The sequence below is a fragment of the Pituophis catenifer genome, unplaced genomic scaffold, assembly GCF_029215685.1.
Source record: "Pituophis catenifer annectens isolate HBS135680 unplaced genomic scaffold, rPitCat1.0.hap2 SCAF_1, whole genome shotgun sequence".
NCBI classification, from domain to species: Eukaryota; Metazoa; Chordata; class Lepidosauria; order Squamata; family Colubridae; genus Pituophis; species Pituophis catenifer.
In genome coordinates this window covers 23,163,290-23,287,170 of record NW_027256881.1, presented here as the reverse complement: position 1 = coordinate 23,287,170, position 123,881 = coordinate 23,163,290, and the positions used below count along the sequence as shown (strand labels likewise).

General features: G+C 41.5%; 3 protein-coding genes across 4 annotated transcripts; 2 read left to right on the top strand and 1 right to left on the bottom strand.

Annotated features, from left to right (window-relative positions):
- The first annotated feature begins 2,274 nt into the window (after positions 1 to 2,274).
- On the top strand, positions 2,275 to 21,610 carry SLC35F6 (solute carrier family 35 member F6). The gene is made up of 6 exons (XM_070946969.1): positions 2,275 to 2,385; positions 12,961 to 13,033; positions 14,428 to 14,599; positions 15,638 to 15,850; positions 18,407 to 18,517; positions 19,282 to 21,610. The coding sequence occupies exons 1-6, from the start codon at positions 2,309 to 2,311 to the stop codon at positions 19,761 to 19,763; spliced, it is 1,128 nt and encodes a 375-aa protein (XP_070803070.1). The 5' UTR covers positions 2,275 to 2,308; the 3' UTR covers positions 19,764 to 21,610.
- Positions 21,611 to 27,922: 6,312 nt separating this feature from the next.
- On the bottom strand, positions 27,923 to 58,239 carry CLU (clusterin). 2 transcript variants are annotated; one of them, XM_070932182.1, is made up of 9 exons: positions 58,153 to 58,239; positions 46,842 to 46,956; positions 41,487 to 41,635; positions 39,979 to 40,146; positions 35,999 to 36,452; positions 34,697 to 34,810; positions 31,420 to 31,643; positions 30,212 to 30,387; positions 27,923 to 28,156 (listed from the first exon to the last, which is right to left on the bottom strand). In XM_070932182.1, exons 2-9 carry the CDS (start codon positions 46,927 to 46,929, stop codon positions 28,150 to 28,152), a joined length of 1,380 nt encoding a protein of 459 aa, XP_070788283.1. In that variant the 5' UTR covers positions 46,930 to 46,956; positions 58,153 to 58,239; the 3' UTR covers positions 27,923 to 28,149. The 2 variants fall into 2 exon arrangements, with proteins under 2 accessions (XP_070788283.1, XP_070788284.1); XM_070932183.1 differs by lacking the exon at positions 58,153 to 58,239 and adding an exon at positions 58,050 to 58,120.
- A 21,217-nt stretch (positions 58,240 to 79,456) lies between these two features.
- SCARA3 (scavenger receptor class A member 3) lies at positions 79,457 to 97,044 on the top strand. The gene is made up of 5 exons (XM_070946957.1): positions 79,457 to 79,509; positions 79,795 to 79,914; positions 86,845 to 86,943; positions 90,184 to 91,227; positions 95,963 to 97,044. Exons 1-5 carry the CDS (start codon positions 79,482 to 79,484, stop codon positions 96,400 to 96,402), a joined length of 1,731 nt encoding a protein of 576 aa, XP_070803058.1. The 5' UTR covers positions 79,457 to 79,481; the 3' UTR covers positions 96,403 to 97,044.
- Positions 97,045 to 123,881: the final 26,837 nt, after the last annotated feature.

Sequence of the window (123,881 nt, the reverse complement as noted above, 5' to 3'; positions counted from 1 at the left end):
TTAGTTATGGTTTTTATGTTGTCTTGGGTATGGTAAATCTCTTATGAGAAGCTAGGCATATGTTTGAAAGCTTTTTTAATTTCAAGATGAATCATCAAGCTCAACAGACTAAAAGAGCTTTCAATGTTTGTATATCCGAACAACTATAATACAATAAAATCTAAATTCTCACATGTAATGTTTTTAAGCCTGAAGGCAGTTTTAAAAATCTTGTGTACACCAATGGATGTGTTTTCACCAAGCTATGAAGCAAATTGGGCTGAGACACTGTTATTCTGTTGGATTTTATTTTTCCGCTTCTTTTTCACCATGCTTGATAGATATTATCTACTAAAAGAATCATATATTTAGTCAAGCATTGCTAACTTAGGCTTCCAATGGACTTTTTTTTTTTTTTTGCTTTGTCTTCACCCCTTTATTGCCACTATCTTTCTTTAGACCCTGCAGAACAGAAAACATGCCGAGATGCCCGCAGTTCTGCAAGCAAATCAACTATATTGAGGATATTAATCAAAACAGCAGTTTCTGTTAGAAGGAATATGATGGCTGTTTCAGATGTTGTCAACTCTTAATTTTCTTAGTTCCAGCCTAAGTGCAAATGCAAAGGAAAGTGAGGGTCACATTTTGACTTTCCATAACATAGCAATGCACTTTGGAACAGTAGCAAGGCAAGTGCCTGGAAATATTTAGGTTAGATTTCTAGAAACTGTGAAGTCCCAAGTGACTCCCAGATATGTGGCCTAAGCACATTGAAGTGTGGTCAAACATTACACACTTGCCTTGCTATTGTTCCAAAATATGGTGTTCCAGAACTCATCACTGGCCTAGTATGCCTCCCTCAAAAAAGAAGCCCAAGCAGATCTTTGTCCTTAAATTCAACATAATTAAACTAAACAAGTTAATTGACTAAACAGTGAAAACAATAAAAAATCTTGTGACATTTGGTAAAATAACAGTGATTTAGCATAGTTTTTCCTGGAGTACAAATTTATATTTGTTAAATATGTATTCATCCATCTCATCAAGAGGCAACTCCATGCAGCTTACAACCAAGTAAGACAAGATTAAAATATTAAAATAAATATTAACATTAAAATTGGCTACATTTGAATCACTTCATTTGAATTTGTGCAGCATTATCCTTGCAAGAGAATACACTGCTATGTCAGATTTGTTAGAGCCGAGAAGAAAATAGTAAAAGGAGATGATTGGTAAAATTAAATTGTAGGAGAGTAGCCAAAGATGACGGCATATAGATAGTAATTACTCATAGAATGTTATGTAATTTAACAGACTTTTGAATCCAAATAATTTATTTGAACACTTTCCTGGACCATCTCCTTGTACATTCAAAAAATGCAAACCTCTTGATGATCAACCAACCTCAAAAAAGCAATTAATTTTACCTTTTGCTCTCATTCATGCTGCCAATTTTTTAAAAATTCAGAATTAGAATCTACAGTCTGAGGTAAATCAGAGATTTGATCTCACCATCAGGAAGCATGGCATGTCAAGTAAAGACAAATTGTGTTGGATTTCTCCGGATTACGTGGGCGTATCCAAGGCACTTTCTTTGCAATAGTATTGCTATAGCTTGCCATTGCTTTCTTTCAAGATGTTTTTTCAACTTTTCAGTTTGGCCATTAACCAAGTCTAATTCTCTTTATTATTTTTTTTTTAAGATGAGTAATTTAAGATGGGATAAGCAGAAACACTTCCTTCTTCCCTGCAGTTTCAATTCCGTATCTGTATACTAGCAAGTCTAATTTCTGCCCAGCTCTGCTATTCGTCACTTCGCACAAGCAGCAAAATCTGCGCCTTTCCCTAAAATGCTTGGCTCAAACTAGTTTTTCAACCGTCGCTCTTTAGGATTGCAGCACAAACAAGGCACGCTGCGATCGTTAGGGAGGCCAGCAACCAAGGGCAAAAAAACCCCTTCTTGACATTAGCAAGCTGAACAGCGGAGGAAGCTTCACCGGCTGAACTCCTGCCTGCTTTCGGTTAAAGCGCATAGGCTCCGCTTCTCTTCCGAAGAGTGCCGCCTAACCCTGCTCACAAAGCATCCCTCGACTTCCAATGAGGGAGGGAGGGAGGGAAGGAAGGAGGGGGAGAGGAGGACACGATCACGAGCTTCACCCCCACGATCGCTGCTGAAAAGGCGGCTTGCAAACCGCGGGCGCCCTCGCCAGCGCAGCCGACGGTCAGCTGATCGATGGCGGTCATGTGACGTGCCGAAGAGGAAATGCACCCGAGCCACTGCGGGGGATACTCGGGGCCGGCTGCTTACTGAGAGCGGCAAAGAGCAGCGATGGCCTGGACGAGGTACCAGCTCTGCTTGGCGGCGCTGATGCTGATCACCGGCTCCATCAACACGCTTTCCGCCAAGTAAGTGGGGGGGGGGACGTTGGGGAAGGCAGCCCCGACAGCGTCTCGTCCACTCTGCCCGCGTTGACTCGGAGTGGGAATAATGGGGCGAGGTGGGGTTTGGGAAGAGCAGCTGCCGTTAAAGAGAGAGAGAGAGATCCCGAAGATCGACCGACGTGTAAGGAATTGGGGAGGGGGGGATAGTCTGTGATGAGATCACCGAGATCCTCCATTCTTCCAAAACATGGAGGGGAAAAGGTCTCTCTCTCTCTCTCTCTGATGATGTTTACCTAGTTTGGGTAATGAAACGTCTGCAAGAAAACAACGAAGATCATAGGATGCTAAGGGTCCCTCATTTTAATCCTGAGCTATAAATATTCTTTTAAGGGTCTCTTGCCATGGCCGTGTGTACTTGCTTGAATGCCATTCGTTTCAGAATGATTGGGGGGGGGGGTCTGTTGGGCAAGTTAGCTAGACTTGAATTGCAGTTTTCAGAGTTGGGGTGAGTTCCGATTAATCCAGATTATCAAGTTGCTAGGTTCATCTACTTGATACACCCCTAAAATAAATTACGTTATGGCTTAATGTGATGGTTAACATACTGGTACTGTATGGATTCACACTGAATTATAGTTACTCAACCCCATTACTACCATGCTTCCCCGAAAATAAGACCCTGTCTTACATTTTTTTGAACCCTGAAATAAGCGCTTGGCCTTATTGCCATGTGTTCAAAAGCCCGATTGGGTTTATTATCAGGGGATGTCTTATTTTGGGGGAAACAGGGTATATAGGCCAATATGTGAACTGAGCCAGTTTGTTCCCAGTTGCTGGGAAATGTCAACAGGAGACCGTTTTATTGTAAGCTGCCCAGAGTCATTTAGGTGAGGTGGGCGTGTAGAAATCTGATGAATAAATATATAAAATAAAGCTTCAGTAATTACATCCTGTTTAGTAGCTTCTGAGAGGTGATTTTTTTGCTCATTGTGAAACTGAATGTGAAATAAGAAGGATTTTGATCCTGCACAGTTCTTCTGAGAGTCCTGTCACATAGTGAAGTTGTCTGGAGACACATTTTACACATTGTGCTAAAGTCAGGCCTCTCACCTTGGCTAATTGAATAATCCACATCAGTTGGGTTCACACCGCATGTTTTGGTGTACACCTTGATCAGGGGTGGGTTCTACTTACCTTTACTACCGGTTTGTAGCAGGGCCGCGCGCATGCGCAGAAGTGTTTTGATGACGTCGGGGTCAGTGGGCGGAGCCTCCTGCCAGTTTTACTACCGGCTCTATAGAACCGGTGCGAACCGGGGGCAACCCACCACTGACCTTTATTTACAAATTAGATATGTTAGGTGGCTCAGTGGCTAAGACACTGAATTCGGTGGTTCGAATCCCTGGTACAGGTCTCTTGCGTGAGCAAGGGGTTGGACTAGATGACCTCTAGGGTCCCTTCCAACTCCGTTCCTGTTAAATTAAAGATATCAGACTAGAAGCAAATTCAAGGTGATACATAAGCCCTTCTACCTAAACTTACTGTGGTATCTGCTTTAACTGGCCAAAGGATATTTTAGCAGATGCAAATAATAACTACATAAGCTATGTCAATGTGTGTGTGCAAATAGGAGAAGGTGGGGAGATCAGTTTGTGGAGATGCCAATTTTCGTCTTTCTGTTTCCATTTATTGGACATGAGGGAAATATCCTGGAGGTAAAAAGCTGCTCCACATATTAAGAGTCTCCAGTTTCCTGAAAGGATTTCTCTTTCAACTTCATCACCTATCTTTCTCTTTGCTTTACCTATTCTGTCTGAAACTTGATTTTCTGGTAAACAAGGGGATTGCTGCTGCAGATAACAAAGAGCGGCTCTCGGGACTGAGAAGGTAGCCAACTGTTGATCAATGACCAGTCTTATCACTTGTTTATAGTCCTTCAAGTTTGTTATCAGAATTGCAGTAGAAAAAGAAGAATACACTGAATTAACACTTCTTTGAACGAAGAGGAATGTAATGAAGCCTTATTTATATGGAGGATCCACCAATATTGTGGTGAATTCTGAATAGAAATGAATATATATTTCTGTACCTTATTATCAAGAAGAGAGAAAGCGTGCTAATTGTGCCTGACAAGTGAGAGTAATAATGTTTAGGTAGCCTTCACCAACCCCAACTCTTTATCTGCAGGTAGTTCTCGAGTTATGACCACAATTGAGCTAAAATGTATGTTGCTAAGTGAAACATTTGTTGAGTTTGCCCCATTTTACACCACAGTTGTTAAGTGAATCATTGCATTTTTTTTTAAGTTAGTAACATGGTTAAGTGAATCTGGATTCCCCATTGACTTTGCTTGTCAGAAGGTCACAAAAGTTGATCACCCCGAGACGCTGCGATCGTCATAAATATGAACCACTTGCAAAGCATCTGAATTTTGATCATGTGACCATGGGGATGCTGCAATGGACATAAGTGTGAAAAATGGTCGTAAGTCACTTTTTTCAGTGCCGTTGTAACTTTGAACGGTCACTAAATGAACTGTTGCATTCAGTCTCATCCAACTTTCAGACCCTTTAAGATCAGCTCTCTTCATTCTTTCCAATATCTTACTATTTTAAGTTTTTAAGCTTTAAACCAGCATCTTGCTTGATAATATCAATTCAGCATTTTCTTTACCAGCCTCGTTTGTCAGTCCTTCACTATTCTCAGCATTAGCGATTTTTCTAAGGAATTTGATCACATGACATGGTCAAAATAAGATGGCTTTAGCTAGGTAATCTTAGCTTTCAGTGTTATTTCTGGAATGATGCAATCTAAAATCTCCATGTTTGTTATTTTCATTGTCCAAAATACACACAGTAGACATCTCTAAACCCATAAATTAAAGGAGTCTTCATTTCTCCCATCCACTTTTTTATTGTCTAGTTTTCATCATCCTAAGTAGTTATAAAAAGCAATCATATTTACTATTCTGCACTTCATATTAAGACCGATGGCCTTGTGGATTTTCCTTCTACTCACTGTAGCATGGCTAAGTGATATTCTACATTTAATTTTGGTTTGAAATGTCTTCAATCATTTTTGGAACCAAATGATCTAATAAAGTCCAGGACTGATTCAGTCTATTTTTGTCTTGATGTCACAATTTCCAGCTGTTTTTATAACCTTAAACTTCTTGGTATTTAGCTGCAATCCACCTTTTTCACTTTCTGCCTTGACCTTTAGAATAATTTGTTCTGCAGCATTTTCTACCAATAATATGGTGTCACCCGTATCTCTTAAATTGTTAATATTCCTGCCGCTAATCTTTCTTCCAATTCTGATTCATCTTAGTTAAAACTGCCTCTATGTATATATCAAAGAGAATACAATACAGCTCTGCCAGACATCTTTTCTAATCTTGAATTAATCTGTGTTCTGACAGCACCTTCTTTGTTGTTGCATAATGATTTTATTGATTTAATCAAGCATCCAGGAACATTCATTTCTTACAAATACTTGGATAAAATTTTAGTGTAATTGAAAAGGTTTGATATTGTCAATGAAGAATAAATATACATCCTTTTGAAATCTGCATGCTTGTTCCAACATTTGCAATGTGGTCTCACGTACCTCTTCCTCTTGTATGTGTTGGACAGCTCTTTTTTCATGGTTTGACCCAGTTGTAGGATTTTCAACTAATTTTTGCTAAAGTATGAAATCAAGGCTTTTGAGTAGCAGCCGTGAGTGTCACCCTTTTGGGGGGATTGGGATGAATGTGACCTTTTCCAGTCTTTCCTCCATTCACTGGCATCCCATATGTTTTTATTTAATGTAATTGCTGCTGTTGCTGCTTTTAAGCAGTTTTGATGAAATGTCACTTCCAGGGTCTCTCCGGACAACTTCTTCAGTGCCCATGATACCTTGTGTTTCAATATTTTATTTTATTTTTTTTACTTTACTTTATTATTAATAATAAAATTTTATGTTATTTATTTATAAAAAAATAAATATTTATGTTTAAATAAAACTTATTTTTAATATTTTTTGTATGGCCATCCATCTTAAGAGACAACTCTGGGCTGCTCACAAGAACAATATATCTGACCTCCCTTCAAACTTGTGTTTGTTAGGTCACGAGTGAAGAACATTATTACTTTATCCAGTGCCATAATCAGGGTGGATAAAAATCAATGATTTCTTTTAAAAAATCAAAAAAATCAGATTTTTTTAAATTTAAATCAGATTTTTTTTATTTTTATCGAATTTATTTTAATAAAAAACTTTTGGGGTAAAAATCTATCGTAAGATAGTTTCCTATTTAAGATACATAAATAATTTAGTTTATTCAGCATGAAATGGAGCTTAGTTATGTAGCATGAGGCTGTATATTCTGCAACACTGGGACTATCGGTGAGTCAACAGTGGGTCAAAGGAGTAGCAGAGATGACAGTTGCTCTTTAAAAAATATCATTTAAATCGAGTTGATTTAAATCAAGCCTTTTTACTAGTAATTTAATTCATGATTTAAATTGTGATTTAAATCAACTCGATTTAAATCAAATCCACCCTGGCCATAATACAGTGTATTCCTTCTATTTATATTTTATTTGCTTCTTATCATTTGTTCGCCCCCCCTCCCCCCATCTCTGCCTCTAATTTTTCCTTTGCCTATAGTGAATGGTGTCTGAATTTTCTTAGAGCAAAAAGTAATCCTTTTTAGTTTCTGTCTTCCATTGTGTACAATGCTCATGCCAGTGTTAGTCATTCTTTGCTAGTTACCGTGTTTCCCTGAAAATAAGACCCTGTCTTATATATTTTTTTAACCCTGAAATAAGCGCTTGGCCTTATTGCCATGCGCTCAAAAGCCCAATTGGGCTTATTATCAGGGGATGTCTTATTTTGGGGGAGGCAGAGTATAAATTGAAAGTCCTCATTTACCTTGCTTTGTTAGTGCGATACCTTTAGTTTTTCTTCGGATGATTTCCACTGAAAGCCATTTGCTTCTCTTTGTTAGATTTTTGTATGGGACATGTTTCTGGGCTGTTTATTTGAAATGGGATTTTTTAATTGTTGTTTCTTTCCATAGTTTATTAGGTTGTTTTTCCATGGTTAATTAACTCTTTTTTTATTTCAACTACATACTGTATAGAGATGAAATCTTACCATTATCACATTCCTAGGTACAGTACCATATCCTTTTGTGTGTATGTGTGTGTTACAGAATTTCAATTAAAATCATTTTTGGCTACAAGTAGTTGATAATCCAAATCATAGTCTGCAGCAGGTAAAGTTTGAACAGAGATAACTGTGTTTCTATCTCTTTTCAGCTTTTTTATAGCACTTCTTAAATGTCAGCATAGAGCTGTTCTTCAGTACTTTTGCTGGTGGTGCATAAATTTAGACAAATGAGACATTCAGATATTTAGCTTGGATTTGATCAGTCATTATTTTTGCATTTAGTGCTTGAAAGCTGTCAACTGATTGGTGATTTTCATTCGTTATCAGTGCCAATGCATTCCTTCTGATGGTGTCACTTCCAGAACAATACTGCATAAACTCATCTGCCCAAAAATGATCTCAGTGATGCCAGGAATGCCTATTTGGTCATTGTCATTTCTTTCTTGGTATTTAGCTTTGCATGGTTCATGTTTGAGACATTCCACATATCAATTCTGTTCACTTTCTTTCCGTGTAAGTGGTTTCTTTTGTCATAGTCTTTCAGTATTCATGCTCCTCAAAGATTTCCCTTTCTGCATTATAATTTCCTAGATTGCTCATACTACATTGTCGTTGTTCTTCTTCTTCCCAAGTAGCCTGGGAATACTGGGCAAAAATGGTTTCTAGTACTGTATCATTTCTGAACTTTTCTTTGCCTACTTTTCCATAAACATTAGAGTACATCGTAATGTTTTCTCCAGATCTCCCTATTGATCTCAGCTTGGGACCAATGTACTATATAGTTGGATTCCCCAACCTAGTGTCCTCCAAAAGGATTGGGTTTAAATTTATATAAACCAGCCAATCTGGCCAAATCTAGCTACTTGGAGCCATCCATTCGGGAAAGATTGTTTTGAGTCTGAGTCTTCTATTCTTCTTAAATCTACCTCATAATACCTGGTTGCATTTCTTCTACCTGTAGGTTTCCTCTGATGGGTTTAAACCAGGGATGAAATGCTCCCAGTTCGGACCGGATTGCCCGATCCAGTAGCGATGGGGGCGGGTGGTTCGGAGAAAAGGTAGCAAAAATCTCTCTCCACCCCCCCATGCCCAGCTGAGCCGCGCGATCATCAGAGGCTTTTTTTTTTTTTACTTTTAAAAGCATTTTTTCTACAACCTCTTCGGCCAAAAAAATACTTTTAAAAGTAAAAAAAAAAGTCTCTGATGATCACGCGGCTCAGCTGGGATCATCAGAGGCTTTTAAAAGCATTTTTTTTCTGCAACCTCTTAAGGTTGTAGAAAAAATGCTTTTAAAAATAAAAAAAAAAGTTGGCCACGCCCACCCAGTCACATTACCCCACCACCACCAAGCCACGCCCACAGAACCGGTAGTAACAAATTTTACATTTCAGCACTGGTTTAAACATTGAAGAATCTGTGTAACTGTTAGAAGTTGTATCTATATTCCTGATTCTTACAAATCTCATCAGCTAAATCTCTGCCACAGGATTTTTTTTTGTCCTTTTGCAAGTTCTAGTTGCTGAGTAAGCAATCATCTTGAAAGATGACAAGTCGTGACATTTTTGGGGAGCTTACCTGTGCTCTGAAATTTTCCTCATTTACTGAAAGAAACCTGTGGGTGTAGTTGCTTTAAACTTGTTTGCACATGTTGTGCTACAGTACCTCAGTCTCATATGATTTTTGAATTATTACATAGCCTTTTCCAAGTGTTGTTAAGAGCTTAGATGGAAGTGATAGTAGGAAGAGCAGGACAATTATGTCTGAATGTGGGTGAATTTGGAAATGGGTGGCATATAAAGCTGTAATCAATAATAAATAGTTGGCCAGATTTGGTTTTGTCTGTACTCCATAAACTTGCTGGTACATACTCGCAAGATAGAGGGAGCTGATGATTCAGGGACTTTGCATTTACAAGTTCTCAAATCTTCAGCAGTTCCCAACAGTCATATTGACCCTTAATCCCAACTTTTTCTGGTCCCTCTTCATAATAAAATTCTGAATGTAGCTTTGCCATCATTCCTTAACTCTCATGTTACTGCATTCTGTATCTCGTTTTCTTGTCTTCTACATGTTGAAATGCCCAAGCAAGCCATATTGTGGTTGATATAGGAATGGGTGAGGTTTCAAGGTTTTAAACAGCTATTAAGTCTCTTTCTGGTAATATCATCAGAGTTTTTTGAACTTCTGTGGGAAGGGGGTATTAGGTAGGGTGAATGAGATTTGATCCCTTCCTCACCCTTAAAGTCCCAATTCAGAAGAAGTTTGAAATGGTACCACAAAAATCCAGCCATTTTGCTTAATACTATGGCCTAATTCACACAACAAACTAAAAAAAGGGCAGCGATTCCACAGGACAGTGAACCACAAATTTCTCATTGAGTTTTGTGAACCAAACCAGATTTAACTATCTATGGCCTTCAGACTAACATCATGAGTCCCTCTGGTAAATTCTGTCTTTCCATTCTGAACTTCCTGCTCCTTGAGGAGAAAAATAAAATGGGTGAATCTTACCTCCCCTCCCCCCCACCCACACCCACACCATCTTCTGCTTGCTTCAGTTTGACCACAAAAAGGGCCTTCTTGGTGGTAACCTCTTCTCTACGGAACATAATTCCCCACAAGATATGGTTGGTCCTCACCCTCTTGTCTATGGATTTTCTCAGTCATCCAGGTCATGATTGTCCATGAAAAAAACATCTTTGGGATTCACCCCATTGTGTTTCCAAAAGGACCTAAAAGTATGGTTTTGTCAGGGCTTGGGGGCCATAAACGGAGATGGAGTCGATCAAGTATTTGATTTGATGATGTTTCTGCTGTCATGGGGAGGGGGGGTGGTAATGAGTTTTATGTTGTGGATTTTTAAACGTTGCAAGCCACCTGGAGTTACCTATGATTTGGGTGGCCATATACATTTGCTTAATAAATTAAAAAAAAATAAAAACTTGCTTTAAATTAAAAACTAGTTTGACAATTGGAACACACCACCTTCAGAGAACTAAATTCTTGAAGCTGTCCAAATGTTTAAAACTGGGGCTCACCATATCTGTAGCACTGTGATTCTCAGCATCCATGACAACGACAAAGATTTTGGGAATTACTCAACACATCTGAAGGGCACCAGATTTGCTGCTGCTTTATAAAGGCTGTTACCTCAACCACTGATTCGTTGGTCTGAATGACACAATTTGAATCACCCTTGCTTTTCAGTAGCTCTGCAACGTTTAATTGGCTTAGTCAACATGTTTCCTTTCTGCATTTTTATTCCAAGACTGTTAAAGCATATATTATTTTTTCAGCAACATTTTGATAAGTGGATATTACACCTACATTTTTAAGCACTTGATGATGTCTGTTTTTACTCTTTTGGTAGTAATTGTTTATCTCTTTTTACTTTGAAATTGCCCCTTCCCATATTCCTAAAGATGATTTCTGATTTCAGTGAAAAATAGAATTGAATCTTCATAACTCATTTTAGAGTCATATTCTATGGTGAAATGACTGTGCTCTGCCAATGGTGACTGAAAGAGGAAGGGGAAATATTGGTGTGTCTGGAATTTGAAGGATTAGGGGGAAAAAGTATACCCCATAAAGCAGCTATATTCCCAACCAAATTGAGGCGGGCCTCTCTGCCAATGAGAGGAACTTTAGGCCCTCCTGATGTGATGCACAGTAAGTCCCATCAACATGGTCAGTCATAAGGATTTATGGGATGTGCACCCCAAAATATATGCCGGGCCCTTTCTCTGTGCCCAGTGTTAGTGGAAAAAACTGATCAATGCATTGTTGCACAAATGTTACCAGGAATCTGCCTTATATTGAATCTAGAACTATCTAAAATGATGTCAGTGCTGACTGGCAGAGAGTCTTTTCACATTTCCAGACATAAAATTCTCGCTACTCATCCTGGAGCTTCTGAGGATTTATTTTACATGCAGAGTAGCTATGCTACTAAGCTATGCTCTTTCCTCTGATCTAGCTTTCCTGTTGGGAACTAAAGGCTTTTATAGCTACTCCGTCTGATATGAAGACTTTCTAATCTCAGCATGCCACAAATACTCTTTTCACATGTGGTTTTGCTTGCAGCTGCAAAGATAATGCCTGACCCATCACCTACTCTGTTGTAGCGTAGCATTCTTTATCCCATCCATTTTGTCTTGGGTTATTAATTAATAATATTGCACCAATTTTCTGGGAAGAGGGCTCTTTGTATTATGATCCCTCTTGGAGCTTCTAAAGCTTAACAAGAGCCTGTTGCTATATTTTGCAAGCAACCTAATAGTGGCAGCACTGTTTCTCACCCATTTTTGGCAAAAAGATTTTTTAAAAATCCCTATCAAAAGAGGAAAAAACACTCCAATTCAGCCCTACCTTCCATCGGCATTACTGAAAAGTTGTAATGTAAAAAACCTAGCTCCCTCCCCCCCTCCCTCCCATTTGTCCACAGGCCTAATCCCCATCAATATACTTTTAGCAATTTACTATGTATTATGTAAGTATTGGGTGTCTTTCTTTTTCACCAAATGTTACTTTTGGCATAGGGGGAATAGCAGCCTTGACACCTGAGCTGTGAAAGATCTGTTCTTGTGTTACTTTGTCTGCCATATCAGAGTTTCCAATTGCAGCAGCCGGGGAGAGATTTGGCCTCATGTCAGCAAATAAACTCTTTGCAGTTTTTGTTTGCAGATAGATATCTAAGCTGGGGACAGGTCCAGGCAAAGGAATGTGTTACAGAGCATTTTTTTCCCCTAGAAGATGAGCGAAGCCAATAAACTGGCTATGCTTAATTTATGGTTATGCTTTCCCCAGTCTTTTTCTTCAGATGTGTTGAGCTCTGGTTGGAGAAGGCTGTTTGCAGCGCTAACATGGGTTTAAGGAATAGTTCTTCTCTTGTCTTTCAACTTGGCCTTCCTAGCAGAGTATGTATCTTCTTCAGCGTCTGAATGAAAACGGCTATTTGCAACTGCCACCATCTCATCTATTAAAAAGGCAGCTTTGACTTGAAGCGAGGAAGAGAGGGGCGTTCTCAAATGGCTTTTTCAGGAGCTGAGAGCCATCCAAGCAATATTATGGAAAGGTTTTGGCAAATATTGGTTTATTAGATCTCCACTTCCAAGTTGGCTTCTTCTAAGACCTTACTTACATAAGATACTCAGCTGTAGCACAGGTATCTGTATATTTAAACTCTCAGATCCCCAGTGTGGCTTCCACAGGTAGGGTTTATCCTAGTATAAGAGGTGTGAATGACAAGAATATGAGGTAGAAATCTGATACATCAGTGATTTCCAGCAGATTGTGTTCTCCATGTGATGAATGGATTAGCCTCTATTACCATTTTGTACAAGCTTTTGTAATAATGTTTCACATACCCAAATGCCAAAATATGATGTAAATGCAAAGCTTTGGGACACGTTTTTTAACTGACACCTCACTCCTTCATTCCAGATGGGCTGACAAGCTGAAGGCACCAGGCTGCCATGGGACAGAACCACACAATTTCCAGCATCCCTTTGTACAGGTAACATTGGCAAGATTCCGCACTACTTTGCTTCATTATGTCTAAACCACCTCACATGATGACTGGGGAATTCTGGGAATTGAATTCCACACAATTTAAAATTGCTGAGGTTAAGAAACACTGGGCCAAACTCATTTCTGTGATGCTAAGAGCATAGGTTCTTCAGATTCACTAAATCTCTGTACAGGTAGTCCTCGACTTACAACAATTCATTTAGTGACCATTCAAAATTACAACAGCATTGAAAAAAGTGACTTACGGCCATTTTTCACACTTAACAACCATTGCAGCATCCCCATGGTCACGTGATTAAAATTCAGATGCTTGGCAATTGACTCATATTTATGACGGTTGCAGTGTCCTTGGGTCATGTGATCACCTTTTGCGACCATCTGACAAGCAAAGTCAATGGGGAACCCAGATTCACTTAACAACCGTGTTATTAATTTTAAGAAGTGCAGTGATTCATTTAACAACTGTGGCAAAACAGGTAGCAAAATGGGGCAAAAATCACTTAACAAATGTCTCATTTAACAACAGAAATTTTGGTCATAAATTGGGGACTACCTGTATTGAAAATTCCTCTTTGCTTTGCTTTTCCATTTTTGTGCCGAATCTGCAAAATTCTTCATAGTGTTCACATTTTCATTGGCATCCTTCAGTCTCAAAAGACTATGGTACCATGCTCTGGAAAGAAGTCCTAAAACAGCATCTAGTGTGACTTAAAAGGCCAATTCGAGAGTGGCAATCCCTTCCACACTGAGGGCAGATACATTCCATCCCCTGCCCAGCCCCCAGATTTCACTGGTTCCGGGACTGCCTCTTTGCCTCAGCCTGCCGAACAAGTGTCTCTTCGAATTGGAGAAGGCCATGCTGCGTCTTTAGCCTCCAAGCTGAACGATCGGAGGTCAAGGTTTCCCAGTTATTAATGTCCATTCCCAGGGCCTTTAGGTCCCTCTTGCAGATTTCCACAATCATGGGAGGAAAAGAATAAAACATCATATTGAGTTAAGTTCGTTCTGCTGTCTATTTCAGCACATCAGTACAGTTTTCCTGGCAACAATACAAATGATGGACCATTGTCTTCTTAGATATTCTTTCAAGTCACCTACAGGCCTGGGATTTCCTACTGGTCTCCCATCCATCTTATAACTAGGTCTAATCCTGTTTAGCCTCCAAAGCCAATTAGAATTGAAGAAATGCTGCCATCTACTGAGGCTTTCAGAAAAAACACAATCATGAATATACAATGAAAAGTCTGAATCGTTGAATCAAACTAATTTGGTAATCTGTCCAAGTTCTGCCAGGAGGTTGAGAGACATTGGTGGCTTTTATTGGGGATTTGCTATCCATGTCAGTCCAAAACTTTGTCAACCTTTCGGTTTGCATTTCAGGCAGTGGGCATGTTTCTGGGGGAATTTTCCTGCCTGGCTGTCTTCTACCTCCTGCTCTGCACTGACCGGAGGAGGGCAGAACCCACTATGACACCACCTCAGCCCTTTAACCGATTGCTTTTCTTGCCTCCAGCACTATGTGATATGACAGGGACTAGCCTCATGTATGTGGGTAAGTGTTTACAGATGGCTGCTTGTTCATAAAATATCCATAGCGATAGCACTTAGACTTATATACCGCTCAATAGCTTTACAGCACTCTCTGAGCAATTTACAAAACATATTGCCCCCCTCAGCCTGGGTCCTCATTTTACCGACTTTGGAAGGATAGAAGGCTGAGTCTACCTTGAGCCGATCAGGATCGAACTTCTGGCTGTGGGCAGAGTTAGCCTGCAATACTGCATTCTTACCACTGTGCTACCATGGCCCAGTAAAAAAAAAAAAAATCCAGTAAAAGAGTGGGGGAGAGGGAGGTTTGCTAAGAATATGGCACTTTGGAGGAGTTTAGCTCTGGCCTTGAGAAAGAGGAGGGAGAGGAAAAACAATTGATCAGCCCTGGGAAAGTAGAAAGTGTGAGAAGGAGGCTCAGAATGACCTTGCCTTGACCTCGTCCTTAAGAGGGGTCAAAAGACAAGTGTACAGATTTTCAGGTTTGTTTATTATAGCCTACAGAAATAAAGTATGATCTCTAAAGTTTCTGTTCTTTGCTGCTTGCCTTTCTGAATGGGCTGAGAAACACCTCCCTCTCCCTCTGTCTGTTTTAAAAATGCAACCATACAGTACTTCCATACAGAAACAGCTGTTCTTAACATAATAGGAAAAGCAACCCGTTCAGAATAAGTAAATAGTTTACATCTGACGAAACTGAGTACGTAAAGAGTGCCAAATAACAACTGTTGATATAACCACCTACCAAGTTGGAGGAGACAATAAAAAGATTTCACTTATGGAAGCACTCTTTATTTTGTAGTATACAATCCTTTATCATCATTTTTTTTTTCTCCTACCTCGGGAGGGGGGAAAAAACCCTGAGTCTTAGCACTCCATAACATCTGGAAAAAATGGGGGGGCAACATAAGCGCTTCTATTTTAAGCATCGGTTCCTACCATCGTGGCCCAATTTCTAATTGTTCTTCGACTCTCCTCGTCCCAATTTTTCTCTAATCATCGTTTTTCCCTCTCTCCCCACTACCCATTTTTGCGATTCCAGCTCTGAACATGACCAGCGCTTCTAGCTTTCAGATGTTGCGTGGAGCTGTGGTCATCTTTACTGGTCTGCTCTCAGTAGCTTTCCTGGGGAGGAAGCTGGTACTGAGCCAATGGCTGGGCATCCTGATTACCATTGTAGGGCTGGTGGTGGTTGGCCTGGCAGATTTGCTGAGCAGTCATGATGAAAGCCACAAACTCAGTGAGATCATCACAGGTATGTAAGGAGAGGGTGTTCTAAAGCCAGTGGCCTGAAATCATTGTGATGATTAGCTTAAAAACATTTCTCTTCTTCTCCAATCCCAGACACCTTAGTTCAGAAAGCAGCATCCCCGTGTTTTCTGTTTTAGATTTTATCGCTCTGATTCAGTGTGGGAATCCATTTCCCAGAATTTCCAACCTATGGGATAACTAACAAAGAACTACCAATGTTCTTGTCTAGCACATTTGGAGAGCTGTTTGGGGGATATGCCATATATGTTGTAAATAGCATTCCAAAACTAACGTAAATATACTGCACCTCTTACCATTTGTACTTATATAATAGGAAAAGATAAAATCAATACCTTATCCAGTATGTTATTAATCATTAACTACAAATGGTCTGTCTAGGGCAGGGGTGTCAAACTCAATTTCATTGAGGGCCACATCAGGGCTGTGGTTGGCCTCGGGCTGGGAGGGGGGCATGGCCGACTAGGTGGGTGTGGCCAGCTTGACACCACTCCCCAAACTGCTGGCATGTTTCCTCTTTGCATTGGGTAGACTGGCCCGAAGCTATGTTGGCCTGATCTTTCCTCTTCACACTGGGTAGACCGGGCCGAAGCTATATTGGCCTGATCTTTCCTCTTCGCACGGGGTAGACCAGGCCAAAGCCACACTGGCCTGATCTTTCCTCTTCGCACTGGGTAGACCAGGCCGAAGCTATGTTGGCCTGATTTTTTCTCTCTTTGCACTGGGTAGACCAGGCCGAAGCCACACTGGCCTGATCTTTCCTCTTTGCACTGGGTAGACCAGGCCGAAGCTATATTGGCCTGATCTTTCCTCTTCACACGGGGTAGACCAGGCCAAAGCCACACTGGCCTGATCTTTCCTCTTTGCACTGGGTAGACCAGGCCGAAGCTATGTTGGCCTGATCTTTCCTCTTCACACTGGGTAGACCGGGCCGAAGCTATATTGGCCTGATCTTTCCTCTTCGCACGGGGTAGACCAGGCCAAAGCCACACTGGCCTGATCTTTCCTCTTCGCACTGGGTAGACCAGGCCGAAGCTATGTTGGCCTGATCTTTCCTCTTCACACTGGGTAGACCGGGCCGAAGCTATATTGGCCTGATCTTTCCTCTTCGCACGGGGTAGACCAGGCCAAAGCCACACTGGCCTGATCTTTCCTCTTCGCACTGGGTAGACCAGGCCGAAGCTATATTGGCCTGATCTTTCCTCTTCGCACGGGGTAGACCAGGCCAAAGCCACACTGGCCTGATCTTTCCTCTTCGCACTGGGTAGACCAGGCCAAAGCTATGTTGGCCTGATTTTTTCTCTCTTTGCACTGGGTAGACCAGGCCGAAGCCACACTGGCCTGATCTTTCCTCTTTGCACTGGGTAGACCAGGCCGAAGCTATATTGGCCTGATCTTTCCTCTTCACACGGGGTAGACCAGGCCAAAGCCACACTGGCCTGATCTTTCCTCTTCGCACTGGGTAGACCAGGCCGAAGCTATGTTGGCCTGATTTTTTCTCTCTTTGCACTGGGTAGACCAGGCCGAAGCCACACTGGCCTGATCTTTCCTCTTTGCACTGGGTAGACCAGGCCGAAGCTATATTGGCCTGATCTTTCCTCTTCACACGGGGTAAACCAGGCCGAAACCATGCTGGCCTGATCTTTCCTCTTCGCATGGGGTAGACCAGGCTGAAACCATGCTGGCCTGATCTTTCCTCTTCACATGGGGTAGACCGAGCCAAAGCCACACTGGCCTGATCTTTCCTCTTCTCTTTGGGTAGACCAGGACGGCTCTGCAGGCCAAATCCGGCCCATGGGCCTTGATTTTGACACCCCTGCTCTAGAGTAAAAGAGCATTCATGTAGTTCCAAAATAGATTTTAATGAGATTTCCAGAGAGTAAGCCATCCTCTCCATTCATTGGCTGCATCCACATCAATGATTTTAACAAAGGTACAGTCTCTAAAGCAGGCCTATCAAACTGGTGACCCACGGGCCAGATGCGTCACAAACGGGCCACACCCACCCCAACTCCACAAAGGCAAAAAATGTCATAATACGTCACGATACATCATGTGATGTGATCAAGTTTGACACCCGTGCTCTAAAGGATCAGTGCTATAGTAGGATAGATATTTAAAGCTTGGAGTTCTCTGATGAAATGGACTGGCAAAGAGCTCAGGAACAATTTCTTCCTTCAATTCACAGTTAGAGCATTCTATGTCACACGTTATTGCAACTGGCTTAGGTTATTTATATTAAACAAGTAATGTTATAATGGTTATTATCTATTAAGGTTATAAATAAATGGAATCTAAGTGTCTAGTTTCTTATTTTATAATATGCATTTCTATTAAATTAAGTGACTTTCATAAAACTGATTAACAATGTAATAAAAAATAAAATTGTTTATGGAGAAAAAGAAGCATAGGGCGTCTATCTGCATATGTAATAGAATAGATGACTATTTCACTCATTTTTCCTTTCAAGATTTGACAGAGTAAATAAGTGGTTGAGGGAATGTATTGTTTATGGAGTGCTCAGCTTCTTGCTTCTCCATAGGTGACCTTCTCATCATTATGGCCCAAGTTATTGTGGCCATTCAGATGGTGCTGGAGGAGAAGTTTATCTACAAGCACAATGTTCACCCTCTGCAGGCTGTTGGCACTGAAGGTATGTAAGCAATCTTGAGAATGTTCACAGATGGAGTCTGGGTTCCATGGATCAACAGCTACCATCTCTGACAAAATGGAAATACGATTTATAAATAATTTGCTGCTACAATTGGGTAGCTTCTATGTTCTTTGAAGACCATCATGAACAGCCGCAAATTAATGGCTGTAAGAATGTTCCCCAAAAGATTATTTCTATTTCCTCGGTGTACAAGGCATGGCATAATTCTACAGTTCCTAAAGTGACCAATTTTCTTCCTTTCTTACTTGGAAAAAAAATATCCCCTTCTTTTAGCAGTCAACTTTTCTTGAGGTTTTGTAACAGCTGTGTAGGGGCTACAGCTTCTAGTATAACCAGACAGTAAAGCTGAGGATACTGAGGGTAATAAACTCAACATATTTAGAAACTGGCAGGTTGGAGAAGGCAGCTTTGTAACTACTGGAAGTATTTTACATTGAATGTCTCCTGGAGATTCAGCAGATAAAAGTATCTGACCAATCTTGCCTGGCCTTGGAAGTCAAGTAAGGTACTGGTGGGACACTAGCAGGAACATCCAGAGATATATTCAGATTGGGACATTAGAAAAACATCCTGAAGAAGACAATGGCAAGCAACGTTTTTACTCTTGCCAGGACTATGTCAGTGTGATCACTAGGTCTTGAGCACAACTCAAAGCTGTCTTTACCTTTTTGACAGAACCAGTTGGAGGAGATTATGATCCTCCTGGGTTTCAATCATCTTCATTTCTTCTTCCTTTTTAACAGGTTTCTTTGGGTTCGTCATACTCTCCATCATCCTGGTGCCCATGTACTTCATACCTGGGGGCAGTTTCAGCGGTAGCCCACGGCAGGTACTGGAAGATGCTATAGATGCCTTCTGCCAAATTGGCAATCTGCCACTTATTGCTGTAGCCCTGCTGGGCAATATCAGCAGCATTGCCTTCTTCAACTTTGCTGGCATCAGTGTCACGAAAGAGATCAGCGCCACCACCCGGATGGTACTCGATAGCCTGCGCACCATTGTCATCTGGGTTGTCAGCCTGGCCATTGGCTGGGAGGTCTTTCATGGACTGCAGATCCTGGGTTTCCTCATCCTTGTCGTTGGAGCTGCCCTTTATAATGAACTGCACCAGCCCCTCCTTGCTCGCCTGCCCTGGGGGAGGCCACCAGCAGGGGTTGCAGTGAGAGATGCTGATAGAGAAGGTCTGCTGGCCACAGAGGAGCTTTCCATTAATGGAGATAGTTGATGTCAATGGAACTCTTACTTCTGCACCACAACTTTGGACCTTTTATTGAATGAATTGGCCTGTATTGCTGGGAGATCGGGCTAAAAACACTCAACTGGTTTCAAGATCTGCTTTGTAGCTCTGGGGATGCTTTGCTTAACTTTAAACATCTGGATGGCTATCCATTATTTCATTCTTCTGCCTTTTACTGAAGGAAGCAGAGTGGGTTTGTTACCCCTTCTCTAGCAACCACAGAGTAGCGATCTGCTGCTAAGCAGCCCTCAAGTGGTTATGGGCTCTCTCCTGGGGTTGCTTGGAAGCCATCTAAAGCCTTGCTCTATCTTTCTTCATCAGCATTTTGGGATGGGGACAGTGGACGTAATTGAAAAGATTTCCTGGAAACCTTATAGTTCCTAAGCTGTACCATCTGCCTTGTGGGTACCTGTCACTTCATTGTTTATCTTCTGTTAAAATAACATCACAAAGCAATTGGAGGAGGACCTTTGCTTGTCCCCAGTAGTCCAACTTGCATAAAGGATATTCTCATGCTTCTGTCTACTATTTTAAAAAGACAAGTGCAACCATCTTTCCCTGAAATGCAATTTTCATAATTTCTCATTCTCATTACTCTGCAGGATCCAATCCGAGTTGGTCACCAGAGGTTTTGTCTTCAAACTTTTGGACTCGTGCTGGAGCCCATTCTGGAAAGAGAAGTTCCCTGAGTATGGGCTCCAGTATGAGTCCAAAAGCTTGGAAGACTAAACCTGTGGTCCTGATGACTAACTCAGATCAGATCCTGCAACATTATCCTGGAACATATATATTTGCCTCTCTCTCCTTTCTCCAAAGTGGCCTTCCCCAACCAGATGATGGGCAAGAGGAGCAATTCAACACATGCAAGAAGGAACAGCAGACTAGGAAAAGTTACCCTAATCTGGCTGTTTACTATATACCTTGCCTTTTTCTTGATCTTTTAAGTAAGAGCTGCTCTAGTGAGGTCTAATGAAGTGCTTTCTGTTTCCCTTTCATAATGTGAGAAGTTTACTGCTGACCTGGGTCAAAGCTGGCTGTTGAATAGTAAGATAGGAGCTGCTTTATTGAGCAACCTCAAGTCAAAGGCATGGCGTGCAACAGTTTATAGTCTGGAATTACAGTCCAGCATTTTTTGCCTATACCCAGGATCTGGGATTTAATAAAGCTGTTCTGGCTGCTAAAGAGAATAGCTGGTCCTGGATCATGCAGTTACACTGTTTGGAAGGAGGGAGCATAAGAGTTACATATATGTGCTATTTTTTTGCTATTTATACTCAAAAGGCCTAGAGTTTAAAGGCCAAGTGCCAAGTATTTTTTTTTCTGAAACAGGCCAACAGTTGGCACAGTTGATATACTCCTTTGATGTCTGTTTACTTCTCCACACATGTCTGAGCAGCAATAAGGAAATAGGGACTTTTAGGAAAATAGTGACTCATTTCCAGACTATTGCTATTTCCATAGATGCTACTGGGCTGCCATCCAAAAGAAAGCCCATTGTAGAACAGACATCCTGATAAGCTGTGGCCTGTCAATGGGTTTTAAGGGTGCACAGAAGGTGTCTTCTTTTGAAGGACATCCGAAATACTTGAGATCAATTGTCCAGGTATGAGCAACCTCTCTTTGCTTGACAGTTTCCTTAAGTGCTGAGCAGATCTTGCCCATGTGCCCTTGGTAGCTAATGACACTGTTGGAGCAGGGAATGGAGTTGGGGCAGGGAATGGAGGTAACAGTTGGGTTTCTCCTGGTTGGGAGATACTAAAAAGAATGCAATTTTTGTAATCAATAAAATACTTTCTGATTTGAAGTCCTTTTATGTCTGTTCAGTCGAAATTTATTTTTATGTGGGGTTTTTAAATAATGTTTTATCAGCGCAGCTGTCCTGAAGTCTCTGCAGGAATGGCTGGGGAATGGGTCTCAAAGCTGTACCTAAATGAATAAAACTACAATATGAAAAGATAACTAGGCATCGGACAGCAATAATCAAATGGCAATACATGAACATGTTCACATGCAATAGGGTCTGGATCAGTGGTGAAATCTAAAATTTGTTACTACCGGTTCTGTGGGCGTGGCTTGGTAGGGGGGTAATGTGGGCGTGGCCATTTTTTAAAACAAAACTTTTAAAACCATTTTTTCTACAACCTCTTTGGCGAAGAGGTTGTAAAAAAATGCTTTCAAAAGGCTCTGACGATCCCAGCTGAGTTGCCTGATCGGCAGAGGCTCTTTTTCTTTTAAAAGCCTCTGCCGATCAGGCAACTCAGCTGGGATCGTCAGAGGCTTTTAAAAGTATTTTTTCTACAACCTCTGAAGAGGTTGTAGAAAAAATGTTTTTAAAAGCCTCTGACGATCCCAACTGAGCCGCACAATCATCAGAGGCTTTTTCTTTTTTACTTTTAAAAGCATTTTTTCAGCCGAAGAAGTTGTAGAAAAAATGCTTTTAAAAAATTTTTTTAAAGCCTCTGATGATCGTGCGGCTCAGCTGGGCATGGGGGGCGGGGGGCAGGGATTTTTGCTACCGGTTCTCCGAAACACCCACCTCCATCGCTACCGGATCGAGTGATCCGATCCGAACCGGGAGCATTTCACCCCTGGTCTGGATGTAAGTCAGCATAAGGTTTGGTACACAAGTTCCTGATGGGTTGTCCCAAAGGTGATTTTTCCAACAGGCAACTGGACTTTCTGGTTTATCTTTGAAGACATTTCGCTTCTCATCCAAGAAGCTTCTTCAGCTGAGCTGAATGGGGCAAATGCCTGACTATAACAGTCTGAACTTGTAATGCTTTTGTGTCAGCCTGGACATAACTAATTAATTTCTATATTTCTGACAGTTGCATGAACCAGGATTTGGGCAATCTTTTAATATAGATGAGGTCTCTAATGTGAAATAACTATTGGTTCTTTTTTTTCCTGAGTTATAAGATAAATACAGGTGGTCCTCGACTTACAACAGTTCATTTGGTAACCTTTCAAAGTTATAATGGCATTAAAAAATGACATGACCATTTTTCGCACGACCTTTGTAGCATCCCCAAGATCTTGTGATCATCTTTTGCACCATTTTAACAAGCAAAATCAAAGGGGAAAGCTAGATTCACTTAACAATCGTCCCCAATTATAAATTTCCCCACTGGAATATAAGCCAAAAATTAGCATTTCTGTTGAGAGCTGACTCTCCTCCCCTGGTAAGAGCGATTACTCGATACCTTAAAAGAATGACGGCAATACGAACCATTTATATCAAAAAACATTTTATCGATTGTAAGGAAGATGAGCTCAGTTAGAGAGGAGCTATCCTATTTGGGTTATCTAGTCTTGGCAACTTAGCTATTGAAATTTGATATTGTAAAATTTTAATGTCATCTATCATATATTTTTAGATTGCTATTTTTGTAACTGTTTTATCTTTTTCCCTTTTTCTTTTCTGTTTTGTTTGAAAAGGCCTTCGGGCTATTCAATAAACTATACTATACTATACTTAACAATCGTGTTACTGCAATGATTCAGTTAACAACTATGCCAAGAAAGGTCGTAAAATGGGGCAAAACTCACTTAACAACAGAAAATTGGGGATCTTATATTTGAGGCTGATTTTAACCATGTTATTAGGTGCATGTAATGTAGGTACTGATGTGTCAATACGAAATGCTTGCATCTACCTCTTCGTCTTTTGGCTGTATTGTTTAAATTATTAAAAGGGACTAATTGTTTTAGCCGTAAGTCGAGGACTACCTGTACTACACTTGGAGAAGCTTTTCACTTCAAATTGATAGCAGAGTTCAGTAATCATAGCCAGATTGTGGTGCAGGAGGCAGAAAAAGAAGGTTTAGAAACCTTAATTGCCTTAACCACCCAATAGCTCTAATTTATTTTGGAAGGAAGAATCATTTCTGACCTTTTACAATGGAGCAGGGAAAACAGCATGATTTCCAGAAACGTGGGAGAGATTCTTAAAAAGAAGTGGCATTTATGTTTTATTTCCTGTTGCTCTTTCTTTTTATAAATTGGTGATTTGAGCTGATTTGCCAAAAGGTTTCTTTTCTTTAGAAGTAAACATTGTATTTTAGAAACATTTCTGCAATGATTGCACACAACAGGGAAAACATGTTATTTCTGGACTTTAGAGAGTAGTCGCCCAACCATCCCTATAGGGCAAAAGATATAGAAGAAAATGTATACTAATACATTTCTTTGGGAAGATCCTCCACAAAATTGTGTACTGTTATTTAATCATACTGTCTCAGGGTCTGCTATTACACATTTTTAGGTCATTGCCCAAAGATAACATTCTATCCAAATACAATAAAGCCTAAAGCCAAGTTTCTGCGTATATATGAGATGCAGTGCCCAAATAAATTTTGTTATGATTTAATAAACTGGCCTATAAGATTATTCTCTTTTCTATTTCTCTTATTGAAACCTTATGATTACATTACTTTGTTATTTGTATGTACATTGAGAACTTATGCACTAGACAAATTCCTTGTGTGTCCAATCACACTTGGCCAATAAAGTATTCTGTTCTGTTCTGTTCTGTTGTTCTGTTCTGTTCTGTTCTACTCTACTCTACTCTACTCTACTCTACTCTACTCTACTCTACTCATTCCTACTCTTCTCTTCTCTACTCTTCTCTTTCTATTCCTATTCCATTCTATTCTAAGATGGCCTGTATTTCCACAGCATGCTAAAAAGGAGTGAAGAAATGGTTCCTGTATGAAACAAGCAATATTCTGGACACTCTTGCCAATAGTCTTGCTTTGCTCCTGAGCACATGTAGAGTTCTATCACCCAGAGATAAAACTCTACACATGTTCAAGGCCTTTATTCATAGGTTGCAAGCCAAGGTAAGATGTGGGGTGTTGCAACATGTCTGCAGAGAATGAGGGGGCTGTTGATCTGCAGAGGCCTCTCTGGGAAAAATGATTTTCCTTTTCCACTGCAATGGAAGGTGCATTAGACATCTTCCTATAGACATCTATATAAGATGTCTATAGACATCTTCCATACATGTGGGCATTCTAAAACAGGATAAATTAGTAATGAGAAAATGGCCAAAGTCAGGAGGAAACCTGGGGCCAGGGGAACTCCACACAGAGGAAAAAGAGGCAGTACTCATTCAAGTCCCCTATGAACTCCAGACTTAACTGGATCCCAATCAGAAGCACCAGGGAGTAGGATCTAGGCAGGCAGAATTAACCAGATCCAATTAGGAAGGCAGACTGGAACCAGATTTGTATACAGATTAAAATCACAGCTATTTCATAATTCTAGAAGGACACACTCATTAACTCATTACCTCTAGAATAATTTTCTCCTATGGGATTCTTTGAAATCACAAGCAAATAGGAGCTGTGATCAATTAAATGGATGTGAGAGCAGGCTTATCTTGCAGTTTTTTCTGTGCCAAAAGGGATGTTTTCCTGATTTCTGTAGTATGATGGAATCAGGGCAAAGTTGTGTTTGGGCTCCAGACCTATGCAGTGCCAGACCAGGTTAATACTTGGATAGGAGACTAGCAGAAAATCCCAATGCTATAATCTTCACTGGTAATTCAAAAAGAATCATGCAAGAAGGTAATGAAAAATCACTTCTGTATTATAGCTAAGATGACCCAGGAGTTGAGTGCAATTCAAAGATGACTTGACTTGACTTCTCAGAAATCTGTCTTTAATGTTGCTCCCCATATCCGAGCAATGAAAATAAGACTGGAATGTGTCCTTTGAAGCATACACAAAGATTTCTGGATTAAGAGAGTGCACTAATTTTCCTTTTGCTGTTTTACCATGTATGGAAAAAGGATTTTTCTTAAGCAAAAATTTTAAAAACTATGACTGTGGGAGTTTAAAACATTGAGAATTGGACACAAATACCCCAGTTGCAGTGGTGGGTTGCCCCTGGTTCACACCAGTTCTATAGAACCGGTAGTAAAACTGGCAGGAGGCTCCACCCACCGATCCTGACATCATCAAAACGCTTTTGCGCATGCGCAGAAGCTTCTGCGCTTGTGCAGAAGAGTGTGCATGCACGAGCAAAGCGCAGCCCTGCTGCGAACCAGTAATAAAATTAAGTAGAACCCACCCTTGCCCAGTTGCCACTAAGAGTGTTTGGGATGGGGGTGGGGGCTGCTTCAACAGGTAAAGTCACTTTCCCTTTTAGGATGTGTTGAAGCACAGCTCTAGCTCTCATCTGCAGTCAACCTAACAGCTATTTTTGTTAAGGGGACTTTCCTGACCCCTTGACAGCTGAAATGCCTTAAGCATGATGGGCTGAGTATTTTTCTTACCTGATATTTGTGTCCCACTTCTGTGAGGGCCACCATCTTTCTTCTGCCCCAATGTCAACTGTTTGGAAATCAATAGGAGGAATTCTGCACCCCAAAATAAGTGGCCTTGAAAGGCAGGGCCAAGGGCAATCATAGTGTTCTCTCTCTCTCTCTCTCTCTCCCCTCCCCCCCCCCGTGTGTGCGCGTGCGTATTCACCTTCAAGTCAGTTTCTACCGTCAAGTCAGTCAGATTCCTGCCAACTGCCTGGATTAGTCCCTGCTGTTTTCTTGGCAAGATATTTTGGAAGTGATTTGCTGTTGCCCCCTGACTAGGGCTGAGAGAGAGTGGCTGGCCCAAAGTCATCAATTGCCTTTATGCTAATGAAGGACTAGAACTTGTGCTCTCCAGTTTCTAGCTGGCGCCTTACCCACTACACCAAACTGGTTGCCCTTCATAGCTACAGTTCACATAAGGAGTTAACACACACGAAGTGGCCTTGGACTAAACCAGAGTATTTGCAGCAAGAGGACGGTATGAAAATTCAAGCTGCCCCTTGGCTTTAAAGAGCTCATCACCATCCCTTTCCAGCATCCTCTGTTAGTTATGGAGTGGACCCTTGCATAGCTGGTAAAACGATATCTTTTTAGGGGGTTATGAACACTTGACTTGCAAATGAGTTTTAATACAATTAGAGAGAACCTGGAGCAATTCTCTACAGTAGATAATTCTTTAAACCCATTAGATTTATACTTCAGCAGACTATATCAGCAGACTGTATCTATTGGGTGAAATGCTGTGCAGAGCTTCCTTCCTACGTGATTGGAGGGAAGGATGTGGGGATAATAAATGCAGAAAGTACAGGACAGTAGCATTTAAGTTGTTTGCAATGTCCATGCCTGCTGACAATAAACATCCTGACAATGGGTGAGACAATTACCACTTGAGTTAGAACAAAAGGGAAAAAAAACCCTGACTCATCCAAACCTCATTAATTGTAACTCAGTGGTAAATACTTTTTGACAATTCGTTTTTCACAAAAATCCTTCCAGTACAGACCACTCAACATAAACAGCTTTTTCTAGAACCTGTTTACAGATCCACCTACATCTAATCACAGAAAACTACCCTGTTTCCCCCAAAATAAGACATCCCCTGATAATAAGCCCACTCGGGCTTTTGAGCGCATAGCAATAAGGCCAAGCGCTTATTTCAGGGTTCAAAAAAAAAATGTAAGACGGTCTTATTTTCGGGGAAACACGGTAGCTGCAAGAACAGCCAGGGAAAGGACACGTGTGTCATGACACACATGATACAACTTATGTACTTGCAGAAGTTCCATTGTCATTTCATAATTGTGACTTTTGTGTGATGTCACAACATCCACATCATTTTGACATTATTGTTGTGGACCCCTATGCATCCAACCATTCTTAGGGATATATGACAAGCACCCATTGGTGTTCCAGGAACAAATGAAACCGGAGTTCCCCACGGCTCCCCCAAAATTACCGGAGGCATTCTTGCAGTCATGTGAGTTTGTGCTAGAAAATTCCTCAAAGACCTTGTAATGCTGCAGAAGTTTGAACTGCATGGCCATGATTAAGCTAGTCAGTGTGTTTTGAAGGCAGTGCTAGGATAATTAGCAAGGAGAAAGAAGGAATACAAAGCTCTGCATTGTGTCGCCGTGTTTTTCTCTCAAATGGCTATGGACAAGATGGGGCAGAGGATTAGCAGACAATGGGCTTTTGTCTCAGATATACTGACCAACCGTTCCTACGGTTCACACCTGGAACCTATTGCCCTTTGTGCCATCATTCAGCCCTTCTCCCCAAATTCCAAATCCCATTTCTTCTCTCACTCAATCCACAGAGCATTTTTTTTCAAGCATTGGGCCTAGAACCTTTTATTTCATTTTGTGCATCTGTAATGACCCAGCAGCAAAAATAGGGCAGGCAATACAGTGTAAACTACAAAGGTGGATAGGTGGGGCTTGGTGGACGAAGCTCCCTTCTGGCGCTGTGAGAGCACTGAGGCGGAAAGGCGGGGAGGCCAAAAGGGCTATGGCTCCTCTCGCTGTCCCTTGTCATGGCCTGAGATCCAGAATGCAGGCAGGGTTATTCTCTGTTGGATAAAAGGAGAAAAAAAAAAAGAATGTATGATTCCAGAACCAAAAGGAATTTCCTAATGCTAGGACAAACCATCAAATAACAATGTGAGACAAAGCATGGAGACTTATAAGAATTAAGTGTGTGTGTGTGTAAAACGGCACCCCCACAGTTACTGCTCGCTTCAATACTTATCCTACCGTGTTTCCCCCAAAATAAGACATCCCCTGATAATAAGCCCAATCAGGCTTTTGAGTGCATGGCAATAAGGCCAAGCACTTATTTCAGGGTTCAAAAAAATATAAGACAGGGTCTTATTTTCGGGGAAACACGGTATACAAATAGGCAGTGGTGGGATTCAGCCAGTTCGCACCACTTCGGGAGAACCGGTTGTTAACTTTCTGAGCAGTTTGGCAAACTGGTTGTTGGAAGAAATCATTAGGGCAGAGAACCAGTTGTTAAATTATTTGAATCCCACCACTGCAAATAGTCCTCCATTAATGACTGCCCTGCCTAGTGATTGTTCAAACTTACGATGGCACCGAAAAAGTAATTTTACCATTGGTCTTCAAACTTGCAGTTGTTGTAACATCCCTGAAGATCAATATTTATGAGCTTCACAGTCAACTTCCAACAAGCAAAGTCAATGGAGAAACCAACAGCAAAATGCAAGTTGCAGTCACATGATGTTGTACTTAATGATGGCAGGTAATTTATTTAACAACCACAGCAGAACTAACATTATAAGTTACTGCAGTCACATGATTCATTTAAAAATTGTATCCCAATTGTAGTTGTTAACTGAGGACTACCTGTATAACACAGGAGATTAGCTGCCACTTTGTATTAATCCAGAGTCTCCCGCCCCAAACAATCATTTTGGAGATTTAAGAAATATTGTTTCTTTGTCTCACCCCCAAATGAACACATATTTAGTCTTCATGGATAAAAAGTTAAGTATATATCTCATTTAACACAAAGTTGAACATTGAGAAAGAGGAGGCTGGGACTGACCTTCGGTTCTTATAGACTCTGATGTTGTTTCTTAAAAACATCCTTATCCAAAAAGGATGTCCATGCGCTTCCTATGGATTTCCTTCAAATTAATTACATTTTAGGATCCTATAGATTTTCATGGCCTTAAGACCTCAAGATCTACCAGGGCTCCAATTCTCAATTGGCCACTGATGGCAGGTATTTAAATAAAATGTCCCAAAGGTACTTTTTCAAGAGGCAACTGGACTTTTCTGATTTTTCTTTGAAGACATTTCACTTCTCATCCAAGAAGCTTCTTCAAAGAAAAAGCAGGAAGTCCAGTTGCCTCTTGAAAAAGCACCTTTGGGATAACCATGAATATCTATGGAGATAACTGAAAATCTCCATAGATATTTAAATAAAACTATAAAGTAGTGTATAAACGTAAAAGGTAAAGGTTCCCCTTGCACATATGTGCTAGTCGTTCCCGACTCTAGGGGGTGGTGCTCATCTCTATTTCAAAGCCAAAGAGCCAGCACTGTCTGAAGACGTCTCCGTGGTCATGTGGCTGGCATGACTAAACAGCGTTCCATGTGACCAAAGGCGCACGGAACGCTGTTACCTTCCCACCAAAGGTGGTCCCTATTTTTCTACTTGCATTTTTTACATGCTTTCGAACTGCTAGGTTGGCAGAAGCTGAGGCAAGTAACGAGAACTCACCCCGTTACACGGCACTAGGGATTCAAACCACTGAACTGCTGACCTTTTGATCAACAAGCCCAGCGTCTTAGCCACTGAGCCATCGTGTCCCTCTAAAGTACTGTGTGGACAAAAGCAACTATAGGAGATTTCAATCTTCTTGTTTCCATCTGTCCTTCACAGAAAATGTGTCTGACCTTTGATTACTCCTTAGAGATAAAGGTAAGATAAAGCATTAGAAGAATGTTTTGTGGAGCAACTGGAGGAGCAACCACTTTATATAAAGCCAGCCATAAAGGAAACTATACAATGATCTTAAATGAATGTGGTTGTTTTCCATACAACTGAGCTCGAGACTATCCTAACTCTGACTGCATCTCCCCAGCTCCACACTTACACTTTATTGTCCTTGAAACTACGCAGGGCGTCCCTGGCCACCATATCCATGAATGTGTCATCATCCAAAGGAACAATTCCTGGCACAGTCAAGGAGAAGGGCTCAGAATCAAAGACCTGGACAGTCACTTGAGTGTCAGGAGTTTGGGATGTGTCTTCTGGACTGGAAGATTTCACCTTAAAAGAGGAGGACCAAGCATTAGCAGTGCCTGAAGCTATCAAAAAGATAGGTGTTGTCTTCCACCATCCACCCACACCCATCTATGAACATGAAACAGAACAAGTAGAGAGAGAGATAAATCCAATTCTTCTCTTTTTCTTCTAGCAGAATTCCTGAGCTTCTTTGGGTAAGTCAGCAGTTCTTAAAAGCAATCTTGCAATCCAAGTTGTCCCTCTCTACACCAATGAAATAATATATCCAAGCAGGTAGAAGTTTCCCATTTGCTACACCTTGTCCAAGGGTGTAAACTGAGAGTACCCTCCAGGGTGAGAAGGGGGGATGCTCAGGAGCAAGCTTTCTCAGTAGTAGTTCCTATTCTGGAATAGCCTGTCCTCTATCTCTGATATTAGGATGGCCTCCTTCTCCTCCCTGCTGCCATTTTGGTGCTATACTCTCTTCTGGCAAACCTTCAGAATAGAAGCAGCTATCATCTAATGGAAGGGAACTTCTCAGAAGGGAAAAGAGTTGGGATGCTGTATAATACTAACTTACTGATGTTTTTACAATGCTATTGGAAGCTACCTAGAATTGGCAAATAAGCATCATACTAATGTATGTAAACAAATATGCTTAAACATGCAGGATGAAGACTTAGTGGCTACATTCACACGTTAACTTTAGTTAAAACATTTGTAGCTTAGTTTGTGTGCATCCAGCTATTTGTCTACTTTATAACATAATGGACAGCTGGTTCTGTCCTGTTGAGGCAAACTGGTAGTGGCAATTGTGGTAGGCCCCGCCCACCTGCCCGGATGTTAATGATGTCCTATTTTGCCACATTTTTCGAGGCCAGGCGTATGCACGGAAGGCACACGTGCGAGCAAAGAGCATGCGTAGAAGACCGAGCATGTGTGGAAGGCTCACGTTTGCGAACCAGTAGGGAAAGTAAGTAAATCCCACCTCTGATAATGGACTTCACAAAACCAATGAAGGAGCCAAGTCATAGTAATCAAATTAAGCAAGTGAGGGAAATGCAGTCAATAACCTACCATGATAACCTTCAGAAGCTTGTCATTCCGAGTGCGATTGGCTAGCTGAGATACCCAACCAAACTGTTGGTTGAGCTGGTCCAGGATGGCTGTGGTGTTGAGCATTTCTTCCTGGAAAGCCCTGAGGATTTCATCATATCTCCGGGTAAATCGTTCAGCCAATCGTAGAGCATCTTCAAAGCGTTCCTTCATTTGTCTCTGATCTGGATCCGTCTGGGAGCAATCTGTATGGATTTGGAGAAGATGGAGAGCAAAAGGAGATCCAAGTAAGAAAAAAGTGAAGATTTCCTGACGGGACTGATGGGATAGACCGTATAGGGGGTTTCAGAAATGGTACAGAAATGGTTTTGCCACTGCCTTCTTCCAGGATGTTTTGCTGACTTCTCAGTTCTGGGATCTTTAGGTGATCTACCATTCAAGGACAAAGGAGGCCTGCTCTAGCTTACCTTCTTAAGGTCGATCAAGGCTGGTTGGTTATGCGCTTCCCCTGCTGTGACACTTGCAAACACTTCATGAAGTCACCATAATTCAGTGGTGGGTTGCTCCCGGTTCTGTCCGGTTCTTGCAAACCGGTAGTAAAAGCGACGGGAGGCTCCGCCCACCTGCCAGGACGTAATAATGGACGATCTGCGCATGCGCAGAAGCTCCCGTTGCAAACCGGTAGTAAAGGTAAGTAGAACCCACCGCTGCCATAATTTTATTTTCAACTAAAACTAGAAATCTATTTCATTCATTCATTCAATTTCTATAACCACCCATCTCAGTCAACGATTTTATAAGTTGGATACATGTTAAAAATAGCATCATCATAACACAAAAGCTCTATTCACATTCTATGTATAACTAAATCAGTTACAGGTAGCTGCATTCATGCGGCATATTAATTTTTGTTCGTTTTAAGTTTTTATGACATTTAGCGCATTATGAGGACCCGGATTGTGGGGGCAATAAGCTGACTTTGTATAAAAAAGAACACCGCTGGGGGGGGGGCCGAAAGCCCTACTAAGCAGGTATATACAAAAGTATAAAGGCTATTGCTTAACGCATTGTAAGCCACCCTGAGTCTCCAGAGAAGGGCGGCATATAAATCGAACCAATAAATAAACAATAAACAATAAATGTGAATCCACCTCCATTACCCTAGTTTATAATTAATGTAGTGTATGAATTAATTTAGTAATTAGACTAACCGTGTTATATGAACCCAACCAAAAAGTCATGTTGGCAAAAGGAAACAATTTATACGCAATCTGGATCTAAAAAACAACTTTTCTTTCGGTAGCCCAGAAATGGGAGAGTATCTGCAATGTTTTTTTGCAACCCAGCCAAAATCATACCATCGAAATTTAGTAGTAAGCCTCCAAATATTGGAGATGCTATTTCCTACCAATTATGAATGAAAAATAAAAGATATACAAGCCATATGATGTAGCTGCCAACTAGGTAAGACAAAAGGGCATTTATCAAAAATGTTCACAAGAAAATCCCAGTCTTTCTTGTTTTGCATACGTAGTCCTTGTTTTACAATTGGGACCACAATTTCCACTGCTATGCAAGACAGTTGTGCCTAATTTTATGACCTTTTTGCCATGGTTAAGAATAACACTACAGTTGGTAAGTGAATCATAGAGCTGCTTCCCCCATCAGCTTTGCTTGTCAGAATGGTCTGGGAAAGTCATAACAGTGATCATAGGACCCTGGGATGCTGCAACCATTGTAAATACAGGGAGCCCTTGACTTACGACCACAACTGAGCCCAAAATTTCTGTTGCTAAGTAAGACATTTATTAAATGAGTTTTGCCCCATTTTACAGCCTTTCTTGCCACAGTTCTTAAGTGAATCACTGCTCTTGTTATATTAATAACATGGTTGTTAAGTTCAGCTTCCCCATTGACTTGGCTAGTCAGAAAGTCACAAAAGGGGATCACATGTCCCTGGGACACTGCAACTGTCATAAGTTAGTTGCCAGGTGTCTGAATTTTGGTCACATGACCATGGGGATGCTATAAGTGTTGTGGCCTGTCAGCAGCCTGTGCAGCTAGTAGCTGATTCCGACAGCAAGGAGGCTGGTGTGGTGCTGCACCAGCAGCCTGTGCAGCTGGCACTCGAGTCAGACAATGAGGAGGCTGGAGAAGATGTGGTGCCAGAGGCGGGGATTCAGCCAGGGCCTTCAGAACCTCCAGAAGCTCCCATAAGTGAAGAGGAAGAAGAGGAGGAACCTCTTCCTGATGCACGAGTGCGCAGAGCTGCCAAAAGGCAGGAGTGGCTCCTCAGGAGGAGGTCTCCTCGAGAGTAAGGCTTGGGGCTAATTGGCCGTTCCCCTAGCCTATTTAAGGAAGGACGACTGATGCAATTTGCAGGAAACAACTTCGTTCATATTCCTTCGGGTCTTGATTCCAGAAACGTTTGATTCAGCTCTTGTTTCTCTCATGTCAGTGTTCCTGCAAATTGTTTCTGGGCATTCTGCCAACCACAGTAAGATCTGAAATACTGTGCCTCAGAATTGAGTTATTATTCTTTGGATTCTTGTCGTCTGTTAATGAAGTTAAATTAACAGCCCTTGTTCAGAAAAGACTGATTTAAGCTGCACTTGCGTTGGAACAACTACTAAGAAAGCTCATTAGTAGTCCTTAATTAGTAAACTAAGGTTTGTATGGACTTTGTGTGTGCTGCGTTCTTTGGGGTCCGTAGCTGGGGCAGAACAATAAGGGTTGTGTGAAAAACAGTCATAGGTCACTTTGTTCAGTGCTGTTGTAACTCTGGTCACTAAATGAACTGTTGTAAGTCGAGAACTACCTGTACATGCTGGTTGCCAAGCACCCAAATTTTGATCTTGGGACTGTGGGGATATTACAAAAGTCATAAGTGTGAGGATCAGTCATAAGTCACTGTTTTCAATGTCCTGTGTTACTTCAAACAATCACTAAATGAATGGATGTTAAGTTAAGGACTACCTGCACATCAGATTGCCTTTAATAGCATTTAAACTTACATAGTGCTTTACAGCCCCCTCTAAGCAGTTTACAGAGTCAGCATATTGCCCCCAACAATCTGAGTCATTTTAGCAAGCTTGGAAGGATGGAAGGCCAAGTCAACCTTGAACCGGTCAGGATCGAACTCAGACTGTGGGCAGAGTCAGCCTGCAATACTGCATTCTAACTACTGCGCCACCACGGCTATTTTAATAAATCATTTTAATCAATTATCCCTTCAAACCATGGTGGTCAGCTGCAAAAAAAAAAGTTTCTGTCTTCCATTTCACCCTCTTCCATTTACCTACAGCCAGGATGGCCTGGCATTTGTCGCATTTTTCCTTCATTTTCAGGCAGCCAGCAGAATTGCGACGGATCTCACGGCACACCATCCGGTTGTCATTGTGACCTGGAGTTGCTAAAAGAAAGAATGATAGAAGACTTCACAACAGACCCCCGTTTTGCCAGCTGTTATTAAGTCACAAGCCAGCATTGTTAATAAAGCCAAGAATTACTTGAGACCAGAAATCTGGAAGCTGCGTCACAACATTCACCTTCAAAAATATACCCTTTGGACATGATTTGGAGTTGACAGAATGAAGACAATTAAACTGTTCTTGACAGCCTGAGCAACAAAGCACAGTGGCAATATTAGAGGGGCTTACCTTTCCATATTGGAAATTGGGAGGGGGTGGAACAGAGGAAAAAAAGCAGAGCCCCTTGCTAATCATTACCATCAAATTGCCAAATGAATTTGTCCTGTGACAAGTCAAAGAAACTAAGTCTGCTGGTGAACAAGGGGCTTACTATGAATATGAACCAGTGGCGAAATGTAAAATTTGTTACTACCAGTTCTGTGGGCCTGGCTTGGTTGGGGAGGGGGGGGGGAGAGAGAATGTGACTGGGTGGGCGTGGCCAATTTTTTTTTTTAACTTTTAAAAGCATTTTTTCTACAACCTCTTTGGCCCAAGTAAAAAAAATGCTTTTAAAAGGCTCTGACGATCCCAGCTGAGTTGCCTGATCGTCAGAGGCTTTTGTTTTCTTTTAAAAGCATTTTTTTTTTTTTTTGCTTTTAAAAGAAAAGAAAAGCCAATGACAATCAGGCAACTCAGCTGGGATCGTCAGAGCCTTTTAAAAGCATTTTTCAAACAACCTCTTCGGCCAAAGAGGTTGTAGAAAAAATGCTTTTAAAAGGTTCTGACGATCTCAACTGAGCCGCGCGATCATCAGAGGCTTTTTCTTTTTTACTTTTAAAAGCATTTTTTCTACAACTTCTTCAGTCGAAGAGCCTCTGATGATCATGTGGCTCAGCTGGGCATGGGGGGCGGGCAGGGATTTTTGCTACCAGTTCTCCAAACTACCAGCCAACATCGCTACCGGATCGGGCGATCCGGTCTGAACCGGGAGCATTTCACCCCTGATATGAACCAAGCAAGTATTTCTCTAATCATTGGGAATATGCTAGGTACCAAAAACTAGATCTCCCCTTTTTATGCCCAGTAAAACTTGTTTTCCTTTGTATAACTGGAGGGAGTAGGCTGACAAATATGTGTTTAAAAGAGCTCCAATGGCCAAGCTCACTCTGCAGCCCAGGATCTCACTTTACCTGTTGGGATTTGATCAAAAGAAAACCCAGGGATTCCTCCTAGACCCGTGTGGTCCCAGTCCATGGCACTCTGAGCACCATCAAAGAAATGCTGGCTCATCTCATAGAATGGTTGGAAAATCTGGTAGAAACCTTGATGGGGGCGGTAATTGCTGAAGAACTGAGAGAAAGGGCGTGTATTCCTAGCAACACGGGAATGGGTGAATGGGATACGGATGCTGTGGAAGCCATCCTGAAAACCACGAAATGGCCATTGGAAGAAGGAGGAGAGTTGCCCATAGGCCTGACTGCTCTCTTGGAAGAGGTCATCCACGCCATCTTCCACTAGACCGTAGCGCTCCTCAAGATCATCCAACTTCCGGCCCTGTTCTTCATCTACATCCATCAAGGAGTCGATGCGCTCCCCATTCACCCAAATGGAGAAGGGAGAAGAGCGGTTCAGGAACTCTTCCAGCTGAAGGAAAAAGTGTGAAATCTATTTTTTAATTGTTTTTATTAAACATATTTCACCATTTTATATCACATTTACAATTTTTTCAGTATTTCAGCATCGATAATACTCATACATACATAACATACATAATATTCCTTATTCTTCCTTTAACTATATACATTATCTTTAAGTTTTAGTATCTCTCTTAAGATACCTTTGTATTTAATCTATACATCTATTCTCTAGCCATTTGTACCTCATTTCCCAGACCAAATAGTATTCCATTTCCCCTCTTTCCTTTAATTCCAATGTTAACCTGTCTATCTCAGCACAATCTAACGCCTTTTTAATCACCATTCTCTCGGAGGGCGTACTGTCCTGTCTCCAGCTTTGTGCATAGGCAATTCTGGCCACTGTTGTTACAGGCAATATGATATATTGAATTTTCTTACTGTAGTTTCCTCTTATTATTCCTAATAGAAATAATTCTGGTTTTAATTCAATTCGTTGATTCATAATTTCTTCTAACCATTTTCTTGTTCTAATCCAATATTTCCTGGCTTCTGGAGACGACCACCCCATATGGTAAAATGTACTTTGATTATGTTTACACTTCCAGCATTCCGCAGATAGATTTGGAAACATTTTGGCCAATCTAGCCAGAGGTGAATGCCAACGGTAAAATGTTTTATATAGGTTTTCTTTAAAGGCTGCCTATTAATTTATAGGTTTTTCCCCATAATTTTTCCCAATGTTCTAATTCAATATTATAACCAAAATTCTTTGCCCAGGCTATCATGATTTCTTTGACAGTTTCTTTTTCCATCTTAAATCTTAGTAGATAGTTATATGTTTTGGATATCATTTTTCCTCCATCCCCTGTATTATTTTATCAAGCTCTTGTTGCTCCTTATAGAAACCATATTCTTCTAGATCTTTTTTGTATCTTGCCTGAATTTGTATGTACAGCCACCAATCTATATCTATTCCTTGTTGTTTTAACTCTTGGTTTGTTTTTAACTTCCTTTGGGCACCTAATAGTTCTTTATACCTTATAACAAGGGGTGGGTTCTAAATTTTTTTACTACCGGTTCTGTGGGCATGGCTTATTTTGTGGGCGTGGCTTGGTGGGGGCGGTAATGTGTCTGGGTGGGCGTGGCTTTTTTTTTTTTTTACTTTTAAAAGCATTTTTTCTACAACCTTAAGAGGTTGCAGAAAAAAATGCTTTTAAAAGCCTCTGACGATCCCAGTTTTTTTTTTTTAATTTGATTTATATGCCGCCCTTCTCCGGAGACTCAGGGCGGCTTACAGTGCATTAAGCAATAGCCTTCATACTTTTCTATATTTATTTTTAGACAAAGTCAGCTTATTGCCCCCACAAACTGGGTCCTCAATTTACCTACTTTAGAAAGGCTGAGTCAACCTTGAGCCTGGCGAGATTCGATCTTACTTTAATTGCAGACAGCTGGTGTTAAATTATAGTGCTTAGTCTGTTGAGCTATCCAGTTGAGCCGCGCGATCATCAGAGGCTTTTTTTGTTTACTTTTAAAAGCATTTTTTCGGCCGAAGAGATTGTAGAAAAAATGCTTTTAAAAGTAAAAAAACAAAACAAAAACAGCCTCTGATGAGGTGGGCAGGGTAAGCGAGCGGCGACCAGGCCGGGACCGGTTCGGGGGCATAGCCAGCCAATGTTATTACCGGTTCTCCGAACTACTACAAATTTTTACTACCGGTTCTTGCGAACCAGTGCGAACCGGGAGCAACCCACCACTGCTTATAACTAGACTTACAAGTCTAATACGTTTGTGTGAAATCTTAAGATCCCTCCAATTGGAAGGCTATTGTAATTAGAAAAGAAACAATAAACTGTCTAGAAAAGTAGTATGGTAAGAATTCAGGAGCTAACCAAAAGAGGCTGTATCAGAATTGTATCGGAACTGTCTGTAAAGCTTCCATTAAGCACAAAGACATCCGTAATTTCATCCTCTTCATTCATTTCCAGAATCAATTTAAGTTTATTTTTAAATTTTAGATCAGCATTCCTTAAGTTGGTGGCCAGGTGTACTGAACAAGTTAAAGCAGTACAGTTAGTGGGAGTTGTGATGCAGACTTCAAACAGGATCAGGTTGAAAAAAGCTTAAGTCAAATACTTTTAAGAGATCTTTCTTCCTTCCTGTGCATCCAGGTCAATAACCTGATTATCTGATCTGTAACCCACATCCAACAAAGGAGAATGAAGAATAAAGGTTTCCAGCTACTTCAGAATGTGATTAAGTTCATTTAGGAGAATTTGAAGAGCCAAGAAATTGAGCTTATGCCATTATTTGAGAAGGGAAACAATTTCCTTGATGTAGAGGGTTCCACTTTCCTATACAGCTGGCTGTACAATTGCTTGTATGATTGAGCAGGTGGTGCCAAAGTTTGGGTGATCTGAGATCATTTAAGACAGAGCCTGGTGGCGCAGCAGACTAATAGCCTGTTATTAACATTCAGCTGCCTGCAATTACTGCAAGTTCGAATCTCCCCAGGCTCAAGGTTGACTCAGCCTTCCATCCTTTCTAAGGTAAGTAAATTGAGGACCCAGTTTGTGGGGGCAATAAGCTGACTTTGTATAAATATACAAAAGTATGAAGGCTATTGCTTAACGCATTGTAAGCCGCCCTGAGTCTCCGGAGAAGGGTGGCATATAAATCAATTAAAAAAAAAAAAAAAAAGACAAGCATTTCATTAAAAATCCTGAACTCCAACTTTTCAAACAGACTTAATTTTTTCCTAATTTGGAGTGTGCTCTTCATTGTGGATCCTTCAGTCAAGAGAAGGTGCACACATTTCAGTGAGGCTTATCCAGATTTTAATTTTGTATCCCGTGACAGTCACCCAGGGGTGAAATGTAAAATTTGTTACTACCGGTTCTGTGGGCGTGGCTTGGTGGGGGGGTTAATATGACTGGGTGGGCGTGGTCAACTTTTTTTTTTTAACTTTTTGAAGCATTTTTTCTAATGCTTTGAAAAGCCTCTACCAATCAGGCAACTCAGCTGGAATCGTCAGAGAGGCATTTTAAAAAATACCTCTCTGCCGATCAGGCAACTCAGCTGGGAGTTGCTAGAGACTTTTCAAAGCATTTTTTTTACCACCTCTTCGGCCAAGAGGCTGCAGAAAAAAATTCTTTGAAAAGCCTTTGATGATCCCAGCTGAGCCGCGCGATCATCAGAGGCTTTTTTTTTTCTTTTAAAAGCATTTTTTCTTCGGAAGAGGTTGTAGAAAAAATGCTTTTAAAAGTAAAAAAAAAAGGCCTCTGTTAATCGTGCGGCTCATTTGGGCATGGGGGGGGGGCGCAGGGATTTTTGCTACCGGTTCTCCGAACCACCCGCCGCCATCACTACCGGATCGGGTGATCCAGTCTGAACCGGGAGCATTTCACCCCTGCAGTCACCCGTAAGGCTCAGCCCAGATGATACCTTGAGAGTTTCAAGGTTCACCTGAATCCCCAAACTGCAGTTATCCAGAAGTCCAAAGCTAAGCAAGCAACATTGCATGACTCACTCACCTGCCTGCCAACCAGGCCAGCACCGCTATGGCATGTCCGAGTATAGAACTTCATGCAGGTCTGCTTCAGACATGGCTTGCATTCTTCCCAGAGAGCCAGCATAGTATCATTGCACACTTCCTGCTCATTCAGTTGCTTCTCCATATCCTTCGCAAGGAGGATAGCCTCCTGCAGAGGAAACAGGGTCATTAGGGCTTTCCTAAAGGGTCAGCAATAAAACAAGAGGAACTAGAACTGGAACAGAAGGCAGTGGAAAAGGAAGAAAGACCAAGAAAAGGAAGATTGAGAGCAAATGGAAGGAGCAGGTGAGTTTCCTTCAGTTTCAACATGTCCCAAAGGTACTTTTTCAAGAGGCAACTGGACTTCCTGGTTTTTCTTTGAAGACCTTTCGCTTCTCACCCAAGAAGCTCCTTCAAAGAAAAAGCAGAATGTCCAGTTGCCTCTTGAAAATGCACCTTGGGGACAACCATGACCTGGATGACTGAGAATCTCCATAGACATTCAGTTTCAACAATTAAGTGCAAGACTCAAAGGGCTTGGGGGGGGGGGGGGGAATCCTAATTCCTTGGGCATTTGCACCCTGCTGTTGGAAACACATGCTATAAGAGCCAGTAGGCAGCAATAAGGGGGATCTCGCATCCAAAGGAGATTATGATGGTGAAAGTAGCAACTGGATGAGCAGCAGACCGAGAAGATCCATCAAGACAGAGCCAGGAAAAGGACTGGGGAACATCTGCAGTGAACTGATGAGATTCCAGGACAAACAGCTGGGAGAAGAGGCTGTCTTGAGAGAAGCAAGTTAGCACCAGTAAAAGAAAACCATGGAACAAGGTAGCCCTGATATCCATACAGCGCCTGGGTTCATCAATGCGCTTAACAAGGTTGTTGAAAGATTTTTTCAATTATTTTAAGGTAACATGCTACCCTTGGCTACCTTTTTAATGGATTATTTCATTGTAACATGCAAACCCAGGAAATGGGTTAATTCAAGTTAAATGTGTCGTGAGGATAGAACAGCCAATGCAAGTTCATAATTTTTTTAAAGAAAAACCTTCCTGCTGACATTCATATTTAATGCACAAATAAAGGGGAAGAAACTACTTGATGCACACCATATCAGAGGATGGGGCTAGCTGCATAGCCTTCTTCCCACTATTTTTCCTTATAAACATGATGTTACAAGATAGTTGTCAAGTCTTTCCCAGCTTGGTGCCTGCCAGATAATGTCAGCAACTGCAGTTCCAACTTAAATTGCAATCATCTCCTGTGAACATTAGGCTGGAGAAAGCTGAGCTAGTCATTTCATAGCAATAGTTCTACTCCACACTGAAAATGTATCCAAAGCTTGTGAGAGTTTCAAGCTAGTAGGTTATGGAGAAGGACTTGAGAATCTAGGTTAGGCTGGGGAGAAAACTCCTTTGCCCTTTTTTGAATGGCAAAGAAATAAGACTTTCGAACCAGCTGAAGGAAACAATCACAACATCTCAGGAAGCCTGATGCCAACAGACCTCCTTCTTCTTCTTTGTGTCTTCCAAGCTATTCAAGATCTCCTGGTGGTCATTGCTCGTCTGCTCCATCAATAACTTCATCTGCCGGACTCCATTGACGGCGTTTTCCAGCTCTCCATCAATGTACCGGCTTCCTTTTTCAGACATTTCTGTGAGAGGAAAAGGGGAAAAAATTGCCACATCAGCACCATTTTGATATGCTGTTTCCCAATGCACAATATTAACAGACAGATGGAATGTTTCGGGTACTGTAAAATGAAACAGGAATCATTTTATAGAAAGTAAGAACGTAACAAGAGAACTGGTTACTTTACAGCACTTAGTTACTGGGTGATTGGCGTTTCAAACTGACCTGCAAGGTTTAATATACGTTACTCAACAATTTACATATGCAACCTGTGTGTGATATTTTTGTATGTTACACTGATACGATTCATGTACTATTAGCAAACTCCATATTAGCAAACACAAGGTCAGAGGTAAATTCTGGGGTATTTCTACTGTAGATACAGATGAGTGAGGCAAATACATTGTTCAGATCAGTGATGAGTTTCAAAAATTTTTACTACCAGTTCTGTGGGTGTGGCTTGGTGGGTGTGGCATGGTTTGGTGGGCGTGGCTTAGTGGGTGTGGCAGAAGGATACTGTAAAATCTCCATTCCCACCCCATTTCAGGGGAAGGATACTGTAAAATCTCCATTCCCTCCCCAATCCAGGGGAAGATTACTGCAAAATCCCCATATCCTCCCGATCAGGTGGGACTTGGGAGGCAGAGAAGAGATGGGGGCGTGGCCAGACAGAATTTTTACTACCGGTTCTCTGAACTACTCAAAATTTCCGCTACCGGTTCTCTAGAACTGGTCAGAACCTGCTGAAACCCACCTCTGGTTCAGATAAATGGTGCTAAAAGCAATCAATAGGGGTGTGTCCTATTTTGAGTTTTTGCAAATCAAACATTGCTTTGGGGAACTATATTAAAAACCCATTCCAGAAATACTGTATACCTGGAGTTAGCCTTCCCCAAAGTGGTGCCCTTCAGACCCACTAGCATGGCAAATCCCAGCAAATCTGATCAAGAGCTATTGTTCTTCTTTATCTCTCTCTCTCTCTTCAACTCCGCATCGATCAGACAAACACTTGTTACAGTGCCAAGATCAAGAGAAGTCATTGTTCCTTTCTATTCTGCATTGGTCAGGCTGCACTTGGAATACTGGGTCTAGTTCCAGGCAACTCATTTTAGGAGGGGCACTGACAAACTGGAGTGCAGCCAAAGGACAACAACAAGCAAATAAATAAACAGTCTGGGAAGATTAAATGTATGGAGGTATGGTTGAAGGTACTGGATATATTTAAGCAAAGATTCTATGAGTCACGATAGGTGTCCGTAAAATACAGTTTCTGCAGCATTGTTTTTCAACCTTGCTCATTTTAAGATAAGAAACAAGCATGGCTTTGCACAACTTTAAGATGAACTTGAACTTCGAGAATTCCCCAGCCGGCTAATCTTAAAAGTTGCTAAGGTTGAGAAACAATGATCTGCAGCCTCTTTTATCACATAGAAGGCAGGGAAGAATTTTTCAGATGTCATGGCAAGAACAATGAATTTAAAATATGGAAGCAAACTTTGCAGGCACATCAGGAAAAAAGAATCCTAATGGTAGATATGGAAATGACAGCTTCGGGATGTGGTGAATCTCTTTTACTGGTTGTTTGAGAAGATTCCTGCACTGAGCAGACTTCCCATCACAACGGTGCTTAGGAATTAAACCATGCTGCATTATTACTGGAGAATGTATTGCTTCTATTTTTAAAATTGCCCAACAATAAGAAATAAAAGACACATGAACAGTTTTCTGTCATCCAAGAACACCGAATGAAGCCCAGATCTTCCATACAAAATCTTGAGAGATGATGCAGCAAGAAAATGAGAAAAAGGAGAGCATTTCAAATTAAAGAGTTTACAGAGAAATGGAAGAGGTTTTGAGGGACTGTTCAGAGTTGGACTAGAAGAGCATCCAATTCTTGGGCAACCCTGGCTGACCAGTTTCAAGTGGCATGGGGCAGCTTTCTAGCAGCAGCATTAAGCAAGCCCCCAACCAAATGTAACAAGAAGAGAAAGTAGAAGTCTAAGAAAAATAAAAAGGCACGACATGAATTTCCTGTTGCTCATCTGGAAAATGATTAGACTATGTTGATGCATGTTTTTTCTTCCTTTTTCTCATTCTTATAGGGATATGAGTTACAATAATTGCATTATTTCTGTACCTACTTTCTTGAACCCCACTTCAAGAAATATAGAGTCGCTGTATCAGTGAGAAGGGAGGTATAGAAATTTATTAAATACTGTAAATAAGAAACAAGCATAACTTTTTACAAACACCAGCATTATTTCAATTGTTTTATACTGATCAGCTTATAAAGAGAGAGGCCCACAAATGCCAAATAATTAAGCTGGGATTTGTTTATGGATTTTCTAAAAGGTTGATAATCCACATCAGCCTTCCTCAACCTGGTACTGTACCTTCCAGATACGCCAGACTCAGTGATGGGATTCCAAATTTTTTACTACTGGTTCTGTGGGTTGGCTTGGTGAGTGTGGCATGGCTTGGTGGGCATCAGGGGTGGGGTCTAATTTTTTTTACTACGGGAGGTCCTCGCACTTACGACCCGACTCATTTGTTTGCTTTTAACACTGATCAGCTGTAGGACGGCCCTTTGAAGCCCCGCGGCAAGAGTTTAAACAGTTTTTTTCCCTCTAGTCATCAGCTGGGACTCAGGAGGCAGCAATAGATTGGGGGTGGGACCAAATAAAAGGTAAGAATAACGTGGGGGGGTGGGGGGGCGGGGGGGGGGAGAACCGGTTCGGTGACATCGTATCGTCACCGCTACTGGCTCGGCCGAACCGGACCGAACCGGGAGGAACCCACCACTGGTGGGCATGGCTTGGTGGGTGTGGCAGGGGAAGGATACTGTAAAATCTCCATTCCCATCCCACTCCATGGGAAGGTTACTGCAAAATCCCCATTTCCTCCCACCTCTGGCTGGCCCTGCCCCCATCTATTCTCTGCCTCCCAATCAGCTGGGACTTGGGAGGCAGAGAATAGATGGGGGCAGGGCCAGCCAGAGGTGGTTTTTACCGGTTCTCTGAACTACTCAAAATTTCCATTACCGGTTCTCCAGAACCTGCTGAATACCAGCTTTGGTCAGACAACAACTTCCATCATCCCAGCAACAGCCATGAGAAATCCATGATATTTTTTAAAAAAGTTCTAGTTTTCTTCTTCCCTCAAGATAGCAGTATTTAAAGGCTGAGCACAATTATTCTCCGCTAGGCCACAATTATAGATAGTCCTCGACTTACAGTCACAACTGAGCCCAACATTTCTGTTGCTAAGTGAGACATTTGTTAAGTGAATTTTGCCCCATTTTATAACCTTTTTCTTGCTGCAGTTGTTAAGTGAATCATTGCAGTTGTTAGTAACACAGTTCTTAAGTGAATCTGGCTTCCCCATTGATTTTGTTCATTAAAAGCTTGCAAAAGGTGATCACATGACCCTGGGATACTGCAACCGTCATAAATACAAGTCAGTTGCCAACCGTCTGAATGTTGATCACGTGACCACGGGGATGCTGCAAAGGTCGTGTGAGAAATTGTCATAATTCACTTTTTTCAGTGCCGTTGTAACTTTGAACGGTCACCAAACGAACCGTGTAAGTCGAGGACTACCTGTATGTTTAAAGATCTCAAAAAATAGTATTTTGTCCAAAATTCATCAAACCCACCCAGTGCCTGGTTTGAAAGATAGCTTTATATTTCATTTAGCACCTCCCATTCAAAGTGCTGGGATTTTTAACTTTGTTTGCCTACAACAGACATTGGCATGGTCTGCAATAAGGAAGTGGACATGAGCCAGAAGCATGCAAGCCATGTCTTTCCTCTCCCCCATTTTTTGTATGGAGCAGAAATGAGAAAATGTGTGTTCCTCCGAGATACACAACCAGGGGTGGGCTTAAAAATTTTTAGCAAGGGGTTCTCTGCCCGGTTGCTGGATGGGCGTGGCCATGGTGGGTGTGGCCTAATCGGCTTCCTGAACCACGGCGGGGGGGGGGAGTTTTTACCCTCCCCAGGCTCTGGAGGTTTTCCTCAAGCCTCCGGGAGGGCGAAAACATCCTACTTCCGGTAGGCCCGTTTTTCGCCCTCCCCGAGCCTCCACGCATGCCCTGCACTTACCTACCACATAGGGACTCCTGGGAAGGGCAGGGCGGGGTGGGCAAGGCCAGCCAGGAGTGGGATTTGGGGGTTCTCCGAACTGCACAGACTCTTAGTTAGAGGTTCTCCCAAACCTCTGCAAACCCCCAGCAGCCCACCCCTGTACACAATTTAGGACAGGATTATGACTGTTGTTCCTGTTCTAGCATTGCAAAGTTGGCCAAACTGAATCCCACAGCAGATCATCTTCAAATTGTTTTAAGGGACTGGGCAGGGGCGTAGGGGGAGAGTGCTGATACGAAGTGCCCCTAGAAGAGAATATCAGAACGTTTACTGGAGTAAGTTAGAGAGAAAATATGCCTTTCCACTCAAGTTAAGTTTATGTCTCCTCCCCATTACACACATCTCCCTTCAGAGTCCCAAGAAGTTGGCAGCATATAAATTTAATAATTAGTATTATTCGAATGTAGCCACTATAGATAGTTCCCAATTTTTGAGCCTGTGGCCTTAGATACAGACATAAAATTGCTACTAGCTTGGCTGCAGCCATATCCGACATTTTTTTTTTCTTATAATTCATGGTAATGCATATTACTTAAAAAAAATAATAATAAACCATTCAAGTTCATTAAGTCAAAGCCACCTCCGCTTCTTCCATCTGCTTCTCCTAAACAGTCCTTGGACCTTTCCATAAGGCATTGTAAACATTCCCTTGCCTCCCTTTGGGGAAATAGACTTGACTGCAAGCCTCTTGCATAATTTGGCAACACGGTCAAAACAAATGACAAGGCAGCTTTAATTTTGCCCAAACTAGCTACAAACTGCTATGAGTCACGCTTCTGGGAAGTGACTTCATGACCCAAATGGCTGGTTCTGAAATAATGTCTTTATAAACACTGCCAGCAATTTTTCTCTTTTTGCCAGCGTGGACCTCCTGTGGTTCACAAAATGACATTTTGGCATCTTTTGCAGTTGCAGAATTCATGCATAGTGGACAAGAACCTGGTCCAGCACATCCACTAATTCTCTCCCAGCCCACCCGGGGTTTCTCAAAAAAGCTCATAACCGGCTGCAGTTCAAATCCACAAATTCTTTGCCAACCAGGGGAAAAAAGCCATCATTTCTAATTAACAGACATATACTCACTCTGAAGCTCATTAGGAGGAACAAGACAATGGCCCCCTTGCGAAGAAACCAAGATTCCCAACAATGAAAGCAACAGAGTGGGAATCATTTTCTCAGTAGAAGGAAATCCAGATTCCTGCAAAAAGAAAAAGAAAGGAAAATAAAATGGGGGAGTTATATTAGTCTACTAAATAACTGAGACCAGACAATATATCTCATTGATTTTTCTTTAAATAGTAGAAATTTGAAATGGAAAAGCCTGTATTTCCTCTGGAGAAATTAAAATTAAAAGCTACATAGTGTATATAATACATATAGGATGTTTTATTTGCAATGCAGAGACTTTGGAGCTCCTTGCCAACACAGCTTCTTGTTAATCACCATCAGACAAGTGCTGGCAACTTCTCATTCCAATGATTGGCTAGAACAGCATGCAGGACCTTAGATCTTCCCAATGTTTCATCCCCGACTATTAGCCACACTGGATGAAGCTTGTTGTGGCCCACCAGCAGCCTGCGCGGATCGCAGCTGATCCCGATGAAGAGGAGGCTGGTGTGGTGTCGCGCCAGCAGCCTGCACAGCCAGCGCTCGCGTCGGACAGCAAGGAGGCTGAAGAGGATGTGGTGCCAGAGGCAAAGACTCAGCCAGGGCTTTTAGAACCTCCAGAGGCTCCTTCCAGTGGAGAAAGCGAAGTGGAGGAGCCTCTCCTCAATGCTCGAGCACGCAGGGCTGCCAAAAGGCAGGAGTGGCTACTCAGGAGGAGGAGGTCTCCTCGAGAGTGGGGCTTGAGGATAATTGGCCACTCCCTTAGTCTATTTAAGTCGCACACAGCTACTGCTTTCTTGCTAGAAACAACATCTCATTACTACAGAGCATCTTGGAGAGCGAGTGACTTCTCATATCTGGTTTTCTGGGCTGGTTGGCAACCTCTGTCGGACTTTGTTCTTAATAACTTTGATAAGGACCCTTTGCACGGGAAGCCTGCATTCTTGAAAGGGGTTTGTTTGGAATTAAACAGTGTTTGGGAAGTTTGGTGTGTGTCACATTCTTTGGGAATCCGAAGCTGGGGCAGAACAAAGCTACCAAGAACTCAGCAATATATTTTGGATCACAGAGTCCATACCCCTTTTGGAGAAATGTTTTAAATTAAATAGAATCTTCTGGTTCCAGTTTGAAACTGCCAGAAAGCCTGTTTCAATGTCATTTTGTAATTCAACTTGCTTTCTGGGAATGACACCCAATGTATTGAGCAGGATTAGCAGGGTTTTTTTATCAAGAGTTTTATTTTTTGCTTTGAATTTTTAGCAAATAATGGAGCAGAAATCAGTAAATGCATGGTGTACTGACAGATACAATGCTGTTCTTTACTACTTCATGGGCAAGAATGAAGGCCAAAACAGAAAGGCTTACTCCATACCCAATTGCTTCTGTAATTCTTTAGTTTCCAGCATCAAAGCCAATTTAATGTATTTCTGTTCCCCAGGCTTCCATCTGACAAGGCAGTCCCTAAAATGGACTGACTGGCAGCTCAGGCAAACCAGCTGGCAATACAGTGACTATTTTTGGACCAGAATATCTTCAGAGCAACAGGTCAATGTCAGCATAGACCTGATCCCGTAAACTAAAGTTTCTTAGACTGTGGATTGTAATCCCCTGGGAGATTCACAAATAAATTTGAGGGAGGCCAAACTTTCTCCGTGAGCCTGTCAGTGGGTAGCCTTTACTGCTTGGCCAGCCTGTGCACAGGATCCAAACACCATGCTCCCTTCTAACAGTCTTTGCTCTCTGACTGCAAATTTCTCCCAAGAACCACACAACTGGCTCAGCCTGGATCAAGGCATTCATGGAAAGTGTCACATTCCATCTCTTTCACCACCTCTTTCTTGGAGGTCCATCATGCTGGGTACTAGCACAGAGTCTGTCTTCTGCTCCAGGAAGTCCAAACACTGTGATTCTTCTGTTCTTGAAAAAGACACCTCACAGTGGAAAACTGGTGCTCTTAGACTGCCTGTTACAAACAGTCGGAGCCAGGGCGATGTGCCTTAGCAAGAAATCCAGAAGTAGTTCACTTTGGAAGAAAGGAAAGCAAAGCAATGCATCTCTATCCCATGAGCATTGCCTGCATTACCAAGAATGATTATAATCACCATTTCTTAGTTTAAATATGTCCTGAAACTTGATAAAATTATACAGTATTTGTAATTCCATGATATGGCACGAAGATGCTGCTGAGAAGTGTTTGGGGAAGCACAGGACGGAATTCATTTGAGCTCTTCTATGCAACCACCTGGACTCTATAATCCAATGTGGTTTCCTATCCCATGACTGACTTTACAGCCTGCTTAGTCAAGGTATTAAATTAATGCACTATCTGGGCTTACTCTATACACTGAATCATCATTACCTAACCACATGGTTTGAGTTGACCCAATATGTTATGCCATGTAGGGGAAAAAAACAAAGTTAAATTTAACCAAACTTTGAAGTGATGTGCATTCGGCCATTGCAGTACATCTCTACCTTGGTCAAAAGGGGTATATGACACAGCCATTCAACTTTTAATGTATATAGGAGGTGGGGGGGGAGATTATTTCCCAAAATATTTATTTTCTTTCTTTTTTTCTCTCTCTTCTCTACTCCCCACCTCACCCCATTTATTAAAAGGACAAGAGATTCAATAGTACTGAAAGTTCAAGATTTCTCTTTGAACAACTGAACCTCAAATCCACCTCTAATTACCTCCTTACCTCTGATTTCAATTAACATAAAAAAGAAACAGATTAGGTTATTAAAAAAGCAGTGCTCCAATAGTCAAGAAGCAAATTCCACCCCCCCAAAAAAAGATTATATTTCAATGAGGGTAAACAGCATTTTACACGAAGCAAAAAAGCAGCACAAATTAGAACACTGTTTTTCAAACTTGGCAATCTTGGGTTTCAACTGTCAGAATTCCCCAGCCAACATGGTGCCTGGGGAATTTTGGGAGTTGAAGTCTACACGTCTTAAAGTTACGAAGTTTGAAAAACACTGAATTAAACTATGCACCTTTGTTGCCAAAACATATAACCATGTTTTTCCTATGTTCTCATTCAATTGCTCAAGTAGTGCAATCTCCATGGATAAAATGGGATGGTCTTGCCTTGGTCAGCTAGAGCAGAGTAAAAGATGTATGGGTGAATGTTCTGTCTTTCACCGTGTCATCTCTAATGGTCTGCATCTTCTTGGATTTTCCACACTACCATTAAATCTCAAGGAATACATAACAAGAGAATTCCTCCCAAAGAAAGTTTTCAGATTTCAGGCAAACAGAGATGCTGCAAAGTGATGGGAAAATATGTAAGAGAAAACAACTGCACTCAGAGGAGCACTTTCTGCCCCCCCCCACAAGAGGCAGCTCAAAGATGCCACTGAGAAAAAAAACCCAAAATTCTTGAGTACGAGTAGAAGAAATTATCTATAGCTCAAGGCTGAACCATGGAATTCTTGGAACTCTCTGACCTTGGTTGTTTGCTTGCAGACATTTGTTACCCATCAGGCAAAACATTTGCAAGCAAACAGCCAAGATCAGAGAGCACCAAGGCAGAAAAACAAAAACCACATTTGCTAAGCAGACTACCGTATGGTATTGCCCAAGACCAATGAGAGAGCCTGCAAAAAGCCAACCAACTACCAACTTGCCAAGATTCACAAAGACACCGAACAATGCACACTTTTGACTCATCCCAATGCCTGTTGTCCCAGATGGACACATGGCATAACAAAGGATAGGAAACCTGGCCAGCCTTCCCAGCTTTAATAGCCAGCTAGATTCTCCAGACAAGAGGAGCAAATTGTCCCAAATATATCTGCTTTCCAGATAACTCCTCTATTGTGCCCAACTAAAGAAGAGTTGCATAAGAGCCATCTCACATGTATTCAAGGCTAGCTAGAGGACAGATGGTTCTCAGGGAGAAGTGCAAAGGGTGGGTTTTGGTGGTGGGAGGTCACTAAAGAGAACTCTGTGGCCTCAATTTTTCATGGAGGAGTGAAGGAAGCGGAGGCCTCAGTAAAGCACCCACCATTTTTATGATGCTGTCTCCAAGCAAGGCAAGCAGACAAATCTCAGCAGAACAGAAATAACAAAGTGGTTTCTTTTCCTCAGATCTCTTTTTTTAAAAAACAAAACAAAAAACCAAGCCCAATAATGTTAATTGGACACATCTGGTAACCACTCACCCAATATTAGTGATAGTTTGCATGGGTTGAAGGGAGGGAGGAGATTGCCTTGTTTTGGGAGACATAGCATACTCTGCTGTTATATAAAATTAAATATTAGTAGTGGTAAAGGCTTTCCATGAATTTCTGGGTATCAGAACCAATATATAGAATGCAATGGTCCTTTTTTCAATGAGTGTGAAGTACAGGTAGTCCTTGAATTATGACCACAATTCAGCTCAAAATTCCTGTTGCTAAGCAAGACAGTTGTTAGGTTGGTTTTGTTCCATTTTACAACCTTTCTTGCTACAGTTATTATGTGAATCTCTTCAGCTGTTAAGTTAGTAGCATGGTTATTAAGTTAATATAGCTTCCCCACTGACTTTGCTTGTCAGCAGAAGGTGATCACCTAATGAGATACCAGGGTGGATAAAAATCAATGATTTTTTTTAAAAAATAAAAAAAAATCAGATTTTTTTTATTTAAATTGGATTTTTTTTATTTAAATCGGATTTTTTTGATTTTTATCGAATTTATTTTAATAAAAAACTTTTGGGATAAAAATCTATCATAAGATAGTTTTCTATTTAAGATACATAAATAATTTAGTTTATTCAGCATGAAATGGAGCTTAGTTATGTAGCAAGAGGCTGTATATTCTGCAACACTGGGACTATCGGTGAGTCAACAGTGGGTCAAAGGAGTAGCAGAGATGACAGTTCTTTAAAAATTATGATTTAAATCAAGTTGATTTAAATCAAGCCTTTATACTAGTGATTTAAATCATGATTTAAATTGTGATTTAAATCAACTCGATTTAAATCAAATCCACCCTGTGAGATTCTGCAACTGACATAAATACATGCCAATTGCAAACATCCAGGTTTTGGTCATGTGACCACAGGAATGAAGCAAGGGTTGGAAGTGTGAAAAACAGTCATGTTTTCATTGCCTTTGTAACTTCAAACGGTCACTAAATGAATGGTTTAGTCAAGAACTACCTGTATTCTTTGTTTTGATCTTTACTGGGGTTACATTTGATCATTAAACTAGGTTTGTCACACAAATAGTAGCTGCAGGCTTGGATTTTAGACAACATCCAAGCATGTTCAAACTAGTAGCACCCTAACAAACCACAACCACATCTCCACAAAGCAGGTGATGCCTCTTCGGCAGTTCAAATAAAAGCCCCTTTTAAAAACAATTTATGAATACCATTATTCTTAACATCTGTTTTTATTTTTGCATCTACATCCCTGCTTTCTCCCTCAGTCTGTAACAGTCTCCTGACAGTAAGCCACACAAAACTTCGAAGACTTAGTTCTGAGTTGATAATGTACTGACAAAGTTGTACGTTAGAAAATAGAAACTCAGATGACACCATAGCAAATGGAACAGGAGTGTGTGGGGGGGGGGGAAGAAGATTATAAATATAAATGTACAATGATGAAATGATAGATTGGGTAAAATGGGAAAGAAATTGAAAAGAAAGTATATATTATTAGAAAATTGGAGGTGCTTGGATACCAAATAAGGGAAATATTGCACAACAGAGGAGAAAGAAAGGAAAGAGGAGGAGAGGGAGAGAGAGGAATGGAAGAAAGGGGAAGGAGAGGAAGAAAGGATAGGGGACAAGAGCAGGAGAGAAGGTGAGAAAGGGGGAAAAGAGGGAAGGAGTAGGGGAGAGGAAGGGGAAGTAGGGGAGGAGAGGAGAGGAGAAGAAAGCAAGTAGAAGAGGAGAGGAGGGAGGGAGGGGAAAGAAAGAAGAAGAAAAAGGTTTGTTGGGAAAAGAGGGTAGAAGAGCAACCCCAAATGTAATTAAAATGTCTTATTTTTGTGCTTTCATTAGAAAAAAAATATGTATATATATGATCAATTATGGATAAGAGAATGTATATTTACAATATGTATATAAGAAATAAAAATAAAAAACTTTTTTCAAAAAAGAAAAAAGAAAATATAAATCTTTACCCTACCCTACCCCAATGACAGAGAATGGGAGAGGGAGAGTTTGACCTTTCGACTGCCCTTAAACTGCCCTTAAAGTGATAGGTTACAAGAACTTTTTTAAAAAATAGCTATTTTTAAGAGAGTTCAATGGGTTGTTTGTGAACAGGGACTTCATAAAAGCTATGGAGTCCATTCCAATAGAGGTCTCGAAGGAAGAACCCTGTAAGGAGTATGAATTAATTTTCCTAGACAAATTTCCTACAGTACTTGAGGCTGCTACTTAAGGGAGAAAGAGTGTGCTTTAATCCTTTCAATAAATTAATTCCTGTTGTATAAAGGAGAAAGGATCTGACCAAGTCCTTGGCTACGCAGAGCTTAGTGGCGTGGGAAACGAGCAGCAGCAAACAGGACCCTGATCGCGCTGCCAAGGGGAACAGCCACCACTCAGTGAAAAACAGCACACGGGCTTTATCTGCAGAAGGAGACGGAGATCTGTGGTTAAAGGCTCTCAAGTAGCAGGGTCAAGGCATCTGTTGTGCATACAGAAGGTCCCAAATCCAATCACCGAATTTAATCTAAAAGGATCAGTTAAGATTTCTCTGCCTGACATTCTAGAGCGCTGTGAACGGTCAACAGAGACAATGCTGGTTGACATGAACCAAGGAACTGACCTAGTTGGTTAGCTTTGCAGACAAGTTTCTCACCACACAATACATCCACCAACATTTGAGAAAAGGCCCAAGAGATGGGGGTCATTCCAAAGAATTTTGCATTAAGTGAGCCTTTTCCCATGACTCTATTACTCATTTGCACAAAGAATCTGAATGGCATTTAGAGAGATTTGGGGGTTGACTGCAGATAGGTTTTTTTAAAAAAACAACAGGGAATTACTGGAAATTAACAGGATGTGTTAAGAGGGCTGCTGTTGCAGCACTTAGATTTCAAGGTAAAGTGTGCTTCAGAGTGTCTGTACGACAACTCCTTAAAATAATTGCTATTTTCCTGGGCTCAAGGATGCTCCAGGCAGGAGTGGATAAGAAAAAGAGAATAATTTAAAGAAATGTGTACACATGGGGTGGGTATATCTACTGAGGTACTTTGCAAACAAGAAAAAGAGGAGGAAAACTGGCTGTTACCTTATTTAAATATCACCTTTTATGCAAAAGAGAATTTTTTTCTTTCAGGTCCTGCAAAGGATGCAGGCCAGACTTGCTAGATCCTGGGCAATATCATTGTTTGACTCCCTTCCCTACAGCTGGCCTTGACCATGGGAATCTTTATCAGCAGAACAACAACATAGAAAGATAAATAGTATGAGTAAAGCCAGAACCACCGCACATCAAAAATGGGATGCCTAACAGGGAAGTTTAGATGTTTTTAGTCCTTTCTGACCACAGAGATTTTGGTGGCCATTATTTTCACTGCCTTTTCTTTCCTCATCACTTCTGACTAAACAGAAATTAAAGGCACAGAAAGAAGATTGTAGAAACTAATAAAGCTGGACATTTCACTTCTGCCTAGACAAGAAAGCAAACATTCAGGGAAATGCTGGCACAAGATAAGTTTCTCTGGAGATCAGGTGCCAGACAGGAGAGGCTGAAATGGGCCCATGGGTGTGAAAAGCATCAATAATTCCTGCCTTCAGAAATGCTCACATCCTCCTCCTTCATAGGAACTGTATTCTGCAACATCCATCTTGGCCAGATCATACAATGTGTCAATGTGGATTGCTTGACTTGGCATATGAATGCAGCCATTGTGAACAGTAAACCACGGTTTATGTGACAGTATTATGTGAATAAAGTTCAAAACAAATAATCCAGCCGCATTCACCCACATGATGAAAATTACATATTTTGCATCAGGACACAAATTTATACAAGAGTGTCATTGATGTTATCTCCCCATGGATGTCCATGTATCTGGATTGCTGACCCCGATATTTCTCCACTCACCAGGATTTTGACTGGAGAGATCCAAACCAGATTTTAGTTCTGGATCTCTGTTTTTTACACCAAGACATATGTGGACCTCTATAATTAAAAAAAACAAAACAGTTCAACCTTGAAAAACTACGCTTTAATCTGAAAGCCCTCTTAGATAAGCTGAGATGTCAAGCTAAGCTACAGTTATTTCAGGATGAAGCAAAATGCTTTCTACATATACTTGGAGGCATTCTTTATATTTTTCAGAGCTGATTCCTGACTCAAGATCTACTTTCTCTACATTTCAAATCTCTGTTCCTATGTAACTTCTGCTGCGGTGCCAGCTGAGGTGGCAAGAAAAGTACAATGACACCGAAGTGTTCCTACAGGCTGTTTTCTCTTTAGTAAAAACATAATTGGGTGCCAAACCTTAGAGCTGAATGATAAACAGGCATCACAGAAATCTGTCAATGCCCAATAAAGCTGAGGGCAACAAGCAAACATGCAAGCAGATTTTTTTTTACACATAACATGCTTATAACAAGCCAGTATACTGAACACTTATGATAGAAAAGATGACAAAGACGAGTCTCACGAATAGAAAGATAACAATGAATGTGAGTTTCAGCAAGCGTAAAATAACTACAACTCAAAGGTGAGACCATTTGTCTCGGGTTCAAAGGCAGCCACCTAGAAGCACCTCTTTCCAGGTGTATATTTGTATAAGTCAGTAAATACAGCAATCATCTCACATTCTGCCATGTTCCTGAGATAATGTTTAACATTATATGCTCCCTATTTTTTTTTAATATTCCAGCACACTTATCTGATTTCATCCTATTTCAGAACAAAAACAAAGGTAATTATTAGAGAACGGGCAGTTCCAGTCCCATCATTTACACTTAAGGAACAACTTGCCCCAGTAGCTAAAAACCTGGAAGCCTTTTTCCAGCATCTGAGGGATAAACTTCAAAAGCTGCCTATGAATAACTGGGGCAGAAAGGGGGGAGGGGGGGAAAGAGCCTGCAAAGCTTATGTGCCTGCCAAATCCAGCAAATCAGATGACGTTGGGGATCTGCCAGGTTTTCAAAACTCTATGCTTTCCAGTCCCCAAGTGGCAGAAAAAGTTTGATCCTTTAAGATCCTAGAAAATGGTTTCTGGTTAGTGTTAATCCCCATTCTTTTTCAGGTCTAATATTTATTTAGAAAAAACAAATCTGGCATGCACTGCTATAAGTAAAAAGAGGGAGAGGGTGGGGTGGGAAGAAATAAAGCTCTCAGTTCTATTGACCTAGATGCTGCTTCAGTAGAAAAACTGGCCAAGATGGAACAGGGGAAAAAGAAAATGACAATAGTTCACGAACTACAGCAGAGCAAAAAGCAAATGGACCATGATTCACTCCTTAACCTTGGCTGGAACTGAACATGACCATGCACATTTTATCATGGCTCCATTTCCCCAGCATCCAATGTTAGACTTCAAGCTAGAGGAAGAAGCATGTCATTTTGAACTCTGATAAGCACCACACTCACAAGTGGCAATAAATCAATACAGTAGCAGAAGCCGCTGTTAAGGCTTACATTAACAGTGAGTGGGGCATGGCATTAGAACTCTCCTTCTTGAATGTCTATGGAGATTCTCAGCAATGCAGGTCATAGTTGTCCCAAAGGTGCTTTTTCAAGAGGCAACTGGAGTCCTCTTGAAAAAGCACCTTCGGGTCTTCTTGAAGCTAAATTGTTTGCAATCTCCAGGAATACAACGCCTCAGTTTTAAAATGCACACCCTGGACACAACACCCCTTTCCTCATCTAGGCTGCGATTCTAAAAGCTGGAGTCTTTGCTTGGTTGCTCTTCCTTAATACCATACTTTGAGCCTTGTGCAATGGGACACACCCATTGTGTAAATCAACATGAACCAGAAGGTACTAAGACCTGACACAGAGTTGGGCTTTCACTATTAGGCAATATTTCTCACCCCCTGATCTTGCTGTATGCTGCCTAGAGTCCCATTGGTTGAGTTGAGCGGCGAGAAAAAATATTTGAAATAAAGAAAACAAAAAGTGTGCCCCATACTAATTAAGGCTAAGACAAGAGCCACTCTTGTCTTAGCCAAGAAACACTCCCCCCCCCCCCACACACACACACACGTGAACTGAATAAAATATCAATAGGAAGGAAGAGCTGCAGTCACTGCTGCCAAGCATAAATTTCCACCCTGTCCTACAGCTAAGTGGCATCACCAAGCTAACCTGGGCTGATCACCACAAAACTCAGTTGGGTGAGACTCACTAAGCTCTCAAATGGGACATTCCCAGGAAATCTCAGGACCTCAAGATGGAAGTTTTTTTTAAAAAAAAACCGGGGATGAAAGCCTTGGCAAAACATTCAGTATGCAGTTACCAGATTTGTTGGCAAGTTCAGTTCTTGTTCATCTTTTTTTAGTGCTGGGCATTAATTGTGTGCAAAGCAGGTGCACACTACTAGGAGCCAGGCCCACCTGTGCTAAATTTTACCCAAGCCTGGAGCATCATACCTACCCCAACCGGTGCACCTCACACAACCTGCCCTCCACCCATTTTCAGGCACATGCAAGTACGAACCGGCTACTTCTCCCAGTCATTTTTCCCCTCCTGGAGCCCAGAGTTCGAGCCAGGGGTACCCGATCCTCTCCACTATGTACATCCTTCCTCCCCTAGCTCTCCCCAACGCGGCCAAGAGATGCCCATGTCTGCCCGCATCCCAAGTTACATTTGCACCCAGCCTGCCCATGTCTGCCCTACCGTTCCCAAGTGACATTTGCACCCAGCCAATGTAGAGGGCGAAAGCTTTTCTCCATCCTCCAAAAGGAGGGGAAGAGAAACCCGCAGCGCCGCAAGTCATCCTTCCATCCAGGCGAAGTAATCTCCGGTCCCCACCTTCGAGACTGTTCCAGCCTGAAGCCGAAGAGTCGGACAGCTGCGTCACTCTTGCTTCCCACCCCGCCCGGCCGTTTGGACCCTGCACTTTTACGCCCCGGGAGTAGCTCGCCTTTAAAAGCTCCCGATAATCTAACGGAAGGAGGATTTCCTTTCCCAAACCTGGATCCGCTCGCCCCTCTTGGCATGGAGAGATTTCAACCAGGGCAGTTTCCTTAAGCGATGGGACAAAAAAAAGTCCTACCGGTCCTGCAGCCCGTGCGGTGGTACCTACTCAGCCTGGGCAAGCTCCCACCCAGCCACCCACGCACGACCCCGGCGTTCAGATTCCGTCCAGCATCCCCCACCTTGACTCTGCCGCAGTTTCGCCCCGGACAGGCTATGGCGCGGTGGCCGCCGAGGTCTTATATAGGCCACCGGCCCCTCCCACCGGTCCTGAGCTCATCACCGGCAGACACCATCCCGCTCCAGCGTCCCCTCCCCAAGACCGGACTGGGAAACCCGCCGCAAAAGCGCATCTCGCACAGTCGCCGCCAAGCGGCGCCCGCGCTCCACCGCTGCGGACAAAAAAAAAAAAAAAAAAAAAAAGCGCCGCGTTTTCCGCCGATTGCAGGGCAGGAAGAAAGGCAGAGCGGGGAAGGAAGCGGTCCGACCTGCAGAAGAGGCGCAAACGCTGGGTCTCTTGCTGCGAAGAATTTAGCCCCCGGACCGGCGACTCGGTCCCTGCTACTTCCCCTCCTCCCCCCCCCCGCCCCCCGTTGGTAAAGCTGCCTGCTACTTACTGGGCAGGAAGTTGTGGGAGCTTCGTCACTGGAGACTTTCAAGAAAAGATTGGACTGAAAAAAACCCTTTTTTGTGTTTTAAATGCCTCTGAGGATCCAAGCTTGAGTTTTTTTAAAAAGCCTCTGCTGATCAGGCAACTCAGCTTGGATCATCAGGCATTTAAAACAAAAAAACCCTTTTTTTAAAAAAAAAGCCTCTGCTGATCAGGCAACTCAGCTGGGATCGTCAGAGGTTTTTAAAAGCATTTTTTACAACCTCTTCGTGGAAGAGGTTGTAGAAAAAAATGGTTTTAAAAGTAAAAAAAAAAAAATTGGCCATGCCCACCCAGTCACATTAACCCTCCACCAAGCCGCACCCACAGAACCAATTTCAACACTGCTATAAGGCCCCTTCCAACTCGGGGGTTTGTTTTTTGGGGGATTTGATTTATATGCCGCCCTTCTCCGGAGACTCAGGGCGGCTTACAATGCGTTAAGCAATAGCCTTCTTACTTTTGTATATTTTATACAAAGTCAGCTTATTGCCCCCACAATCTGGGTCCTCATTTTACCTACCTTTGAAAGGATGGAAGGCTGAGTCAACCTTGAGCCTGGTGAGATTTGAACTTGCAGTAATTGCAGGCAGCTGATGTTAATAACAGCACTGTTAATAACAGTGCTTTAGTCTGCTGCGCCACCAGGCTCTTTATCTATCTATCTATCTATCTATCTATCTATCTATCTATCTATCTATCTATCTATTAGATTTATATTGCCGCCTTGTAGCCCATGGCGACTCAAGACGGCTTACAGAATATTAAAAAACCCACATTTAAAAAACTAAAACTCATTTTAAAAAATCAAATAAATTAATGTAATAAAATAATGTTAAAACGCTTCCCTTGCTTTTAACAAAGGGTGATCCGCTGAGGCTCCTGGATCAGAAGATTGAAGCCGAAATGATCAACTGTGTAGCTGTAGTTAGTGGTGAGCTTCGCACTTATTACATCAACCGTGGATAAACACGTGCGAACACCAGTACAGTAGTCATGCAGCTCGGTCCTTTCCCCAACCAGAGTCTGGTTTCCCAGGCATGTAAGAAAAAAAGGGGGTTGCTGTAGTTGGTGGTTGTGCAGAGGGAAAGCAGTGACTGAGAGGACAAAGCATCTATCCTGCTTACCAGTTCTGCCTTGGAGATCCGCGCAGGCACTTATTTGTAATCTTGAGAAGGGTTTGCTTATAGTTATATATACACTGCTCAAAAAAATAAAGGGAACACAAGCAGAAGACATCCGAGATCTGAATGAATGAAATAGCCTTATTAAATACTTTGTTCATTACATACAGTAATTTTGTGTTCCCTTTAGTTGTTGAGCAGTGTATAAACTACTGTATGTAACGAACAAAGTATTTAATAAGGCTATTTCATTCATTCAGATCTCGGATGTCTTCTGCTTGTGTTCCCTTTATTTTTTGAGCAGTATATTATCTAATACGTACTCAATAAATAAATAAATAAGTAAGTAAGTAAGTAAATGTATGTATGTATGTATGTATGTCACCTTTGGCTCTTTAAAAATGGAACCACTGGATGGCATTGAAGTGTGCTGATATGGAGCAAAAGCTGCATGGTATCCAGTCCATATGGTGGGTGGGCATGTGGAATTGACTCAACCAAAAAAAAAAAATTTTTTTTTTGCAGAATAAACAAAACCTACTAAACCCATTGATTCAGCACTAAAAAACAGCTGAGAAGGAACCTGAAAGTTGAGTCATGGTCATTGGACTTTTCTTTTTTTTCTTTTGTTTGAAACGTTTTGCTGCTTATCTAAGTAACTTCTTCAGTCTGAGAAGGAAATGATATCACTCCATCATGATTGCCAGAATGACACCACGATTGGCATGCAACATTTTTTAAGGAGGGGGGCGAATCTCTGTTCAGTTGTGATATTTTGCCAAATCACCAGGTCTGTTTGCCCTCACTGAGGTTGTGTGCTGGTGTGTGAGTGTACACACAGGTACCTTCAAATCAATGTTGATTTGTGATTATTTGCTTGGATTAATCACAATTAGAACTCCCAGTCTCACACTTTTCTTGCTCTCGTGGCACCTTTCTAAATAGTTATAAGAAACTAGCTACAAATCCATCAATGAATGCTCTCTGGAATCAGTGGAAATCACAATTTGATGTGGGAAATTAGTTAATCCAAAGAAACAGTCTTGTATGTTGAGTGTTCTTATGTAAAGTTTTGAACCGTAAAAATGGATACTCCTAGATTAGAACATAAGATTCCTTCTAGATCTGGTCAAGAGCCTGTCTAATCCAATATTCATTCCCACACCATGGCCAACTGGATGCATTCAGAAGCTCACCAACATGGAGAGATAGGCCTTCTGCTCCCTAGCAGCAGGTATTCAAGGGATATATAATGGTCTGTGAGAATGTCCTTGAGAGACAGGAGGAAGAGCAGCAGTCTAGGCATTGGTCAGATATCAAAGCATTAATGGGCTAGATTATTTATCCCTACCTCCATACATTCTATGTATAGCTGGTTGAGCTGAACAAAAATGATATACTGTTGAAGAGACAGTTGTCTTTAAAATGCTAAATCATCCTGGGGCACATTTAACCCACTCAACTCCTGGTTGGCAGAAGTCCTGTTTTACCAGATGTGTTAATCAGATTTAAATTCCTGACATTGTTACAAGATAGAAGCAGATAATTTGTAAGATATAGTCAGATTCAGATGAATAATGTTGTTACTCAATATGTGTTAGTCTTGCAAGTAATCCAGGAAGTACACCCAGATGAACTACTGTAAGATTACATTAACAGAATCTTATGAGTCTGGAAGTATATTTCTTCCCCCTCTACACCCAAATAAATTAGGGAAGGTTTCTTCCAAGATGTTTGCCATGCCCACATTCCTGCTGTAGATCAAGATGCCGCTTATCCCACAGTTCCCCTGGCTGCCATTCTTCCATCTCTCAAGATCATTCCCACATATTACAATACATCATGTGAAAAACAGAAAAAAATTGGGAAGGAATACTGAGCAAGCAGGAAGAGGCTATTGAAACAATCTGATTGCTATTTGTTTATTTATTTAAATACACAGAAATAAAAAAATAAGAAACAAAAAAAGACAAAAGCATTTTACAATAAATATAGAAGATATTTCATTTGTTGAATACATCATTAAGCCTAGATCACACAGAGTGTAATATTGAGCAATCTTTCCATTGTCAATAAAGAGCCGGTTTATAAGCAGAGAACAAATACATTCAGAACCATAAATCTGTGATAGCTCTATCTTTCTTGTGTAAAAGAGTAAACTTTTTTTTTTCAGTACCTCTTACTTGATGCGACTAAAATTCTTTATATAATGATTGGTTTAAGCTGTTTAAGCTCTTAACAATACTCTAATGTATTTTTAAAATACCAATACATTTAAAGGACAGATTTCAGGGATGATAATAACTCTGGAGATTTAGATGCTGCTAATGCATCTGAACCAACTTGTGAAATCAAAAGATGTTTTAGTAAAGAATTAGCCATTAATAATATTTTATTAAAATGCAAGTTTCAAACTGGGATTAACCCAAAATGAATATTTATCATATGAATAAGAATCTAAATTTTATTTTGATCCTGATCTTCCAAATATATTTAATTATCTTCCAAATATATTTAATACTAAATATACAGTGGAAATGCTGGCTAAAAAAGGAAATGAGACTCTGCCATGATATTGAAGGAGTCACATATTATAATGATGAATTTTTTTTGTTGTTTTAATCACTTTTATTGAAAATGTATGTCAAATGACAACACTGAAAATCAAGAAAGTTACCCCACCATCACCCTCATTACATGGTAAGGTTAATTTAAATAAAGAAAATATAAAAGCTTACCCTTTTTTGCATTTGAAGCTTTGAACCAATTAATCTGTTCGAAATCCTTAAAAGAAATTACTCTGGGTATTATAAAAATCCTGAAGTAATAATCCATTTTTATAATGTTTACCCTTCCCCATAAATTCATTACAATTTTAATGCTTTATTTACCTCAATATTAATCTGAGATAGTTTTAAATATTTCTTCTACAAATAAAGATTAATTATCCCAAGATATGTAAAAGAATTCAACTATCAAATGAAACACCAATTTTTACATTTTTTCTAGATATATTTGATCAAGAGTCAGTTTGATATAATGGGTAAGGTATCAGAGTACAAACCAGGAAACCATTTCTGAAAAACCTACAGAGATTAGTCCAAGTATTAGTCAGCACTAACTTGAAGGAACCCCTAATCAAAATTTTTCATTTTCATATATCATATGAGTGTGAGAGTGTGTGTGTGTGTGTGTGTGTGTGTGTGTGTGTGTGTATTTCATTATATTGGTTTGCTTCCGCAACCCAACAAGACAGACACAGACTTCAGAGGATAATTAGAACTGCAGAAAAAAAAATACTGCCTTCCATTGAGGACCTATATACTGCATGAGTCAAAAAGAGGGCTGTGAAAATATTTACAGACCCCTCACATCCTGGACATAAACTATTTCAACTCCTACCCTCAAAACGACGCTATAGAGCATTGCACTCCAAAACAACTAGACACAAGAACAGTTTTTTCCCGAACACCATCACTCTGCTAAACAAATAATTTCCTCAACACTGTCAAACCATTTACTAAGTCTGCACTACTATTAATCTTCTCATCGTTCCTATCACCCATCTCCTCCCACTTATGACTGTATGACTGTAACCTTGTTGCTGGTATCCTTACGATTTATATTGACTGTTTCCCTATGACTATCATTAAGTGTTGTACCTTATGATTCTTGACGAATGCATCTTTTCTTTTATGTACTCCAAGCGCATATGCACCAAGACAAATTCCTTGTGTGTCCAATCACACTTGGCCAATAAAGAATTCTATTCTATTCTATTCTATTCTATTCTATTCTATTCTATTCTATTCTATTCTATTCTATTCTATTCTATATATATTTATTCATTATATATGAAAGCATGTATATAAGATGCCAGAAACTCAATAATTTATCAAAGTATTGTACCAATCAATAAATTTTGGTATATAAAGTTAATTATAATAAAAAAGACAATATAATATCAGCATAACTTTCTATATTATGTGAATCGGAACCTGTCTATGGTTTCATCTTCTCTGTGTCAGCAGAGGGCAGCAAGCACAAACCATCTATTCCTGGTGTGAAAAGGAGAAGAGTGATGCTGATTTATCTAGCATCCTAGTTATCTGTCAGCTATCCTTTCTATGTGGGAAATTTTGCGTGGAGATATCAAGGAGCCACCAATAGTCCAACTGATGCTTAATAGAACCACTTTTCATGGACTATTATTTTTACAGAGCAATGTTTGGCATGACATTCTACCAAATTAGACAAACAGAAAGTGATAATGGCTTCTCTTCTTCTTTCCCACTCTACGTTCTCTCAACATACTTGAATTCAACCATATGTCACTATATTTGAGACCAAGGATTTGTCCATTTATTTATTTTGAGTAACAATAAGTTCACTTCTATCCAAGGCTATTCCAAAACAAACTCTAAGGCTTGGTGTTCCCACAACACAACATTATTGGAGAACTGGCTGATTTACTTCCAACTCAGCTGCAGTGTAACTCACAGTATAGCTGGTTTTCTTACATGAGATCCCCCTTGGAAGTGAAACCTTGTGTCCCTTGCATGGGTTTCAGGTCATGCAAGAAAAACGTCACAAAAATAATGGGCAGGAATAATTCACAAGAGAAGGAGACTATTAGGAGTTTCATTGACTGAAACATTCTCTTCAGTGCAAGGAAGCTGCGTGCAAAGTGACAGGCTATTGGGCTTTTATTTATCTTTCCTATTATTCTGTATAGACTGAAGATAAGGGGGTGTTACTGCTGCAGAACCTGCATCAGCTTTGAACAGAACAGGATTTTTTTACTCCTTTTTCTCAGCATTTCAAATACACAGAAGCAAAAAAATCTCAGAATGCTTTCAAATTTGAAGCCAGTTTTCCCTAATCTGATATCCTATCGTTCCAAGTCAGCATGGCCTTTGGCTGAAGCTGAAGACATCTTGCGAGCATTGGGCCAGAGAAACTTCAACCATCCAGATCAATGATTCTCAACCTTGGCAGCTTTAAAATGGGTGGATTTTGACTCCTAGAATTCCCCAGGCAGCATGTTGGGAGTTGAAATCCACCCATCTTAAAAGTTGCTATGGTTGAGAAACAGTGGCATAAGGCAATGTGAGAACAGTTAGTCCTTTGCTCCAAGTACACCTATTGGGCATTCAAACTTCCCTTTTTCTCAAATGCCACTCCATTGTAATGAGGAGGTATATGGCCTCATGGCACACAGCATTACAGCCACAGAGGGATCCCTAATGTGCCAAAGTGAACTATGACATCCTTTTGAGTGTTCTTCCTCTCCACCACACCAGTGGTGGAATTCAAAAAAATTTACTACCGGTTCTGTGGGCGTTGCTTCGTGGGCGTGGTGTGACTTAGTGGGCATGGCTTAGTAGGTGTGGCGGGGGAAGGATACTGCAAAAACTCCATTCCCACCCCACTCCTGGGGGAAGGATACTGCAAAATCTCCCTTCCCACCCCACTCCAGGGGAAGGATACTGCAAAATCCCCATTCCCTCCCCACTCCAGGGGAAGGATACAGCAAAATCCCCATTCCCTCCCCACTCCTGAGGGTAGGATATTGCAAAATCTCCATTCCCACCCTATTCCAGGGGAAGGATATTGTAAAATCTCCATTCCCACCCCCACTCTGGGGCCATCCAGAGGTGGTATTTGCCGGTTCTCTGAACTACTCAAAATTTCCGCTACCAGTTCTCCAGAACCTATCAGAACCTGCTGAATAGCACCCATGCCCCACATCCCGCAAGCAGATTGGCTTTGCTCACATAAGACACTTAAGGAAACAAAGATATAACTTGCATTGGGACAATGCTCTGAGCTTGATTGGTGAGATGTATTGTTGGTAGCTAAAGGGATCCCAGCCCCTTTGATTACTTTATGCAGTGTTTTTCAACCGCAACTAAGATGTGTGGGCTTCAACTCCCAGAATTCCCAAGCCATTGTGGGAATTGAAGTCCACACATCTTAAAAATCGCTGAGGTTGAGAAATGCTGGCTTCCTGGTTCAGCCTATTGTGCAACCCAGAAAACAGTGGGTCTATGGAGATTCTCCTATGGAGGCCGTGGTTTTCCCAAAGATGCTTTTTCAAAAGGCAACTGGACTTTCTTTTGTTTTTCCTTGAAGTACCTTTCGCTTCCCATCCAAGAAACTCCTTCAGATGAACTGAAGAAGCTTCTTCGATGAGAAGCGAAACGTCTTCAAGGAAAAACAAAAGAAAGTCCAGTTGCCTTTTGAAAAAAAAACACCTCTGGGACAGTGGTGGGTTTCAAAAATTTTTACTACCGGTTCTGTGGGTGTGGCTTGGTGGGCATGGCATGGCTTGGTGGGCGTGGCAGGGGAAGGATACTGTAAAATCTCCATTCCCACCCCACTCCAGGGGAAGATTACTGCAAAATCCCCATTTCCTCCCCATCAGCTGGGACTCAGGAGGCAGGGAATATATGGGGGCAGGGCCAGTCAGAGGTGGTATTTACCGGTTCTCCAAACTACTCAAAATTTCCACTACCGGTTCTCAAGAACTGGTCGGTGCCTAGTGAAAGCTACCTCTGCTCTGGGACCAGAAAATGGAGGTTAATTCAGCAAGCATATTAAACATGCCGTGTGAATCGACAACCTGCTTTAGGCTTTTTCTCTACCCCTCTCCCCAACAGCCCCCCGGGCCGTTCTTGGCCTTCCTTGCTCACCCGTGTCAGTAAGAGGACATTTGTTAGCAATTAGAGGTGGGTGGGAGGGACAGCGCATATTTCGGCAGGGCTCCAAAGCCGCCTAGCTTCGCACTCCTTCCCCGGCCCGCCCACCCTAGATTTGGGGGCAGCGTCTTTGGGGGTGAGGGGGGGAAGAGAGAGAGAGAGAGAAAGAATAAGAGAGATTAAGAGAGCTTGAGGAGGAGGCAGCTGGCACGTAGAGAAGCCAGCCGTCCTGTTGGGACATTGGAAGGAAGTTTGTCTGGGCTCCGGCCCAAGGAGCAGAGCGAGAGAAGGACGGAGCGTGGCGGACAACATGCTTCCTGTGTGTTAAACGGCGCTCGGGGAAGCAAAGACGGTGCACGCCAGGGATGCTCGGGAGGAGACGGCAAGCCGCCGCGGGCCCTTGAAGGGTGGGCACCTCGCCCCGCCTTGCCGTCCCCCCCCCCGCCCCTCCGTAAAGCAGCAAGTTCCTTGGACTTCGAGGGCGGCGTAGCGTCCCAGCCATCCAAGGATCGCCGCCCTTGTTTCGGATGAGAGTCCCCCGACCCCGGCTGCCTCCTTTCGGCCTCTAGGGCCTAGTCCCATGAGGTCGAAGCATCAGCCTCTCGCTGTTTGTTTGCTCAGGCTCAGCTGGGACTAGGCTGAGCGGGGACACCCGACGGGAGGAGAATGAAAGGTGAGTTCTGGGCTTAGCGGGGCGGGAGGGACGAGGCAGCTGCCCCATCAAAGGACTCTCCCTCAACCCCCCCCCCATCCTTCCTCTAGAATAAACACCCCCCCCCAGTCGCCCCCTTGGGCTGTTGTAGGTCAGGCAGGGGAGGGAAAAGGGGGCTGCTGTCTTGGGAAATGCTGGGGTTACCTTCCCATCTGAATTTTAACTAGACCGGGTTTTTGCAGATGCTTTGGCACAACCTACTGAGCATGTTGAAGAATAACCTTGATTAGACTTCTCTGCTTAATAAGCACTCAGTTTCGTTTGGTTAGTCACTGCTTTAATAGACTGTAAATTCAGAAAATGGGTTCATTCTGTGATCAGGTTAAACAGTTGTGAAAACTAAGGAAGTGAGATGGGACCACAATTATTCCATACTGTGGCCTATAGACAATTGGAGACAATTGGGGGTATTTCTTACCACACAAGGCCACCTCCGCATCAGATTCAAGATTGGTTATGTTAAAACATCAAAACCTCCTATTACAAAAGATACAATTAAAAATACAATAGTAGTTGTCCTCCAACTAAAAGTCTTCATCTTGAATGCTTTATGGAAGAGGAGGGTCTCTTGTCAATTTCTTGAAGGATAAAAGGATTGGTATTAATCTGCCCTCATGTGGACAGCTGTTCTGCAGTGTGGGGACTGGCGCTGAAAAAAATCGCTCCTCCAGGTCCCAAACTACCTGAGCTTTTGAGGGATTGCGTATCTGCAACAGCCTTTCCTGGCTAGACAGTATAAGATGTACAAATTTACTTGATGTATAACAACAGCACCCAGACTCTTGAATTGAACCCAGATACCTACTGGCAATTAGTACAGCAGCCATAAATTAGGCTAGCACTGATCTGCAAGTAGGCAATCAGGCAATGGCTATATTCTGTTTCAGCTGTGGCTTCCAACTTATCTTCAATGGTAGCCCCACCTAGAGAAAATGATGATAATCTGATAAGGGCATGTGTCTTTGTTTTCCTCACCTGGTTCAGGAGAGGACACAATGATCAAACCAGCTGAAGCTCATAAAAGGCTCTTCTGGCCGTAGCCTCAGCTGCTTCTTTAGCAGAAACACCTGAGCTTTTAGGGAAGTGTGACCTCATCCAAAGCAGTAGAGGGGTCATATATTGATGCTCACCAAACTCCAGAATAGTGGATGACTTCTGCCAAAAGCTTCATGGAGGTGTTAATCAGCAGTGGGTTCTAATCAATTTTACCACCGGTTCGCATCGCGCACACGCTTTGCATCCTTTGCTATAGAACAGAGAATATTAATATTAAACCAGTGGATGTATTGCCTGGTGATGCGAGTTGTCAAATATCTGAAAAGCATGAGGGAGTGGGAGAGGACTGCTGAGGGATGGCAATTGAATGTTCTCCTTAACCTCAACTGAAATGAGTGGGAAATATGTACGATCACATAAAGTAGTAACAGCCCTGCCAGATTTGACCACAATCCATGTAACCCAGTATTTTTTTCCCCAACATTGGCAACTCATATATCCCACAAAGAACAGTTTTCATATATCATAGAAGCAACAGTCCTCCCTCGTGGCTGATACTCGGTCTCTGTTCTTCCAAAACAGACTTTTTGTGTGGAAGATCTGTATAGCTACCATCACAATAGGATTATTTCACCACTTCCCCTTTGGCTTGTATAGGATTACACTCCATGTGAAAATCTCTTGACCTTCTTCAGCATGACACCCTGATGCCTATGCTCCCAACCCTTTCAGATACTGTCTGTCAGATCACTACTCTATTGTCATTTAAAGGTAAAGGTTTCCCTGTCAGTCATGTCTGACTCTACCACACGGTGCTCATCTCAGTTTCTTGGCTGAAGGAGCTGAAAGAGTTGTCCGAAGACTGAAGGCTATAAATCTCCCAATTTTCTTTTCTTCTGATCATTCTCCTTACCATCTTCTATCCCTCTTCCAGCTTCTTTGAATCTTTTTAAAATCTGGTGCCCAGGAACAATTGCTATATGGGGAATGAGGAAGGGGAAATCTGAGAAAATGTTTAATAAAAGGGAAACCAAGAGAGGGAAAATGAGTGGCTGGCATGAAACGGTGTGGGATTACCAAAAGTCCTAACACATCCTCTTGAAGAGGCCAGTTACAACCATAGCAATATTTTGCCTCAGGGCCTCAGGATGTTCCCTCCTCCACCCGTTTTCCTGGTCCAACTTCAGAGATCAAAAGTACAGTTCAGATTTTAAACTTCCACAAAAACTGATTAAAGGGTTCCATTCCCCCTCCAGTTGGCCAAATGATTCATTTAATACCAGTGTTCATAATGATGCGATTGAAATGAGAAAGCTGATGTTTCCAACTTCTCCTGTTTTAAAAATCCTGAACTGTTGCAAGTACCACAAGTCTTTTCTTGAACTGGTTGAATTCAGAACAGGTACTAAATCTTGTTTTCCTGCAGCTTTCCCTCACCTAAAACCATTTTTCCCAGCCTGGTTATGCTAGCTGGAAATTATGAGATGTGATGATCCGGTATCATCATCATTAAGGGAAAGTAGATATAAACCAAATTGCAGTCTCTGAGTGCTAGATCTTTCAGAAGGCAGTTGCTCTTTTCTCTTTGTCTGTCAGGCACAAGAAACCAGAAGGACACCATGAGCTGATCAAAATTACTTCTTTATTGCTGCATGCCTATTTACAAAAATTTTGCCAAACTAACTGCATTCTCTTAGGAACAGCCAGATAAGAGTTTCAGGGTTTCTGGGGGAGGTAAAGTCTATGTTTCTTCCTGCTCTGCAAGGACTCTAAACTCACCCCTTCTTCACACTCCCCCCTCCCCCACTAGCTGGAGATCCTACCTTATTAATATTTGCCTATCATGCCATCTGGAAATAAAAAATCCATCCTTATTCCTTTCACCTCATCTTTTAATATGTCTCAACATTGGCGGCTTGGTTTGTGTTTTATCTACAGAGCTTTTGGCTGGAGAAAGCCTTCCCCAGATCCATCTCTGATTGACAGATTATACTGAACTTGACTTTCTTACCAGAACGGTTTTGCCTTCTAGATATTTGGCTAAATGACCTAAGCTGATAGCAATAGTAATCAGTATTTTGTGTAGGAAGAATGGAGAGTTTATTATTTATTCATTAATTTTATATGGCTGTCCAACTCACACATAGTTGATCCCATGCAGTTTACAACATTTAAAAATCCACCACATTTTAAAAAACCCACCCCACTACCCCTTAGCAGTAACAACACAATCAATTCAACTATTTGATGGCTCCATCTTCATTTGTGGTCCCCAGGCCCAGTGACAAAACTACATTTTATGGTCTTTTGGAAAAGCAACAAGGTAGAGGCCACTCGTACCTTAGGGGGAATGATGAGCCAAGAAGAAAGGGCCATTACTAAGAAGGCCCTTTTTCATGGTCCCACCAGATGTATATATTCCTAATCAATGGGATCCAAAACATACCCTGCTTTCCCATCCTAGTGGGCCAAGATGTAATAATGGTTGATTTATTAAAAATCATTTAGTTGAGGGAAAAAGTGGCCTCTTCTTTGTAATTGTTCTGCTCCAGCTACGGACCCCAAAGAACGCAGCACACACAAAGTCCGTTCAAACCTTAGTTTACTAAATAAACCAGTTTTTTACAACAACAACTGTTAATTAACTGCATTAACAGCTGCCAAGAATTCAAAGAATAATACTGAAAGCTTACTGTGGTTGGCAGAATGCCCAGAAGCAATTTGCAGGAAGCTGATAAGCAAGACAAAACACGAAGGTATGTGAACGAAGTTGTTCCCTGCAGTTGGCGTTCCTCCTTAAATAGGCTAAGGGAGTGGCCAATTAGCCCCAAGCCTTACTCTCGAGGAGACCTCCTCCTGAGGAACCACTCCTGCCTTTTGGCAGCTCTGCGTGCCCATGCATCAAGAAGAGGCTCCTCCTCTTCGTCCTCTTCACTTAAGGGAGCTTCTGGAGGATCTGAAGGCCCTGTCTGAATCCTCGCCTCTGGCACCACATCTTCTCCAGCCTCCTCATTGTCCGACTCGAGTGCCAGCTGCACAGGCTGCTGGTGCAGCACCACACCAGCCTCCTCGCTGTCTGAATCAGCTACTAGCTGCACAGGCCGCATACGGGCCACAACAGTAATCTGGATTGCTGCAGCTTTGAAAATTCTTGCTATAATTCAATTAATGCTAATAATTAACAAAAGCAGGTTCACATCTCCCCTCAGTCATGGAGTTACTGGGTGATTTTGGGCCTGTCACTCTCTCTGAATCAACCCCACTTACGTTACAGGGGTGGTGATAAATGTAGAGGAACCTCTCATATATGCTGTTCTGACTTCTTGCAATAAATAATGAATCTGTGAATATTCTGTCCCTCCAGAGCGGGTGCTCTTAGCATTAGCAACCAAAAACTGGTTATCAGTTATGCCATGCTTTCTTTTTTAAATGGGAGGGGGAAATGAAAGAAGCAATGAACAAATACAGAAGATAGTTTTCTGGGTGGTGTGGAAGATAGTATGTATTTGCACAATTCTGTGACTAAGACAAGAAATTGCATGGTAAAAGTCTTGTTCAAAAGCACCAAAGAGAACAGAGAAAGGAAGATGGTTGGAAAGAGAATGCATGATGGGGGAACTTCTTTGGTCAGGGATGGAAGGGGGACTCCTTTGATGCCAATTCTACAGCTGAACCAGAGCCAAGAATCCCAAAACTGGAAGCAGGCCAAATGCCATGCTACCACAAGACAGAGCAGGAGCGCTCCCTGTGTTCCACCAACAGACTGCAGAACAGGGAGCCAAGCCCAGCACTTCAAGGGAGAAAGCAGAGCCTCAAAGAAAGAGTAATGTCTCCAAGCTGAAAATCTTACTCAGATGGTGGATAAAATCTTACTCAGATGGTGGTTTTCCAACACCAGTTCTAAGCCATTTTTAAGGGAATAACCAAAGGGAATTCAGTCGTTGCTTCCTAGATTCTCCTCTCTTACAGAAACAGCTGATGGCACAGCTTTCAAATGCAGTGCAGTTGGGTGTGATCCAAATGTTCTGTTATTTATTTGTTTGTTCATTCATTGTATTTATGCAGCACCTCTAAGAACCACAAGAGGACCTTCCTTAATTTTATTTAGGAAGCCTATGTAGCAGTAGGGCTAAATGTGAGCAACTGACCTAAGTCATCCTTTGACCAAGGGGCGACTTCAGTCTGGGTCTCCCTAGTCCAGGGGTCAGCAACCTGCAGCTCTGGAGCCGCATGTGGCTCTTTCACCCCTCTGCTGCAGCTCCCTGTCACTCAAAATATGCACCACAACCGCCAATGTGCGACAACCGCCGGCATGTGATTTATTGAGCTTTTCGATCCCTGGTAGGTCAACCATGGATAAAGCCAAGAAAATAAAAGTTTCAGAAGAAAACAGAACATTTAATTCAACTACATATGCTAGTTTTGTGGCTGCTCAAGAAATAGTCAGGCACGGGAAGGTTTTTGTGGCTCCCGGTGTTTTCTTTTTTGTGGGAAATTGGTCCAAATGGTTCTTTGAGTGTTTAAGGTTGCAGACCCCTGCCCTAGTCCTTCAACAACTTATCTCAGGAACACACAACTTCCATCAGCCCAGGGATTTGTACAGCATACCAAGCGACCAACTTTAAAAACGGGTGAGGGCTTGGACCCATTTGGGGCTTACCTGCTTGGTACCTTATTTCCCCTTCCGTATCCCCCATAATGCAAACAAAATTTTCAATCCCACCATTCTGGAGAATCAGCGTATGTGTGCATGTGCAGAAGGATAATATTCAGCCCCTGGGCTATTATGTTTGAGACTAGGCATAATAATCCTATTCCTTGGCTCTACTGCAACAGGTTTTGCAGTGTGGCTATATGAAGAAGCAAAGTATTTGGACTTAACTTACCATACTAAATCTTTGTTAAGGAAACATCAAGATGAGGTTATCTCTACCTGGCATCCGAGCCTCAGTGATAATGGCAGCTTTTGAAGCCTGGGAGAAAGCATGAAATGGCTCCTGAAGTGCAATGAATAGCATTTTTGCTTGGGTTGTGCAATTTGCAAAACATTGCAGAGTAGACACTGCATTTAACCCCTCTCTTCTTTCATGCCCATGATGCACAATCCATCTTTCTGGGTGATAATAATATTGCAAGAAACCACTCTGTGTTTAAGGTGAGCAGATGTTTTTAAAGTGCCAAAAGAAAGGGGTTGGCTTCGTCTTTAGAAATGGGATGATTGCTAGTTTTAGCCTTCAGGATTGATGATTGGGTAGCACAAACTTTTATTTTCATTTTTTAAAAAAAGGGTTCAAGTGATCACAGAAATCCTGCTAGCAAGCAGAATTTCCCAGGATGCAAGAAGGGGTCAATTTGATATTTGCTGAGATGCTAAGGTAGCTCCTTCTTTGAAGTTCTTTGAAGTTGCTACTGTAATTTTTCTCAACCTGGCTCCTAAATTTCCCAATTTAGCTGGGGATTGTTGGCATTCTGGTCCAAGAGACCTGGGCTGGGATATCAAATTGAGGAAGTCTGCTCTAAATTCTAGCAAAATTAACAGGAATGGTTCCATTTCAGCAAAAGACTAGAAGAGTTGAATTCCCTAAAATAAATGATTAAATTTATAACGATTGTGTATAGCTGACGAGCCCTTCCACTATAGAGAATAATTGCAAAAAAAGTCCTACCTGATTCCCACTCAGCTCAATCAGATCTACATAACAGTGTATCCCAGGAGTACTACCGGTTCACAGTGCAGATCACCGATGATGACATCCGGGGCGGTGGGCAGGGCCTCCAGCCAGTTTTACTACCAGTTGTTGCGAACCGGTCTGAACTGGGGGCAACCCACCACTGGTGTATCCCATGAATTACATCCATTGCCTACTCTTAGAAATGTCCATGTAATGCTCTATCAGGAATCTATTCAGCATCAAATTTTTAAAAGTTTTGCACTGCAGTCATAGGCTTTTACCAGGATTTAGACTATTTTGTTATTTGTGTCTGTTCTTCCATTAACATGGTCCAATAGTACATTTGCCTTTCAAAAACACACACAAATGCAATCATAAATAAACCTTTCAGCACCAGACTATTTTTATGCAATTCCCAAAGTTGGCATGCTGCCCAGTGACAATTTTCTGTTGACATAAGGGAGTGATTCTCAAAACAGAGAACTGCTTGCATGCATGAGAAAATTAAATAAATATAGGAAGGCCGAGTCCACTTGACAGTATTCTTCCACTGCTTTTCTCAAGTTGTCTGATTGTGGAGCCCCAGAGTAAGCCAAAGATTTGATCTTCAAAATAAAGTCACTTCAAGACACAATGATCCCTACCCAGAAATATCTCAGCCTCCCTGAAGATTTTTGGGAGTAGCAGGCTGGGATGAAGAGTGTATGATAAATCGACAAAGATCAGAAATTTAAAATCATTTTTGAGATTCCCTCCATTATTATCTTCTTCAAATATGTTGTGATGTAATACTATGGCTAAGAAACCAAGAAACAAAGGGTCAGGTCTGATCTCAATATTGCCTTCAATTCACATAAATTTGCTTTCAGCATGAATTGGTTAGTGTGTGTTGGGCAAGTCACTCCCTGCTGCCCCCCCCCCCGCTCCCCCCATGCCCCATGTAAAGCTCAGTTTGAGGCACTATCATAATTAAACTTTCCATGGTTATTAAATACATCCATGAGCATTATGTTTTCCAAATTGTCCAAGTTTGGGTTTGACATTGCACTCTCTAGTCAAGCTTTCCCCAAGTTCATATCAATGCAGCAATTCTAAAACATACATTTCTTCTGGGTTGAGCTCTTGAGAGTTGAATAAGCATACATATTTACAAAATCATTCATTTCAAGAAGGAAAAGCCAGTTGTGGAAAGCATTTGCTGACCACTGTTATAAGGTCAGCAATGCATATACCTAGCGATTTTGAAATAATTAAAAAAAAACTGACATTTTTTTAAAAAAACTTAAATTTTGGTTAAATGGCTGAGTTACTTTTTTTTCCAACTTAATACATTTTAGAAAGTGGAAAGTGTCCCATTAAACATAGTAAAAAGAATGATTTGAGGTCAGTCCAGCATTGGATATCCTGCTTATGTATGTAAGATAAGTGGCCCAGGGGATTCCCACCACCGGCAGAGTGCCAGCTCCATCAAGTCTTACATTTTGTCATTTGTCTTTAACTTTGATGGCCAAAGTCACTGCCAAATCTGTGATTTTTCTGTCAACTTGCCTAGCCTGTGGCTGGCAAAGAAATCCCTGGGGCATCCAAGTCTCTTTGGTTAACCACAGTATCCAAATAACATTGATTCTTCATCCAGAAAAAGAAAACAAAAAACAGGAAAGCTAAAGGAGAGCTCATTCCCCCAAGAATCTTGTTCATTGGTCTTTTCCAAAACATTTGGCAAGAAACCTCAAGGATATTGGTTCTTGGCAAGATACTAAAAGCACAGATTTAAAAATCAGGACAGATATAAAAGCCCAGAAACTTCTTGGTGACTTGATAGAACTATTTATAAATGGTAGATCAGGCTCATTTGTTGCCCAAAAGCCTTGCAGAATTGCCAAAAAAAAAAAAGGGGGGGGGGTTGAGCCATCTTGAGCTATATCAAGTAACTAGAAAAAATAAGGGGGGGTTACAGGAAATCTTTGTGGTGCACCCCAGCTATGGGCTTGGGCAGACCCCATAAAAGTTTTTCGGAGCAATGCAGTCCATGTGTACTCAAATACATCTAATAATATTTAGCCACACAAACTCTCAAGGAGAGTCAAGGATTATAGACAAAGTAACTGTTAACCGTGGAAAAACAAATAAATGAAATCATAGCAATAAAAAGGAAAAGAGAACCAATAAAATTGTAGATTTAAACATAGACTAGAGAAAATTTTTGAAACTGGGACAAAGCAAATCTAATTATGGCTTGAAAAGCATCTGCATGCGATCGAAGAGTGGTGAGATGCATTGAAGCAGAGGTCTTCAAACTCAGCAGCTTTAAGACTTGTGGACTTCAACTCCCATACCTGGCTGGAGAATTCTGGGAGTTGAAGTCCACAAGTCTTAAAGCTGCCAGGTTTGGGGACTCCTGCATTGAAGTATCGCAGGGGTTGTTGCACTATTAGAAATTGTCAAAGAAAATGAATAGCCCACACTTATGTTCAGTCATACCAAGCGGGAAAACCACTCATTGCCCCCTGTTGTCCAATTAATCAACAACCAACTATGGCAGGAGATTGTTTCCTAACAACAGTACACCATCAACAATAAGGAAATTGCCATCCTGATCAGATACCTCAAGGGTGCAGAGATTTAACTTTGCTTCTCAGCAATCCACAGGAAGTGTTATGTACTTAAGAGAAATGTTTAACTTGGTTCTGGGAACCTACCAGACCGGACATGGTCTGCTTTTGTGTATTGCTTAGTCAGCTTCTAGGAACAGTTCCCAACCATGCATTCATTCCATATGTCTAGGATGAACAGTGCCAACACATGACTTCTTATGCACAGAAAGAAATTATATTCAAGGAAGTGAGAAAGTCTTCCTTGGAAGGAGAGATGTAAGCCACCAAATTCAAACTATCAGCAAAACGGGGTGGGTGGGGGGTGAATCTTTTTTAAGAGATTCACAGAAATATACTCTAGTACTTTTTGGAAACGACTTCTTTTTAGCAGCTGCTTTGAATTCTCAAAGACATTCTCAGTTTCAGTGCATAAATCTTTCTCTGATGATCCTCAGGAGAGAATAAAGCACAGCAATCTGAAATAGGTGTCCATGCTATTTATACAATACATTAAATAGGCAACCAAGCAAAATACTACAAAGTCATTCAGGCAAAGCTCATGATACAATAGATGTTAACAATTTAAAAACATACACAGGATGTTTTCCCAACTAAAGTTGCTTCATCCAATTAGATGGTGACCCCAGCTAGGGAACAGAAGATCACAGAGCCAGATAAACACAGTGAGAGGAATACAATGCAGATTCAGCAAGTTAATTCCTCTAAAGATTCTTGGGTTGCTTTTATGCTTTTTTTCTAGGCTCTGATGATTCTGCCTTCTCAATGCTAACTGGTGAGGAGCTCAAGATAAACTGGCACTTCTGACGGCTCAGGATCCTCATATTACATGAGTGTTATACTAATGTCTCTCTTTGTCCGTCTGGGACCTAGATCTGGCTCATTCTGATACTGTCCTTACATCCTTGTCTCTAGCCTGATCCTTGCTGTTATGTGGATCTAGGGTCCCACCCTGTCTCTATCCATTCATCCATCACCTTGGTGCCTCTGCTGGGCGTTCCAGTAAGCAGCTTACATCATTTTTCCCGCCCGGTTCACCATGTCTCTCAAGACCTTCTTGCTCAGTAAACAAATTATATTACAATGGCCTGTCTATTTTTATGATGCACTAAAGTCTAAAACAATGTTCAAGTCTCAATTTTTGATCCAAAATCTCCATCTTTAATCTATTTGTAATGCCATGCAGTAATTAATACACTGTGTTGAATAGGGTTTCTGACGAACATTTTACAAATGTGTAATTACACATGCATATGACATGCATGTTGGCATGTCCACCCTGTAAACAGCATCAGGAAATTGTTATTGTGTGAAATGACTTTAGGCAGGGAGAAAGGCTGCACCTCTCCCCACCCACCATCAAACACAGTCACTGGGGAAAGAGAACTGCAGGTAAGTATGCAATATGTATGTATGAATAAATGTCTGAGCATGTATTGGTGCAACAATGCACTAATAACCCTAATAGAAATCAGTAGGTTACATAGATATATTAAGACATAGTTGTATTTTGATAATCCTGGGTCAAATTGAACTGGCTTTACAACAGAAGCCAATAATTGCGCAATAGAAGCATGGAGGAAGTAATGCTCTCCCATTATTTGGCATATCTGTCCCTATGATTTGGTATTGTATGTCATGGAGGCCAGATTAATAGCTATGATGAGCTAGTTGTTAATAGTCTTAGCCTTGTATTCTTTTTTCAGTGGTTTTAAGATTCTGATCAATGAGCCTTGCAATAGAACATTGCATCATAAGATACTTCTACATAGGGGATTAGCCGGCCAGTCACCTGTTCCCTTCCTCTCAACTTGACCTCCCAGTTTTCTGTTCCTCTCTACAATGAATTCAAGGCAGGGTTCATATGACATGCTTAATCACATATCAGGTTAACAAAGCCAGTTGTGTTCACATAACATAGTATGCTCAAACAAGCACATTACTAATTGACTTAGTATGTTAAGACAAGACTTTCCCATAATGTGCTAAACAATACAGCCCCCTTTTAACCTAATCTAGGCAGAGGTTCTGATATCATAGAGAGGTTCTGTGAGAGATATTTCCCCCTTGTTGTTCCTTTGCCACAGCAAAATATATTGTATTTTCTGCATGGCACAGTATACCCCTAAGATAGCAATATCTTCCTCTTGAATGTAGACAAATTGCCATTATTTATTTTATTTTATTGTATTGGTTCGATTTATATGCCGCCCTTCTCCGGAGACTCAGGGCGGCTTACAATGCATTAAGCAATAGCCTTCATAACTTTTGTATATACCTGCTTAGTAGGGCTTTTGGGGCCCCCCCAAGCGGTGTTCTTTTTATACAAAGTCACCTTATTGCCCCCACAAACCGAGTCCTCATTTTACCTACCTCGGAAGGATGGAAAGCTGAGTCAACCTTGAGCCTGGTGAGATTTGAACTCGCAGTAATTGCAGGCAGCTGGCAGCTAAGTGCTACTTAACAGCACTTTAGTCTGCTGCACTACCAAGGCTCTAAAGTTTACAAGGTGTCAAACTAAGTTAAAATCAGAATCATTGAAGTCAACTTGGTTTCTTCAGATGTGTCAGACTATCAGCTTTGGAGAGAATGGCCAATTGCTTGCCAGAAAATTATGGGCAGTGTAATCTGGAGAACACCTGATCAGAGAAGGATGGCAGCATTTACATCTCTTTGGAAAGGAACAACCGTGCAGACATGGACCTTAATTGTTATTGTCAAGCCATAGCTAAAGAGCAACCTCTGTTTTTGTGGTTATTTGAATTCTGCCTATTTTGATCACGCATAACCCTCTTATTGTGTCCCAAGACATACTCATGCTATCTGTTTCTAATCGCGCTATAAGTCTGTGGGAGGCACCGGCATTCTTTAATAAAGTCTCTTTTTACCCGAAGAACTCAAAAGGACATCCGATAAAAGCCAAATCTAACAGGTCTAGACAAAAAGCAGCAATGCTTTTTTGGCAATTGTTGATCCTTAAAATAATATTTTTTAAATTTTTACTTTTATATTTTAGACGAGGACCTTCCTGGAGAAGACGACGAAATGCCTTCCTTCAGATACAGACCAAATGGTAAGAGTAAGTTAAGTCTGGCTGGGTTGTCTCCTTCCTCATTGCCCTTCTTTTTCCACTTCATTCCAGGGCTGGAAAATCTTGGGAAACTCTACTGGGTTCTTCAGAAACACCCTTCCTTCCAACCCCTTCCTGAGGACTATGTTCTGTTTTCATGCAGTCTCTGCTCTCACAATCCCTTCTCTTTGGGGTACATTTCAAAAATCCGAGTCATATGAATGAAGTCAGAAGTTGAACTCAGACCTAGATATACCAGGTTCTCCATATGTACTTTATCCCTTGCAGGCCGGACGAGGACCAACTGCAGCCAGTGTGAGAAAAACCTAACACTACAGACATCTGTGAAAGTGTTGTATGTCTTTGTTGTCTTGCTGGTAATGGCAGTGGTGGTGCTGGCAGCTTTAGGTGAGTAAGCGAGTAAGGGAGTAGTCATTTTTTCTTTATGTGTTTATTAGCGCAGGGGGGTCGCGCGCTCATGCAGTGGTGAAATCTAAAATTTGTTACTACCGGTTCTCTGGGCGTGGCTTGGTGAGGGGGGCATAATGTGACTGGGTGGGCATGGCCATTTTTTTTTTTCTTTTAAAACCATTTTTTCTACAACCTCTTCGGTGAAGAGGTTGTAAAAATATGCTTTCAAAAGGCTCTGACAACTCCAGCTGAGTTGCCTAATCGGCAGAGACTTTTTTTCTTGTAAATGCCTCTGACGATCAGGCAACTCAACTTGGATCGTCAGAGGCATTTAAAAGAAAAAAGGGTTTTTTTCTTTTAAAAGCCTTTGAGGATCCCAGCTGAGCCGCGCGATCATCAAAGGCTTTTTTTTGTTTACTTTTAAAAGCATTTTTTTGACAGAAGAGGTTGTAGAAAAAATGCTTTTAAAAGTAAAAAAAAAAGCCTCTGATGATTGTGCTGCTCAGCTGGGCATGGGGGGGGGAGCAGGGATTTTTGTTACCAGTTCTTCGAACCACCCGCCTCCATCGCTACCGGATCGGGCGATCCGGTCCAAACCGGGAGCATTTCACCCCTGGCAGGGGGACACATTGAATTATGGGTGTGGGCACGCACGACCGTCCTGCGCTCCCCCTGCTTTTGGCACATGATGGCAAAAAGGTTAGCCATCACTGCTCTAGTATATAAGCTCATAAGACTTGATTTGTAAAGCTTAATTTGTCCTGTTCTCCTTTTTATTTAGGCATTTATTATTGAAACAATTGACATATGAGCCTCATATTTAACTAATATAACTCATAGCATTTATCAGATTATTTTTGCAAAAAGCACAATCACAAATGCCTTTCTATCACAGGTCCTGTTAGAAAGATTCCAGAATATACTCTGTACAAGATCTTGCATAAAGACTCTTCTCTTGTAGTAAATCAGAAGTGGAGTCAATGGAATACCAGTACACTGGAATACATTTGGCATTTAGATTTGACTAAGTTGGGGCAGACCTTTATCTTTCCTTTATTGATTTTTTTTCAGCCAGACTGTTTAAAGATATATGCAAATTTTGCCTTCTCCAATTTAAGACCCACTACTTTCTGAATGATTGGTTTCTCATAGAATGTCACAAATTGTTAGGGGTTTTTTCTTGGATCTTTTGACTATAATAAGCCATTTTCTTACCCACTCGCTACATAAAGGCATAGATTTAATAAATAGGCGGTTGAGTTAGCAGCCCGAAGAATTTTGCCTTCTTCCCCAGGCGTGTCAAGTTAAACTTACCGTAGCCAACCACATAAGATTTTGCCTCAACGTAACTGACTCACTCAACATCCAATTCCAGGCAAGTCCAAACAGCTTTATCCACCAGATAGCTAGAATATTCTTCATTGTAGCCCTAGGAATGATCCTGTAGCTCAAACATCTTTTCTTGTTCCCTGTTTTCTGTAGTATCCGAAACCCTGCAAAACAAGCAGAAAAAGGTCCACATTTCTGTCTAATATTAGGGTGTTAGCTGCTGGCAGTGCTATGACTCATAAAGCACAGGCTTAAATGCTGCAGACAGGGTGTATCTGTAGGAACTCAGGCATTGTTAATCATTTTCCTTCAGCATTTTCCAGCACCCTGGAAGGAGGAGGGCAAGAAGTATCCAGCAATTCTTCTTTTTCCCCAGATTCCCTTTTGATGACCCTTCTTGCTCCAGCTTTGTCTTTTTTCTAGCCATTAGCTTGCATTTGTTCCCCTTTCTCCTCAACTGATGATTCAGTTTTAAGAACTGGCTAGCAAAGGCCAATCTTGGTATGTTATTCCTTGGGGGGAAGTGTTCAATTTACAGTTTGGAGAACCCCCAAATCCCATTCCTGGCTGGCCCTGCCCACCCCACCCCTCCCAGGAGTCCACACACAGCCCGTTTTGGGTGCAGGTAAGTGCAGGGCTCGCGCGGAGGCTCGGGGAGGGTGAAAAACGGGTTTACCGGAAGTTCAGGAAGGCTGGAAATGGGCCTGTTTCCGGCCTCCAGAGGCCTCCGAAGCCTGGGGAGGCTATTTTCGTCCTCCCGGAGGCTTGAGAAAAGCCTCTGGACCCGGGGAGGGCAAAAATGCCCCCCCGCCGCCATGGTGCAGGAGGCCAACTAGGCCACGCCCACCATGGCCACGCCCACCCAGCAACCGGGCAGAGAACCCCTTACTAAAATTTTTGAATGATAGGTTGATAGGTGACTGATAAATCCAGTCATAGCAATAGCACTTAGACTTATATACCACTTCATAGTGCTTTACAGCCCTCTCTAAATCGTTTACAGAGTTAGCATATTGCCCACAACAATCTGGGACCTGAGCAGCTGGTTAATGATCTGACAAACCATAATAATAACCTTGTTTGCTGCCTGGTTCCCAACAACTGGGCTGCACACTGAGTTTTCTTTCATTTATGTTCCTAAGAGAAAATCCTTTTGGACAGGACCTATCCTCTTGTAATCTTAAAGTATTCCTTGAGGGATTTTCATCTGTTTTATTCTCTGGATTGGGTTCATTTACAAATACAGTCTTTCTTTTCCTGGCCTCTTCCATCACACGAATTAAATCCACCTATGTTGATTTTGTTCTATGGATAAATACGAAGTCCATTTGCATAATTTCTTTCAGCATTCTTTTGACTTGGAAAGAATGAAAAGGCATCCCAATCTGGCATCCCAATTCCTCTCACAGTCTATAATGGGTCCCTGCAACAAAAGTGCTTGTTAAGCCTGGAACAAAAGTGGCTGTGTTGAAAGAGCAGTTGGCTACTGTTAGGCCTTGTGTATTTCAGGTCCTACATAATCCGCCAGGTTCTAAGCATGGCCTACATATTCCCAAAATGGATACAGCAATCATATGCCTTTCAAGGGACAATCTGGTGTTGATAACAGGCTAAGTAGAAATGGCATCCTAAAAAAGCAACTGTACAAGGATAGTTACAGAGGCTCATCTTCCTTTTGTCCTCAGTTTGAACCAATTCCAAGTGGGAATTAGGAATCTTTCCCCCTTTTGAGCCAAGGAATGTGGAAGATGGAAAGCAAAAATCCTAAATTGCTGATTGGTGTATTAGATTCTAGGATGTAATCCACAGGGAAAGAATGAACACAATAGAAGAAAGGTCAACATCAGTGGTGGAAACTTGAGTGTTATTTTAGTTCAGAAACAGCTTGTTTTTTTAGCCCTGACATATTTTTTGTATATAGTCACGCTATATGACTGTATATAAGATACACAGAAAGCTCTGACTTTGATGTCATGTTTGTCAGGTTTTTAAAACTCAGAGGTTGTCACAGTGGTGGGTTCCTCCCGGTTCCGCCAAGCCAGTAGTGGTGACGATATGATGTCACCGAACCGGTTCTGCCCTCCCCGACCCCCCCACGTTATTCTTACCTTTTATTTGGCCCCACCCGCAATCTATTGCTGCCTCCTGAGTTCCAGCTGATGGGCTATAAGGAAAAAAACTGTTTAAACTCTTGTTGCGGGGCTTCAAAGGGCCGCCCTACAGCTGATCAGTGGTAAAAGGCAGTTTGGTGGTAGACCGGTGCCTCCAAAAACAAATGAGTAGACCGGTGCCTGCAAAAATAAATGGGTAGACCAGTGCCTGCAAAAATACATGAGTAGACCGGTGCCTGCAAAAATACATGAGTAGATCGGTGCCTGCAAAAATAAATGGGTAGACTGGTGCCTGCAAAAATACATGAGTAGACCGGTGCCTGCAAAAATACATGAGTAGACTGGTGCCTGCAAAAATAAATGAGGAGACTGGTACAGCTCTGCGAGCAGTTAAAAGCCTGATAGACCAGTACCTCTGCTAAATCCTAAATAATTGTCACATGACCATCAAGCCACACCCACAAAATAAGCCACGCCCACAGAACCGGTAGTAAAAAAATTTTGAACCCACCTCTGTGTTGTCACCATATACAAACCCAGAGAATAGCATTCCAGGATACCCAGCAGCATCTGCAGGAAACTTCAGTAATGCTTAAAAGACAACATCCATGTGATATTGAAGAAGTGGAGTCTGAGAAAGGGATTTATTTAATTATTTGTATCTCACCTTTCTATTTTTTACAAATAACTCAAGGCTGCAAACATATCCAACACACCTTCCATCTATTATTTCCCCACAATAACAACCCTGGGTTGGGCTGAGTGTGAGTGAGTGGCCCAAAATCACCCAGCTGGCTTTCGTGGCTAAGGGCAGGACCTGAACTCACAATCTCTGGCTTTCTAGCCTGGCGCTTTAACCACTAGACCAAACTGGTTCCCAATTTAGCTGAGTGGATTTGATGTGGAAATTGTAAACTACTCTAAGAACATGATGTGAGGAGCCAGGCCTTCCTGCAAGGATGGATCTTTTCATTTACCATACATAAAGCTAAGCATGAGCTGGTCAGTTTCAAGACTTAGTCAAGACCTGTCTACCGATCCATTTAAACAAGAAAAAAATGGCAATGGGATCTGGTGTTTCAGTCTCTCTTGAAGCCAAAAATAGTCACAGGGGCAAGTAAAGAAACCAGGGGCCAGATTGAAGGATGTGGCCCTATAACAAGGAAAATTCAACTGCTGCCAGAAAATTAATTAGGAAATATTCTGGAAATATTTTCACCTACCGGTATATAAAAGACCTACGAGACCGTCTTTTGCCACCAATAGCCTCCCATCGACCAGTTCGTTCTCACAGGGAGGGACTACTCAGGGTACCGTCAGTCAAATTATGCCGACTGGCGATTCCCAGGTGGAGGGCCTTCTCTGTGAGGGCTCCAACCCTTTGGAATGAACTGCCCCCTGAGATACGAAATATCCCTGATCTCCGTGCTTTCCGCCGTGCCCTCAAAACCCTGATGTTCCAACAGGCGGGGCTAAACATATGAACATGTGAATGTTTTTAAAATGTTATCTAATTTTAGGTTCTATTTAATTGGGCCAAACTATGTTATAATAATAATTTTAATTAACAATTTTATGATGTTTCTGTATCTATATTTTTCTTGACTGTACACCGCCTTGAGTCCTACGGGAGAAAGGTGGTATAGAAATATAATAAATAAATAAATAAATATAAATTGAATTTTTAAACAGTCAAATTGAAGAAATCTCATTTGATTCCATAAATCCTCATCCCCTTCAAGCTTTGTTCCTCACTGGTAAAACTTATCCATAAGAAGGACACCTCAGTGGAGATGTACAGAATGTAAGGATCAGATGAGCAGCTGGCTTGGAAGAACCGCAAGGATATGGTGAATTGCAAAATAAACATGAGTCAGGAAAATCCTGCAGTGGCCAGGACAAGGGAATGTTTGGGGGAGATGTATGGGCCAGAGAATTTGACATTGTTCCACGTTGCTTAGTACTTGGCAGGAGGAAAGAAATCTGCCCTTGAAGGAAAAAAAATAAAAGTGGGCTGATCTATCTGTATTGGAGAGGGGAGTAATTATACACTGTTGCAGAATGAAAGATTAACCAGGTTCCTTGAGCTACCGATTTCCTATCAGTAGATCGATTTACTGAAATCTTATAGATAGTATTGGTCTCATTTTAATTGGGCATATCAAAAGATAATGTCTTAAAGCAAGGACAGAGACCTTTTTGATAGCTAAGGACTTTTTTGTGGGAGGTGGGAATAGATGGCTTTAGAGTATTTTTTTTAAAGCTGTACTAGGCTTATTTGGGACTGTCAATTTTCATTATATATTTTGTACATCAAGATGGCAGAAAAACACTTCAATCAGTTATATATAAGAGCCGAGGTGGCACAGTGGTTAGAGTGCTGTACTGCTGCTACTTCAGCTGACTGCTAGTTCAGCAGATCAGCAGATCAAATCTCACTGGCTCAAGGTTGACTCAGCCTTCCATCCTTCCGAGGTGGGTAAAATGAGGACCCAGATTGTTGGGGGCGATATGCTATTTAGTATACTGTCAATTGTTGTAAGCCGCCCAGAGTCCTCGGAGAGTGGGCAGCATAGAAATATGATTAATAATAATAATAATAATATATATATTCAGAGGGGACTCTAGAGACCACAAGAAAGGGGATGACAGATAACCCATCTGTGATTTAAAGGAACATTTCCTCATTTTGGACTACTGTAACATTCATTTCAATAATGAGAAAGTCTGGAGGCAAAGTACATATATGAATTTGGGCTCTTTTAATATTTGCAGAGATTTATAAAGAAATGACACAACAGTAAACATTCCAATAGGCAGCCAAAACTCAATGCTCTAACACCTGATATGTGGGACAGATTTCCCAAGCATTTGTTCTTCATATGTGTTATACAAATCCCTTAATTTTCCTTCCCAGGAAGAGTCTCATTACTGAAGACCATTAATTTGTAACCTCTGTAGCAAAGGAGGCGCTTGAAAACTCCTAGCCAAGATTGTTAAGGTGATTTTGCACGTGTTATTTTGGATTGGCCCTTTTCTATTTAAATTTGCATCATTGTTTGGCTTGTGGTGTAATAGGAAATGAACAAACGAGAAGTGGGTTTCAGCAGGTTCTGACCAGTTCTGGAGAACCGGTAGCAGAAATTTTGAGTTGTTTGGAGAACCAGTAGTAAAAATTCTGACTGGCCCTGCCCCCATCTATTCTCTGCCTCCCAAGTCCTAGCTGATCAGGAGGAAATGGAGATTTTGCAATATCCTTCCCCTGCCACGCCCACCAAGCCACACCCATAGAACTGGTAGTAAAAAAATTTGAAACCCACCACTGGAACAAACATAATTAAAATCTCTTATATGGAGTTTTCTTTCATCATGGAATTTTTTATGCTGCCCAACCTTCAGTTATTCACCAGTTGATACTGACTATGAAGTTGTAATCTTGCGTTGAAGAGAATCATATGCTAATTCATTTTTCATGCTTTTCTTTCAGTTTTCAAGAAAGTGGGATCAATAGCTGATAAATTTAACTCAACTCAGACATACTATGAAAAGACGATTGTGTCAGTCCAAGAAAATCTTCAGGAACTAGGTAAGAACAATGTTGCTACTTTGATGTTTTCATCCAAAAAAACCAGAAATGTTACATTCTAATTAGCTCCATTTATTTGAAGTTCCCATACTGATATGGTACATGTTTCAGTTCCTACAGAGGTTTGACATTGATATCTCCTGTATGCAAGGCAAAAGGCAAGGCTCCTTTCATATTGCAAATTGAAGAACCTCTGGTCCTTCAGATGGTGCTGAATTAACAACTTCCAGCATCTCTCATAACTGATTAGGCTGGCAGTTGAATTTAGATTGGGGGGCATTGTGGTTATGGAGAGGATTAATTGTTGTAAATTCTTAGAAAATTCTTAGAAAATTTATATAGATAAATAATCTATAGATATATATAGATAATAATAATCTATAGATAATAAATAGATAAATAATCATAATCTGTCCCTAATTGGTTTTTCTGACGTTCCAATAGTGCACTCATTGCAACTATGGTTGAGTTCATTCACCTTGCTGGCAGGCATCTTCTTCCATCATTAGCACCTTCTCTTGGGAACTAGGTATTTGCATAATGTGTCTTAACTAGGGTGACTTGAGCCTTAAGTCAGAACTCTGGGTTGATTTGTTTGATGAGTCATTTGTTTGTTTCCTTGGCTGTCCACTGTATTCATCATAGCATCTGAATATCTTTTTCAAAGCATTTGTGGTTGCGCTACCAAGTGCTAGTCTGCAGCTTATTTCTTGACTGTTCCTTCACTGTTGATGGTTGATCCTAAAACACAGAAGCTATCTGCCACTTCAGTATGGACAAGGGAATAAGTTGTCACTTATTTTCTCTTTCAAGGCAATGATTTTCATTGGATAGGGAGTATCTATTGTGCCTTTCTAGGTTCAGAGGAAGCATTTTTTCATGCCAGCAGCTGGGAGTTTAAAACTTAAAACACCTTCCCATCTGCCAAGACTCCCGGATCAGGTACATTCACACAGAGGCTAGTCAGAATCATCAGGTTGTTTTCCATTCTTTTATTCCTCTTATAAGAGGAATCCCCCTTATAAGAGGGATATCTTATCCCCTGATAAGAAAACAGAAGAACCCGTTAAAACAAAGAAATAGGCAAAAGGTTCAAAAGATTGCAAATAAAGCTGCTTCTTTAAATCAACCTAAAAATTAGCTGTTGTTGGGACACTCTTTTTCTTTTTTCTTTTATCCAATCATAAACATTCTGTAGAATTTCATGGAATTTACCTCCCTGGCTCATATCCGCCCCTTGTTATCTCTATCTAGTTTTGTTCCCCTTTTTCTTCTCTTTCCAGTATATTTACATTTTTCTCTCATTTTCTTGCACCCTGCTTCTTCTTTTCTTTTTTGCTGTTTCTGCTGGAAGACAGGAGTGTGCATGAACTGTATTTGTATGATGATTGTTTCGTAGATGTTTTTGAGACTGGATGGGTATATGAGGATTGTGGATCAACTGAAATATCTTACTTACACACAACTGGTTTTAATTAGCAGTAATTACTCTCTGTTGCTGTTCTGGCCTTTTCATTATGAGGATTATAACTTCTCATAAAGTATATATCCATACATACACAATTATGTCACATGGACATGTAGGCATCTGGATGCCTACTCCAATTAGTTTCCAGTTGGCATAGGCATCTTATATAGGAAAGCTGGGATCAGACCACATTTGTTAAGACTTTTTATTCTTTCTTTGGAGGGTTCATCTCGAAATTTGGAGTCATATATGATAGGATGCTGGTTAGCTATGTAGAATAGTGAGGGAAGACACCCCCCCTCTCCTAGAAGAATGAAATATTTTGAGAAATATTAAAAAGGCATAATATTATAGATGGAATAAAGAATGAGAAATGGAGAAACGTGCTCTTGGAAAGCAGCCCCCAGCTCCCTTAATAGCCCCAGCAGATATTTTTTACCCATTAAGAAAGACTGGTCCATCCTATCTATAAAACAAAAGATCTTCAGCTCCGGGATGATGGGATTAAGACATGATCCTCCAGGACATAATAGGATTAACCCACTAGCAGCACAGCTCACTACATTGCACAATTTCCTAAGGACATTGCATCCGGCAAGCTTCAATCAAACCTGGGAGCTCAGACAAACTTTTAGAATTTGTACATGACCCGATGAGAGTCTGACAACAGCCAATAGAATACATGTTTTTGCACAGGAACAGGAAGTTCAGGTTCAAAGCCCAAGAGAAGGTATAAATAACCCCCCACACTCTCAACTCCATGTGGTCAGCTGCCCAGAACCACCCATGTGCTTCTGCTTCATCAATAAATGGACCCTCTTTCCAATCAGCCTTCAGCCTCCATTTTATCTCAAGTGCCTTTCTCCTGGCTTGGACCTGGATATTTCTTCCAACAGTACAGTGGTGGGTTGCCCCTGGTTCGCACAAGTTCTATAGAACCAGTAGTAAAACTGGCGGGAGGCTCCACCCACCGACCCCGACGTCATCAGAATGCTTCTGCACATGTGCAGAAGAGCGCGCGAGCGAAGCGAGTGCGAGCATGCGTGCCCGTTGTGAACCAGTAGTAAAGATAAGTAGAACCCACCCCTGCAACAGTAGCATAGGAAAAATCATCCAGTTAATAAGCTTCTGCGTATCATTGACATTACTTTGAATGATTGGATTTATGTGTTATTGAATCATATAGCCTTGGGACAACTTAAAATATATGTTTTTCCATAAGGAACAATTTAGAAACATGGTGGCTAGAACTTGTTTTCCATTTATTCAATTACATTTTGGTAACTGAAGTTCAAATAAGACTTGATGTCAAAGACCTGTGATCCATTTCTCAGTTCTTAGGTATTAGCAGATTACAGTGATGGGAGGAAACCCGGGATCCAGATCAGGGACCTTGTAGCAAGAAATTGAACAGTGCCACCAGTGCCTCCAACTTTTTGAATGCTGGGTTCAGCCATCCCCAACTTATTGTTTCCAGCTGTGTTTAACAACAGCTTACATCATCCTCAGGCAGCAAGGACCAAGCTTTCTGGACTGATGTGATTTGCAGATAATAATTTGGGAAGCTATTCGGTATCACTTTAGCTTAAATTCTGCAACAGTGAAACTGGATTCTATAACATGTGTTTATGTTTGTGCAGGCACATTATTTTCCTAATACGTTCTTCATAATTTAGTCATGGGAAGGAACAATTGTAATCACTTATTGCTTAAACTTTAGCATTAAAACAGAATTATCAACTAAACTGATATGCTTTTGCTCCTTCATTCAGATCAGAAATCAATGGACAACTGCTCCTTGTGTCATGACACAGGGCAACTTGGACAGGAAATTAGCAAATTGCAAAAGGAGTTGGAAGAGATTCAGAAGAAGCTCTTGGCCCAGGATGTATTACTTGATCGAGCTGGACAAGCCCACCAGCAGCTTTCATCTTCCAGCAGCAAGATCACTGATGATGTGGATAGATGTTTCTTTGCTGTTCAGCAGGTCAACCAGAGTTTGAGCCTCTTTCTGGCCCAAGTGATGGGCTGGCAGGCTGCTACTTCTCACATAGGCAGCTCACTCAAGGAGCTAACACAAGAACACTTTGATGTTGAAACTGCTTTGCTGCAAATAAACTTTACCAATAGGCAGACCTCAGACTGGGTCCAGATCATCCAAAGAAAGACAAATGAGGAGACCCTGACACTACAGAAGATTGTGACTGAGTGGCAGAACTACACCCGGCTGTTTGGCAGCGTGAAGGCCACCTCTTCCAAAACAGCTGATCTGGTCAAGAATATTCAAACTAATTTAGCTATTGCCTCGCAAAGGATCAGCCAGAATTCAGAGAGTATGCATGACCTCATACTTCAAGTAACAAGTTTACAGTTGCAGCTGGACAACATCTCCTCTTTCTTGGATGACCATGAGGAGAACATGCATGACTTTCAATACCATACCCAATACATGCAAAATCGGACAGCTGAGCATTTTCAGACCTTAGAAGGCCGTATGACATCCCATGAGATTGAGATCAGCACAATCTTTACCAACATCAATGCCACTGATAGCCATGTCCACAGCATGCTCAAGTACCTGGATGATGTGCGACTCTCTTGCACACTGGGCTTCCACACACATGCTGAAGAGCTTTACTACCTGAACAGATCGGTCAGCCTCATGATAAGCCTCACAGATGTTCTGCGGGAGCGTTTTAGCCTGCTCAATGCCCAGTTAAACTTCAACATTCGCAACCTTTCCATGGTCATGGAAGAGATGAAAGCTGTTGACATCCGACATGGGGAGATCCTGAAGAACATCACCATCATACAAGGTAAACAAATAGCAGGATTGGGTTTCCAGGTGAATATCTCCCAAATAAAATCATCCTAATAAACTATTCAATGGAGCTGTGAAAATGTAAGAGAGTCTATTAATAATTTCTTAGAAATACATTTTTCTGAATAAAAAACTTCATAAACTAAAAGATAGGGTATCTTTGAATTTACCCAGGGATCAGAGGTGGTATTCAGGTTCTGACCACTTCTGGAGAACCGGTAGCGGAAATTTTGAGTAGTTCGGAGAACCGGTAGTAAAAATTCTGACTGGCCCTGCCCCCATCTATTCTCTGCCTCCCAAGTCCCAGCTGATCGGGAGGAAGTGGGGATTTTGCAGTAACCTTCCCCTGGATTGGGGTCAGAATGAATATTTTACAGTATCCTTCCTCTAGAGTGGGATGGGAATGGAGATTTTGCAGTATCCTTCCCCTGCCATGCCCACCAAGCCACACCCACCAAGCCATGCCACACCCAAAGAACTGGTAGTAAAAAAATTTGAAACCCACCACTGCTGAGGATGCTTATAAATAGAAAGTTTACAGAAAGCTTTCAATTCGAAAAGCAAGCAAACAAACAGTACACAAAACGATAAAAAAAATAAATCTGTCAGTTACTTTCCTAATTATGTAAAACAGTTTCCATGTAACGATTTACAATTTTGATGTGAATTAGTGAAGAAAGCAGGAGGCAAAGGTTAAAGAGGAACTTATTCAAAATTATTTTTTTCTCCCTCACAAATTTGGACAATTTTTTCCAAAAAAGCACATGTCCACACACATTATCTGCCCATGGTCTAGTAAACAAGTTCTTATATATGCTTTGGTTTGTATATAATGCCACATCACAATAAGTGGATCCTACAGCTTTATAAATGAGAAACAGTAAATCATCTTATGGCATAATGTGATGTCTGCACCCAATTAACACATTAGATCTCTATCAGACCTGGCTGCATTCATTTGCAAGCAAGGTTTGGATTCACACATTGGGTTAAGCCTTAAATTAATTTGTTTGGTCTTTTAATTTAGAGCAATATATAAATACAGTCTTTTTGATCTGTAAGCCATAGTTTATGGCAGGCGTGTCAAACTCAAGGACCGGGGTCTGGATCTAGCCTGCAGGGTGCTTAGATCCGGCCCACGGGGCCGCCCTGGAAACAGTGAAGGACCGGCCCGTGGTGCCTTTGACAGTGAAAATTGAGCTCATAAAGGCCACAGGCAGCCCTCCAGAGCTCTGTTTTCACTGGCAGAGGGTTGCAGGAAGTCGTCACAGCCGAAAACGGAGCTCGGGAGCCTGTTTTCTCTGGCAGAGCGTTCAGACCACTACAGGCACCCCCGACATGAGTGACATCAAGCTGGCCACGCCCATCCTGGACATGTCTACCCCACCCCCGCCGAGGTCAAACCCAACCCTGATGAAATCGAGTTTGACACCCCTGGTTTATGGTTTAGCATTATGTGTTAGTTGAGCATCTTGTTCAATTCAATAGAGTTAAAACAAACTATAGCTTATTGCAATTCATGAGTCCATCTTTTGTTATTGATCACAATGGAGCAAATTCTATGCACTTTTACTTGGAAATAAGCCCTAGAAAACTCAATAAAATATTTTAAACGCATATGCATAGAACTGGATACTCCACCCTGTCAATACAATTGAGAAAGAAAAACCTTGCCGGGAACAAGAGATGTTATTCATGTTATTTGCCACAAAACTAGTATTAAATTTTGAATAGTCACCACTTCCTTTTAGGAGTGAATATGAGAGAGAGAGAGAGAAAGAGAAAATCACCATTCCATTATCTCCCAGCCTAGTGGTTTTCTTCCCTCTGAAGGCTGACCTGATAAGCCCAGGTAGTCAGGTGTGCCTGGATAATGACAAATAACCTTGATTCTCTCAATGCTGTTCCAGAGGCTCATTGGTCACCTTTACAGAACAGAGAAATCCACTGTTTACTTTTATTTGCTGTACTTTTTTAACTAGTTAATTAGGTTATATCCTAGAAAATTTAAAGAAAAGCTCTTGAATACTTTGTAAGTTTCTTTAAATCTATGTGAAATTTCTGGTTTTGTCAGTTTCTGGCCACTTTTTTAAAAAGGCCATGAACTGTCTCATCAAAGCAGGAGGCCAAGAGGCATTTATTTGCAGTTCCAGGCTCTCCATCTTAGAATTAAACAATAAATTAGCATAGATGTATTATCACAGCAGTAAGAGCGCGCTGCTGCTTCTGCCATTTTAATGTAATACCCAATTACATCAGAAGGTTAATGCATTTTCATGCAGCTGATTGTCCCCTTAGCTCTATTATCAGCCTTGATCTGAAGAGAGCCCCTCTGTGGCTAGAAATTTTCTTCCCAGTTTCAGGTATATGCCAGTTTAGATAGGGCATTGGGGTTCCTCTTCCTGTCATCAAACTGTGATTTCTGTAAGATATCAAGCCTCTAACTTTGTAGGGATTAAAATAAATCTGCAGGCAGTAGAAAGTTGCAAAAATTTTTATATTTTAGGGTAAAGATAATTGAGGGAGGAATATTTTGGCAGAAAACCTAAGGGGGAAAATTGCAAGGTTACAGTCAACAAAAATATTTGTAGCTTCACTGCAAATGAAGCAGAGAATGCATAGACAAGCGAGGTATTGGCCAGACAAACCATATCACAGCAATCTATTCAAATAAATGTCATAAATTTGGAGGACAACTGTAAATTCAATATGTAACTTGCTGCTAGGATCCAGAAAATGTCTGCATAGAATTGACACTCAGCACCCATTCATTGCCTGGACGAGATCAGCTAATTAAGGTGTCTTTTAGATGAGCTGGCAACTTCAGTTATAAAATCTATGGCCCCCTTTTTGGAAACAGCTGTCAATCTACCTCCTGCCTGTCAAATGCATCACCTGGGGTGGAAGAAAACAAGAATTTGAATTTTGGAAAGGTGCTTCACACATGAGTAACTGAAGCTAGGCAGCAGGAACTATGTATCTGCAGCAAGCAAGAAAACTTTGTTATTAGCTGAGCATCCATTGAGATTTACAATACCAAAATTGAGTATCAAATTATCATATAATAATGGGAGTGAGTGTCCTTCCCTCTCTCTTTCTCTATTAAAAGAAAAATATCTGTTTTTAACTTAAAACATCAATTTTAGAAAGGAAAACAATCTTACTACCCTAATTATTTTTTAAAAAAATCTCAATTTTTAAAAACTTGTATTCTCCATTGGATAATGCATGACTGTTACAACCCCCGTGACTTTCAGAGAGGAAAAACTTGCTTAAAATTACCCTAACCTTCTGCCCTCCACTCCCCAAAACTATAAGAACTACCTAAACATTTTCAGAATGCAGGTGCTTTGCCTCTCTGCAGGAGTTTTCCACATTTTGATACTTCCGAATATAACTCAAAGTTATTTGCAAGGAGTACAGCTGTTGTTTATACTACTAATGTTGCTCTTACTGGTTTGCCCCAGAATTTCAAACCAAAACTTTGTTCAATCCTGTTGCATTTTAGGGGCATTTTTCTGCAGTTATGGTGGGGAACTTCAGTTAGAAACACTTTTCTGAATCTTAAAATGCACTTGAAATAAACTACATGAATATCAAAAACCTCACTTTTCAGAATATTGTAATATTTATATTATGGACATATATACAAACAAGTATTATAACTTACAAAATTACATATACAAGAAAAGCTACAAAAGTAACGAAACTGTTGTTTTAGAGGGAATTGAACACAAAATATGTGCTCTAAGAAGAAAGTGCACATAAAATATTGTTATAATTACTATTACATTTGCAAACTGGGAAAAAACATGCCAAAACAAACTTCACAAAAATGAGAAAGAAAGCAAATCCAAAATGCCTTAGTGCACTTGATATGCCTTGGGCCTAAATCAGGCTATTTTGTGTCTCAGGCGGGATGAAGTAATGGTGCCTTCACAAAAACAGAGCAGTCCAAAATATGTCCTGAAGTTACAGAGGATTATAGGATGGCAGAAGGGTTTATGTGAGCCCATCCAATGCACCACTTCTGCCCATTCCTTAAGCAAGCTCTTAAGCTGTTGTCCCAATGGTACTTTTGCAAAAGGCAACTGGACTTTCTTTTTCCCTGAAGACTTTCACTTCTCATCCAAGACGCTTCTTCCATTTTTAAGCTGCTCTTCTAATCAATTCATGTCCATTTCATCATGCCAGGAATTATGCCAGGCACTACAGGGTTGTACTCCAAAGTAATTGTCCTGAAAACTCCAAAAGGTTTGGGGGAAGTTGAGGAAGTTTTATGGGATGAAAGGGTCACCCTTCAACCAGGTTGTTTTATTCTTAAAATTCCTGAAAAATCCAACACCACAAAATGGGATAAATATTTACCTTGCCCACTGTTGTGGGATTTGGATCCATAAAGGGGTACTGGCAGGCCATATGGGGCCAACAGTCTCTGCTTGTGGCACCATGGGCTGTAGCATCCTTACTTCAGGATCCTTGGGGTCATCAAGGGAAATTGTTCTTGGTGTCATCTACAGATTGCCATTGAATCAGAAGAAACCATTTCCTAGCTATTATGCTTAGTTCCTGGGCTTTATCCACCATTATTTTATTGAAATGATTGTATGATGTGTAATAGTTTTATTTTGCATACTATTTAGGGATGATTTTAATAATGATGTAAACCTCTTTTTTTTAAAATGGTATTGCTGCCCATTCTCTTAGTCTTTCCCTGTCTCTTTCTTCAGGTGTTCCTGGCCCTCCTGGCCCCAGAGGATTCAGAGGAGAGCTTGGCATTAAAGGGCCACCTGGAACCAGAGGAGTAAAGGGTGACATGGGGAACCTGGGCCCTCCTGGGCCACAAGGGTCCTTGGGCCCTCCTGGACCTTCTGGACCTCAAGGCGAGAGAGGCGCTGTGGGCGCAAAAGGCCCCACTGGATTCAAAGGAAGCAAGGGTAGCTTTGGACAAGGGGGTTCCAAGGGGCGGGCGGGCCCCAAAGGGGACCCTGGATCTCCAGGTCCTGAGGGGGCCATTGGTCCAGCTGGCCCACCTGGTGCACCTGGGAAACCGGGCAACCCAGGCAAACCCGGGGTCCCTGGTCCTTTAGGAATGATGGGCCGAAAGGGGGATCCTGGGTTACGAGGTCCACGTGGATTTCCAGGACCCCCAGGACCTCCAGGAATGTAAATTCTCCCTTCCCCCCCCAAAAAGTTTTAATGTGGACAATTGAAACAAAAAAAGCTCTTCGCTGCAGACACCTGTCTCCCCAGGAAGGCATCAAGCTAATGGGGAATGGATGGTGTCATTTATTCTGCACTGTCAAATTCCATTTCCAGCAGCTTTAGGGGTAAGCTTGAAAAATTGCTTCAAGTCACTGAATTTCCTTAATTTTGGGAACTTTGAACGCAAAGAATTGCCGCTGCTAAGTAAGTAGGAGGAGCAATCACTGGTAATTAGAATACATGGTTTGCATGTAAGTGGTCCTAAATTCAGTCTCTAACACCCCCATAGAGGGCTGAAGCTCTGGACAGACATTAACACTTAACATAGCCCAGAGTCACTTGGTTCAGTGGGTGGCTATAGAAATTGAATAAATAAATAAATAAAAATTAGCCATGCTAAAGGAAGAAATGGGCTGACTCAAGCAATAGCAACTCCCTATCTTCATGTTGCACAGTTGCCATGCTTTTTGTATATATGGGTGTGTGCATGTGCAAGTGTGTTCATATGAGATATTGGCTCATATGCTTGTGCATTCATTCCACAGTGCAACTAGATTGTGTCACTTCATCTGTACCTCTCTTACACATGTATGGTATAACCGCTACACATATACATCCAAAACAATAAAAAAAAATTAATGTCAAGCTGAGATGAAATTGCGTGTCTTCTTTGTATGTGGTGGAGCAGAGACTTGTAAAGCTTGCCAATTCCAATGTCTGTATTTCTTGGGGTAGTATATTCTTCCTGACAAATCAGTTGGACAACCTGTTATTTTCCTTATGAAAGAAATAGAGTACACCAGAGATCATCTGTCACTGAGCATTGGGTAAGCATACAAGTTTAAACAATTAGTAGTAGAAGTAATAGTGTAGCAGTAGTAATCTACAATTCGATTCACAGTCAAAGAGTGGTAGGAAGTTTAATAACTGAAATCCTAACCAAGGAATGAAGAATTATTAGGTAACCATCTTCTCATAATCTTAATCTTCTCATCGTTCCTATCTCCTCCCACTTATGACTGTAACCTTGTTGCTGGTATTCTTACGATTTATATTGACTGTTACCTAATATGATTTGATTGCTTATTTGTTCCCTATGACTATCATTAACTGTTGTATCTTATGATTCTTGACGAATGTATCTTTTCTTTTATGTACACCGAGAGTGTATGCACCAAAACAAATTCCTTGTGTGTCCAATCACACTTGGCCAATAAAGAATTCTATTCTACTCTATTTGACTGAAGATATAGGTGTAGGCCGTAGGGTATTTTGTTGTTGTTATAGTTGGTTGCATAGTCAGTCAGATGTTTAGACCGGACTTGGCACTTTTATCCACCTATCTTCACAAGATTATCCAATTCAGTCTAGATCAGTCTTTCTCAATCTTGACAACTTTAAGATGTGTGGATTTCAGGGCTGGCTGGGGAATTCTGGAACCTGAAATCTGTACATCTTAAAGGTGTGAAGGCTGAGAAGCAGTGCTCTAGATAATTTCACCATTTTGTGGGACTATATGGATTTTACAGAATATGGCAGCAAAAGTGCTAACAGGAACCTACTTTTTTTTATCATCTTTTCCTGAGTTTATAGCATCTTCAAAAGTTCCCACTTTGTTTCTAAGGCCCGTTCAGTATGCTGGCTTTCATCTTTAAAATTCCAGTGGTTTTAGATTGAGCTAGCTAAAGAACCACTGCCTTCCATACCAACTGACTCCCCCCTTAGGATGCTTAACTCAGTTTTGCTCTGCATCTGCATAAGCAAAAGCAATCCTATCTTGGCAAGTCGTTAGCTTAGATTTCTGCATGTTTTCTATTTTTCAACTGCTGTTATTTCTATCCTACTTTAAGCTTGTTCTGTTTTCCTGTTTCACATACCATTGTGCACAATGGTGGGATTCAATTTTTTTTACTACCGGTTCTGTGGGCGTCGCCTTGGTGGGCGTGGCATGACTTGGTGGGCATGGCAGGGGAAGGATACTGTAAAATCTCCATTCCCACCCCACTCCAGGGGAAGATTACTGCAAAATCCCCATTTCCTCCCGATCAGCTGGAACTTGGGAGGCAGAAAATAGATGGAGATGGGGCCAGTCAGAATTTTTATTACTGATTCTCCGAACTACTCAAAATTTCCGCTACCAGTTCTTCAGAACTGGTCAGAACCTGCTGAATATCACCTCTGATTGTGCACCTATGTAACGCTTATAGTCACTGCCTATCTGGACCAAAGAGAGATCCTGTGGAATCAGGCTACTGTAATGATCTATCTACTCCAGTTTGCTCTGTCAGGGTTTTGATCGATCCCATTCTGGCTATGAGATAATCACCCTGATTAATTAGAGGATGGACCGTGGCTTTCTCCAAGTTGCAATATTCTGAAATAAAACCCGAAGATATATCTTCTAAGAAAACTCATTTATTTGTTATAAAGAAAATAAAACATCTCGCTAATTAAGAAAAGTAATTGTTACATTTTGAATATAGTTCGTGCCAGCTGCTTTTCTCAGCAGCCGGACCTCTGGCAAGAGAACAAAGGAAAGAGTAGTAAAGGAATGTGGGTGGATGGACATGCATGGTAGCTTTTGATAACAATTCTTGGCAAGCTACGGAAAGTCTGATAGTCCAGAAATAATGAGCTCAGCTGGTAAATAAAAGAACGCAGTGACACACACAGTGACCAACGAGTTCAAACACTTTACCGGCATGTACAGGAAAGCAATATGCCTTGTCCACTATTACTTCCCAGCAAGTGAAAGCTTTCTCTGCAAGTGAAAACACTGGGTTGAAATACTGATGGGAAGAAAGGAAGGAGCTCTTTGTAGTTACTTTCCCTCACTTCAGGCTCTCTGTAATTCACAAGTGTCAAACTCACCACGTCATGTTGCTGTCATGTGATGTTTCGTGACATTTTTCTGATCTGCGGAGTTGGGGTGGGCGTGGCCTGTGCGTGATGCATCCGGACCACAAGTCGCCAGTTTGACATCCCTGCGGTGTGGTTGCTTTCCCTCACTTTCAATTATTTAAAATCTTAGCCATTGAAATTTTCTAATCCGTATCTAATCTATTGTTTTGAGGCAGAAAAGCAAGCTCTTCAGCCGAGATAAAATAAAAAAGAACCAGGAGGAAAATTTGTCTGGAAATGCTTTCGCAATGCCACATATTTAAACAATCATATAATCAAGCCAGAGAAATGACAAGTTGGGTGAGTGCCTAGGAATGACCTGATGAAAATTGACTCTGATTTCCCGAAATTCCAGCAATGAGCTTAATGGGAGTGGAGGGAGAGCAGTAATACTGTCATTCCCAATAATGTGAATGATTTCACAATGATGGCATATGGTTTATTTATTTAGCATTTTCTCAATCCTTAAGGGACATGTTAGGTTTTATGGGCAAAAGCTTGTAATGAGGTTCTGATTGGTCTTTCGGAAAACAATCCGCTTCTTTGAACAAACAGAGAAGGATGTGTGGATAGTAGAGGAATGCTTGGCCCATTCTCCACTGCCTCCACTCAAAAGCACATCTCCCGGTAAGTTTTACCTTCTCCCTTTAATTTACAAAAAAAATCGATAACCTGTTGAGAACCACATATAGTTTGGTTCTTATTCTACCTCCAAAGTTAATTAGGACAGCTTTTTTAAAGCAAATCCTTATTATCCAGGGTTTTGGTCTGAAGGAGTGGGATCAGAGAAGAATGAGATAGAACCTAATTCTATTAGGTGGCTCAGTGGTTAGAGTGCAGTACTGCAGGCTACTTCTGACTGCCAGCTGACTGCAATTTGGCAGTTCCAATCTCACCAGGCTCAAGGTTGATTCAGCCTTCCATCTTTCCGAGGTGAGTAAAATGAGGACCCAGATTGTTGGGGGCAATATGCTAACTCTCTAAACCGCTTAGAGAGGGCTATAAAGCACTATGAAGCGGTACATAAGTCTAAATGCTATTGCTATACTATGCTATTAGATCAGTCCTGCAATTGTGACATATCCTCAAATGTTATTGGAGCCTAGGGTGTTTCTAAATATAGCTGAACAGAACAAAACAAAAAAACCTATTTTCCTTTTGCGGTTAAGTCACACGTATGCTGCTGATTCTCATTTGCTGAGCCTTCCTTAAATCCATCAGACATTTGCTGATCAACTAGCTCAGTTTGCTTGTTAGCACAAACTATTTAAATCACAAGGGAGGAAAAGTTATCCTTGTCTAAGCATTAAATAAAGTATTCTGTTTTTACTCTCCAAAATGCTGTTTGAATTAGCTCCTTTTTTGTCAAGACTGTATTCATTTCATACATTGCAAATAGCAAACCTCAAGAATGCAAAGCAAAGTGCAAATGAGGTAAATGTATCGGTCTAAAGGAAAAGGAAAGCCATAAGTGAAACAACAACCAAAAAAACCCCTCGCCGCATCATGTTGCTGTCACGTGACATTTCGTGACTTTTTCCCATTCGCGGAGCTGAGGTGGGCATGGCCTGTGTGTGGCGCATCCGGCCCACAAGCCGCCAGTTTGACACCCCTGCGGTGTGGTTGCTTTCCCTCACTTTCAATTATTTAAAACCTTAGCCATTGAAATTGGCTAATCTATATTTCCTAAATCTAGGAGTTTCTTTATGTGCTGTATATGTGTGTATGTGTGGGGAGGCAAGATAGCAGTTGTAACTGGTTGAATTTCTGCCTTTTTTGGTTGCCTCACAGGCCACTTTTGATCACACTGTGGTGGCCTTCATCTCAACTTTTTTTACCACCATCACTTCATCTCCTGAAGATGCTCAGTCTGACACTGCTGGACTTGATGAGATTTTTCAAGTTTTAAACTGTTTTTTTTATTAAAAAAATCTAAATTTCTGAGCCAACCCTTCTCAGCCTATTGCCCTTCCAAATTAAGGAGTACGTGTATTAGACCACATTTCCTCTGACTCATGGTTCCATGATTGGAAGTATGTTGATTGTAAATGATGGGAGTTGTAGCATGTACTATGTTATCCTAGCCTAGGATAATTAAACAAAATGATGACCAGTATATCCTGTACTGGAACAGGGCCAGACAATATATAGCCTGCCTGTCACATTCAGTCATCTATCTTTAATCTTCAATCTTCTCAAAAATTATAAGAACAAGTTTTGTTTTTCAAATCTTCCTTCCAAGCCTCCTAAAATAAAATTAAAAATTAAAGATTTATATCCACTTCCTCCAGTGTTGATCACTGTTAATTACAATATAATCTTACAGGTACACACCCTGGCTTTCGAGTGAAAACAAAGTTATCAGGGAAGAATTCGCTTCCCTTCCTGGAGTTTCCCTTATCTACTTTCTCTCCAAAAATAATTTAAGAAAAAAAAGGGCTAATTAAACACACATGCAGGCACACACTCCATTATCACATCAGATATCTGGAAAAAAATATCTGAATTTTAAAAATGCTGAAATTGAATCAGTGAGGTAAAATCATAATGTTGGAAAAAGTCATTTAGGTCATCAGGTCTGATCCCTGTTCAGTAGAAGGCTCCGTATTAAAGCTGTTTAAGAACTACTTGGACACATCTGAGGAAGGAGAGCCAATCATCTCCTGGCTGATTTTGTTACTGAGCAATTCTTACAGTGATGAATGTATTTATTCTAATATTCATTCAGAATCTGATTTCCTGCAGCAAATACCCATTATTCTTTGATTGTACTCTGACATCATAGAAAAGAGAGTTTTGGTCTATCCATCTTGCTTCAGTCCTCTCAAAGTTAAATTTGTCTACCTTTTTCTCCATCTCTACACAAGACTTTGTTTCTGGTATCCAGATTTCATTAGAGGTTCCCAAAATTTAGAATTCCATCCTTGTAGGTACAAGAATATGGCTATTGTTGATCACCAAGGACAGGGTGCTACTGAAGTATTAACAATACTTTTGAACCCACAGGAAAACAAAGAAAATGAAGTTGGAGGGATTTTTTAGCTATTAGAATCTCCTTTGTCATATTTGCGAGGTTGCCTTCATCCCAAACCTATCTTATCTCTAGTGGGCCAAGGTTAAGTCATTCTTTTCTATAATAATATTAATTAAAATAGCATTTCCACCAGTGGTGGGTTGCTCCCGGTTCTGTCCGGTTCTATAGAACTGGTAGTAAAACCGGCAGGAGGCCCTACCCACAACATCATCATGGGTGATCAGCGCATGCGCAGAAGAGCGCGCACATGCGTGAGCTTGCTGCAAACTGGTAGTAAAGGTAAGTGGAACCCACCCAGTGGTGAAATCCATTTTTTTTTTACTACTGGTTCTGTGGGCTTGGCTTGGTGGGTGTGGTGTGGCTTGGTGGGTGTGGCAGGGGAAGGATACTGCAAAATCTCCATTCCCTCTCCACTCCAGAGGAAGGATACTGCAAAATCCCCATTCCCTCTCCACTCTGGGGCCAGCCAGAGGTGGTATTTGCCAGTTCTCCAAACTACTCAAAATTTCCGCTACCAGTTCTCTGAACTCTCAAAATTTCCTCTACCGGTTCTCCAGAACCTGCTGGATTTCATCCCTGAACCCACCCCTGATTTCCACCCTTGTTCCAAATGTTCTAACCGACCTCAAGATATGTAAAACCTATTGGGCTACATCACCCCCTTATCTCAAAGGGAAGCCAGGGAATTACAATCACTACACAATTACAGTGAAAAAGAGGCAACAAGAAGAGCAATTTTCTACAATTGGGTCTTGATTATTGTCAATCTGCGGGAAATTGAAGACATTCCAGTAACTAACACTGAGATGAAGACACAGCTTATTGGGTTGTATTTGTTGCATGTTCCCACCTAATATAAAACATCCATGGGTACACAATATCTTCTTATTCTCATCAGCATTAAATTCTTTGGCACCATCTTAATGAGAATTGTCTCTTCCTCGGAGAGAACCATAACATGTTTTATGAAAATGTATTTGGCAAGATTTTGAAGCAGGTCAATTTTTTGGATAGGAGCATACAAGCTCTCCATCCTTCACTGCTGGAGATCCCTGAAATGTAATCTCTGCCTTGCAAAACTATCCCACAATATTTGCCACCCACTCCGGCCTGCTGGGCCAGAGAGACGCCATGAGCGCTGAGGTCTACTCACAGGGTGGAATTAAAACAAAGCATCTCCTCCCCCTTTCTCCAAACATACACAAACACCGCTGCACTTCCAGATAAAATACCGTGGAAAATAGCTAGGGTGCTGAGTGCTTTCAAATCAAATTAAGGGTTGAATAAAACCACAAATCCCCTGGGATCTGGAAAAGGCTGATCAGGCAAGGAGGAGTGGGTGTACTGTTTGTCTTCCATTTTCTGCAATAGATCAACCAGTTTCACATAAAAGGAAGTTTCCTAAGGCAGAATAGCAAGACTTCATAAAGGAGCCAGGAACATCAGTGGGCTTCCCAACCCGAGCTCTACAGCTTTTAACTAGGGGAAACGGCCACATCAGACGACCATAAGGAAAAGCTGAGAAGAGGAAAAGAAAAACTCTACCTAGCTGTAGAAATATACGTTCATTGTAATTTTGGAAATTATTCATTTAAAGAAAATTTATATGGCTGCCCAACTCTTGGTGACTAGGGGCAGCTTACAAGGATAAAACCCTAATACGAAAAGCAATAACAACCACCTTCACTCCAGCAACAACAATCAGACAAGCCATTTGGTGGGCTGCATATAACTCTGGGGTCCCCAGCCTTTTGGTAGAACCATGTCTTTGGGGCTTTGCAAAAAACTGTCAGAATGGGGGACAATCTTATCTCTGCAGAGATGATGCTCCACAGGGAGGGAGCCATCACAGGAAAGGTCTTGCTCTTGGTCCCGTTAGCTGGACCTCCTTAGAAATGGGCACCCATAGCATTCCCTGCCTTCCCACTCTGGTGAGTCAGATAGATGTGACTGGGAAAAGACAGCCCTTCAAATAACCTGGTCCCGACCCATGTACATGTATACATCCGAACTAGACTGTGTTGTTTCTTTGTGTCATATATGTGGGTATGTGCATAGTTTTATATTTATTTATTTATTTTGTCCTGTTTATGTAGTGTATATAGGAGGTGGTGACCCTTTGAGAGCTAGAGGCAACGAAATTTCATTTTAATGTAGGCCAATTAGTGTACATTCAAAGTGACAATAAGGTTATTCTAAGTCTCTTCTAAGTAGGAACCTTGAAGTAAACACAGTAGCAAATTTGCAGCCACTGCAGCTCCTGTAGAAGGGGTTGTCAGGGCGTTTATTAATCCCATGTTTGGCTCTGGGACTAATTACCCTGGTTTAGAGTAGATGAATCGAGGCTTATCCTTGTTTGCAATAATCTGAAAAGAAACGCGAGAAAGGTTTCTAATAAAACTCATTTATTTGTTATAAAGAAAATAAAACACCTCACTAACTAAGAAAAGTTAATTGTTACATTTTTGAAAGTAATTCTCCTGCCGGTCCAAGACGGACCTTGCTGGCAGGAGAACAAAGGAAAGAGTGAGTGAAGCAAGTGAAGGAATGTGGGTGGATGCGGAAACACGTAGCTTACTGATAACAATTCTTGGCAAGCTACGGAGGGTCTGACAGTCCAGAAATAATGAGCTCAGCTGGTAAATAAAATAACGCAGTGACGGGGTTAACACATGTGCAAATCTAAGGCAGTACAAAACCATGTGGGCTACCACATTTTGAACCAACTGAAGCTTCCGGATACTTTTCAAGGGCAATCCCATGTAGAGAGATTGCAATTAACTGCCTGAATGGCTGGTAACTGCACAGAATTCAGTTTTCACTAATAATAACAAAGATTCTGGTATTTATTATAAGCCTAGAAATCCAGAAACTCAACTGTTAGGGTAAATTGCCGTATTTTTCAGAGTATAAAATGCACCAGAGTATAAGACGCAGCTTAGTTTTTGGGGAGGAAAATAGGGGGAGGGGGGAAATCTGCCTACCAGGTATTCATCTGGCTAGCATCCTTAGTCTGGTCAGCGTCAGCACATCCCCTGCTTCAGCATATCCCCTGCTTGGGGATAAAAAACAGCTTCTAAAGCACGACTGATCTTTGGAGAGAGAAGCAATGAGAAAAGCAGGGAAACCACGGAGATCGCTTCACTCACTAGCGCCTCCTTAGGTGCTAGCTGAAAAAAAACTTCACAGCTGAGATTTGAAGGGAGCAGGCAAAGCACGAGCACTTCACTTGCTAGCGTCTCCTTAGGGCTGAAAAAAAGCTTTAAAAAAGCTACATTCAGAGTATAAGATGCACCCAAATTTTCAGCCTCTTTTAGGAGGAAAAAAAGTGTGTCTTATACTCCGAAAAATACGGTAATCAAGGCTTTGAATGTTTGGGGAAACAACTCATACTGGATGTAGCTCTCTTTCTTTCCCCATTCTGCCCCTCCTCCAGCCTGGGATACCAGGACAAATTCATCTTTCTGCATTAAGTCTGATCAACACATGTCCACACCCTGAAATGTTGAGCCTGTTACACAGACTGTGGTTGACTATTGTTTTACGTAAATAGTAGCTCTGGGGATTTCCTTCTCCTTTCTACATTGCCTCCCACACAAGCACAATATAATGAAACTCAACAACTGTTGTTTGCAAAGGAAAGTGGCAAAGACACTCTGAATACAACACTGCCTGGATAACTCAAAAAAAAAATAACAACAATCCAACTGCTGACTGTTGTGTCCATTAAAAAGTGATTCTGTGACCGTATATTCACTTTGTTGAATGGAAGTCATCCCCCTTAACACCACAGCCTGGTTCAGATTATTAAATAATTTGGCATACGGCACCTTGAGCAATGGTGTACATGAAGCAATTACTGTGGTAGATATAAATCAGTCAGAACAGCCCATTCAATGTTGTGACTGAGTTGACATGCATGATGAGGAATCAAGAGAGCATCACATCATCCCCCAACATGGAGAGAATCACAGTTGCCACAGCTACATTGTGGTGAGTAGGTAATGGGATTGCCATTTGTTGTGAATATGGAAAACCATATTTTAAATCAGGGATGTCCAGCACTGGCAACTTTAAGACTTGTGGACTTCAACTCACAGAATTCCCCACTCCCCATGGCTGGCTGAGGAATTCTAGAATTGAAGTCCACAAGTCAAAGTTGCCAAGACTGAACACCCCTGCTTTAAAACAAAGACTATTCTACTTATTCATGGTCTATTCAAAGGGCTAGAGTAAATGGAAACTTAAAATTATGGGGAAATACTATAAGAGCTCTCATTTGCTTTTTAAAAGTCTGGACTGCAACTTTTAACATTTTCACCTGCTAGGACTAACTACGCTGTTTGCCAAGACCACCGGTGTCAAATATCGAGGCACGCAAGGATTCCATGACAGTTTGAAAGCGATTTTGCACTTTTCAATCCTTTCAACCCAGGTGCACCCGACATGACTGTGGTAGTAGCAATGCTTCATTTCTCTAATCCTATAACATCAGATGGCGGGAAGACAGTTGAGCTACTTTATTTCTAACTCAATTGTAGTTCACTTGGAACTGTGGCAGAATTAGTATTTTCTTTTGCGATGTTTTGAAACGCAGCAACTCTAAAAGTCTAGCTCATGGTATGTGGCTCTATTGGAGACAACTGGTGGATCCCATCGAGTTTTTCTCCCCTTCATCTAACAAAAATATAAATGTGGCCTGCCTGGGAACATTGTTTCCCCCCATAACCTAGCCTTCATCTAACCTCCAACCCATGACGGAAATCCATCACTGTACCGGTATTAAAGGAATATAGGTAGTCCTCACTTACAACCACAATTGAGCCCAAAATTTCTGATGTTAAGTGAGACATTTGTTAAGTGAGTTTTGCCCCATTTTATGACGTCTTGCCACAGTTGTTAAGCGAATAACAGCCGTTGTTAAGTTGGTAACCCAATTGTTAAGTGAATCTGGTTTCCCCATTGATTTTGCTTGTCAGAAGGTCACAAAAGATGATCACATGACCCCGGGACACTGCAACCGTCATAAACATGAACAAGTTGCCATCATTCATCATTGGCATCCTTCAGTCTCAAGAGACTATGGTATCATGCTCTGGAAAGAGGTCCTAAAACAGCATCTAGTGTGACTAAAAAGGCCAATTCGAGAGTGGCAATCCCTTCCACGCTGAGGGCAGAGTTCCACAAGTTGCCAAGCATCTGAATTTTGATCATGTGACTATGGGGATGCTGCAAAAGTTGTAACTGTGAAAAATGGTCATAAGCCACTTTTTTCAGTGCCGTTTTAACTTTGAATGGTGACTAAATGAACTGTTGTAAATCGAGGACTACCTGTACTTTGTCCCTTATTCTGACACTGTTTAAGGGCAACCTCAACTTGGCATGTCAAATTTGTTAGGCTTTGACATCCGTTGCCTTGGAGGATAGTCGGAGGGTTTGGAAGAGGGAGAATTAGCAATTGGACCAGCAAATTGTGCCAATGTACTTCTCGGTTGATTCAGAAATCATTAGAGAGCACTTCAGCTCAACAATGGAAAAAGCCTCCCTTGGGCCAACTGTTGGCTTTGGCAGCCCTAGTAGATCCTTCGTAGGGGAAGATAGCTTGAAAGCTCTCCAGATTTTTCTACATATAATCTGGAGTACGAGCAGGGGAGAGCATGTCATCCACAGCAATGTCAGTGAAAAAATGATGGAAATTGCATCATTTTAATTCCTTTACATAATTCGTACAATAATGTCATTATGTAAATGAGAGAAATATTTCCTCTGCCTTATCTTATAAACTTGAGTGATGACTTTATTATGCAATCGACAGTCTATGGAGATTCTTAGTCATCCAGGTCATGGTTGTCCCAAACATGCTTTTTTTCAGGAGGCAACTGGACTCCAGATGCTGGAGATGGTGAGCAATGGAAGGATATATATTTTTTGGAAATACAAATGACAAGCTATCTGCACAGAATATAAATCTTTCCATTTCCTACCATTCAATCAGAGCTCAAGAAGCTTCTTGGATGAGAAGCAAAATGTCTTCAAAGAAAAAACAAGAAAGTCCAATTACTTCCTGAAAAAGCACCTTTGGGACGATTATGCAACTGTTGTTAAATTGACACAACCATGATTTAAAAAAAAATAAATCTGCAGCAGCTGAATGTAGGGTGGCAATTGTTTATCCACCTTTGTTTCTTGTTTTGCATTTTGGGTCCATGGTATTGAGGAAAACTGTGGTTTATTTTGAAACTGGTTCTGAAGTTTGGAGGTCTGAAGAGTGGAAAATGCATGAAGTGTCATGAATAGCTCCGAAAAACTCAAGAACTTTTGTTATTTTTAGCATTTGTGTTATCTTAATGAAAACATTGTCCTTGTATTTTTTATTTTCTTCTTATAGATTATTATACTAAACCAGCATTGGCTGCCTTTTTTATTTTTTTTATATGTGGGACAGTGGTGGGTTCCTCCTGATTCGGCCTGGTTCGGCCGAGCCGGTAGCGGTGACGATATGATGTCACCAAACCGGTTCTCTTTGTTCGGGAGCTGGGTCCTCCCACCCACCCCCGTGTTATTCTTATCTTTTATTTGGCCCCGCCCCCAATCTATTTGCTGCCTCCCGAGTCCCAGATGATCAGCTAGAAGGAAAAAAACTGTTTAAACTCTTGCCGTGGGGCTTCAAAGGGCCGCCCTACAGCTGATCAGTGTTAAAAGGCAGTGTGGTGGTAGACCAGTGCGCTCGGAAAACAAATGGGTAGACCGGTGCCTCCAAAAACAAATGGGTAGACGAGAACGCTCCAAGAACAAATGGTAGACCGGTACACCTCTGCAAGCAGTTAAAAGCCTGGTAGACCAGTACCTCTGCTAAATCCTAAAGAATTGTCACATGACCATCAAACCACACCCACAAAATAAGCCATGCCCACAGAACCAGTAGTAAAAAAATTTAGAACCCACCCCTGATGTTTGAGTGTGAATATCTTCTACAACTCTGCACTTTTCCCTATTGGCAATTCCAACATTATATTGCTAATCCAGCCTAGTAAATTAGAACAGATGTATGAAAGATCTTTCCAGACATGATTCATGATTTAATAACGGTTAGGTTTACACAGTTTGCTGGGCAAGGACTGTTATAGACCCAATGGTTGCATTTTGCACAATGTAAAAATATTGGATTATTCATTCATTTCTTTCTTTAATTTATACGGCTGTCCATCTCATATACATGTCTCTGGGTGGCTGACAAAATAAAATATAAATCAATATTAAAAAACATAACGAACATAAGACAAGAACACTAACCATACCCCAAGAAATTAGTTCATTCACATTATCAGGACCCCAAGGCATGATGGCCAAAGCACAATTTTAATGCTTTACAAAAGGTCAACAAGGGTTGGACAAGTTTGACCTCAAGAGGTGAATAATGCTCCAAAGTGCGGTCACTATGTCAGAAAAGGCCTGCTTCCTGGGCCCTTCCAGATGGCATGTTCTCATGAATGAACCTTATCCCTCTACTGCTAGACCTACCAGGACAGGTAGACATCATCTTCATTTAACGACCCAAAATGCCTTGCAGGGTGGAGTCTGGGCAACTGAATGGAGCTAGCAGTGTGTTGTAATGGCCGGATACCCTTCCTGTTGCCAATGTGGAGTTTTGTTCAGCAGATATATTCTCAGTGTGCTCAGAGAAATATCTTCCTCTACCTAGGATCTAACTCACAGCCTCCTGATTGTGAGACAAGAGCTCCACCTCTAGGCCACCGCACCACTCCAGGTAGACATTACTAGGTCTAATCTTGTTTTTTTAGTTTGTTTCCAAGTGTGTTTATGTGTGTGTGTGTGTCTGTGTGTGCGTGGCTCAATATGCTGTGTGTACCCAGCCCCGTAGATTAATTTTATGTTTGTCATGCAAACCCTGAAAATGGATTTATCCAGAGTAATTATGATGATTGCAAAATGCATCCGAAAACTAATTAAAGGAAACTATTCTAAAAGTTCTCAGATCATGTTTTTTGCTGGATGTTCATTATCCAATCCAAGTTTACATTCTGAAAAAGCCAATTCTGCTAGTTTACAGCAGACATTGGCAGATGTGGCTGATGTCATAAATTCTTGTTTTTGCTTTTTCCTTTTCCAGCCCTTTTAAATGCATTGCCTAACCACAGGAACACTCTGTTTTTATTGATCAGTCAGTCACTCTGGGTGCCTCTCCAGCTGAAGAGCAAGGTATAAACATATTAAATAAAATAACTGTTTGAAGATGTTGGGCTAATCAATTTCCAGGAAAACATGTCCTTCTTTTGTCTGCTGCCAGATTTTTCTGACTCATATCTAATTATATATTCACCATAACCCACCATAACCCTCTCAGCCAGTTGCTTATCTGACCTTACATTCTAGACCTTATTAACAAATCTTTGGCTGCAGAGAAAGCCAGTCCTAGATTACTGAAAGAACTCTCATACGAAATTGCAGATCTTAAAAAAAAAATACAAAAAAGACCAGCTCTGCAAAATAAACTTCTGTGTCAGAAGACAGATAAGTATAATGAAATATAATGTCAACTTTAAAAAAAAAAAAAAAGAAACTAGGAGAGATTCTTGAAATTGCAATAGGGTTATGAAAGCAGTGAAAGATAAAAGCAACAAGGGTTGTGTACAACAGAAACAGTTCATAACTTTTCATGGATTAAATGGATGGTATATTTTAAAAGGACAATCTTGGCTGAAGATATGGCATAGCTTCTGCAAGTGCTTCTTTAGATGTCTATGGAGATTCTCAGTTATCATGGTTGTCCCAAAGGTGCTTTTTTCAGGTGACCCTGAGGGAACAGATAAACCTCCAAATGACCTCAATGACTCTCAGAAAGAGTGCTAATGACCAGATGACGGCAAGGTGTATACTGTATTTTTCAGAGTTTAAGACACACTTTTTCCCCTTCTGAAAGAGGGTGGAAATGTTGGTGCGTCTTATACTCCGAATACAGCCATTTTTGGCCTCCCGAAACCCCACCCCGTGCGTCCTGTTTTCACCAAAAACAGGCCCATTTTTTGCACAAACCGCAGAGGGTTTGGGAGGCCTGCAGAGTGCTCCTGGGGGCTGGGAAGGGCAAAAACACAACGTGTGAGGGGTTTTGGAGGCAAAAAACGGGCCTGTTTTTCACTAAAATGGGCCTGTTTTTTGCAAAAAAAAATGGGCATTTTTGCCCTCCCCAGCCCCCATTCGCAAAAATGGGACGCACAGAGGGTTTGGGAGACCTGCAGAGTACTCCTGGGGGCCAGAGAGAGCAAAAACTTTTTTTCTTGTTTACCTCTTCGAAATCTTGGTGCGTCTTATACTCCGGTGCATCTTATAGCCCGAAAAATATGGTAAATCCTTCCCTCCTCCACCATTCAGTCAGAACTGAAGAAGCTTCTTGGATGGGAAACAAATGTTTTCAAGAAAAAACAAAATCCAGTTGCCTTTTGAAAAAAAGCACTTTTGCTTTTTTAGATATATTTATGTGAATTTATATAAGCTTTTCGCCTTTTCCCATCCCCGTGCCTTTTATTATTTCTTTTTCTACACTACTTTCTTCCTGCCCTGGAACAATTATGATAACAGAAAAATATCAGAAGAATGAGAAAAACAGAAAAATGTGGGGAAACGATAGACTTTTTCTGCTAACAGAACTAATGAAAAGACAGAATAAATCTTCAGCAACACATAAGGCATGTCCCATCACTCTGGACTGACCAGAAGAAGAAACCAACGGGTGAGTGAAGCTTGCCAAGGGATGGCACGAGGCTTCCTCAATGATCAATCGTGTAACACTGAACAATTCACAGGGTGGATTATGCTGATCTTTTTTTCCATTCTCATCCTGCTGTAACTCTCTTGCCTTCTTAAAGAGGCCCCAAGGTATGTATGCCAATAATCCAGGCTTTGGCTGGTGCTCCAGTTGTAGGAATATTTTGTTCTCTTGTTGCTTCTTGGCCCCAGGGGAGAGGCTATGTGCCAGAATTGGCATTCAACCAGCTTCCCAAATACCAGCTACACCTGAACATTTAACAAACCTCAAAATCTTTTATGGAAAGGCTTCAAGCAACTACATGGTTCCTTTTTGGCTCTCAGTGAATCAATTTAATTTTAATGTAATTGGTGCTCTTTGGATCTTGTGATTCAGTAAACAGATTATAGAAGAGGAGAACAGCATTTGGTGTCTAATCCCAAGATTTAGAAGTCTGAAAATTGGAGGGTGGATTTATCAAGAGTATTATTCTTGTAGTATAGTTACTTTACTCGTAGAATAAGTACATAGCACATAACACAAGCAATCATCCTGATACTATTTTCAATCTGAACTCCATTTTTCTTTTCACTGAGCCATGGCAGTGCAGTAGTTAGAATGCAATATTGCAGGCTAATTCTGCTGACTGCCAATAGTTCGATTCTGAATGGCTCAAGGTTGACTCAGCCTTCCATCCTTCCAAGGTCAGTAAAATGAGGACTCAGATTGTAAACTGTTTAGAGAGGGCTGTAAAGCACCATGAAGCTGTATATAAGTGCTATTGCTATTGCTATACTTCTAACAGCTGTGATGACAGGTTTCTTGTCCTAACCTGGTTTACTAAGCTGCTGGATACAATTTGCTTCAAATCTATATCTTCATTTGTGAAAGGCTATGCTGGAGAGAAATGTAACTTGGGACCTTTTGTTGTTGTTGTTTTTAAATTTGTATACCGCCCTACTCCCGAAAGACTCAGGGCGGTGAACAGCCATAAAATAAAACATATAGATATAAAATTTAAAATAGAGATAAAACAAATTAAATAAATTTGGCTGAACCATTTTAAAACCCCAATAATTTAAAACCAAATTTAAAATTCCCATTTAAAAAGAGGAAAAGTTTAGGTCAGGCCAGCTTGATGAAATAGGAACGTCTTAAGCGCGTGACGGAAGGTACGCAGATCCGGAATCCTCCGTATCTCCGGGGGGAGCTCGTTCCAGATAGTAGGTGCCCCCACAGAGAAGGCTCTCCCCCTGGGGACCGCCAGTCGACATTGTTTGGCCGACGGCACCCGGAGGAGCCCCTCTCTATGGGAACGTACTGGTCGGTGGGAGGCTATTGGTGGTAGCAGGCGGTCCCGCAAATAGCCAGGTCCTAAGCCATGGAGCGCTTTGAAGGTGATAACCAAAACCTTGAAGCGCACTCGGAAGACCACCGGGAGCCAGTGCAGCTCGCGCAGGAGAGGCGTTACATGGGAGCGCCACGTCGCTCCCATCACCACCCACACGGCCGCATTCTGTGACCTAAAGTTATATGTGACTTCTGAGCCTTTTTAAAGCCAGACATTCTCTATGCTTGCTGAAAACTGACAGCACAATTTCCCTCCCTTTGATGTAGAAACAGTTGAGAACTGTCCCTTAAGAGCAGGGGTCTCCAAACTTGGCAACTTTATGACTTGTGGAATTCAACTCCCAGAATTACTCTGCCAGCATGGTTGGCTGGGGAATTCTGAAAGTTGAAGTCTACAAGTCTTAAAGTTGTCAAGTTTGAAGACCCTCTACCTTGGAGCTTAAAATAGGCCAAAGGTAAATACAATAACCAAACTATCCCAAAATCCAGGCCAAGAAAACAATCATCCACTACCACTTGAAGCAACTGCCTCATTGTGTGGATTGCGGACAAGGCTCCATGCTTCACTGACTACTGTACATAGTGGTGTCATTCTAGGGACCATCCGAAAGAACTGATTCAGCAGGAGGGTGAGTGTGGCATTGCTACTGCTGGGGGAAGAGATATACAAGGGAGTAATACAGGTGGAGTGCACTGCTACCTCATTACAGTAGGGGGAATGGTGTTTTTCCTCTTTACTAATTGGGGCTTCATTCTCCAGTCTCAGATCATCTGGGGTCATGGTAGGGAGCTGTTTGTTTGTTTATATCCCACCTCATTTTTATAAGTAATTCAGGATGGGAAACACCACAAATATTCCTCCTTCCTCTCATTTTCCTCACAGCAACAACCCTGTGAGGTGAGACAGTGACTGGCCCATGACTACCCAGCCAGCTTTCATGCCTAAAGCAGGACTAGAACTTGCAGTCTCCTGGTTTTTAGGCCAGCACCTTAACCACTACACCAGACTGGCACTCTATAAAATCAGTGTCATTAAGATCTGCTCCAGATGTTTTTTCCTCTGTGAGGCACCACTGTATTTATTTCACTTCTAACTGCTGCTCCACATGCACTTGATAATCCACATAGGAGAGCAGTTGCTCGATTCACAATCGAAAAGAATTCACAATGGAATATCGAAAGAAATAGTGCTGGGAAGAAGACTCTTGTGTTTCAAGGGTGAGCCAGATGTCACAATGACATGGCAGGAGTTCAAGCCTTCTGTGATAAGAGGAAAAAGGTGAGAGAAACCAAGGAATGGCACCATTTTGCTGCCTGTCTCCGAGATCTAATGGACCCCCGATTCTAACTAGCACCAAGCTCCTCCAGGGCTGGAACAGGAAAGGGAGAGGTTTCAGTGATTATTTTGGTTGGGTTTGTGAGTTTTCCATTAAGTGGGGCTCTGGCATGAAAAAGAGCTATCCGGTGACTAGGAATGAAGCCCAATCCCTTAGAGCACACAATTGACTCACTAGCATCAGGGGTCATGTTGCAAAATGGATGGGTGGGGATAAATAAATAAATAAATAAGTATTGATTTTCTTAAAGAGAACAGATAGAAATAGAAGACGCACACAAAAGCAAAAGTTCTAAGTATTATTCAAACATTTCAACCCAAACTACATTAAATAGCAATAGCACTTAGACTTATATACCGCTTCACGGTGCTTTGTAGCCCTCTCTAAGCACTTTACAGAGTCAGCATATTGCCCCTTAACAAAAGGCCTCCCATCTGAGGCTCAATAATATGGAACTTCATTTGTGTAAAACAGCAGGTGGGGAGGAGGCTCCCTCATTATAAATTGGAAGTGTTCGTTTGTGTTTCTACTTCAGACGCTGAATGATCATAGGTTGAGCTTGCCAGCCTACTTGCCTTGCCTTTATACTAGATTTAGCCTGAGCCAAGTCTAGTGACCTGGGGCTAATCCAGTTGTCCTCTACATAAGAAGACAGGCAAGACAAATGAATTTTTCAGATGTAACTACCAGAATTATTGATAACACTTTTACACCATGTCATTGACAGATGCTAAGTATTTGATAAAACAAGATGACAGAAGGAAGAAATACTTTCCCTACATATAAGTTTTTATGGTGGGTATATTCATATACATCTGCACAGTAGAATTTAAGCAGAAGGAGTGGGCTTAAAAGTTAAACCTCAGACATCTTCACTTAAGGTAAGTTTGCAATTCTGGAGAGCTGCTGTCAAAGTAGAACAGAGGTGGCAGTGGATGTAATTACTTTTCTAGTCCCCTTTGATCAATGACATTATTTATTCTAATTTTTTTATGGGAAACACACGAAACCTGTACCAACCTTTCTAATAGTCTTAGTAAGCAAATAAAATTCCACCCAGCCCTCATATGTTGGGATGACTCCTAACTATCAAAAGGTTGTCCACTGGCTGTAAAGAGACATCAGCTAATTTTGTGATTTGCAGTAGTGTAGAGTGCCTCCAGACTCTGTTGTATGTGTGCAGCCCATTGAATTCTTAAAAGTTCTTCCAAACATGCCAAGGTATTCCTAAAATAAATCAGAACATTAACAGAACCTGTACCCACTCTCTCCAAACTTTGCCCACGGTTAGATCCATATTGGCATTACTGCACAAGATCAATAAGAAGATCAAGAACAACTAGGTTGTCCACTCCTTGACTATTAAATAAAAAAATCAACTTTGAACTTCACCAAGTTCTGAATAAAAGCCATTTGCTCACTTCTGATTTACAGAATCTTCCAGTATTACCCAACCATTGTTATTCTGATATACAGATATTAAGGACACGATTTATGTCAGTGGCTCAGTGGCTAAGACGCTGAGCTTGTTGATTGGAAAGTCAGCAGTTCGAATCCCTAGTGCCGCGAAACAGAGTGAGCTCCCGTTACTTGTCCCAGCTTCTGCCAACCTAGCAGTTTGAAAGCACGTAAAAAATGCAAGTAGAAAAATAGGGACTACCTTTGGTGGGAAGGTAACAGCATTCTGTGCGCCTTTGGTCTTTAGTCATGCCGGCCACATGACCATGGAGACGTCTTCGGACAGCGCTGCCTCTTCGGCTTTGAAACAGAGATGAGCACTGCCCCCTAGAGTCGGGAGTGACTAGCACATATGTGTGAGGGGAACCTTTACCTTTTCACATATGAGGAAATGGATTGTACGATCCATCAGCCTTGCGTTACCTCACAGTCAGCCAAGGATTCCCTGGCTGCTGCTGACTCAGTAGGAAGAGAAGCCATTGCATAAAAGGAGAGGCCGGGGCCCAGTCCAAGACTTTGGGGGTTTTCATTTAATCCGTTATCCCTAGCCAAGGTCAACAGTTCTGCAGCTGTTGGGGCTGCTGACAAGCCTGATTCTGACATCTAAGTAATGTTCTAAAAATTCACTTCCGCTACACTCCCAGACCACAAGGAGCCATTCAGTGTAAATACTAATTGAAGCAAGAGGATATGGCTGTAGCAGGTGAAATGCAGAGTCTGTGCAACTAAGATGCCTGCACAGGTTCATTGCAAAGGTTGGAGCTGTGTGATACAATATTGAATAAAGATGTTAGAGTGAACTTACTTTGTGACTGGGAAGCCACCACTGGGATGGTAGCAACTGAAACTGTGAGCCAAGCTCTTGCAGTCAGAAATCAAGGATGAAGGGAAGAGTGGGTTGAACAAACAAAGTATTTTTCCCTCTTTCTCATATATATATATCCACTGGGTTCATCACAGCAAGCAAAATACTATAGAAAAGCTATTTAAGTCTGCAATATGCTAACTTGGATTGCTGCTCTCTTAGTTCCTCTGGACCTCATCTCCCAGGTCTGTTTCCATTCAGTTCTTTCCTACACCTATAGACCAACCTTATCACTAGGCAATACAAATGTACCCATGGTTGAGTCATCATGTTGCTTTCACTCATCCAAATGCAAAGGGCAGGGCTTTGCATTTGAAGATTATAGCCTAAAGTTGACATGTCCACACACTGACTCAGCCACTGTAGGAGACAAGGAAGGAACGAAGACATTTAGTTAATTCATTAGGATCCAGAGGAGACATGAGTAAATAGACTTAAAGTTATTTGCTGCAAGACAGCCAATATAGTTTCATGATACTAGAATCTCTTGGATACATGCTGAACCAATTTGTTTGTGCTTGGCCTTCAAGGACAGCCCTGCATAGAACAAATTGTAATATCCCAATTATAAAGACAAAGTTCTAAGTGAACATACATAGTGCTTCCTGTTCCAGGAAGAGTCACAATTGGTGCACCGGATGTAGTTATGTGAAAGCTTCTCTAGTCACAGCCTCTACATAGTGCTTGAGCAGGAACCATGAATCTAGAAAAAACCCTCAAATTGTGAGGCAGCTCTGCATGGGGGAACATAACTTCATCCAGAACCAAATACGTTATATCATGATAATCGGAGGGCTTTGGTACCTACTATTCAGTTTTACTCTGCTCCTTCCCATCCTGACTTTGATATAATATTGTAGAGATAGAGGTCAGCATCTCTACCTCACCTATTAAACCAGAGGCAATTGATATATGTCATCTACATACTGATGATAACTCATCCCATGCTGAGCAACATTAAGTCAAACATGGAAGCTCATGTAACAGAGGAGGATCCAAGCTCCACAGCACCCCATAAGTGAATAACCACCATTTGCCCTTTTCCCACCCATCACCATTTGAAACAACACAATACCCACACACTCCCAACACTTGCAACTGGTCCAACAGGATACCAAGACCAATAAAAACAACTGCTACCAACCTGCCTTCCATTGAGGACCTGTATACTGCACAAGTCAAAAAGAGGGCTGTGAAAATATTTACAGACCCTTCGCATCCTGCACATAAACTGTTTCAACTCCTACCCTCAAAACGACGCTATAGAGCACTGCACACCAGAACAACTAGACACAAGAACAGTTTTTTCCCGAACGCCATCACTCTGCTAAACAAATAATTCCCTCCACACTGTCAAACTATTTACTAAGTCTGCACTACTATTAATCTTCTCATCGTTCCCACCACCCATCTCCTCCCACTTAGGACTGTATGACTGTAACTTTGTTGCTTGTATCCTTATGATTTATATTGATATTGTTTCCCGATTGCTTATTTGTACTCTGTGACTATCATTAAGTGTTGTACCTTATGATTCTTGATGAACGTATCTTTTCTTTTATGTACACTGAGAGCGTATGCACCAAGACAAATTCCTTGTGTGTCCAATCACACTTGGCCAATAAAGAATTCAATTCTATTCTATAAGATCAAATGCCAATATAAAGCAAGCAAGACCAGAAAGGTCACATTCCCCCTATCCCAGAGCTGTCACACTCATAGCTCACGAACCAGATGCCTCACATGCTGGCCATGCCCACACCCGGTTTAAAGAAGGGTGGGAGTCATGATACGTCACATGACGATGCCGTGACAATGCGAGTTTGACACCCCTGGCCTATCCTAATCTCACCAGAAGTTATCAAACAGCAACCAATACAGTTTCAATTGGATAATAAAGCCTGAATCCAAACTCAGATAAGGCTCCAGATAATGTGGATCCTCCAAAAGTCTACATACATGGAATAGCTCTGTTATCTTTTTCTAATTTCTTTGCCTGTCTGAGTAATTGTTTGTGGTTAGCTTGTGTCAACTTTTAATTAGTTACTGGCAGTTTTCTTCAGCATCTTGTATCAATCTGAAAGGCTATGAAAGGAAAAAGGAAAGAAAATAGGTCAAAGGGAGGGGGATCTTTATGCTCTTTAAAAATTGTACCAAAGCAAAACAAAGGTTCATATTTAACATGGCTGTTCTGGCAAAGCAAGGTTTCTTGGCATAAATCTGGTTGGGTGGTTGGTTGGATTGACTGTTCTGCAGATTGTTGTAACTGAAGTGTTCCAACTGCAGGGTGTCCTAGATCAGAATTTCTCAACCTCAGCTACTTTAAGTTGTGTGGCCTTCACCTCCCACAATTCCCCAGATGCCATGGAGGAAGGGGCTAAAATCTGAGGGCCAGTTTCATTTCTAGCTGATTTATGCATGCGAGTCAAGCGGTGTGGAAAAGTCTCTAGTTGTCCCGATTTCCTTCAGAATAAGCCAGTTTGAAACTGCATTAGATAACACCAAGTTGGGACGGTAAACAAACCTGCATTTTTTTTCTCATGAATTTTCTTGAAAGAAAGCTGAAGAAGTCAGTTTCCATATAAACTGTCATCCTTCGACCAGGTCTTGACATTTTGTGTTTTAGACAGCTCTTTTTTTATTTGCCAGAAACACAATAATAACAGTATTCCAAAACTGATCTCTCTAAAAGTATTCCTTCCCTCAGGACTTAATGCTGTGTATCAGCAGTATATTTCATTTTCATACAGAGACTTGCAAAACGATACTACAGATGTCCAATTTTCCACTGAGACGTTGCCAATCCCACTGAACTGAGTTTGATGTCCAGGTCAAGACAAATCTTGGTCTCGTGCCAAGAGTTCAGGAAGCCCATTGGCCAGCATTCTGCTAGATTTTCATGAAGAGGCCCAACCTGACAGATCCTAGCAGACTTCCAGTAAAAAGATAGACGGTCACTGACCAGGGGAGCAAAGAAGCACCAGCCCAACCGCAAAGTCTCATCATGTTCTGGAAAGGGCTCCAGAACAAGCAAGAGAGAGGAGAGGCCTCCACCCAAAAGCCTCATTTGTATGCAGCTGCTGATGGTAACCAACAAACACCAACCAGCCTGGAAAACAAAAATTGTTCCAGACTGTTGAGCTCAAGCTTAAAATGTTCCAAAAACAGATCCCCAAATCTCCTTCTGGCCAGTCCTGATTATTCTCTCCAGAGCTTTAGGTGCCACCTTCCCCAACATGATAGTATGTTAGCACTGTGATCAGTGGTGGGTTTCAAAAATTTTTACTACCGGTTCTGTGGGCATGGCTTGGTGGGCGTGGCAGGGGAAGGATACTGTAAAATCTCCATTCCCTCCCTATTCCAGGGGAAGGTTACTGCAAAATCCCCATTTCCTCCCAATCAGCTGGAACTTGGGAGGCAGAAAATAGATGGAGATGGGGCCAGTCAGAATTTTTATTACTGGTTCTCCCAACTACTCAAAATTTCCACTACCGGTTTTCCAGAACTGGTCAGAACCTGCTGAAACCCACCTCTGGCTGTGATACACAAAATTCCCATGGGGGACATATTAAATGGAGTTTCTGAGAACTGGAAAGCAGCAGGTTGAGTATATGAGAGAATCTGTTCTGAATGAGATGCATTAATGGAACCAATAAATTGTTCTAATATGTTCCAATTTGGAAGTTTAGTGACGAAGCAGAAAAATGTATTGCACTAAATACCTTGTAAAAATATATACTTGTGTTCCAAATTAAATAAAAAAGCAAAGATAGAAAAGATATTAGGAATGAATTCAGCCATTAGGCAGTTTCAAGCATAGAAAAGTCTTGAGGCACAGCAGCAGAATGAAAAGGCATTCAGGATGTTTTCAATCTTTATAGATTATTATAATGAGTTCTTGATTGGTTGGCCACATTCGTGTAATTTTTTAGCTATGCAAATGTTTTGCTATTGCTATCTTCTGGGGTGTTTTGGATGGTCCTCCGTTCAAGTATTAGCCAAGTTTGACACTGCAGAGCTTCCAAGCTTAAAGTGGGCCAGGAGCTGCTATCATTCATTTCTCTCATTTATGTGAGATACTGAAATGTTTCTCAGCATTACAGCTCCCTCTGCCGATAAAAGCGAAACACTACAACTTTCAAAAAAATGTAGTAGTGGGAAGTGGAATTTTGTTAGCTTTGGGGATGGGAGGTTTTAAGAGGCAAAGTTTTTATCTATAAACAATACAAAAAGATAACAAAAAACCCAATCTAGTTTATGAGACTACCAAGTCTCATAAACTAGATTGGGTTTTTTGTTATCTTTTTGTATTGTTTATAGATAAAAACTTTGCCTCTTCAAATATGTGGGGTGCCACAAGGGTCGGTCCTCTTGCCCCTTCTGTTCAACATTTATGTAAAGCCGCTGGGCGAGATCATCCGTGGTTTCGGGGTGAAGTACCATCAGTACGCTGATGATACTCAGCTGTACATCTTCATCCCGGACCACCCTAACGATGCCCTTGAAGTGATGTCCTGGTGCCTGGAGGCCGTGCGGATCTGGATGGGGAGAAACAGGCTCAGGCTCAACCCATCCAAGACCGAGTGGCTGTGGTTTCTGACGTCCCAATATAGTCAGTTGGTGCCATCACTGACAATTGGGGGCGAAACGCTGGCCCCCACGGAGAGGGCTTGCAACTTGGGCGTCCTCCTGGATTCACGGCTGTCTTTAGAAGAGCACTTGACGGCCGTGACCAGGAGGATTTTTCATCAGGTTCGCCTGATTCGCCAGTTGCATCCCTTTCTGGATCGGGACTCCTTACACACAATCACTCATGCCCTCGTCACTTCCCGCCTGGACTACTGCAATGCTCTCTACATGGGGCTCCCCTTGAGGAGCACCCAGAGGCTCCAACGAGCGCAGAGTGCGGCCGCGCAGGTGGTTATGGGAGTGACATGGCGTCCACATGTAGCGCTTCCTGCGCGAGCTGCACTGGCTCCCGGTGGTCTTCCATGTGTGCTTCAAGGTCTTGGTTACCACCTATAGAGCGCTCCATGGCTTAGGACTTGGTTACCTACGGGACCGCCTGCTGCCACCAGTAGCCTCCCACCGGCCGATACGCGCTCATAGAGAGGGGCTCCTCCAGGTGCCATCGGCCAAACAATGTCGACTGGCGGCCCCCAGGGGGAGACCCTTCTCTGTGGGGGCACCTACTATCTGGAATGAGCTCCCCCCCGGAGATACGGAGGATCCCGGATCTACGCACCTTCCGCTGCGCTCTCAAGACCTTTTTATTCCATCAGGCTGGCCTGGCCTAATTTTTTTCCCTTTTTAAAATGCAAATTTTAATTCATTCTTAATTTATTGGGGCGTTTTAAATCTGTCTTTGGCCAAATTGTTTAATTCAATTTTATTCAGTTTTAAATTTTGTATTTATGTTTTTTATCTTGTGGCTGTTCACCGCCCTGAGTCCTTCGGGAGTAGGGCGGTATACAAATCAAATAAACTATAACTATAAATGAGTAATCAGATTCAAATCTCTATAAGGATTAAGGTATCTAATTCATCCCTTACATTCCTCACCTTGAAAAATGGGCCCAAATGTTTCAGCCTCATGTATTTTGGGACAGTGTGTGTTGCATCGCAACTGGGTCACTCTTAAAAGTTCAGATGAAATCTATTTTTGTGCAGGTTTGTGACTTTCAAGATGCAATCCCAGCAGAGAATTTTTCTTTTCTTTCTTCTGTGAGACAATCCTTGGAAGACCTGAGCAGCTACAGCTACATTAAATAAGTTTTCACTCTCATGTTGCAACGTTTCTGATCCGACAAAAGACCAAACTCCACCTCACCCAAGCCACCCAAGTGTCCAAGTCTTTAAACAGGTTATGGAGATCTCAGCTATTGATTCAGACTGAAATTTATTTCTTTAAACGTTTCCCATCCAGTCGTGTCCAACTCTAGGGAGCAGTGCTCATCTCTGTTTCTTAGCCAAGGGAGCTAGTGTTGTCCGAAGACATTTCTGTAGTCATATGGCCACCATGACTATGCACCGAGGTGCATGGAACACTGTTATCTTCCCACTATTATCTACTTGCATTTGCATGCTTTCATGGGGCAAGTAACTGAAGCTCATCCTATTGCGTGGCACACAGGGTGTTAAACCCAGGGTGCCAGCTTTCCAGCTGACAAGCTCAGTGTCTTTAACGCTGAGCCATCGCACCCTCTTTTATTTCTTTAGCTCCAGCCAAATATAAATACAAATAAATCAAAATCAATCATTCACAATCTAATATATACAAACTTACCATCACTTTACATGCAAATTATTTCACAAACAAGTAGAAAATGTTTAGTTGTCAATTAAAATAATCAGAATAAGATTCTCTAGAGACAAATCTATGCTTAATCTAAATCTAAATACATATTTAACTGTAGTTGTCTATTGATAGCTACTTTTCTGAGAATAGTTATGTGGGACTACTGCAGGAAGCAAAACAAATGTGATTTGTAGGCATGAGATTGTTAGCTGGATGGATGCAACAGAAAGCTATCCAAAACTTCCTTTGATCCAAATGAATTCATTAAAATTAATCCAATTGCAAAAATTCAAAACTTTATAATCTAAAATGTTTCACTGTATTCCTGAAGAGAACTAATTAGGGTATTTTCCTAACTTCACTGATGCCAAGGGAAAAAAATAGAGTTGAGATCTGGGACAGAGTGATTGTCTCAAGTCCAATGACTATTACTATAAT

What these genes read in the sequence shown, in the direction of transcription:
- SLC35F6 (XM_070946969.1), top strand. Translation starts at nt 2,309, where the DNA reads ATGGCCTGGACGAGGTACCAGCTCTGCTTGGCGGCGCTGATGCTGATC. An exon ending in GACTAGCCTCATGTATGTGG is followed by an intron (nt 14,600 to 15,637) that starts GTAAGTGTTTAC and finishes TTGCGATTCCAG; the next exon opens with CTCTGAACATGACCAGCGCT. An exon ending in ACTCAGTGAGATCATCACAG is followed by an intron (nt 15,851 to 18,406) that starts GTATGTAAGGAG and finishes GCTTCTCCATAG; the next exon opens with GTGACCTTCTCATCATTATG.
- CLU (XM_070932182.1), bottom strand. Translation starts at nt 46,929, where the DNA reads ATGATTCCCACTCTGTTGCTTTCATTGTTGGGAATCTTGGTTTCTTCG. An exon ending in CTGGCCTGGTTGGCAGGCAG is followed by an intron (nt 36,453 to 39,978) that starts GTGAGTGAGTCA and finishes TTTTTCCTTCAG; the next exon opens with CTGGAAGAGTTCCTGAACCG. An exon ending in AGCTTCTGAAGGTTATCATG is followed by an intron (nt 30,388 to 31,419) that starts GTAGGTTATTGA and finishes TCCTCTTTTAAG; the next exon opens with GTGAAATCTTCCAGTCCAGA.
- SCARA3 (XM_070946957.1), top strand. Translation starts at nt 79,482, where the DNA reads ATGCCTTCCTTCAGATACAGACCAAATG. An exon ending in GGTGGTGCTGGCAGCTTTAG is followed by an intron (nt 79,915 to 86,844) that starts GTGAGTAAGCGA and finishes CTTTTCTTTCAG; the next exon opens with TTTTCAAGAAAGTGGGATCA. An exon ending in AGAAAATCTTCAGGAACTAG is followed by an intron (nt 86,944 to 90,183) that starts GTAAGAACAATG and finishes TCCTTCATTCAG; the next exon opens with ATCAGAAATCAATGGACAAC.